This window comes from Oncorhynchus tshawytscha, linkage group LG15, assembly GCF_018296145.1.
Source record: "Oncorhynchus tshawytscha isolate Ot180627B linkage group LG15, Otsh_v2.0, whole genome shotgun sequence".
NCBI classification, from domain to species: domain Eukaryota; kingdom Metazoa; phylum Chordata; class Actinopteri; order Salmoniformes; family Salmonidae; genus Oncorhynchus; species Oncorhynchus tshawytscha.
The window spans coordinates 20,080,241-20,224,419 of record NC_056443.1 but is presented as its reverse complement, the minus strand read 5'-3'; the positions used below and the strand labels follow the sequence as shown (position 1 = coordinate 20,224,419).

Below are 144,179 nucleotides of genomic sequence, written 5' to 3'. Positions count from 1 at the left end.
ATATATAATCGCCAAGCCCATTCAAAATAATTAGGGGACTGACTCCGGAAGAATGATGTAGTAGCGAGTCACTTTCATGGCGTATAGGCATACATATACACACAAACACACACACACTGAACCAACATTGTCCTTCTCACGAGATAAATATAAATGCTAAGGTTTTTCATGCCAGATTGACATCATTTACATTGTCATACTAGCCAGATTAATAAGAATAAATGATATGTTCCTTGGAGAACACAGAATGATCAAGCTATTGAGTAACAGAAGATCAGAGACCATTGACAGCCATTTTACCAGTAGGTATAGTAACTTGTCATCTTTCATGTTCAACAACACACCAATCACATGTGACAACAGGAAACACAGCAGGTCAAAAGCAAGCTTACTGTAAGTCCAGGAAGGTCTTCCATATCGCTAGAAATGGAAAGACAGCATCCCTGGGTGGGCTCAAATCACCCATTTTTAAATTAAGAGTCTAACGCGCCAACAAATTGCACCAAAGAGACTTGTGGTTATACTGACCCTCAGCAGGCCATAGTCTCGTGGAAGCTCACAACAAGTCAGGAAGGGTCAGTTCACATCTCTACAATCTGAAAAATGTCATCCCTGGGTGGTGTCGAAGCTCCAAACTTGAGATTGACAGTCAAACAAGCTAACTGTTTGATTGCACTTGAGAGGCTTGTGTTGGCATTGACCCTCAGCAGGCCAAAAGAACTGGGAATTTCATTAGAGGTCCAGGATGTCACATCCACATCATGGAGCACAACACACTGTCGTCCCTGGGTGGGCTCAAACCACCAACCTTTAGATTAACAGTCTAACGCGCTAACCAATTGCGCCACAGAGACTTGTGGTGTATATGACCCTGACGCTTGATCGCTGGCCGTCCGTGCTCTCTTCCAACTGAACATGGAGTTTACGAAACAACAACACATTGTTCCAATGGTTGTGTTACCTTGCATCGAAAGTGCAGCAACATTTTCAAGGAAGTAGCCCTGTAGTTATCTAATGTTTGTTTGCTTTTTGAATGGCCTTAAAAGGGCAAAAATGTAGCGCAATGTTCGTCAGTGCAACATTATATTAAAAGGCATCTGGCATGATTAAATACAGCCACAATCACAAATATATTCTGATAAATATATATTTTAAACAACTGCATTTTTACAAATGTAATATATAATCGCCAAGCCCATTCAAAATAATTAGGGGACTGACTCCGGAAGAATGATGTAGTAGCGAGTCACTTTCATGGCGTATAGGCATACATATACACACAAACACACACACACTGAACCAACATTGTCCTTCTCGCGAGATAAATATAAATGCTAAGGTTTTTCATGCCAGATTGACATCATTTACATTGTCATACTAGCCAGATTAATAAGAATAAATGATATGTTCCTTGGAGAACACAGAATGATCAAGCTATTGAGTAACAGAAGATCAGAGACCATTGACAGCCATTTTACCAGTAGGTATAGTAACTTGTCATCTTTCATGTTCAACAACACACCAATCACATGTGACAACAGGAAACACAGCAGGTCAAAAGCAAGCTTACTGTAAGTCCAGGAAGGTCTTCCATATCGCTAGAAATGGAAAGACAGCATCCCTGGGTGGGCTCAAATCACCCATTTTTAAATTAAGAGTCTAACGCGCCAACAAATTGCACCAAAGAGACTTGTGGTTATACTGACCCTCAGCAGGCCATAGTCTCGTGGAAGCTCACAACAAGTCAGGAAGGGTCAGTTCACATCTCTACAATCTGAAAAATGTCATCCCTGGGTGGTGTCGAAGCTCCAAACTTGAGATTGACAGTCAAACAAGCTAACTGTTTGATTGCACTTGAGAGGCTTGTGTTGGCATTGACCCTCAGCAGGCCAAAAGAACTGGGAATTTCATTAGAGGTCCAGGATGTCACATCCACATCATGGAGCACAACACACTGTCGTCCCTGGGTGGGCTCAAACCACCAACCTTTAGATTAACAGTCTAACGCGCTAACCAATTGCGCCACAGAGACTTGTGGTGTATATGACCCTGACGCTTGATCGCTGGCCGTCCGTGCTCTCTTCCAACTGAACATGGAGTTTACGAAACAACAACACATTGTTCCAATGGTTGTGTTACCTTGCATCGAAAGTGCAGCAACATTTTCAAGGAAGTAGCCCTGTAGTTATCTAATGTTTGTTTGCTTTTTGAATGGCCTTAAAAGGGCAAAAATGTAGCGCAATGTTCGTCAGTGCAACATTATATTAAAAGGCATCTGGCATGATTAAATACAGCCACAATCACAAATATATTCTGATAAATATATTTTAAACAACTGCATTTTTACAAATGTAATATATAATCGCCAAGCCCATTCAAAATAATTAGGGGACTGACTCCGAAGAATGATGTAGTAGCGAGTCACTTTCATGGCGTATAGGCATACATATACACACAAACACACACACACTGAACCAACATTGTCCTTCTCACGAGATAAATATAAATGCTAAGGTTTTTCATGCCAGATTGACATCATTTACATTGTCATACTAGCCAGATTAATAAGAATAAATGATATGTTCCTTGGAGAACACAGAATGATCAAGCTATTGAGTAACAGAAGATCAGAGACCATTGACAGCCATTTTACCAGTAGGTATAGTAACTTGTCATCTTTCATGTTCAACAACACACCAATCACATGTGACAACAGGAAACACAGCAGGTCAAAAGCAAGCTTACTGTAAGTCCAGGAAGGTCTTCCATATCGCTAGAAATGGAAAGACAGCATCCCTGGGTGGGCTCAAATCACCCATTTTTAAATTAAGAGTCTAACGCGCCAACAAATTGCACCAAAGAGACTTGTGGTTATACTGACCCTCAGCAGGCCATAGTCTCGTGGAAGCTCACAACAAGTCAGGAAGGGTCAGTTCACATCTCTACAATCTGAAAAATGTCATCCCTGGGTGGTGTCGAAGCTCCAAACTTGAGATTGACAGTCAAACAAGCTAACTGTTTGATTGCACTTGAGAGGCTTGTGTTGGCATTGACCCTCAGCAGGCCAAAAGAACTGGGAATTTCATTAGAGGTCCAGGATGTCACATCCACATCATGGAGCACAACACACTGTCGTCCCTGGGTGGGCTCAAACCACCAACCTTTAGATTAACAGTCTAACGCGCTAACCAATTGCGCCACAGAGACTTGTGGTGTATATGACCCTGACGCTTGATCGCTGGCCGTCCGTGCTCTCTTCCAACTGAACATGGAGTTTACGAAACAACAACACATTGTTCCAATGGTTGTGTTACCTTGCATCGAAAGTGCAGCAACATTTTCAAGGAAGTAGCCCTGTAGTTATCTAATGTTTGTTTGCTTTTTGAATGGCCTTAAAAGGGCAAAAATGTAGCGCAATGTTCGTCAGTGCAACATTATATTAAAAGGCATCTGGCATGATTAAATACAGCCACAATCACAAATATATTCTGATAAATATATATTTTAAACAACTGCATTTTTACAAATGTAATATATAATCGCCAAGCCCATTCAAAATAATTAGGGGACTGACTCCAGAAGAATGATGTAGTAGCGAGTCACTTTCATGGCGTATAGGCATACATATACACACAAACACACACACACTGAACCAACATTGTCCTTCTCACGAGATAAATATAAATGCTAAGGTTTTTCATGCCAGATTGACATCATTTACATTGTCATACTAGCCAGATTAATAAGAATAAATGATATGTTCCTTGGAGAACACAGAATGATCAAGCTATTGAGTAACAGAAGATCAGAGACCATTGACAGCCATTTTACCAGTAGGTATAGTAACTTGTCATCTTTCATGTTCAACAACACACCAATCACATGTGACAACAGGAAACACAGCAGGTCAAAAGCAAGCTTACTGTAAGTCCAGGAAGGTCTTCCATATCGCTAGAAATGGAAAGACAGCATCCCTGGGTGGGCTCAAATCACCCATTTTTAAATTAAGAGTCTAACGCGCCAACAAATTGCACCAAAGAGACTTGTGGTTATACTGACCCTCAGCAGGCCATAGTCTCGTGGAAGCTCACAACAAGTCAGGAAGGGTCAGTTCACATCTCTACAATCTGAAAAATGTCATCCCTGGGTGGTGTCGAAGCTCCAAACTTGAGATTGACAGTCAAACAAGCTAACTGTTTGATTGCACTTGAGAGGCTTGTGTTGGCATTGACCCTCAGCAGGCCAAAAGAACTGGGAATTTCATTAGAGGTCCAGGATGTCACATCCACATCATGGAGCACAACACACTGTCGTCCTGGGTGGGCTCAACCACCAACCTTTAGATTAACAGTCTAACGCGCTAACCAATTGCGCCACAGAGACTTGTGGTGTATATGACCCTGACGCTTGATCGCTGGCCGTCCGTGCTCTCTTCCAACTGAACATGGAGTTTACGAAACAACAACACATTGTTCCAATGGTTGTGTTACCTTGCATCGAAAGTGCAGCAACATTTTCAAGGAAGTAGCCCTGTAGTTATCTAATGTTTGTTTGCTTTTTGAATGGCCTTAAAAGGGCAAAAATGTAGCGCAATGTTCGTCAGTGCAACATTATATTAAAAGGCATCTGGCATGATTAAATACAGCCACAATCACAAATATATTCTGATAAATATATATTTTAAACAACTGCATTTTTACAAATGTAATATATAATCGCCAAGCCCATTCAAAATAATTAGGGGACTGACTCCAGAAGAATGATGTAGTAGCGAGTCACTTTCATGGCGTATAGGCATACATATACACATACAACACACACACACTGAACCAACATTGTCCTTCTCACGAGATAAATATAAATGCTAAGGTTTTTCATGCCAGATTGACATCATTTACATTGTCATACTAGCCAGATTAATAAGAATAAATGATATGTTCCTTGGAGAACACAGAATGATCAAGCTATTGAGTAACAGAAGATCAGAGACCATTGACAGCCATTTTACCAGTAGGTATAGTAACTTGTCATCTTTCATGTTCAACAACACACCAATCACATGTGACAACAGGAAACACAGCAGGTCAAAAGCAAGCTTACTGTAAGTCCAGGAAGGTCTTCCATATCGCTAGAAATGGAAAGACAGCATCCCTGGGTGGGCTCAAATCACCCATTTTTAAATTAAGAGTCTAACGCGCCAACAAATTGCACCAAAGAGACTTGTGGTTATACTGACCCTCAGCAGGCCATAGTCTCGTGGAAGCTCACAACAAGTCAGGAAGGGTCAGTTCACATCTCTACAATCTGAAAAATGTCATCCCTGGGTGGTGTCGAAGCTCCAAACTTGAGATTGACAGTCAAACAAGCTAACTGTTTGATTGCACTTGAGAGGCTTGTGTTGGCATTGACCCTCAGCAGGCCAAAAGAACTGGGAATTTCATTAGAGGTCCAGGATGTCACATCCACATCATGGAGCACAACACACTGTCGTCCCTGGGTGGGCTCAACCACCAACCTTTAGATTAACAGTCTAACGCGCTAACCAATTGCGCCACAGAGACTTGTGGTGTATATGACCCTGACGCTTGATCGCTGGCCGTCCGTGCTCTCTTCCAACTGAACATGGAGTTTACGAAACAACAACACATTGTTCCAATGGTTGTGTTACCTTGCATCGAAAGTGCAGCAACATTTTCAAGGAAGTAGCCCTGTAGTTATCTAATGTTTGTTTGCTTTTTGAATGGCCTTAAAAGGGCAAAAATGTAGCGCAATGTTCGTCAGTGCAACATTATATTAAAAGGCATCTGGCATGATTAAATACAGCCACAATCACAAATATATTCTGATAAATATATATTTTAAACAACTGCATTTTTACAAATGTAATATATAATCGCCAAGCCCATTCAAAATAATTAGGGGACTGACTCCGAAGAATGATGTAGTAGCGAGTCACTTTCATGGCGTATAGGCATACATATACACACAAACACACACACACTGAACCAACATTGTCCTTCTCACGAGATAAATATAAATGCTAAGGTTTTTCATGCCAGATTGACATCATTTACATTGTCATACTAGCCAGATTAATAAGAATAAATGATATGTTCCTTGGAGAACACAGAATGATCAAGCTATTGAGTAACAGAAGATCAGAGACCATTGACAGCCATTTTACCAGTAGGTATAGTAACTTGTCATCTTTCATGTTCAACAACACACCAATCACATGTGACAACAGGAAACACAGCAGGTCAAAAGCAAGCTTACTGTAAGTCCAGGAAGGTCTTCCATATCGCTAGAAATGGAAAGACAGCATCCCTGGGTGGGCTCAAATCACCCATTTTTAAATTAAGAGTCTAACGCGCCAACAAATTGCACCAAAGAGACTTGTGGTTATACTGACCCTCAGCAGGCCATAGTCTCGTGGAAGCTCACAACAAGTCAGGAAGGGTCAGTTCACATCTCTACAATCTGAAAAATGTCATCCCTGGGTGGTGTCGAAGCTCCAAACTTGAGATTGACAGTCAAACAAGCTAACTGTTTGATTGCACTTGAGAGGCTTGTGTTGGCATTGACCCTCAGCAGGCCAAAAGAACTGGGAATTTCATTAGAGGTCCAGGATGTCACATCCACATCATGGAGCACAACACACTGTCGTCCCTGGGTGGGCTCAAACCACCAACCTTTAGATTAACAGTCTAACGCGCTAACCAATTGCGCCACAGAGACTTGTGGTGTATATGACCCTGACGCTTGATCGCTGGCCGTCCGTGCTCTCTTCCAACTGAACATGGAGTTTACGAAACAACAACACATTGTTCCAATGGTTGTGTTACCTTGCATCGAAAGTGCAGCAACATTTTCAAGGAAGTAGCCCTGTAGTTATCTAATGTTTGTTTGCTTTTTGAATGGCCTTAAAAGGGCAAAAATGTAGCGCAATGTTCGTCAGTGCAACATTATATTAAAAGGCATCTGGCATGATTAAATACAGCCACAATCACAAATATATTCTGATAAATATATATTTTAAACAACTGCATTTTTACAAATGTAATATATAATCGCCAAGCCCATTCAAAATAATTAGGGGACTGACTCCGAAGAATGATGTAGTAGCGAGTCACTTTCATGGCGTATAGGCATACATATACACACAAACACACACACACTGAACCAACATTGTCCTTCTCACGAGATAAATATAAATGCTAAGGTTTTTCATGCCAGATTGACATCATTTACATTGTCATACTAGCCAGATTAATAAGAATAAATGATATGTTCCTTGGAGAACAGAATGATCAAGCTATTGAGTAACAGAAGATCAGAGACCATTGACAGCCATTTTACCAGTAGGTATAGTAACTTGTCATCTTTCATGTTCAACAACACACCAATCACATGTGACAACAGGAAACACAGCAGGTCAAAAGCAAGCTTACTGTAAGTCCAGGAAGGTCTTCCATATCGCTAGAAATGGAAAGACAGCATCCCTGGGTGGGCTCAAATCACCCATTTTTAAATTAAGAGTCTAACGCGCCAACAAATTGCACCAAAGAGACTTGTGGTTATACTGACCCTCAGCAGGCCATAGTCTCGTGGAAGCTCACAACAAGTCAGGAAGGGTCAGTTCACATCTCTACAATCTGAAAAATGTCATCCCTGGGTGGTGTCGAAGCTCCAAACTTGAGATTGACAGTCAAACAAGCTAACTGTTTGATTGCACTTGAGAGGCTTGTGTTGGCATTGACCCTCAGCAGGCCAAAAGAACTGGGAATTTCATTAGAGGTCCAGGATGTCACATCCACATCATGGAGCACAACACACTGTCGTCCCTGGGTGGGCTCAACCACCAACCTTTAGATTAACAGTCTAACGCGCTAACCAATTGCGCCACAGAGACTTGTGGTGTATATGACCCTGACGCTTGATCGCTGGCCGTCCGTGCTCTCTTCCAACTGAACATGGAGTTTACGAAACAACAACACATTGTTCCAATGGTTGTGTTACCTTGCATCGAAAGTGCAGCAACATTTTCAAGGAAGTAGCCCTGTAGTTATCTAATGTTTGTTTGCTTTTTGAATGGCCTTAAAAGGGCAAAAATGTAGCGCAATGTTCGTCAGTGCAACATTATATTAAAAGGCATCTGGCATGATTAAATACAGCCACAATCACAAATATATTCTGATAAATATATATTTTAAACAACTGCATTTTTACAAATGTAATATATAATCGCCAAGCCCATTCAAAATAATTAGGGGACTGACTCCGAAGAATGATGTAGTAGCGAGTCACTTTCATGGCGTATAGGCATACATATACACACAAACACACACACACTGAACCAACATTGTCCTTCTCGCGAGATAAATATAAATGCTAAGGTTTTTCATGCCAGATTGACATCATTTACATTGTCATACTAGCCAGATTAATAAGAATAAATGATATGTTCCTTGGAGAACACAGAATGATCAAGCTATTGAGTAACAGAAGATCAGAGACCATTGACAGCCATTTTACCAGTAGGTATAGTAACTTGTCATCTTTCATGTTCAACAACACACCAATCACATGTGACAACAGGAAACACAGCAGGTCAAAAGCAAGCTTACTGTAAGTCCAGGAAGGTCTTCCATATCGCTAGAAATGGAAAGACAGCATCCCTGGGTGGGCTCAAATCACCCATTTTTAAATTAAGAGTCTAACGCGCCAACAAATTGCACCAAAGAGACTTGTGGTTATACTGACCCTCAGCAGGCCATAGTCTCGTGGAAGCTCACAACAAGTCAGGAAGGGTCAGTTCACATCTCTACAATCTGAAAAATGTCATCCCTGGGTGGTGTCGAAGCTCCAAACTTGAGATTGACAGTCAAACAAGCTAACTGTTTGATTGCACTTGAGAGGCTTGTGTTGGCATTGACCCTCAGCAGGCCAAAAGAACTGGGAATTTCATTAGAGGTCCAGGATGTCACATCCACATCATGGAGCACAACACACTGTCGTCCCTGGGTGGGCTCAAACCACCAACCTTTAGATTAACAGTCTAACGCGCTAACCAATTGCGCCACAGAGACTTGTGGTGTATATGACCCTGACGCTTGATCGCTGGCCGTCCGTGCTCTCTTCCAACTGAACATGGAGTTTACGAAACAACAACACATTGTTCCAATGGTTGTGTTACCTTGCATCGAAAGTGCAGCAACATTTTCAAGGAAGTAGCCCTGTAGTTATCTAATGTTTGTTTGCTTTTTGAATGGCCTTAAAAGGGCAAAAATGTAGCGCAATGTTCGTCAGTGCAACATTATATTAAAAGGCATCTGGCATGATTAAATACAGCCACAATCACAAATATATTCTGATAAATATATATTTTAAACAACTGCATTTTTACAAATGTAATATATAATCGCCAAGCCCATTCAAAATAATTAGGGGACTGACTCCGAAGAATGATGTAGTAGCGAGTCACTTTCATGGCGTATAGGCATACATATACACACAAACACACACACACTGAACCAACATTGTCCTTCTCACGAGATAAATATAAATGCTAAGGTTTTTCATGCCAGATTGACATCATTTACATTGTCATACTAGCCAGATTAATAAGAATAAATGATATGTTCCTTGGAGAACACAGAATGATCAAGCTATTGAGTAACAGAAGATCAGAGACCATTGACAGCCATTTTACCAGTAGGTATAGTAACTTGTCATCTTTCATGTTCAACAACACACCAATCACTTGTGACAACAGGAAACACAGCAGGTAAGCAAGCTTACTGTAAGTCCAGGAAGGTCTTCCATATCGCTAGAAATGGAAAGACAGCATCCCTGGGTGGGCTCAAATCACCCATTTTTAAATTAAGAGTCTAACGCGCCAACAAATTGCACCAAAGAGACTTGTGGTTATACTGACCCTCAGCAGGCCATAGTCTCGTGGAAGCTCACAACAAGTCAGGAAGGGTCAGTTCACATCTCTACAATCTGAAAAATGTCATCCCTGGGTGGTGTCGAAGCTCCAAACTTGAGATTGACAGTCAAACAAGCTAACTGTTTGATTGCACTTGAGAGGCTTGTGTTGGCATTGACCCTCAGCAGGCCAAAAGAACTGGGAATTTCATTAGAGGTCCAGGATGTCACATCCACATCATGGAGCACAACACACTGTCGTCCCTGGGTGGGCTCAACCACCAACCTTTAGATTAACAGTCTAACGCGCTAACCAATTGCGCCACAGAGACTTGTGGTGTATATGACCCTGACGCTTGATCGCTGGCCGTCCGTGCTCTCTTCCAACTGAACATGGAGTTTACGAAACAACAACACATTGTTCCAATGGTTGTGTTACCTTGCATCGAAAGTGCAGCAACATTTTCAAGGAAGTAGCCCTGTAGTTATCTAATGTTTGTTTGCTTTTTGAATGGCCTTAAAAGGGCAAAAATGTAGCGCAATGTTCGTCAGTGCAACATTATATTAAAAGGCATCTGGCATGATTAAATACAGCCACAATCACAAATATATTCTGATAAATATATATTTTAAACAACTGCATTTTTACAAATGTAATATATAATCGCCAAGCCCATTCAAAATAATTAGGGGACTGACTCCAGAAGAATGATGTAGTAGCGAGTCACTTTCATGGCGTATAGGCATACATATACACACAAACACACACACACTGAACCAACATTGTCCTTCTCACGAGATAAATATAAATGCTAAGGTTTTTCATGCCAGATTGACATCATTTACATTGTCATACTAGCCAGATTAATAAGAATAAATGATATGTTCCTTGGAGAACACAGAATGATCAAGCTATTGAGTAACAGAAGATCAGAGACCATTGACAGCCATTTTACCAGTAGGTATAGTAACTTGTCATCTTTCATGTTCAACAACACACCAATCACATGTGACAACAGGAAACACAGCAGGTCAAAAGCAAGCTTACTGTAAGTCCAGGAAGGTCTTCCATATCGCTAGAAATGGAAAGACAGCATCCCTGGGTGGGCTCAAATCACCCATTTTTAAATTAAGAGTCTAACGCGCCAACAAATTGCACCAAAGAGACTTGTGGTTATACTGACCCTCAGCAGGCCATAGTCTCGTGGAAGCTCACAACAAGTCAGGAAGGGTCAGTTCACATCTCTACAATCTGAAAAATGTCATCCCTGGGTGGTGTCGAAGCTCCAAACTTGAGATTGACAGTCAAACAAGCTAACTGTTTGATTGCACTTGAGAGGCTTGTGTTGGCATTGACCCTCAGCAGGCCAAAAGAACTGGGAATTTCATTAGAGGTCCAGGATGTCACATCCACATCATGGAGCACAACACACTGTCGTCCCTGGGTGGGCTCAAACCACCAACCTTTAGATTAACAGTCTAACGCGCTAACCAATTGCGCCACAGAGACTTGTGGTGTATATGACCCTGACGCTTGATCGCTGGCCGTCCGTGCTCTCTTCCAACTGAACATGGAGTTTACGAAACAACAACACATTGTTCCAATGGTTGTGTTACCTTGCATCGAAAGTGCAGCAACATTTTCAAGGAAGTAGCCCTGTAGTTATCTAATGTTTGTTTGCTTTTTGAATGGCCTTAAAAGGGCAAAAATGTAGCGCAATGTTCGTCAGTGCAACATTATATTAAAAGGCATCTGGCATGATTAAATACAGCCACAATCACAAATATATTCTGATAAATATATATTTTAAACAACTGCATTTTTACAAATGTAATATATAATCGCCAAGCCCATTCAAAATAATTAGGGGACTGACTCCGAAGAATGATGTAGTAGCGAGTCACTTTCATGGCGTATAGGCATACATATACACACAAACACACACACACTGAACCAACATTGTCCTTCTCACGAGATAAATATAAATGCTAAGGTTTTTCATGCCAGATTGACATCATTTACATTGTCATACTAGCCAGATTAATAAGAATAAATGATATGTTCCTTGGAGAACACAGAATGATCAAGCTATTGAGTAACAGAAGATCAGAGACCATTGACAGCCATTTTACCAGTAGGTATAGTAACTTGTCATCTTTCATGTTCAACAACACACCAATCACATGTGACAACAGGAAACACAGCAGGTCAAAAGCAAGCTTACTGTAAGTCCAGGAAGGTCTTCCATATCGCTAGAAATGGAAAGACAGCATCCCTGGGTGGGCTCAAATCACCCATTTTTAAATTAAGAGTCTAACGCGCCAACAAATTGCACCAAAGAGACTTGTGTATACTGACCCTCAGCAGGCCATAGTCTCGTGGAAGCTCACAACAAGTCAGGAAGGGTCAGTTCACATCTCTACAATCTGAAAAATGTCATCCCTGGGTGGTGTCGAAGCTCCAAACTTGAGATTGACAGTCAAACAAGCTAACTGTTTGATTGCACTTGAGAGGCTTGTGTTGGCATTGACCCTCAGCAGGCCAAAAGAACTGGGAATTTCATTAGAGGTCCAGGATGTCACATCCACATCATGGAGCACAACACACTGTCGTCCCTGGGTGGGCTCAAACCACCAACCTTTAGATTAACAGTCTAACGCGCTAACCAATTGCGCCACAGAGACTTGTGGTGTATATGACCCTGACGCTTGATCGCTGGCCGTCCGTGCTCTCTTCCAACTGAACATGGAGTTTACGAAACAACAACACATTGTTCCAATGGTTGTGTTACCTTGCATCGAAAGTGCAGCAACATTTTCAAGGAAGTAGCCCTGTAGTTATCTAATGTTGTTTGCTTTTTGAATGGCCTTAAAAGGGCAAAAATGTAGCGCAATGTTCGTCAGTGCAACATTATATTAAAAGGCATCTGGCATGATTAAATACAGCCACAATCACAAATATATTCTGATAAATATATATTTTAAACAACTGCATTTTTACAAATGTAATATATAATCGCCAAGCCCATTCAAAATAATTAGGGGACTGACTCCGGAAGAATGATGTAGTAGCGAGTCACTTTCATGGCGTATAGGCATACATATACACACAAACACACACACACTGAACCAACATTGTCCTTCTCACGAGATAAATATAAATGCTAAGGTTTTTCATGCCAGATTGACATCATTTACATTGTCATACTAGCCAGATTAATAAGAATAAATGATATGTTCCTTGGAGAACACAGAATGATCAAGCTATTGAGTAACAGAAGATCAGAGACCATTGACAGCCATTTTACCAGTAGGTATAGTAACTTGTCATCTTTCATGTTCAACAACACACCAATCACATGTGACAACAGGAAACACAGCAGGTCAAAAGCAAGCTTACTGTAAGTCCAGGAAGGTCTTCCATATCGCTAGAAATGGAAAGACAGCATCCCTGGGTGGGCTCAAATCACCCATTTTTAAATTAAGAGTCTAACGCGCCAACAAATTGCACCAAAGAGACTTGTGGTTATACTGACCCTCAGCAGGCCATAGTCTCGTGGAAGCTCACAACAAGTCAGGAAGGGTCAGTTCACATCTCTACAATCTGAAAAATGTCATCCCTGGGTGGTGTCGAAGCTCCAAACTTGAGATTGACAGTCAAACAAGCTAACTGTTTGATTGCACTTGAGAGGCTTGTGTTGGCATTGACCCTCAGCAGGCCAAAAGAACTGGGAATTTCATTAGAGGTCCAGGATGTCACATCCACATCATGGAGCACAACACACTGTCGTCCCTGGGTGGGCTCAAACCACCAACCTTTAGATTAACAGTCTAACGCGCTAACCAATGCGCCACAGAGACTTGTGGTGTATATGACCCTGACGCTTGATCGCTGGCCGTCCGTGCTCTCTTCCAACTGAACATGGAGTTTACGAAACAACAACACATTGTTCCAATGGTTGTGTTACCTTGCATCGAAAGTGCAGCAACATTTTCAAGGAAGTAGCCCTGTAGTTATCTAATGTTTGTTTGCTTTTTGAATGGCCTTAAAAGGGCAAAAATGTAGCGCAATGTTCGTCAGTGCAACATTATATTAAAAGGCATCTGGCATGATTAAATACAGCCACAATCACAAATATATTCTGATAAATATATATTTTAAACAACTGCATTTTTACAAATGTAATATATAATCGCCAAGCCCATTCAAAATAATTAGGGGACTGACTCCGGAAGAATGATGTAGTAGCGAGTCACTTTCATGGCGTATAGGCATACATATACACACAAACACACACACACTGAACCAACATTGTCCTTCTCACGAGATAAATAAATAATAAATGCTAAGGTTTTCATGCCAGATTGACATCATTTACATTGTCATACTAGCCAGATTAATAAGAATAAATGATATGTTCCTTGGAGAACACAGAATGATCAAGCTATTGAGTAACAGAAGATCAGAGACCATTGACAGCCATTTTACCAGTAGGTATAGTAACTTGTCATCTTTCATGTTCAACAACACACCAATCACATGTGACAACAGGAAACACAGCAGGTCAAAAGCAAGCTTACTGTAAGTCCAGGAAGGTCTTCCATATCGCTAGAAATGGAAAGACAGCATCCCTGGGTGGGCTCAAATCACCCATTTTTAAATTAAGAGTCTAACGCGCCAACAAATTGCACCAAAGAGACTTGTGGTTATACTGACCCTCAGCAGGCCATAGTCTCGTGGAAGCTCACAACAAGTCAGGAAGGGTCAGTTCACATCTCTACAATCTGAAAAATGTCATCCCTGGGTGGTGTCGAAGCTCCAAACTTGAGATTGACAGTCAAACAAGCTAACTGTTTGATTGCACTTGAGAGGCTTGTGTTGGCATTGACCCTCAGCAGGCCAAAAGAACTGGGAATTTCATTAGAGGTCCAGGATGTCACATCCACATCATGGAGCACAACACACTGTCGTCCCTGGGTGGGCTCAACCACCAACCTTTAGATTAACAGTCTAACGCGCTAACCAATTGCGCCACAGAGACTTGTGGTGTATATGACCCTGACGCTTGATCGCTGGCCGTCCGTGCTCTCTTCCAACTGAACATGGAGTTTACGAAACAACAACACATTGTTCCAATGGTTGTGTTACCTTGCATCGAAAGTGCAGCAACATTTTCAAGGAAGTAGCCCTGTAGTTATCTAATGTTTGTTTGCTTTTTGAATGGCCTTAAAAGGGCAAAAATGTAGCGCAATGTTCGTCAGTGCAACATTATATTAAAAGGCATCTGGCATGATTAAATACAGCCACAATCACAAATATATTCTGATAAATATATATTTTAAACAACTGCATTTTTACAAATGTAATATATAATCGCCAAGCCCATTCAAAATAATTAGGGGACTGACTCCGAAGAATGATGTAGTAGCGAGTCACTTTCATGGCGTATAGGCATACATATACACACAAACACACACACACTGAACCAACATTGTCCTTCTCACGAGATAAATATAAATGCTAAGGTTTTTCATGCCAGATTGACATCATTTACATTGTCATACTAGCCAGATTAATAAGAATAAATGATATGTTCCTTGGAGAACACAGAATGATCAAGCTATTGAGTAACAGAAGATCAGAGACCATTGACAGCCATTTTACCAGTAGGTATAGTAACTTGTCATCTTTCATGTTCAACAACACACCAATCACATGTGACAACAGGAAACACAGCAGGTCAAAAGCAAGCTTACTGTAAGTCCAGGAAGGTCTTCCATATCGCTAGAAATGGAAAGACAGCATCCCTGGGTGGGCTCAAATCACCCATTTTTAAATTAAGAGTCTAACGCGCCAACAAATTGCACCAAAGAGACTTGTGGTTATACTGACCCTCAGCAGGCCATAGTCTCGTGGAAGCTCACAACAAGTCAGGAAGGGTCAGTTCACATCTCTACAATCTGAAAAATGTCATCCCTGGGTGGTGTCGAAGCTCCAAACTTGAGATTGACAGTCAAACAAGCTAACTGTTTGATTGCACTTGAGAGGCTTGTGTTGGCATTGACCCTCAGCAGGCCAAAAGAACTGGGAATTTCATTAGAGGTCCAGGATGTCACATCCACATCATGGAGCACAACACACTGTCGTCCCTGGGTGGGCTCAACCACCAACCTTTAGATTAACAGTCTAACGCGCTAACCAATTGCGCCACAGAGACTTGTGGTGTATATGACCCTGACGCTTGATCGCTGGCCGTCCGTGCTCTCTTCCAACTGAACATGGAGTTTACGAAACAACAACACATTGTTCCAATGGTTGTGTTACCTTGCATCGAAAGTGCAGCAACATTTTCAAGGAAGTAGCCCTGTAGTTATCTAATGTTTGTTTGCTTTTTGAATGGCCTTAAAAGGGCAAAAATGTAGCGCAATGTTCGTCAGTGCAACATTATATTAAAAGGCATCTGGCATGATTAAATACAGCCACAATCACAAATATATTCTGATAAATATATATTTTAAACAACTGCATTTTTACAAATGTAATATATAATCGCCAAGCCCATTCAAAATAATTAGGGGACTGACTCCGAAGAATGATGTAGTAGCGAGTCACTTTCATGGCGTATAGGCATACATATACACACAAACACACACACACTGAACCAACATTGTCCTTCTCGCGAGATAAATATAAATGCTAAGGTTTTTCATGCCAGATTGACATCATTTACATTGTCATACTAGCCAGATTAATAAGAATAAATGATATGTTCCTTGGAGAACACAGAATGATCAAGCTATTGAGTAACAGAAGATCAGAGACCATTGACAGCCATTTTACCAGTAGGTATAGTAACTTGTCATCTTTCATGTTCAACAACACACCAATCACATGTGACAACAGGAAACACAGCAGGTCAAAAGCAAGCTTACTGTAAGTCCAGGAAGGTCTTCCATATCGCTAGAAATGGAAAGACAGCATCCCTGGGTGGGCTCAAATCACCCATTTTTAAATTAAGAGTCTAACGCGCCAACAAATTGCACCAAAGAGACTTGTGGTTATACTGACCCTCAGCAGGCCATAGTCTCGTGGAAGCTCACAACAAGTCAGGAAGGGTCAGTTCACATCTCTACAATCTGAAAAATGTCATCCCTGGGTGGTGTCGAAGCTCCAAACTTGAGATTGACAGTCAAACAAGCTAACTGTTTGATTGCACTTGAGAGGCTTGTGTTGGCATTGACCCTCAGCAGGCCAAAAGAACTGGGAATTTCATTAGAGGTCCAGGATGTCACATCCACATCATGGAGCACAACACACTGTCGTCCCTGGGTGGGCTCTCGAACCACCAACCTTTAGATTAACAGTCTAACGCGCTAACCAATTGCGCCACAGAGACTTGTGGTGTATATGACCCTGACGCTTGATCGCTGGCCGTCCGTGCTCTCTTCCAACTGAACATGGAGTTTACGAAACAACAACACATTGTTCCAATGGTTGTGTTACCTTGCATCGAAAGTGCAGCAACATTTTCAAGGAAGTAGCCCTGTAGTTATCTAATGTTTGTTTGCTTTTTGAATGGCCTTAAAAGGGCAAAAATGTAGCGCAATGTTCGTCAGTGCAACATTATATTAAAAGGCATCTGGCATGATTAAATACAGCCACAATCACAAATATATTCTGATAAATATATATTTTAAACAACTGCATTTTTACAAATGTAATATATAATCGCCAAGCCCATTCAAAATAATTAGGGGACTGACTCCGAAGAATGATGTAGTAGCGAGTCACTTTCATGGCGTATAGGCATACATATACACACAAACAAACACACACACACTGACCAACATTGTCCTTCTCGCGAGATAAATATAAATGCTAAGGTTTTTCATGCCAGATTGACATCATTTACATTGTCATACTAGCCAGATTAATAAGAATAAATGATATGTTCCTTGGAGAACACAGAATGATCAAGCTATTGAGTAACAGAAGATCAGAGACCATTGACAGCCATTTTACCAGTAGGTATAGTAACTTGTCATCTTTCATGTTCAACAACACACCAATCACATGTGACAACAGGAAACACAGCAGGTCAAAAGCAAGCTTACTGTAAGTCCAGGAAGGTCTTCCATATCGCTAGAAATGGAAAGACAGCATCCCTGGGTGGGCTCAAATCACCCATTTTTAAATTAAGAGTCTAACGCGCCAACAAATTGCACCAAAGAGACTTGTGGTTATACTGACCCTCAGCAGGCCATAGTCTCGTGGAAGCTCACAACAAGTCAGGAAGGGTCAGTTCACATCTCTACAATCTGAAAAATGTCATCCCTGGGTGGTGTCGAAGCTCCAAACTTGAGATTGACAGTCAAACAAGCTAACTGTTTGATTGCACTTGAGAGGCTTGTGTTGGCATTGACCCTCAGCAGGCCAAAAGAACTGGGAATTTCATTAGAGGTCCAGGATGTCACATCCACATCATGGAGCACAACACACTGTCGTCCCTGGGTGGGCTCAACCACCAACCTTTAGATTAACAGTCTAACGCGCTAACCAATTGCGCCACAGAGACTTGTGGTGTATATGACCCTGACGCTTGATCGCTGGCCGTCCGTGCTCTCTTCCAACTGAACATGGAGTTTACGAAACAACAACACATTGTTCCAATGGTTGTGTTACCTTGCATCGAAAGTGCAGCAACATTTTCAAGGAAGTAGCCCTGTAGTTATCTAATGTTTGTTTGCTTTTTGAATGGCCTTAAAAGGGCAAAAATGTAGCGCAATGTTCGTCAGTGCAACATTATATTAAAAGGCATCTGGCATGATTAAATACAGCCACAATCACAAATATATTCTGATAAATATATATTTTAAACAACTGCATTTTTACAAATGTAATATATAATCGCCAAGCCCATTCAAAATAATTAGGGGACTGACTCCGGAAGAATGATGTAGTAGCGAGTCACTTTCATGGCGTATAGGCATACATATACACACAAACACACACACACTGAACCAACATTGTCCTTCTCACGAGATAAATATAAATGCTAAGGTTTTTCATGCCAGATTGACATCATTTACATTGTCATACTAGCCAGATTAATAAGAATAAATGATATGTTCCTTGGAGAACACAGAATGATCAAGCTATTGAGTAACAGAAGATCAGAGACCATTGACAGCCATTTTACCAGTAGGTATAGTAACTTGTCATCTTTCATGTTCAACAACACACCAATCACATGTGACAACAGGAAACACAGCAGGTCAAAAGCAAGCTTACTGTAAGTCCAGGAAGGTCTTCCATATCGCTAGAAATGGAAAGACAGCATCCCTGGGTGGGCTCAAATCACCCATTTTTAAATTAAGAGTCTAACGCGCCAACAAATTGCACCAAAGAGACTTGTGGTTATACTGACCCTCAGCAGGCCATAGTCTCGTGGAAGCTCACAACAAGTCAGGAAGGGTCAGTTCACATCTCTACAATCTGAAAAATGTCATCCCTGGGTGGTGTCGAAGCTCCAAACTTGAGATTGACAGTCAAACAAGCTAACTGTTTGATTGCACTTGAGAGGCTTGTGTTGGCATTGACCCTCAGCAGGCCAAAAGAACTGGGAATTTCATTAGAGGTCCAGGATGTCACATCCACATCATGGAGCACAACACACTGTCGTCCCTGGGTGGGCTCAAACCACCAACCTTTAGATTAACAGTCTAACGCGCTAACCAATTGCGCCACAGAGACTTGTGGTGTATATGACCCTGACGCTTGATCGCTGGCCGTCCGTGCTCTCTTCCAACTGAACATGGAGTTTACGAAACAACAACAACACATTGTTCCAATGGTTGTGTTACCTTGCATCGAAAGTGCAGCAACATTTTCAAGGAAGTAGCCCTGTAGTTATCTAATGTTTGTTTGCTTTTTGAATGGCCTTAAAAGGGCAAAAATGTAGCGCAATGTTCGTCAGTGCAACATTATATTAAAAGGCATCTGGCATGATTAAATACAGCCACAATCACAAATATATTCTGATAAATATATATTTTAAACAACTGCATTTTTACAAATGTAATATATAATCGCCAAGCCCATTCAAAATAATTAGGGGACTGACTCCGGAAGAATGATGTAGTAGCGAGTCACTTTCATGGCGTATAGGCATACATATACACACAAACACACACACACTGAACCAACATTGTCCTTCTCACGAGATAAATATAAATGCTAAGGTTTTTCATGCCAGATTGACATCATTTACATTGTCATACTAGCCAGATTAATAAGAATAAATGATATGTTCCTTGGAGAACACAGAATGATCAAGCTATTGAGTAACAGAAGATCAGAGACCATTGACAGCCATTTTACCAGTAGGTATAGTAACTTGTCATCTTTCATGTTCAACAACACACCAATCACATGTGACAACAGGAAACACAGCAGGTCAAAAGCAAGCTTACTGTAAGTCCAGGAAGGTCTTCCATATCGCTAGAAATGGAAAGACAGCATCCCTGGGTGGGCTCAAATCACCCATTTTTAAATTAAGAGTCTAACGCGCCAACAAATTGCACCAAAGAGACTTGTGGTTATACTGACCCTCAGCAGGCCATAGTCTCGTGGAAGCTCACAACAAGTCAGGAAGGGTCAGTTCACATCTCTACAATCTGAAAAATGTCATCCCTGGGTGGTGTCGAAGCTCCAAACTTGAGATTGACAGTCAAACAAGCTAACTGTTTGATTGCACTTGAGAGGCTTGTGTTGGCATTGACCCTCAGCAGGCCAAAAGAACTGGGAATTTCATTAGAGGTCCAGGATGTCACATCCACATCATGGAGCACAACACACTGTCGTCCCTGGGTGGGCTCAACCACCAACCTTTAGATTAACAGTCTAACGCGCTAACCAATTGCGCCACAGAGACTTGTGGTGTATATGACCCTGACGCTTGATCGCTGGCCGTCCGTGCTCTCTTCCAACTGAACATGGAGTTTACGAAACAACAACACATTGTTCCAATGGTTGTGTTACCTTGCATCGAAAGTGCAGCAACATTTTCAAGGAAGTAGCCCTGTAGTTATCTAATGTTTGTTTGCTTTTTGAATGGCCTTAAAAGGGCAAAAATGTAGCGCAATGTTCGTCAGTGCAACATTATATTAAAAGGCATCTGGCATGATTAAATACAGCCACAATCACAAATATATTCTGATAAATATATATTTTAAACAACTGCATTTTTACAAATGTAATATATAATCGCCAAGCCCATTCAAAATAATTAGGGGACTGACTCCAGAAGAATGATGTAGTAGCGAGTCACTTTCATGGCGTATAGGCATACATATACACACAAACACACACACACTGAACCAACATTGTCCTTCTCATGAGATAAATATAAATGCTAAGGTTTTTCATGCCAGATTGACATCATTTAAATTGTCATACTAGCCAGATTAATAAGAATAAATGATATGTTCCTTGGAGAACACAGAATGATCAAGCTATTGAGTAACAGAAGATCAGAGACCATTGACAGCCATTTTACCAGTAGGTATAGTAACTTGTCATCTTTCATGTTCAACAACACACCAATCACATGTGACAACAGGAAACACAGCAGGTCAAAAGCAAGCTTACTGTAAGTCCAGGAAGGTCTTCCATATCGCTAGAAATGGAAAGACAGCATCCCTGGGTGGGCTCAAATCACCCATTTTTAAATTAAGAGTCTAACGCGCCAACAAATTGCACCAAAGAGACTTGTGGTTATACTGACCCTCAGCAGGCCATAGTCTCGTGGAAGCTCACAACAAGTCAGGAAGGGTCAGTTCACATCTCTACAATCTGAAAAATGTCATCCCTGGGTGGTGTCGAAGCTCCAAACTTGAGATTGACAGTCAAACAAGCTAACTGTTTGATTGCACTTGAGAGGCTTGTGTTGGCATTGACCCTCAGCAGGCCAAAAGAACTGGGAATTTCATTAGAGGTCCAGGATGTCACATCCACATCATGGAGCACAACACACTGTCGTCCCTGGGTGGGCTCAAACCACCAACCTTTAGATTAACAGTCTAACGCGCTAACCAATTGCGCCACAGAGACTTGTGGTGTATATGACCCTGACGCTTGATCGCTGGCCGTCCGTGCTCTCTTCCAACTGAACATGGAGTTTACGAAACAACAACACATTGTTCCAATGGTTGTGTTACCTTGCATCGAAAGTGCAGCAACATTTTCAAGGAAGTAGCCCTGTAGTTATCTAATGTTTGTTTGCTTTTTGAATGGCCTTAAAAGGGCAAAAATGTAGCGCAATGTTCGTCAGTGCAACATTATATTAAAAGGCATCTGGCATGATTAAATACAGCCACAATCACAAATATATTCTGATAAATATATATTTTAAACAACTGCATTTTTACAAATGTAATATATAATCGCCAAGCCCATTCAAAATAATTAGGGGACTGACTCCGAAGAATGATGTAGTAGCGAGTCACTTTCATGGCGTATAGGCATACATATACACACAAACACACACACACTGAACCAACATTGTCCTTCTCACGAGATAAATATAAATGCTAAGGTTTTTCATGCCAGATTGACATCATTTACATTGTCATACTAGCCAGATTAATAAGAATAAATGATATGTTCCTTGGAGAACACAGAATGATCAAGCTATTGAGTAACAGAAGATCAGAGACCATTGACAGCCATTTTACCAGTAGGTATAGTAACTTGTCATCTTTCATGTTCAACAACACACCAATCACATGTGACAACAGGAAACACAGCAGGTCAAAAGCAAGCTTACTGTAAGTCCAGGAAGGTCTTCCATATCGCTAGAAATGGAAAGACAGCATCCCTGGGTGGGCTCAAATCACCCATTTTTAAATTAAGAGTCTAACGCGCCAACAAATTGCACCAAAGAGACTTGTGGTTATACTGACCCTCAGCAGGCCATAGTCTCGTGGAAGCTCACAACAAGTCAGGAAGGGTCAGTTCACATCTCTACAATCTGAAAAATGTCATCCCTGGGTGGTGTCGAAGCTCCAAACTTGAGATTGACAGTCAAACAAGCTAACTGTTTGATTGCACTTGAGAGGCTTGTGTTGGCATTGACCCTCAGCAGGCCAAAAGAACTGGGAATTTCATTAGAGGTCCAGGATGTCACATCCACATCATGGAGCACAACACACTGTCGTCCCTGGGTGGGCTCAAACCACCAACCTTTAGATTAACAGTCTAACGCGCTAACCAATTGCGCCACAGAGACTTGTGGTGTATATGACCCTGACGCTTGATCGCTGGCCGTCCGTGCTCTCTTCCAACTGAACATGGAGTTTACGAAACAACAACACATTGTTCCAATGGTTGTGTTACCTTGCATCGAAAGTGCAGCAACATTTTCAAGGAAGTAGCCCTGTAGTTATCTAATGTTTGTTTGCTTTTTGAATGGCCTTAAAAGGGCAAAAATGTAGCGCAATGTTCGTCAGTGCAACATTATATTAAAAGGCATCTGGCATGATTAAATACAGCCACAATCACAAATATATTCTGATAAATATATATTTTAAACAACTGCATTTTTACAAATGTAATATATAATCGCCAAGCCCATTCAAAATAATTAGGGGACTGACTCCGGAAGAATGATGTAGTAGCGAGTCACTTTCATGGCGTATAGGCATACATATACACACAAACACACACACACTGAACCAACATTGTCCTTCTCACGAGATAAATATAAATGCTAAGGTTTTTCATGCCAGATTGACATCATTTACATTGTCATACTAGCCAGATTAATAAGAATAAATGATATGTTCCTTGGAGAACACAGAATGATCAAGCTATTGAGTAACAGAAGATCAGAGACCATTGACAGCCATTTTACCAGTAGGTATAGTAACTTGTCATCTTTCATGTTCAACAACACACCAATCACATGTGACAACAGGAAACACAGCAGGTCAAAAGCAAGCTTACTGTAAGTCCAGGAAGGTCTTCCATATCGCTAGAAACGGAAAGACAGCATCCCTGGGTGGGCTCAAATCACCAATTTTTAAATTAAGAGTCTAACGCGCCAACAAATTGCACCAAAGAGACTTGTGGTTATACTGACCCTCAGCAGGCCATAGTCTCGTGGAAGCTCACAACAAGTCAGGAAGGGTCAGTTCACATCTCTACAATCTGAAAAATGTCATCCCTGGGTGGTGTCGAAGCTCCAAACTTGAGATTGACAGTCAAACAAGCTAACTGTTTGGTTGCACTTGAGAGGCCTGTGTTGGCATTGACCCTCAGCAGGCCAAAAGAACTGAAAATTTCATTAGAGGTCCAGGATGTCACATCCACATCATGGAGCACAACACACTGTCGTCCCTGGGTGGGCTCAAACCACCAACCTTTAGATTAACAGTCTAACGCGCTAACCAATTGCGCCACAGAGACTTGTGGTGTATATGACCCTGACGCTTGATCGCTGGCCGTCCGTGCTCTCTTCCAACTGAACATGGAGTTTACGAAACAACAACACATTGTTCCAATGGTTGTGTTACCTTGCATCGAAAGTGCAGCAACATTTTCAAGGAAGTAGCCCTGTAGTTATCTAATGTTTGTTTGCTTTTTGAATGGCCTTAAAAGGGCAAAAATGTAGCGCAATGTTCGTCAGTGCAACATTATATTAAAAGGCATCTGGCATGATTAAATACAGCCACAATCACAAATATATTCTGATAAATATATATTTTAAACAACTGCATTTTTACAAATGTAATATATAATCGCCAAGCCCATTCAAAATAATTAGGGGACTGACTCCGGAAGAATGATGTAGTAGCGAGTCACTTTCATGGCGTATAGGCATACATATACACACAAACACACACACACTGAACCAACATTGTCCTTCTCACGAGATAAATATAAATGCTAAGGTTTTTCATGCCAGATTGACATCATTTACATTGTCATACTAGCCAGATTAATAAGAATAAATGATATGTTCCTTGGAGAACACAGAATGATCAAGCTATTGAGTAACAGAAGATCAGAGACCATTGACAGCCATTTTACCAGTAGGTATAGTAACTTGTCATCTTTCATGTTCAACAACACACCAATCACATGTGACAACAGGAAACACAGCAGGTCAAAAGCAAGCTTACTGTAAGTCCAGGAAGGTCTTCCATATCGCTAGAAACGGAAAGACAGCATCCCTGGGTGGGCTCAAATCACCAATTTTTAAATTAAGAGTCTAACGCGCCAACAAATTGCACCAAAGAGACTTGTGGTTATACTGACCCTCAGCAGGCCATAGTCTCGTGGAAGCTCACAACAAGTCAGGAAGGGTCAGTTCACATCTCTACAATCTGAAAAATGTCATCCCTGGGTGGTGTCGAAGCTCCAAACTTGAGATTGACAGTCAAACAAGCTAACTGTTTGGTTGCACTTGAGAGGCCTGTGTTGGCATTGACCCTCAGCAGGCCAAAAGAACTGAAAATTTCATTAGAGGTCCAGGATGTCACATCCACATCATGGAGCACAACACACTGTCGTCCCTGGGTGGGCTCAAACCACCAACCTTTAGATTAACAGTCTAACGCGCTAACCAATTGCGCCACAGAGACTTGTGGTGTATATGACCCTGACGCTTGATCGCTGGCCGTCCGTGCTCTCTTCCAACTGAACATGGAGTTTACGAAACAACAACACATTGTTCCAATGGTTGTGTTACCTTGCATCGAAAGTGCAGCAACATTTTCAAGGAAGTAGCCCTGTAGTTATCTAATGTTTGTTTGCTTTTTGAATGGCCTTAAAAGGGCAAAAATGTAGCGCAATGTTCGTCAGTGCAACATTATATTAAAAGGCATCTGGCATGATTAAATACAGCCACAATCACAAATATATTCTGATAAATATATATTTTAAACAACTGCATTTTTACAAATGTAATATATAATCGCCAAGCCCATTCAAAATAATTAGGGGACTGACTCCGGAAGAATGATGTAGTAGCGAGTCACTTTCATGGCGTATAGGCATACATATACACACAAACACACACACACTGAACCAACATTGTCCTTCTCACGAGATAAATATAAATGCTAAGGTTTTTCATGCCAGATTGACATCATTTACATTGTCATACTAGCCAGATTAATAAGAATAAATGATATGTTCCTTGGAGAACACAGAATGATCAAGCTATTGAGTAACAGAAGATCAGAGACCATTGACAGCCATTTTACCAGTAGGTATAGTAACTTGTCATCTTTCATGTTCAACAACACACCAATCACATGTGACAACAGGAAACACAGCAGGTCAAAAGCAAGCTTACTGTAAGTCCAGGAAGGTCTTCCATATCGCTAGAAACGGAAAGACAGCATCCCTGGGTGGGCTCAAATCACCAATTTTAAATTAAGAGTCTAACGCGCCAACAAATTGCACCAAAGAGACTTGTGGTTATACTGACCCTCAGCAGGCCATAGTCTCGTGGAAGCTCACAACAAGTCAGGAAGGGTCAGTTCACATCTCTACAATCTGAAAAATGTCATCCCTGGGTGGTGTCGAAGGTCCAAACTTGAGATTGACAGTCAAACAAGCTAACTGTTTGATTGCACTTGAGAGGCTTGTGTTGGCATTGACCCTCAGCAGGCCAAAAGAACTGGGAATTTCATTAGAGGTCCATGATGTCACATCCACATCATGGAGCACAACACACTGTCGTCTCTGGGTGGGCTCGAACCACCAACCTTTAGATTAACGGTCTAACACGCTAACCAATTGCGCCACAGAGACTTGTGGTGTATATGACCCTGATGCTTGATCGCTGGCCATCCGTGCTCTCTTCCAACTGAACATGGAGTTTACGAAACAACAACACATTGTTCCAATGGTTGTGTTACCTTGCATCGAAAGTGCAGCAACATTTTCAAGGAAGTAGCCCTGTAGTTATCTAATGTTTGTTTGCTTTTTGAATGGCCTTAAAAGGGCAAAAATGTAGCGCAATGTTCGTCAGTGCAACATTATATTAAAAGGCATCTGGCATGATTAAATACAGCCACAATCACAAATATATTCTGATAAATATATATTTTAAACAACTGCATTTTTACAAATGTAATATATAATCGCCAAGCCCATTCAAAATAATTAGGGGACTGACTCCGGAAGAATGATGTAGTAGCGAGTCACTTTCATGGCGTATAGGCATACATATACACACAAACACACACACACTGAACCAACATTGTCCTTCTCACGAGATAAATATAAATGCTAAGGTTTTTCATGCCAGATTGACATAATTTACATTGTCATACTAGCCAGATGAATAAGAATAAATGATATGTTCCTTGGAGAACACAGAATGATCAAGCTATTGAGTAACAGAAGATCAGAGACCATTGACAGCCATTTTACCAGTAGGTATAGTAACTTGTCATCTTTCATGTTCAACAACACACCAATCACATGTGACAACAGGAAACACAGCAGGTCAAAAGCAAGCTTACTGTAAGGCCAGGAAGGTCTTCCATATCACTAGAAACAGAAGGACAGCATGCCTGGGTGGGCTCAAATCACCAACTTTTAAACTAACAGTCTAACGCACCAACCAATTCCACCACAGAGACTTGTGGTTATATTGACCCTCAGCAGGCCAAAGTCTCATGGAAGCTCACGCCAAGTCAGGAAGGGTCAGTTCACATCTCCACAATCTGAAAAATGTCATCCCTGGGTGGTGTCAAAGCACAAAACCTTTAGATTGACAGTCAAACACGCTAACTGATTGCACTAGAGAGGCTTGTGTTGGCAAAATAACAGGAATCTCATATCCACATCATGGAGCACAACAAACTGAGAACTGTCGTCCCTGGGTGGGCTCAAACCACCAACCTTTAGATTAACAGTCTAAAGCACTAACCAATTACGCCACAGATACTTGTGGTGTATTTGATCCTGACGCTTGATCGCTGTCCTTTTGTGCTCTCATCCAACTGAACATGGAGTTTACGAAACAACAACACTTTGTTCCAATGGTTGTGTTAACGTGCATCGAAAGTGCAGCAACATTTTCAAGGAAGTAGACCTGTAGTTTTCTAATGTTTGTTAGCTTTTTGAATGGCCTTAAAAGGGCAAAAATGTAGCACAATGTTCGTCAGCGCAACATTATATTAAAAGGCATCTGGCAGGAGTAAATTCAGCCGCAATCACAAATATATTCTGATAAATATATATTTTAAACAACTGCATTTTCACAAATGTAATATATAATCGCCAAGCCCATTCAAAATAATAAGGGGACTGGCTCTGGAAGAATGATGAAGTGGCTAGTCACTTTCATGGCGTATAGGCGTACATATACACACAAACACACTGGACCAACATTGTCCTAACATTGTCCTTCTCGCGAGATAAATATAAATGCTAAGGTTTTCATGCCAGATTGACATCATTTACATTGTCATACTAGCCAGAGCCATACTAGGCGGTGATGTAATCGGTCAGGATGCTCTCGGTGGTGCAGCTGTAGAACCTTTTGAGGTTCTGGGGACCCATGCCAAATCTTTTCAATCTCCTGAGGAGGAAATGGTTTTGTCGTGCCTTCTTCACAACTGTCTTAGTGTGTTTGGACCATGATAGTTCGTTGGTGATGTGGACACCAAGGAACTTGAAACTCTCAACCCACTCCACTACAGCCCTGTCAATGTGAATGGGGTCCTGTTCAGCCCGCCTTTGTCTGTAGTCCATGATCAGCTCATTTGTCTTGCTCCCATCGAGGGAGAGGTTGTTGTTCTGGCACCACACTGCCAGTTCTCTGATCTCCTCCCTATAGGCTGTCTCATCGTTGTTGGTGATCAGGTCTACCACAGTTGTGTCGTCAGCAAACATAATGATGGTGTGGGAGTCGTGTTTGGGCACGCAGTCGTGGCCAAACAAGAAGTGCTTAAGTTGATTAACAAAAACTACATAAGTGAACTTAACTACATGACCAATTGCTAAAAAAACAGCAAGCAATAAATAATGACAACAGATTTGAAATGATGCAATGCTACCATGATCACGGATAGCCTTGAATGAATCGTGAATAACAATGAATGAGAGTTACAGACGCACTAATACCATTCCCCCAAGACATGCTAACCTTACAATAACAGGGGAGGGTAGCTTTTTTGTGGGGTATGATATTGATGCCTATAACTTTCTCACTCATCATAATTCATTCAGGATGATCCGTAATCATGGTAGCATCCACATTAATGCAGTGTTTAGAAACATATTCTATACTCATTTACAATAAAAGTGACAAATGCATCCAGCAAGTTTGTAGACTCACAAGCTTGATGTAATCATTGCGTGCTAGGACTACGGGAGCAAATACTAAACTTTTGACTACTTTAAATACATAAGTGAATTTGTCCCAGTACATTTGGTCCCCTAAAATGGGGAGACAATGTACAAAAAGTACTGTACTTTCTAAACAGTTCACCCGATATGGATGAAAATACCCTCAAATTAAAGTTAAGTCTGCACGTCAGTCCATTGTATCATTTCAAATCACAAATGCTTGTTCTAGGTCCCAAGAAACAAAGAGATCTTCTGTTGAATCTGACAATTAATCTTAATGGTTGTACAGTCGTCTCAAATAAAACTGTGAAGGACCTCGGCGTTACTCTGGACCCTGATCTCTCTTTTGAAGAACATATCAAGACCATTTCAAGGACATCTTTTTTTCCATCTACGTAACATTGCAAAAATCAGAAACTTTCTGTCCAAAAATGATGCAGAAAAATGTATCCATGCTTTTGTCACTTCTAGGTTAGACTACTGCAATGCTCTATTTTCCGGCTACCCAGATAAAGCACTAAATAAACTTCCGTTAGTGCTAAATACAGCTGCTAGAATCCTGACTAGAACCAAAAAATTTGATCATATTACTCCAGTGCTAGCCTCTCTACACTGGCTTCCTGTCAAAGCAAGGGCTGATTTCAAGGTTTTACTGCTAACCTACAAAGCATTACATGGCCTTGCTCCTACCTATCTCTCTGATTTGGTCCTGCCGTACATACCTACACGTACGCTACGGTCACAAGACGCAGGCCTCCTAATTGTCCCTAGAATTTCTAAGCAAACAGCTGGAGGCAGGGCTTTCTCCTATAGAGCTCCATTTTTATGGAACGGTCTGCCTACCCATGTCAGAGACGCAAACTCGGTCTCAACCTTTAAGTCTTTACTGAAGACTCATCTCTTCAGTGGGTCATATGATTGAGTGTAGTCTGGCCCAGGAGTGGGAAGGTGAACGGAAAGGCTCTGGAGCAACGAACCGCCCTTGCTGTCTCTGCCTGGCCGGTTCCCCTCTTTCCACTGGGATTCTCTGCCTCTAACCCTATTACAGGGGCTGGGTCACTGGCTTACTGGGGCTCTCTCATGCCGTCCCTGGAGGGGGTGCGTCACCTGAGTGGGTTGATTCACTGTTGTGGTCATCCTGTCTGGGGTGGCGCCCCCCCCTGGGTTGTGCCGTGGCGGAGATCTTTGTGGGCTATACTCAGCCTTGTCTCAGGATGGTAAGTTGGTGGTTGAAGATATCCCTCTAGTGGTGTGGGGGCTGTGCTTTGGCAAAGTGGGTGGGGTTATATCCTTCCTGTTTGGCCCTGTCCGGGGTGTCCTCGGATGGGGCCACAGTGTCTCCTGACCCCTCCTGTCTCAGCCTCCAGTATTTATGCTGCAGTAGTTTATGTGTCGGGGGCTGGGGTCAGTTTGTTATATCTGGAGTACTTCTCCTGTCCTATTCGGTGTCCTGTGTGAATCTAAGTGTGCGTTCTCTAATTCTCTCCTTCTCTCTTTCTTTCTCTCTCTCGGAGGACCTGAGCCCTAGGACCATGCCCCAGGACTACCTGACATGATGACTCCTTGCTGTCCCCAGTCCACCAGTCCAGTTTCCTGGCCATGCCCCAGGACTACCTGCTGATGACTCCAGTTTCAGTTTCACTTCCACCTGACTGTGCTGCTGCTCCAGTTTCAACTGTTCTGCCTTGTTATTATTCGACCATGCTGGTCATTTATGAACATTTGAACATCTTGGCCATGTTCTGTTATAATCTCCACCCGGCACAGCCAGAAAAGGACTGGCCACCCCACATAGCCTGGTTCCTCTCTAGGTTTCTTCCTAGGTTTTGGCCTTTCTAGGGAGTTTTTCCTAGCCACCGTGCTTCTACACCTACATTGCTTGCTGTTTGGGGTTTTAGGCTGGGTTTCTGTACAGCACTTTGAGATATCAGCTGATGTACGAAGGGCTATATAAATAAATTTGATTTGATTTGAAATGCTGGAGTAGAGCCAAAGCAACAACACAAATGGTCACTGTCCCAATACTTTTGGAGCTCACTGAAGTTTGTCATTTAGCATAAACACTCAAGGAATAAAATGATATAAAACAGAGTTTATTTATAGATGAAATACAGTTACAGTGCACATTAGCATAGCACTTCAACCAGACACTCTGGCTCTCCGACAGGCGGATCAGGTCACAGATATGTTGGTTCAAACATTTATTTTCAAAATGCCTGTGCTGTTGCAACATTCCATTGCTACTGTGACAAACTCTTCTGCAGGGTGATGCCAAGCATCAAGTTGGTTTGCAATCAATCATCTAACAATAACCCATGTAATGAAATTCATCTGTGACATTTGTGAAATATGCCCCTGGTGGTGCAGTTCTAGCCACATTGTATCATTTTTTTGGTTTGTACCTGTTTTGTATCAGCACAACTGAAGCCCATGTGATACAATAAAGACAAAGAATGGTCTTTTCATTTGCTTTTTTTATTTTATTTCACCTTTATTTAACCAGTAAAGCTAGCTGAGATCAAGTTCTCATTTACAACTGCGACCTGGCCAAGATAAAGCAAAGCGACACAAACACAGAGTTACACATGGGATAAACAAGCGTATAGTCAATAACACAATAGAAAAGAAATAGTCTATATACAGTGTGTGCAAATGGCGTGAGGTGGTAAAAGCAATAAATAGGCCATAGTAGCGTAGTAAATACAATTTAGCAAATAAACACTGGAGTGATAGATGAGCAGATGATGAAGTGCAAGTAGAAATACTGGTGTGAAAATGAGCAGAAAGGTAAATAAAACCAATATGGGGATGAGGTAGGTAGTTGGTTGGGCTGTTTACAGATGGGCTATGTACAGCTGCAGCGATCGGTTAGCTGGTCAGATAGCTGATGTTTAAAGTTAGTGAGGGAAATATAAGTCTCCAGTTTCAGCGATTTTTGCAATTCGTTCCAGTCATTGGCAGCAGAGAACTGGAAGGAAAGGAGGCCAAAGTAGGTGTTGGCTTTGGGGTTGACCAGTGAGATATACCTGCTGGAGCGCGTGCTACGGGTGGGTGTTGTTATCGTGACCAGTGAGCTGAGATAAGCTGGAGCTTTACCTAGCATAGGCGTATAGATGACCTGGAGCCAGTGGGTCTGGCAACAAATATGTAGCGAGGGCCAGCCAACTAGAGCATACAGGTCGCAGTGGTGGGTGGTATAAGGGGCTTTGGTGACAAAACGGATGGCACTATGATAGCAAACTGGATGCAGTCTGAGTAGAGTGTTGGAAGCTATTTTGTAAAGGACATCGCTGAAGTCGAGGCAGCATGAGTGAACGAGGCTTTGTTGCGAATAGGAAGCAGATTCTAAATTCAATATTGGATTGGAGATGTTTAATATGAGTCTGGAAGGAGAGTTTACAGTCTAGCCAGACTGTAGTTTGTAGTTGTCCAAATATTCTAAGTCAGAACCGTCCAGAGTAGTGATGCTAGTCGGGTGGGCGGGTGCGGCAGCGAACGGTTGAAAAGCATGCATTTGGTTTTACTAGCGTTTAAGAGCAGTTGGAGGCTACGGAAGGCGTGTTGTATGGCATTGAAGCTCGTTTGGAGGTTAGTTAACACAGTGTCCAAAGAAGGGGCAGATGTATACAGAATGGTGTTGTCTGCGACATCGTTGATGTATACAGAGAAAAGAGTAGGCCCGAGAATTGAACCCTGTGGTACCCCCATAGAGACTGCCAGAGGTCCGGACAATAGGCTCTCCGATTTGACACACTGTACTTGGTCTGAGAAGTAGTTAGTGAACCAGGCGAGGCAGTCATTTGAGAAACAAAGGATGTTGAGTCTGCCGATAAGAATGTGGTGATTGTGATTGACAGAGTCAAAATCCTTGGCCAGATCGATGAAGACGGCTGCACAGTACTGTCTTTTATCAATGGCGGTTATGATATCGCTTAGTACCTTGAGCGTGGCTGAGATGCACCTGTGACCAGCTCGGAAACCAGATTGCACAGCGGAGAAGGTTTGGTGGGATTCGAAATGGTCAGTGATCTGTTTATTAACTTGGCTTTCGAAGACTTTAGAAAGGCAGGGCAGCATGGATATAGGTCTATAACAGTTTGGGTCTAGAGTGTCACCCCCTTTGAAGAGATGCTTGTTGAAGATAAAGGCAACGCAGAAATACTTTCACAACTGAATTAATTATACACAGTAGTTTTTGTCCCACCTCCCTCTCCTCTCCTTCCCTTCCAATCTCTCCCCCTCCTCCCTCACACACTGACAAAAACCAGGCGTGCAGAGTAAGCCAGATCTGCCAGGTAGAGCAGGAAGTTGAGAGCGGTGAGAACTGCAACCATCAACAGTGTTGGCTGCTGCCGGATTTGGATGTGGCTGTAACTCTTGTCAAACTGGAACACGGGCCAGATGATGGTGGCGGTCAGGTACATGACAACAGCCAGCAGGCCATAGGCTGACAGGAAGCGTGCGAAGGGGAACGGGAGAAAGCCGGTACACTCCCCGACACACAGCACCACCACAGCTGCCGACAGGATGAAACAGACACAGTAGACCGCCATGCACCACTTGAGCGCTGCGTGATGATCGTACGACACCGGGTCGCTGACCAGCATGAAGATGATGCAGGCCACGAAGGTCTGGCACACCTTGAGCAGGCCTGGAGACGTGGCCATGTAGCCCACCACCTCGCCCGGCTGCGCCCGCGTCAGGGTCACCTCCCACAGGTAGGCCACGGTGGCCAGGCAGGAGAAGACGGTGGAGGCGATGCGTCTGTCCCGGGCCTCCCCGTGGTTCTGCTGGCCCTTGAGGAAGTAGACAGGGAAGATGACAGAGGCGGAGAAGCAGAGCAGGGTGGCGTAGCAGGCCATGGTGATGGGAAAGTTTTTCCAGGAGACAGGGGCTCGGGCCTGGAGGCCAAAGTGCTCCACCAGCAGTATCAGCAGGGTCATGGAGAAGCTGAAGGCCCAACAGAACACACACCAGTCTGCTAACCCATGGGAGAGAGAGGCCTCACGGGCCACCACACTGAAGGCCACGCAGGAGAACAACTGTGCAGCCACACGCACCCACAGCAGCTGGGAGGTGGGCAGCACAATCAATGGCATGGTGGGAGGTGTTATACTGTCAAGTTATACAGGGGAGTGGGGAATATGTACTGTAATATAGCTGAACACCGTAATAGTCCTTGTTCTGGCCCTTCCTCAGATACAATTAAAAGACTCTGAACTTGTCCTGTTCTCATCCAGGGTTCTGCAAGGAGATAAAGAAACAAAGCAAGATTTAGGGGCCAGGCAAATCACAGAACATCCCAATTTAGAAATGCAGTATAACACAAAAGTGAGTACACCCTTCACATTTTTGTAAATATTTGAGTATATCTTTTCATGTGACAACACTGACCTTGTAACACTAACGAGTCACATGACCCCGGGGAGGGAAAATGGCTATTTGGGCCCAATTCGGACATTTTCACTTAGGGGTGTACTCACTTTTGTTGCCAGCAGTTTAGACATTAATGGTTGTGTGTTGAGTTATTTTGAGGGGACGGCAAATGTACACTGTTATACAAGCTGTACACTCACTACTTTACATTGTAGCAAAGTGTCATTTCTTCAGTGTTGTCACATGAAAAGACATACTCAAATATTTACAAAAATGTGAAGGGTGCACTCACTTTTGTGATATACTGTAAATAAAAATGAAACCATTGTGAGATTGTGAAACTGAAACCGTCAACATGACTCTCAGTTCTACATACATGAGAGCAGTTCTTGAAAATGGTTCCCAGTCACTTCTTCCCTGCATGTCCCTCCCTCCCCAGAGAGATGCCTGATTACATGCTCTCCTAGTTTAAGTACACACATTACATCAACATGGCTTGACTCGCAGTTCTAAGTTTAAATGCATGAGAGAATTGTATTCACTGTGACAATACGTGCTAACAAATTGAAAGAAATACGTTTTTTTGTACGTATGGGAAATTTCAGGGACTTTTTATTTCATGTCATGAACACTTTACATGTAGTGATTATATTTTTATTCAGTATAATTTAAAGATCCATATTAAGTATTGGATCTTTAAAATACAGCTTTTTCATGACCCTGCAGTTTACCTATACAATGTCTGATGGTGAAGTAAACAAAATACATAAATGAGCTCTCCACAATGAATTTCAATATTAAACTAATAAAAATAGTCAAGCTCCTGCAACCATGGAAAAGTAAATGCCTGTCTATTTACGGTAAAAAATGACACTGATTAACTCCTTAGTCATATCTTAGTTTACTTTACTTACTTATGGCCTTGCCTACCCCAGATGATTTGTATTTCAAATCATATGAACAAAAAATGTTTTGCTTTATCTGGGATGCTAAACCAGACAAGATAAAGCATGCCCATCTATAATGAATATAAACTGGGTGGGCTGAGATTAAATATAAAAGCTCTAAACCTCTAAAAGCTTTACTTATACAAATGTTTTACTTGAACCCAATATGGTTCTCAAGTAGATTACTAAGAAAAACTCATCCCTTGTTTAAAGATTGCCTTTGTGCAGATTGCCACGTCTCATTTTCGATTATTTGAAAATTAAACCTTGTTCAAAGTATCTCTTGTTGAAACAAGCATTGCAGAGCCTGGCATGTTGGGAGCTTGGGCCGATAGGTTGCTGGTTCGGGTTCCCGATTTAACTTGGTGGGAGATTTGTTGACGTGCCCTTTGGCGGGGTGCTTTGACCCTGATTTTTCCTGTGGGTTGCTCTGGATGGGAGTGTCTGCTAGATGACTGAATGTAACGTAAATGTTGAGCGGCTTCACTGCAGGTATATTGTATGTTTTAATATTCAATACATTTTAACAAAAACTAGAGTTTCTATTAGACAAATTCAGGTAAGTCCCTCCCTGTTTAGCTTGCTTCCGTTTAAGAAACATTTCGCATCAGAATCGGCGGAATGAATACACCCCTAACCAGTGCAAAACATTTCGCTATGGTGTAAAATGTTTTCGCTACAGTGTGCACAAATTCATTTTGTTCAACCCAGCTCTTTAGGGTTGTTAGGCCTACTAATTGATTACCAACCCCCCCCCACCCCTCCCTCCTGGTCACATGTTATACTCCTCCAGTAGGTTACACTTATCGGTAACACTTTATTTGGATAGTCCATCTGATCCTCTACAGACTATATATAGTCTATCAGAAAGATTTCAACTAACTATCTACTAACCCTAACCTCAACCCTTATCAACAGATATTGTTGATGGTCATACTGTACTATCTGTAAACCATCTACAGATGGATATCCCGGACTATCCAAATAAAATGTGACCCACTTCTCCTCACACTAAGAAAGATATAGCAGTCAGAGAGAAAAAATATATTCTAGCTGTGACTTGTACTAGGCTAGGGAGTATGCACACAGTAATGAGGAAATAAAAAAACAGTGAATTCAGACTCAGAAGGCATTTCCTCCTTGACGTCGTCGCTCTCTATTGGCATTGGCATCATCCCTTTGCATTGGGCCAAAGCTAAGATCCTAAGACTTCGAGACACGTCTGCATCCCAAATGGTACCCTATTCCCTACACAGTGCACTACTTTTGACCAGAGCCCTATGGACGTGGCCTTTGACTCATATTTAATATACTCATGAACTGAATGCAAGGTACACTGATACTTCAGTCATCCTCATCATATGCTTGTCAGTAACACATTGACTTCCTCTTCAGTGTGTCAAGCTCTAAACCTGGCTTCTTTAAGGCTTTGTTGCTTTAAGTACTTCTTTACTGAGTCTATTAGCCAGAGGAGAGCTTTAAAATAGCCTCCCTTCCTCTCTGGCCGCGGAAGAAAAACAGGAAGCTGAACTAATGTCTCCATCTCACATCTACAGGGGCCCAGATACTACTAGCCTACTGTACCGTAGACCTAGTCCACATGGAAATGACAAGTTTGTGATATAAAACTGGGTTACACAAACCTTGGGCTTGTTTACTGGACCCAGATTAGACCAAGGCTACTCCTAGACGAGTCCAGGACTAGGATGAATCTGTGTCTGGGAAGCTGGCCCACATTGTCAATACCATATTCCATTTCTCTTTTAGATGGGGTCCGAGTTACTCACATCTGGAGGCTGGGGAACAAAACTAAACGGAGGTGAAATGGGGGTTAGGAGGATGTGATGGGTGCAGTTATGGTATGTGCCCAAGTCTCCCTCTCTCTCTCTCTCTCTCTCTTGAAAAGGAAGTATTGCAATATTCTTAGCAGGAGAGTGCTGGTTTTATTGTTTATTTTCATGCCAGTGAGAAATTCCCTATGAATGTTTTATTTAGAATTTAAATGATTCTAATATTGGCAGGATGTTCAAACTGAAACACATGGGGAGAAAAGTTCATCAAAGCATGACCAGACTTGTTGATGGTATTTCCAACACATACGGATCATCAATGATGAGTGAGTGAGTGCACAAGCGTAAGGGCTGTGGCTGACGCGACGCACTGCACCTAAGTAGATTAATGCTATGGTATCTGAGGCATTCTCATTGGACTAAAAATAGAAAGTAACGGTATTTTCTGTACCTTCTTTCTCGTCTAGACTTCACTGGAATAGAAATAGCATTTTAAAGAAGAACGGTTATTCTTACCTCTGATCTCGCATGGTCTTCTTCCTTCCTGTTACCGTTTTGGAGCCGGGGCGGGCACTTTTACGCTCGCGACCACTTCGTCTACAGGTAACTGCCAAAATAATGGAAACACTTGAGTAAATTAGGGATACAACAAGTGGTGGAAAAAGTACCCAATTGTCATACTTGAGTAAAAGTAAAGATACCTTAATAGAAAATGACTCAAGTAAAGTCACCCAGTAAACTCCTAGTGGAGTAAAAGTAAAAAGGCATTTGGTTTTAAATATACTTAAGTACCAAAAGTAAATGTAATTGCTAAAATATACTTAAGTATCAAAAGTAAAAGTATAAATAATTTCTAATTCCTTATATTAAGCAAACCAGACGGCACAATTTTCTTGTTAATTTTTTTTTTACCGGATAGCCAGGGGCATAATTTACAAACAACACATGTGTTTAATGAGTCCGCCAGATCAGATGCAGTAGGGATGACCAGGGACGTGTGAATTATACCATTTTCCTGTCCTGCCAAGCATTCAAAATGTAATGAGTACTTTTGGGTGTCAGGGAAAATGTATGGAGTAAAAAGTACATTCTTTTTTTCAGGAATGTAGTGAGGTAAAAGTAAAAGTCATCAAAAATATAAATAGTAAAGTTGGGTACAGATACCCCAAAAACTGCTTTAAAATATTTTTACTGAAGTACTTTACACCACTGGATACAATGCATATTGAACGCAAGTGCTTCCACACAAGTGTGTGGTTCCTCATTTAAATAAGAATTTTATATCCCATTATGCTTAGGGTCATGTATAGAATGCTGGGCAGGACATTATTTGGACTACCATGGCTATGCCCCCATGGGAAGATAATGCCTCCATCCACAGGACACGAGTTGTCACTGAATGGTTTGATATGCAGGAAAATGATGTAAACCATATGACATGGCTGTGTCCGTCACCAGATCTTAACCCAATTGAACACTTATGGGAGATTCTGGAGTGGTGATTGAGACAGCATTTTCTACCACCATCAACAAAACACCAAATTATAGAATTTCACGTGGAAGAATGGTGTCGCATCCTTGCAATAGAGTTCCAGACACTTGTAGAATATATGCTAAGGTGCATTGAAGCTGTTCTGGCTCGTGGTGGCCCAATGCCTCATTGTGACACTTTTTGTGGATGTTTCCTTTATTTTGGCAGTTACCAGTAGCTCAGAGAAGAACTGGGCAAATTTGATTATGCTGAACCGCAGGACAACGGTCTATGGCTGGCGCCCTTCTCAAATCGAACAGTCAGCATGGTGCATCGTCCACGAAGATACATCTCTTTCCCATAATATATATATATATATATATATATATATATATATATATATATATATATACAGTATATACACATACACGTATATATTTGAATTTTCAAAATAGTTTTTATTGGGAAGGCAAATCATGTGTTTTTATCACACACAATCACTTTTGCATGTGAAAACACAGAAAATCATACTCATTCTCCACGTGCTTAATTATGTCACTTTTGTTTTGAGCTGATTTCATCATGGGCTTTAAACGGGGCACCTGGCTCACGCCCGGGTGGCAGCCCGGTTCCTAAACGAAGGCAATCAACATTCACTGTGTACAAAACACGCCCATCCAGGTGCCCGGGACAGATTAATCGAATCCCCTCACTTTCTCACAAACTCCATGCCAAATTTGGTCATATGTCTCATTTATAGTAGTTCATGCCTGGAACTGGAATTGGGGGCTTAACCAGGGGCACGTTCAGTAGGACAATGTTTTGGAACTGTTCTAAATAATGTTAGGCTATCTATAACAAATGTGCTTCTTGGACATGGAGAACAAGGAATCATGTTGGCTCTACTGATGGCATTTCCTATCTGCAACGTTCGACAACGTTTGGCTAATGATCTTGGCCCAGATGTGTGTGGATAAGTGGTGGAAGCTGTTTGAAGGTATGGGGAGGCATCGTCTGCTGAAACAGTTTCCATCAGGTCCAGAGTTTCAGCAATAGTTGCTAAAATTAGTCTACACTAAAGCCAAAACTATCACCATCTACTGGCAGTGGTTAATCCCTACCACAGACATGTGAACTCCTTTTCTTTCCTAGATTCCTTTTCTCATTTCCTAGCTATAACGGTGACAAGCGGTGCCCACAAACTGTTGGGACAACTTTATGTAGGCCCTAACAGCAGAGCATTCTTTTCAGCACCATGGAGTGAATCCTTACCACCACTACACCTGGCTATCAGCGGAGCCTTGTCTGGCAGCGAAACAGATCATTCAGCCTCATTTCCTGCCTTTTTAAAAAGCATAGCTGAAATGGTTGACTTCCATAAACAAATATGGTTTCTACTGACAATTGAGATGGACAAACTGTGGCAAAAGGGAACGATGAGCGAATAAGAGGCAATCCGTAATTTCGATTAAGACAATGAGCGAGCAAAGACGGACGTAGTCACTATAACTATTTACTCAGCACTTTTGAAATGTACAGTGACAAAATTCAGAACATGGGCTATTCTTACAGTATTCTACCCGTACACCAAGTCAGAACCGTAGGATAAATAAAGGGATCAGATAAGCAGACAATGACATTTTTCTAAAACAGGCTATAGGCTTCATGTACACCACCAAGTCAGAACAATAGGCTAAGTTATGAAGGGGAAAGGGACCAAATTATTAGGGTGAGGCACATGGGCTACGAACAGCTTACTACACAACATACACTTAGTATTACTTTCTTAGCTACAGTATACATATCTCCCTGGTGTATTAAATAATTTATGCAGCAGCATACAATACATTTTTGGACTCACCTTGTTGTGCTGAGCTCACTTGAACAGGAAGGTGGCGCGGTGGTCCTTCTTGTGGGCACATTTTGTCAAACTTTGTCATCTTTTACTGGATTTATGGTGCTGTCAAAACAAGTGGGAACTCTGAAAAAAACAACGTCGAATCATGACGTCAGTGATGTTCAGGTCGGTGCTCTAGAAAGAGGCCCGAGTTCCCAACTTGGAATTCCGAGTTGGGTGACCGTTCAAAACGTATTTTCCCGGTCGGTGCTAATATTTTTCAGTTTCCAGTTGTCTTGAACTCACTGAAGTCTGAGATTTCCCAGTTCTGAGTTTCCAGTTTTGAATGCGGCAGAAGTCATGCTGGATTGACAGCATGGCCAATGTATTCAACCTTTTCTGGCCCTTGGTGTTGCATGTGAATGTTTATCCTTTTAAGCTTGGAAAAGAAACCCTTAAACCCAGACTTAGATCACACACTCTCTCCACTGAATAGCAGGCTAGTGATTGCTTTGCAACGCTTGCAGTTAGCCACTGATTCCTTCCAAATCCTTCATTGTTGAATTGGCATTTTACAATTTGTGGGTCACAGCCTTATTCTAAATAGTTTTTCCCCCCTCATCAATCTACACACAACACCATATAATGACAAAGCAAAAACAGGTTAAGAATTTTTGCTAATTTATATATTTTTAAAAATGGCAATATCACATTTACAAAAGTATTCCGACTCTTTACTCAGTACTTTGTTGAAGCACCTTTGGCAGCGATTACAGACTTGAGTTGTCTTGTGTATGACACAACAAGCTTGGCACACATGTATTTGGGGAGTTCCTCCCATTCTTCTCTGCAGATCCTCTCAAGCTCTGTCAAGTTGGATGGGGAGCGGGCTTGGGAGAGATGAAGGTTGAAAGTCATGTGATACACAACCCAACCAAGCCGCACTGCTTCTTAACACTGCGCGCATCCAACCCAGAAGCCAGCCGCACCAATGTGTCGGAGGAAACACTTTGCACCTGGCGCCCGGCCCGCCACAGGAGTCGCTGGTGCGAGATGAGACAAGGATATCCCTACCGGCCAAACCCTCCCTAACCCAGACGACGCTAGGCCAATTGTGCGTCGCCCCACGGACCTCCCAATCGCGGCTGGTTGCGACAGAGCCTGGGCGCGAACCCAGAGTCTCTGGTGGCACATTAAGATATCTTTACTTTTGCTGAAGTATGAATTGAGTATTGGGTACTTTTTCCACCACAGCCGATAGCAGCACTTGATTTTTTGAGCTCTCCCTGTAAAGTTTGCGGTGATGTATAGTGCCCCAATGACTGACAGAACACTGAGCCAATCACGGTACAACTACATAATATTACCAACCCCTACACTCTGTTTTTCCGCTGGCTGCCCCAGCACCCCAGAAAGCACTGAGCTAGGCTGAAACACCTGCCTTACTCAAGAAAGCAAAAAAGTGACCATATTTGTATCCGGCTTAATTTACTCAACTTATTTTAAAAACTAATATGTGACACGTATTAATGCCAAAGTAATATACACAAAAACATGAAGGTTCGCCACTGAACTAATTATACATATTCTATTCATGCAGATGCTGGAATACCTACATGCAGGAACGCCCCTAATTGCTAGCCACAATCACACACAATTGGTAATTCTGGGGATTTGTGTATGGGCTGCTGCAATACTGGAATCCGACCAGTTGGTGGCGTCTCTTTTGTTTGTCTTACTCTTTGGAAATGGTGTGATTTCCATACACAACCACCACTTTATGGGAGAGGAGGACTTGCTACTGGATTTAGGTGGGTGGGAAACAACATAATATGGATCATCGGCCTGAAGGCTACAGCTAAATACATGAACATATTCATGCAATCAGAAATGTGGATTAATCGAGGAATGCGAGGGAGTATGGGACAATGGAATCTCACCCTATGGAATTCAGCAGTTTGATCACATGAAGCGAGTTGTTTGGGAAGGAGAGACGTCGCCTGCATCTACCTATAAAGCTAAGCCGAATCGAATGGACTGTATTTTGAGAGCAAGACATCCAAGTTGATTATACAAGTAATAGGATACTGGATATATCTTTACATTCCAGAGGGGTAACTGGCCTCTGTCTGCATTTGATGCTAGCTAGCCAATGCATTTGAGTGGCAGACTAGTTTAGCTAGTTCTCCATTGCTGCTCGCCATTGCTCCCTGTCGGCGTCATAGCCGATGAGAACGCTCTTGTGTCCAATCACAGTTTTCACGTGATGTCGCGGATGGCTTTTGGCCTCTATCGGAATTAGCTTGTTAGTAGTCTGCCAGCCATTATTTGCTTATCACAACAAAATATTCTCTACCACAGTGAGTGTTGCAGAAAGAGACTCCATTTGTTGGCAAAAGCAAGTGTTTAATTTGCATCAAAACAATATTTAGTTAGCTATATAGCAATAATAGCCATCGTTATGGCTAACGTTAACTAGTTAGCAAGCTAGCCAACTTGATGTAAAGGGCAAGCTAGCGCGCTGTTAGCTGGGTAGGTTCTTAACGTTATGTAATGCTGGATATCAATAACATCAGCCAACTAGTCGCTTGTGGTGGATATAATTGTTCTTTCAATTTTGGGAAAGTTTATCGGGAACATTTACTTGCAACGTTCACTGACCAGTCAACGTTAGCTAGCTTGTTAGGGAGCTAGCCCTTACATCGTAGTTCGCTTTGCATTACTATATATTGTAGCATTAAACAGGCTCCAGTGTACAGCTACGAGTTAGTGTTGCAGTGGACAGTCCAGTCAGGTCAGAAGGCATCCTGTTTACAGCGGATATCCACCTCTTAGTCAATTTAGGAACACTTAGGTAATCATGCTGCACCAATGCATGCCATTCGAATATACTTTTTTTGCATTTTAAATGTTGCACGAACTCGCATTTTAGAACAGTTCACAGCACCACATCGAACATTGGCCAAGTTTTAACACAAGATAAAGGGACGTCTAGTCGAACATCATCACGTGCACGGAGATCATGTACTGTTCTTCCAAGAGCCACACCAGTAAACTAGCCTCAAGGACTCTGTAACTAAATTTAGCTCTCAAGGGATGGAAACTAATTTACTGAGGATAATGCGAGTACAGTTGTCTAGCTGACTTTACTTGGATTGGAAGTATCAACATAATAAGCTGGAGGGAATCTTTATATATATAAATATTACTTAGATTTGAATGAGTTTAAGCTAATGTTGGGATACTAGTGGAAATGCATATGCGTTGTAATAAATTCGAATGTTTATTAGCTATTATCTCAGAAAACAAATACAATAGGACAGGAGCTGTTGACAAACAGGCATTACTCTGTCACTAAGACATTTGATGACAACGTTATTGTGCAAGCTATCACTTCCTGGTAGGACTGGAAACACAACAAGCCTTTAAAAAAAGATACTCTTTACTTTTGTATTGATTTGCTTGTTGTTGGTATTGCTATGTAGTTACACTTTGTCTTAAGACTAATGAAAATAACACTGTAGATATTGCACAGTCAGTGGTGCCTGAATTTCATGTATTTTGCTTTGAGATAGCACACAATTTAAAGTCCCCCACCAGCTATTTCTTTTTTACTTTTCCTGTCACGCTAGATTGTTCTAACACTGTTTCAATTCGCCGGGAGCGCTGTTTCAACGGTCTACTGTAAGATACTTGAAGATTGCCTATGACAAAATTAGGAATATGCACCGAGTGCTCTCTGAAAGGAATAAGCTCCCCACTAGCTGACGTGAGGAGTTGTAACTTTTGGACATAACTGGCAGACAGCAGCAGCACTGTGGAACTCTGTACAAAGAAACTTGAAGAGAAAAGGAGATGGTCACCCTGCTGTGACATCATTGGACTGGAGGAGAGGACACGGACACACTCGAGCCGTCTGCAGCCATGAGTCTCCGCCCCCCCACCTCAACACTGGACAGGTAGGACTGACTGCTGATGATGGTGCTACTGACAGATGGGTCAATCTGTTTTATTTCCTTGTTTTCTCTGGTCCTCTCTCCTTGTCTCTTTCTCAAAACGCAATTGGATGAGAAGATCAGAGGGGAGGGAGCTCCAATGCGCTTTGAGAAGGAGACGAGTGGGGAGGATGTAAGTAATCAAGGAAGTACAGTGTCAAGAAAAGTATGTGAACCCTTGCATAAATTGGTCAGCAAATTTGATCTGATCTTCATTGAAGTCACAACAATAGTGCTTACAATAATTTGTGTGTTATTAGTTTATTTTTCTTGTCTATATTGAATACATAATTTAAACATTCACAGTGTAGGTTGGAAAAAGTATGTGAACCCTTAGGCTAATGACTTCTCCAAAAGTTCATTGGAGTCAGGAGTCAGCTAACCTGGAGTCCAATCAATGAGACGAGATTGGAGATGTTGGTTAGAGCTGCCTTGCCCTGTAAACACTCACAAAATGAGAGTTGGCTATTCACAAGAAGCATTGCCTGACGTGAACCATGCCTCGAATAAAAGTGATCTCAGTAGACCTAAGATCAAGAATTGTTGACTTGCATGAAGCTGGAAAGGGTTACAAAAGTATCCCTAAAAGCCTTGATGTTCATCAGTCCACAGTAAGACAAATTGCCAACAAATGGAGAAAGTTCAGCAGTGTTGCTACTCTCCCTAGGAGTGGCTGTCCTGCAAAGATGACTGCAAGAGCACAGCGCAGAATGCTCAATGAGGTTAAGAAGAATCCTGGAGTGTCAGCTGACACTAAAGACTTACAGAAATCTCTGGAACATGCTACCATCTCTGACAAGTCTACGATGGGTAAAACACTAAACAACAATGGTGTTCGTGGGAGGACACCACAGTAGAAGTCACTGCTCTCCAGTCACTGCTGCACGTCTGAAGTTTGCAAAAGAGCACCTGGATGTTCCACAGCACTACTGGCAAATTATTCTGTGGACAGATGGAACTACAGATGAGTTGTTTTGGAAGGAACACACAAAACTATGCACAGAGAAAAAAAGGCACAGCACACCAACATCAAAACCTCATCCCAACTGTAAAGTATGGCGTCATGGAGGGCCTGGACAGCCGGCTATCATCGACGGAAAAATTAACTCCGAAGTTTATCAAGACATTTGCAGGAGAATGTTAGCCTATCTGTCTGCCAATTGAAGCTCAACAGAAGCTGGGTGACGCAACAGACAACGACCCAAAACACAGAAGTAAATCAACAACAGAATGGCTTCAACCCGATTTGAGATGCTATGGTATGACCTCAAGACAGCAGTTCACATCAGACTTCTTATATTCTTATATTGCATAACTGAAACAGTTTTGTAAAGAGGAATAGTCCAAAAATCCTCCTGACCGTTGTGCGGGTCTGATCTGCAACTATTGCTGCCAAAGGAGGGTCAACCAGTTTTTAAATCCAAGGGTGCACATACTTTTCCCACCTTCCACTGTGAATGTTTACACGGTGTGTTCAATCAAGACATGAAAATGTATTATTAGTTTAAGCAGACTGTTTGTCTATTGTTGTGACCTAGATGAAGATCAGATCCAATTGTATGACCAATTGGTTCACATACTTATTCTTGCCACTGTACAATTGATTCTCCTGATGTCTTCTTGCTAGACATGCAGTCAGTGACTATTATGTTCAAAGATCTACTAGCTTTAGCCTATTGCTTCTACCAGCCCGCATTACCGCATGTTGGATGTTGTACTAAGTTGTGATCCCCTGAGCGTACCTTTCCGTACAGGGCTATTCTCACCTCTGGAGGAGCTGTATCACATTTGATTCACCGGTTACATTTGATGTGGTATCCTTTATGACTCACTGTCCTATTGTATTTGTATACTGTATGTGTTTGCATGCATGTCTGTCTGTCTGTTCATGTGTACCTCTCTTTTTTCCTCCTTTTACTTTTGCTATCTCTGTGTCCACTTCCTGTGTCATGTGACAGTGGGGCAGCCATTAAGAAACACTCTCATCTGCCCAGGTAGGCTGGCTGTCTAATAAGAGCCCCTGTTGGTGCTTAATGTAGATCTGCAGTTGGAACGCTGCTAATCTCGTCCACCTGCCGGCTCTCTCGCTGTCTAACCGTCTGGTTTCACAGCGCCTCAGAATGGAACTTGAATGAAAGCCTATGGCTGAGCTCTCAGTCCAACATCTAGCATAACCCTTAGATCAGGGTTCCCCCAACAAGCGACCCGTGTGCCGAATTTGGCCCGCGGGTGATTTTTATTTGGCCCATAAGTTTTCTGAGCAAAAAAATAACTATTTTACAATTTTTGGACCTAATAGACTGTTAATAAAAAGAGAAAAAAAACAGCAAATCAGCTCCAAGTGATTTTAATTTTGGAAATCTGTTCCAAAGTATTCCAACGCATAATAGAAATATATGTGATCATATACAAATATAATCAAGGTTTGAAATGATTGTTTTAGTCAAATATTATATCTGTTTTGGCTTCTTGCGGTCAATTTGCAGCCTACAAATTATTTGTCATTATGTTCTGCCCCCCCTGACCACCCACTCAAGTACAAAATTGGCCCTTCGCTGAATCTAGTTGATGATCCCTGCCTTAGATGAACCTTCCCTCTACATTGTGGACAGCAAGAGCACGAGCAGCGCAAGTGATTTAAACAAAGAATTGAGTTCGTAAAAGTCCCGTCTAATACAACTTTAGCAAGCTCGCTTCCGATTTTTCTTTTTTTACCCACACCACTTTCAAGTTCCACTTTGAAGCACAGTTTTACCAGCCTGGGGAGGAGGTTCAGAACGCTGCTACAGCAGGCTTCCTTTCTTGGTGTCATCAAACTTTACGTACTCTTTAACTCTCCTTGTTTTTCTCAGTGCTCGTCTACTTTGTACTCTCCTACTTTTATTCTTAACCACCTTTCCCTTTCTCTCTTGCTCCCTTCTCTGGCTTCTCGCTTTCAGCCCTTTTGCTGCTTGGTGAGTTTTCTGCTCAGTTTATACTTGAGCTGTAAGAAATGCTGAAAGGCAAACTAAGCACAGATTCCATCTCGCCCACGTTCCACAGCCCCCTCCACAGGATCTCTCCTCCTACCTCTGGCACTCTCTCCATCTAACTACCCCTGGTCTCCTCTGCCTGTATCTCTGGCTCTTTTACAGTACATTTTTCCTCAATACCTCACATCCTCTCTCTTCACCTCCTTTTCAAAATGCGTTGGAGAAGAAGGTCTGAGCGACACAGGATTTTGGACCTTCTCCAAAACGCTTGAGAAGGAGTCAAAGAGATGGGATCCAGGGAAAGGCGACTTGAGATGCAGCCGCTGTGTCCCATACACTCCCCTTTACTCTCTCCTCGTTCCTTCTTCACCACCTGCCAGAATTCCTCCCTCCCTCTCCTTCTCCCCAGCCATCCCAGTGTGATCCTGATTGATTAATCCTTCCATCGTGTAGCACCCTATTTGTGTCTCACGTTTCTCTTGTCCTGCCTTTCCCTCCAGGCTCAGCAGCCTGACGATAGGAGACTCGGAGCGCAAGACCTCCAGCGGCCAGCAGAGGGAGCCTCTGGCCGACTTCCCCACTGAGAGCACAGGTACATGGGTTTTATAGCACAGATAGATCTTCCCCTCCCTCCTTCACTCCATCTCACCTCCCCCCTCCCTCCTCTCTCTCCCTCTCTCAGGTCAAGGTCTGGTTCAGAGATGTGTGGTTGTACAGAAGGACCAGCTAGGGTTCGGCTTCACTGTGTGTGGCGAGAGGATCAAGCTGGTGCAGAATGTTCGACCAGGTCAGAACCGTCTAGAACCAACATGTACATTTCTACACGTCTTCTCTAATGCTTCCTGGACAGTCTGTCATATGTCACTCATATCTCTCCATGCAGGTGGCGCAGCGGTCAAGGCAGGGGTCCACGAGGGAGACAGAATCATAAAGGTTACTCCTCGTTTCAAACTTTTACCGCGAACCCAATATCTATGTCTTCGTGATCAGAGACTACCCTCCATCTCTCTCTCTCTCTCTCTCTCTCTCAGGTCAATGGCTCGCTGGTGTCGTCCATGTCTCATCAGGAAGTGGTGAAGCTCATCAAGTGTGAGTGTCACTGGTCACTATAACGTTGGTGGCGACGCCTCTGCTTAGGATGCCTTCATTTGTGAAATGTGTTCAGGAGTAGTCATATGTCTTGTCACTTCCTGTCTTCTCTCTGTTGCGCTTTCACGCTCTATTGCTCTCGTGTACTCTTTCCTTCCAGCTGGGACATATGTTGCTCTGACTCTTCAAGGACCGCCCCCTTCAGCAGCTGCCCTCCACCTACATCCCCTCCCCACTGACCTCTTACCCAATCAGCGGACGTCACTGGGAGGAGAAGCCCCGCCTCCACCACCTCCACCCCTCTCTCCCGGACTGACCAGCAACCCCTCCCAAAGGATCACCAAACCACTGCAGGTGAGTTCCCTCAATCGCTGAGTACCATACCTTAACCGTCACCATAATACTTAGACACTGGCTAGTAGGCTAAACCTGACGATTTCTGTGACCGTATGATCAAGCGATGTTGCGTAACATGGGTCAAACGACAATGAGTTGAATAACACCGCATTTTCTCTCTTCCTCCTCTGTCATTTTGTGTGTGTGTTAGAACCTAGACGTACAGAAACACGCCACTCAGATCCTCAGGAACATGCTGGAACAGGGAGAGGCTGAGCTTCAGGTAACGGCTACGTACAGGGTTGCGAAATTCCGGTAACTTTCCCCAAACTTCCGGGTTTTCCAGAAATCTTGGTTGGAAGATTCCCGGAATCAGTAGGTAATAAGCAGGATCCGGAATCCTTTGGGGAAATGTTGCTACTCCAAACAGTCAAACACACTTAGAATGGATACTTTTCGGTCATCTGGAATATAGACATATCCGTTCTATATATTGCATTTCTATCTCAAAATGTTGTGCCCCACTGAATATGCAATGGAAAGGACACACTGCTTATGAAAGTAGCCCTTTTATTCAGACCAATAATCATTGGGGGGGGGTTCTCATCACTGACCAATCAGTGCCTCTGATAATGTCACTTTGACCAATCCCGCAGGACTTGATGGAGGAACTGTTACTGAACCCCTCCCCATCCCTGGAGGAGCGAATCGAAAGTGCCAAGCGGCGGGCCCAACAAGTCAGGGTTAAAATCCAGCAAGATCTGGTGAGATACCTGTGTGCATGACAACAGACTCTTAACACCAGTCATCTAAACCTGTCAGTACCTAATAGGCACTATCTATTATGTTGTCATTACCGCAGTTTAACATCTTTGTTGTTTCTCTGTCTCTCAAGGATGGAACTCGATTGGAATCTGTGACCAGCTATGTAGTAGCAGGAGAAGGTTTCTATGGGATTTTGTTTGTCCATAATTCTTGTGGGTTTTTTTTGTGTGAGGAAAATTGATGTACTGTCTTGATGTTTCTGCAGGTCGGTTGTCGGGGGATTCAAGTGAAGGAGACTTTGAGGTAAGTAATGTAGGCGCTCATCCTTTTCTTTATGACTGATTAGCGAGAGAGAATCCCAGAGAGAGAGAGAAAGTGAATGAGGAAGAGAGATATGGTCCTTTTCACTCCTCCTCCCTCAGGCCTGTGAGAGCCCCCACTCCTCCCCCTCCACCTCCTCCTTCAGGACCCCCCTCTACCGGAGACAGGGCTCCGACACACATACCTTCTCCGACTCGGTGAGACCAAGCAACACGCGTTGCACGCAACACACCGATTCCGTGAGAACACACACACTTGCAGATACCTGTAGTCTACCCTTTGGTGAGGTGAACAATGTCTCCTACACACAAAAACACATTCTATTTGCCTCGTATCATCATGATGTGTCTCTTGTCAGGCTGGGAAGGCTCAGATCATTGGCCCAGAGGAAGAGGAGGAAGGGGATGACAGCTATCCGCTCAATGAGGTGAGATGGTCCTCATCAGAAAACATCACTCACCTCATCTAACTACCCTGCGTCTCACGTAGCTATGTTTAACTGTGTTAATCTCCCCCCTCCCCCAGATGGACGGCCCATTTCAAGACATAGAACTTCTCAAGTCGCGACCAGCCCACATGACCGTGTTCATGAGATACCTCTTCAGCCAGCTACTGGATCCCAACCCGCTGGTCAGTGCTTTGACCTTGAATACTGTTATTTACTGTAGTTTGATATATTTTACATGGGGATTAATCTAGTGTGTGTGTGTGTCTTTACAACAGCTGTTCTACCTGTCGGTGGAGGTCTACCTGGGCTCCAGCCCTAAAGACGCCCGTGCCCTCGCCCCACAGATCTGCTCCCACTTCCTGGACCCTGATGCTGTATGTCTCTCATTGGTTCAATTAATGAATCTCATTCAGTTAGACCAGGGCCTGTAGGTATCAAGCATCTCAAAGTGGGAGTGCTAATTTAGGATCAGTTTGGACTTTTGGATCATAATGAATTAAATGCCATGGATCCGGGGGGGGCTGATCCTTGTTCCGCCCGGCTACTCACTCAGCCCATCGATTCATCTTGAGAGATTGTAAAGAAAGCTTGAACTCGGTTATGTAATGGCTCCTTAAATGTTTTGTTTTTTTCTTTTGCAGCCGTTGAAAATCAGAGTACGAGAAGAATACCTGTCCGATATAGGTAAGTTACTCTCAACATAGGTCAACAGTTGTTACACTGTTTGGGCAATCTGTGCTATGAATGCACTGTGTTGTGTTATTCGGTTAGTCTTACTGTCTAGTGTTGTTGCCCTGTCCCAGAGAGTCGACTCCATGCCCAGGAGGACATCAGGGGACCTCTTTCTGAGCTCCAACAGCAGGTGCTGCCTGACATTCAGGACCAAATACAGGATTACAGGTACTGCCTAGTTGAGTAGTGTGTGTGTGTGTGTATATGAAACCGTAGGTGTGCCTTGAGGCTTGTGGTAAAATGCAGAAAATGGCTGTGTGTGTTAATTGTGTTTGTATTGCGTGTGTGTTGTGTTTGTGTAACCTATGTTGTGTGTGCAGGAGTAAGCAGATGATGGGTCTGGGTTCTCTGTTTGGAGAGGGAGACCTGCAGCAGCTGGATGGAGACCCAGCCAAGGAGAGGCTAGTGGTGGACAGACAGGTCACTGCTCTCTGGGAAATACTGTGAGTTGGAACGTCTACCGATTTTATATGATACGTAAAGTATATCTTATAAGGGCCAGGTACTGTGAGTTGGAGTTTGAAGTACTGGATATTCAGTATATACATACAGTGTAGTCTGACGTTATTGCCACCCTTGATAAAGATGAGCAAAAATGACTGTGTAAAAGAAGTCGGCTACTATTGTCTGCTCAAAAGGAGGTTATTTTCTGCTTGCGCGTTCTCATTTCGACGCCAGACCCACCGCTGATGTGAGTGGCCAACCAGCTCTATTTTCATGTCATCCGACACTTGTAAGTGGACTTGGATTGGAACAAGTGCTTTGGTCAGATGACATGAAAATGAAGCTCTTTGGCCACGCACACCCAGCAATGGGCTCGGCGTCGAAATGAGAACGCGCGAGCAGAAAATAACCTCACGTCTACTGTAAAAAAAAAAATGGTGGTGGATCTTGGTTTGACCTGTGGTTTGAATTGAAGAGGGCTGTCCATAAGCGCAGATGAAGGATATCAAAGATCTGGAAGGTTTCTCTATGAAGGAATGTGTAAGATCCCTCTCATTGTGTTCTCCAGCTCATAAAACATGTTCTAAAAAGTCTGTCCTTGCACGGGGGGGTATGAAAGGTATTGAAAACAGGGATGTCAATCATTTTAGACCCCACTGTATATTAAGTGTATGTCAGGACCACAAGCTTTTCAGGGCCACAAGCTTTTCAGGGCCACTTTTTAAATAGCAATATGACTACTGTCACGGTAGGGGATTTTGCTATAGGACCGTTAAGGTGAGGTTGAGTGACACAAGTCGTCTCACTCAAGTTCTCATGCCACCCGGCTAACAGGTGACTCACAGGTCCGCCGGACTGACCTGGTTATGTATCCTGCCCTTTTATTCTGAGATTAACCCTGTGTGATGCCGTTAGGCTTGGTTCAGGATCTTAGATAATATCAATCGGACTTAGAGTACCTCTTGTTTTACTTGCACTTTCCTTTTGTATGCTCTTATATCTAGACTCACGCAAGATTTACCTTGGTTACGAATTACAGTCTATGTCCGTCGACTAATACTACTTGAATATTAATATAGAGGATATCTGTTACAATAAAATGATTATTCTGTCCAAGCCGTTATATTGTCTTTAGTGTAGAAACTAGTCTTGTTTCCCTAGATTGGGAGTGTCAGAGGTGTTCTCTCCCCTAGGGTTTTGGGGCTAGTTTATACTTTTTATTCGATGTTTTGCAATTCACACAGTTGTACACGTTATTCCAGTTTCTTTTTGGTCCTTAATCTATAACATGAACAATCATCAAAACACTTGAACTCTTAATGCCTCGTACATGTATTACAACAAGCGGTTAATTACCTTAGCGTAGGCCGACCTGGTTGGTTCCCAAAGAGTATGTTCTTCAACTCACAATATCTCTGTAGGTTTTATCCAATCACTCAGTATCTGTTCCTCCTACTAGAAGTTTGTACTATGATTCGCTGAATCTTGTTAAAAAGCTGTGTCGAGATCAAGACCCTTGGTAACACCACTGATGCTGTGTATCTACTCCAGTTACGGGGTGGATTTATTAAGGAGTGTACGGGGTGGTTGTCTCTGTTCGTCTCTTTACAAAATCCAGGAATCAAAAGTTACAATTGTTCTAGAGTATGAAAGTCTGATATGACCTTTTGGGATGATGATGATGAGGATAGGTTGAACTATCACACGCTGCCTGTCAGTGATAAGTCGAGTAGATCTATCATGCCTTTCCATTGTGAGGTGGCAGTGCTACTAGTTTCAGTGCTTCGGGTGGCTGTGTCGTGAGGTGGCAGTGCTACTAGTTTCAGTGCAGTGCAACTAGTTTCAGTGCTTCGGGTGGCTGTGTCGTGAGGTGGCAGTGCTATTTTTAGTTGTAGTGCTTCTGGTGGCTGTGTCTATGCATAATCTAAACCCAAATCGTCCAAGTTCACCCAGGGTGAGGTGTCCTCAAAGCTCTTTTTTTTGTGCTCTTGCGTCACTACTATGATAACTTCAAACAATACGAAGGATGATACGGTGTTGCGCTTACCTTTTTCTTTTTTTCTTGATTATTCAATGTCAGCAAAGCACAACAGCAACTACAGTGGGACACACTGTTTGTAACCATCAGAGCACTGAACCCGGCGGTTGCCAAGCAACGAGTCGGCAGGTGTAGCCGCCCGGTGGCCAATAAAACGGTATTGGAGCGCATGACCGTGAGTCCGCCAGCTCAACCTCTCACTGCACCGTACCAAAGGGCAGTGTGTGATCACTGGGAGCTTCAGCAGGCTAGCCATGGCCGCCTAGCCACATGATGCTTTAAAACACACCCGCCCACTCCCATCACATGACTCACTGCTAGCAGGTAGACACTCAACGGGACGCCTTGATTTTTCTCAGGGAGGATTTTTTTTGGATCACCTTGTTTTACTGGGCCGAGACTCTTTGGAAATAATCCCCAGATCTAATAAAAATCAATTTTTTGTATTTTTATTTTGTGTGGCAGGCCAAAAGGGCGTGCGATTTAGAATAAGCTAATTGTTGTTTTTCTGTGTGTTGCAGCTCGAAGCACGAAGAGGAGAGCAGGTAATTAAAGCCGGCGCGCGTGTCTTTGCTGGAGCATGACTGACTCTCAATACTACTCTGTTCGGCATGGAGATGCCTCTACTCAATTCTGTCATTCTCGATTTTTCGCTCTCCCTTCTTCTCTTCCCATCTCTCACTCTCTCTTTTACTCTCTCTCTTACTCCCCTCCCCTTTCTTTGTATCTTCTCCTCCTACCTTTTTTCTCTTTCCTTTTCTCTCTACCCCCTTCTACCTTTTTCCCCTCTTTTTCCTTCCCTCTCCCTCCCCCCTTCAGTTCTCGTCTAGCCTCTGCGGTGCTGCTGTACCTCCGTCACTCAGGCATAAAGCTGAGGGACTCCAGGGTGTTCCCAGGCCTCAGCACTGAGAAGGAGAAGTGGCTCTCCTTCTTTCCCAAGACCAAGAAGGTAAGGAGGGGAGGAGGCAGGACTCTTGTCCTACCTCCGACGCATGGATTTGTAATTCTCTTATCAGTCGTATTTATTGAAACATCAAAGCTATTCGGGCTATTTTGAATTGGCAGAGCATGTAGTCCATAAGCTACAAACCTTGAGGTAATGATCAACCGAGAGGTCTAATTCCTCTGTCTTACCGTTCATCGTTATAGGGTATGAAACGTTGTGTTGGAGTTTTGCTTCGACGCCAGTTTATCCAATTTTCCAGTGGTGTTCTTTTGTTTATGTTTACTACAGCTGAGCAGTTCAAAGAAAGAGAAGGATGGAGAGGACAGGAAGAGAAACCCCATCCTGAAGTATATCGGCAAGCCCAGGAGCACCTCTCAGTCCAGTAAATATATATACACACACACACACTTCTTGTTCTCATCTAACAGTATAATTGAATTCCATTGACCTCATCCTTTGTTTTCAGTCTTATTGATTTTGTTGTAGAGGATTTAAAATGATTGTTCTGATTTCATTGTTGTTTTTTTTGGTTTCACTTTGATTTTTCAGCCTTCCATGTCCCCTTGTCTCCCACTGAAGGTATATAATTTATGTATTTTTATTTATAATTTTAGGTCTTTCTTTTTTTATTGTATTTTTTTATTCAGTGTTTTCTAAGCTCATTTTTAAAGCGTTAATATAAAGTGCCTCCAGAAAGTATTCACAAAGTATTCACACTCCTTGACTTTTTCCAAATGTTGTTCTTACAAAATGGGATTCAAATGGTTCAATTGCCATTTTTTTGGGAGGGGGAGGGGGTCAACATTCTACAAAAAATACTCTGTCAAAGTGGAAGAAAAATTCTAGCATTTGTAAACAAAACCAAATAAAAAAAATAGCATTATCTTGATTACATAAGTGTTCAACCCCCCTGAGTCAATACGTGTCAGACTCACCTTTTGGCAGCGATTACAGCTGTGAGTCTTTCTGGGTAAGTCAACATTTGCCCTTTTGTTTTAATTCATTTCAAATTTCTTCAAGTTCTGTCAAATTGCTTGTTGATCATTGCTAGACAACCATTTTCAGGTCTTGACAGATTTTCAAGCAGATTCAATAATATACTTCATATTTTCTGAAGGCACTGCATAATAACAAATGCCATTTAGCAGACGCTTTTATCCAAAGCGACTTAGTCATGCGTTCATACATCATTTGCTGTTATCGCTTGTTCTCTGTAGTCTAAGCTGGGTATCTGTAAAGCACTTTTTGACAACTGCTGAGTTACACCGAGTGTACAAAACATTAACACCTGCTCTTTCCCTAACATAGACCTCCCAGATAAAAGCAATGATCCCTTATTGGTGTCGCTTGTTAAATCCACCTTGATCAGTGTCGATGAAGGAGAGGAGACGGGTTAAAAAAGGATTTTTAAGCCTCGAGACAATTGAGACATGGATTGTGTGTGTGTGTGTCCCATTCGCAGGGTGACTGGGCCAAACAAAATATTGAAGTGCCCCTTTGAACGGGGTATGGTAATAGGTGCACCGGTTTGTGTGAATAACCATATAACATTGCTGGGTTTCCCGTGTGTATCAAGAAAGGTCCACCACCCAAAGGACATCCAGCCAACTTCACACAACTGTAGGAGGCAATGGAGTCACTGTGGGCCAGCATCCCTTTGGAATGCTTTCGACACCTTGTAGAGTCCATGCACTGACCAATTAAGGCTGTTAGGAAGGTGTTCTTAATGTTTTGTACACTCGGTGTATGTCGTTTTTATACATTTACGTTTGATTGATTGATTTCTCTGTGTGTCTCCTGTCTCCTCTCCTCAGTGCGCCCGGGCAGTGTGAGGAACATCATCCAGCAGTTTGAGAACCACACAGAGATCCCCGGGGAAGAGGGGGCCGAGGGAGACGCTCCGAGACTGTCCTCCAGCAGCCTGGGAGAGGACAGCATGGACAGGTAACAGAGGGAGGGAGAGAGAGTGTGTGTGTGTGTGTGTGTGTGTGTGTGTCGACCCTTGTGCAAAATTCTTAGTGTGTTCAAACCCGTGCATGTGTTTGATTCGTGTCTCTCCCTCTCTCAGCCCCACGGTGTCGATGCGTCTGGCTCGTAGTGAGTCTCTGAAGGCGCAGGGAGAGGGGCGTCGGCGGGGCGGGTCCTCGGGGGCGGAGACAGTCCCTCGGTCCCGTAGCGACGTGGACATGGAGGACTGTGGAGAGGAGAGTGAAGGGCCGGGCCTGAGACCCTTACACCACAGCACCTCCTCTGCCTCCAGTAGCTCAGCACGGTGAGATTACAACACACACCCAATCCAAGATCTGGAGCATGCACACTGCTCAAACATACACACCCTTAGAACTATGAATCCCACACTCCTTTGGAACTATGGATCCCATACTCCTTTGGAACTATGAATCCCACACTCCTTTGGAACTATGGATCCCACACTCCTTTGGAACTATGGATCCCACACTCCTTTGGAACTATGAATCCCATACTCCTTTGGAACTATGAATCCCACACTCCTAGAGACTGGTTGAGCAGCAGCATTGAATATATAGCAAATCTGTGTGTTGTTCTCCTCAGATCCTGCGAGAACCCCACCCCTCCGTACACCCCTCGCTCTTCCAGAAGAAAGTAAGTCAACCTTACTACTCTAATGTGTTAAGCTTTGCTGAGGGACTTACAAGTGTATTGAATATCTGTGTGCGCGTGCGTATTTGTGTGTAGGAGTGTGGAGTTCCCGGTGGCCTTGCTCCCTGACGCCCCAGCCCTAGAGGAGGACGTGGTGGACAGTCACAACTGGCAGGAGACGGTGGCCCCGCAGGTCCTGGCTACTCTCTGTCCCCGAGAGGTGGACAGACAGGCTGTCATCTATGGTAAAACATATATATATTTTTTTTAAACACTGATTGACCAGGCTTTGTCTAGAAACAGGAATGTGCAAGGCTGAGAGTAACACGTGACATTGCTATACATCTATAACTGGGCCTGTAACCTCTAAAGACCACTGTCTATCAGATTAGTTAACACATGAAATCACCCCATATATATATATATATATACACAACGCGTAAGCCTTGTCCTCTCTAAAGATGGCTGCGAAAAGCCCAAAGGGATTCTATCAGACATCTGCATCTATGGGACTGTTATTTCAGAAGGAAATTAGAGGAGAGGGTTATATTTACACCCCTTTTTAGTCTTGTCTTTCTACCCCCCCTTCCTTTATCAGAGTTGCTGACGACGGAGGCGTCTCACCTGCGTACACTCAGGGTGTTGGATCAGGTGTTCTTCCAGAAGATGAGGTGTGTTCTGAGCTCTGAAGAGCTGGCCTGCATCTTCCCCAACCTGCCTCAGGTCTACGAGCTCCACGGTCAGTCACTGTGTGTGTCTGTGCGTGTTTCTCAATCCTGCCGATATGTATCCAAGCAATGTGGATTTGAAGTTCTGATAAGGCCACGTCGCATAAAAGGGGTCCTCCCTTTGAGTGGCTTTGCTGTGTAAATGTCATATGTTTAAATGGTTTTAGTTGGTGCGATGTTGCAGCATTGCCTTTGAGTGGCATTCCGTCTCATTGATGCTTATGCTCAATGTTGATTCAATGTAGTTATTGTTTTTGGTCAATGTTGCTCCAATGTTGTGTTTTATCAACCTTGCTCCAATGTTGTTTTTGTTGTGTTACAGCGAGTCTGTGCGAAGCCATGAAGAAGAGACGAGAATCTCCCATCGTTCAGGGCATCGGTGACATCATGCTGGCCAGGGTGAGTTTAACTAACCGTGTCATCCCATCTCGCTCTCGCTCTCTTAAATATATATACATTATCCCCCCCAATCTTCGTCAGTGAGATGGATTGTGTTAATCGGATATCCAGTTCTTACACAAAGTGATTTTCCTCATAGGTTATGGGTAGGATTGCTGGAAACATTCAACTTTTACCAGTCAACTACAACGCATTTTGGTATCTTCGTTTTTTAAAATGTAATTTATCACAAGACCTCTAGTGGCCCTTTTGGGTACCTCATATTATCACCGGTGTCTAACTCTGGCCCTCTGTGTGGTCTTATTACATATCAAATGAATGACAAAGCTGTAGATCATTATCCTAAATATAAACCAACTGAGTGAATACCGTTGGTGTTTAATATGAAATATCCTTTTTTATTTTACTATGTGAATATGTATTTGTTGTCAATGTTTTTTTTGCAACAAACTGGTGGCATTTGTGGAGAAAGTCAGTAGTTGGAGGAGATAATGCCATTGTTGATGAGATGCTTTTTTTCATTAGTCTTTTTTCCCCCTCTTGAACCATTTGGTCCATCTACTAGAAACTCATGGACAATATGGACACAGATATAAGAAATGAATACTATATATGAATGTGTTTTAATTTATTCCATTATAAATGACCATAGATTGACATAACATTTCTATTCGTTAGCAAAATCACAGAAGATGCCGGCAACTTACCGGTAGCTTTGCAACCCTAATTATGGGGTCGGGTTTTAAATGGAAAGGCGTTTTTACTATCATATCGCATTTAGCCCTCCCGTCAGCCCTGACAATGGTATGCTATTTCCCCCCCACTTCAAACAGCGATTAGCCTACAGGTGCGCACCAATGGAGGGTCCACAAAACCTGTCATATATATATATATATATAAATAAATAAATAAATACAATTTCATTGAGGTTTGCATTGATCTATGCCAGGTTTTGTGGACACTCCATTGGTGCGCACCTGCACCTGTATTTTATATATATATATTTTTTACCTAATCAGTTCTATGATGACGAACATCAGACTTCTCTTTCACTGTTGCTTTTAGCCTCGGCTACTGTTAAGCCAAATACTGTCAGAATTAGCACCCTGAAATGGTGCGCTGTCTGCGGTTGTGGCACCTAGCATCATTCTGATTGGTCAATAAAGTAGAGCTTTTTTGTTTTTCCTAAATGTATTTACTGTATGGATATCTGAGGGGGAAAAAATGGCTGATAACTTCAAATGCCCATTCCTAGATTTGAAGACTTTGCTATTGCTAATACCTGCCAAATAGATTTAAATCATAGAAAGAAAAAAACATGTCTAGGGATAATTGTGGTGTATTTTGAATGGGGCGTCGGTGTGTACCTTTCTGGTAGTTTGAGGGCGTGGCGGGGGAGGAGTTTCAGGAGCAGGCGTCCCACCTGTGCAGTCAGCAGTCTCAGGCCCTGGAGCTCATCAAGAACAAACAGCGCAAAGACCCCCGTTTCGCACACATCATCCAGGTAACACACGCACACACAGTTCAAATCAAATCAAATTTTATTTGTCACATACACATGGTTAGCATATGTTAATGCGAGTGTAGCGAAATGCTTGTGCTTCTAGTTCCGACAATGCAGTAATAACCAACAAGTAATCTAACTAACAATTCCAAAACTACTGTCTTACACACAGTGTAAGGGGATAAAGAATATGTACATAAGGATATATGAATGAGTGATGGTACAGAGCAGCATAGGCAAGATACAGTAGATGGTATCGAGTACAGTATATACATATGAGATGAGTATGTAAACAAAGTGGCATAGTTAAAGTGGCTAGTGATACATGTATTACATAAGGATGCAGTCGATGATATAGAGTACAGTATATACATATGCATATGAGATGAATAATGTAGGGTAAGTAACATTATATAAGGTAGCATTGTTTAAAGTGGCTAGTGATATATTTACAATTTCCCATCAGTTCCCATTATTAAATTGGCTGGAGTTGAGTCAGTGTCAGTGTGTTGGCAGCAGCCACTCAATGTTAGTGGTGGCTGTTTAACAGTCTGATGGCCTTGAGATAGAAGGTGTTTTTCAGTCTCTCGGTCCCAGCTTTGATGCACCTGTACTGACCTCGCCTTCTGGATGATAGCGGGGTGAACAGGCAGTGGCTCGGGTGGTTGATGTCCTTGATGATCTTTATGGCCTTCCTGTAACATCGGGTGGTGTAGGTGTCCTGGAGGGCAGGTAGTTTGCCCCCGGTGATGCGTTGTGCAGACCTCACTACCCTCTGGAGAGCCTTACGGTTGTGGGCGGAGCAGTTGCCGTACCAGGCGGTGATACAGCCCGCCAGGATGCTCTCGATTGTGCATCTGTAGAAGTTTGTGAGTGCTTTTGGTGACAAGCCGAATTTCTTCAGCCTCCTGAGGTTGAAGAGGCGCTGCTGCGCCTTCTTCACGATGCTGTCTGTGTGAGTGGACCAATTCAGTTTGTCTGTGATGTGTATGCCGAGGAACTTAAAACTTGCTACCCTCTCCACTACTGTTCCATCGATGTGGATAGGGGGTGTTCCCTCTGCTGTTTCCTGAAGTCCACAATCATCTCCTTAGTTTTGTTGACGTTGAGTGTGAGGTTATTTTCCTGACACCATACTCCGAGGGCCCTCACCTCCTCCCTGTAGGCCGCCTCGTCGTTGTTGGTAATCAAGCCTTCCACTGTTGTGTCGTCCGCAAACTTGATGATTGAGTTGGAGGCGTGCATGGCCACGCAGTCGTGGGTGAACAGGGAGTACAGGAGAGGGCTCAGAACGCACCCTTGTGGGGCCCCAGTGTTGAGGATCAGCGGGGTGGAGATGTTGTTGCCTACCCTCACCACCTGGGGGCGGCCCGTCAGGAAGTCCAGTACCCAGTTGCACAGGGCGGGGTCGAGACCCAGGGTCTCGAGCTTGATGACGAGCTTGGAGGGTACTATGGTGTTGAATGCCGAGCTGTAGTCGATGAACAGCATTCTCACATAGGTATTCCTCTTGTCCAGATGGGTTAGGGCAGTGTGCAGTGTGGTTGAGATTGCATCGTCTGTGGACCTATTTGGGCGGTAAGCAAATTGGAATGGGTCTAGGGTGTCAGGTAGGGTGGAGGTGATATGGTCCTTGACTAGTCTCTCAAAGCACTTCATGATGATGGAAGTGAGTGCTACGGGCGGTAGTCGTTTAGCTCAGTTACCTTCGCTTTCTTGGGAACAGGAACTATGGTGGCCCTCTTGAAGCATGTGGGAACAGCAGACTGGTATAGGGATTGATTGAATATGTCCGTAAACACACCGGCCAGCTGGTCTGCGCATGCTCTGAGGGCGCGGCTGGGGATGCCGTCTGGGCCTGCAGCTTTGCGAGGGTTAACACGTTTAAATGTCTTACTCACCTCGGCTGCAGTGAAGGAGAGTCCGCATGTTTTCGTTGCAGGCCGTGTCAGTGGCACTGTATTGTCCTCAAAGCGGGCAAAAAGTTATTTAGTCTGCCTGGGAGCAAGACATCCTGGTCCGTGACTGGGCTGGATTTCTTCTTGTAGTCCGTGATTAACTGTAGACCCTGCCACATGCCTCTTGTGTCTGAGCCGTTGAATTGAGATTCTACTTTGTCTCTGTACTGACGCTTAGCTTGTTTGATAGCCTTGCGGAGGGAATAGCTGCACTGTTTGTATTCGGTCATGTTACCAGTCACCTTGCCCTGATTAAAAGCAGTGGTTCGCGCTTTCAGTTTCACAAGAATGCTGCCATCAATCCACGGTTTCTGGTTAGGGAATGTTTTAATCGTTGCTATGGGAACGACATCTTCAACGCACGTTCTAATGTACTCGCACACCGAATCAGCGTATTCGTCAATATTGTTACCTGACGCAATACGAAACATATCCCAGTCCACGTGATGGAAGCAGTCTTGGAGTGTGGAGTCAGCTTGGTCGGACCAGCGTTGGACAGACCTCAGCGTGGGAGCCTCTTGTTTTAATTTCTGTCTGTAGGCAGGGATCAACAAAATGGAGTCGTGGTCAGCTTTTCCGAAAGGAGGGCGGGGCAGGGCCTTATATGTGTCGCGGAAGTTAGAGTAACAATGATCCAAGGTTTTTCCACCCCTGGTTGCGCAATCGATATGCTGCTAAAATTTAGGGAGTCTTGTTTTCAGATTAGCCTTGTTAAAATCCCCAGCTACAATGAATGCAGCCTCCGGATAAATGGATTCCAGTTTGCAAAGAGTCAAATAAAGTTCCTTCAGAGCCATCGATGTGTCTGCTTGGGGGATATATACGGCTGTGATTATAATCGAAGAGAATTCTCTTGGTAGATAATGCGGTCTACATTTGATTGTGAGGAATTCTAAATCAGGTGAACAGAAGGATTTGAGTTCCTGTATGTTTCTTTCATCACACCATGTCTCGTTAGCCATAAGGCATACGCCCCGCCCCTCTTCTTACCAGAAAGATGTTTGTTTCTGTCGGCGCGATGCGTGGAGAAACCCGCTGGCTGCACCGCCTCCGATAGCATCTCTCCAGTGAGCCATGTTTCCGTGAAGCAAAGAACGTTACAGTCTCTGATGTCCCTCTGGAATGCTACCCTTGCTCGGATTTCATCAACCTTGTTGTCAAGAGACTGGACATTGGCGAGAAGAATGCTAGGGAGTGGTGCACAATGTGCCCGCCTCCGGAGTCTGACCAGAAGACCGCCTCGTTTCCCTCTTTTTCGGAGTCGTTTTTTTGGGTCGCTGCATGGGAACCATTCCGTTGTCCTGTTTGAAAGGCAGAACACAGGATCCGCGTCGCGAAAAACATATTCTTGGTCGTACTGATGGTGAGTTGACGCTGATCTTATATTCAGTAGTTCTTCTCGACTGTATGTAATGAAACCTAAGATGACCTGGGGTACTAATGTAAGAAATAACACGTTAAAAAACAAAACACTGCATAGTTTCCTAGGAACGCGAAGCGAGGCGGCCATCTCTGTCGGCGCCGGAAGCAATGTCTTCTCTGCTCATGGATTGATTTGATTGATGTATTGGGTGATTGATGTGTTAACAGGAGTGTGAGGCCAGTCCACACTGTAGGAGGCTGCAGCTGAAGGACCTGCTGGTGTCTGAGACTCAGAGACTCACCAAGTACCCTCTGCTACTGGACAACATCCTCAAACACACAGAGGGTAAGTAGGATAGGTTTCTACCACACAGATAGACGTCCCAGTGGAGAATGTATGGTGATTTGGAAACCTTGTTTGTTTTGATGAAAGGCTTTCAGTAACTGCTCACTCACGTAATAGCTAACTAGAAGCAGACAGGTAGCTACTAGCTATTGACTCAAACTTTGGCTATGGTATTTTAGCTTATTTGATGTCACTTGGAATAACGTCCTTCTCTTCCCCTAGCCGGTTCCACAGACCTCCCTCCTCTCCAACAGGCTCAAGCCTGTTGCCGGGGGATATTGCAGGCCGTCAACGAGGTTGTCAGGGAGACTGAACACCGGCAGCGGCTCAACCAATACCAGCGCAGGTTGGACCCCACGCCACAGTTCAAGGTACTGCCCAATTTGATCTTGTTAATGTTTCCTTATCTTACATTCCTCTCAAAGTTTAGATTTTTCCTCCAACACATACCCAATGATAAGGTGTACCCAAACGTGCTTCAGTCCAGCTTAAACAAAAAAGCGAATCAGGTGCTCGACTGAGGGACTTGAAAATCCCAAAAACATCCCTTACCCCAGGACAATTCAACGGGTGACCCTCTAGGAGGATAAAGATAAATAGAATAAACATTTCCGCATAGAGAGAGAATAAAGACTTCCGCGAAGATCTGAAATATTTAGTTGAGTAATTTAACCTGGGTTAAGGAATGTTTTTTTTTTTTTGGACATACCCAACGATATTGTTATGGTGATGCTGATGTCTACCATTTTGTCTTCTGTCTCTCCTCTCAGAGTCTGGACCTGACCAGTAAGAGAATGATCCATGAGGGTCCTCTCACCTGGAAAGTCAGTAAAGACAAAACCTTGGGTAAGAAAAGCCCACCACACCCCACAATGAGTCAAACCTCATACAGTATCTAGTCAAACCCCCTTGTCATTGTAGTCGACACTTTAAAAAATTTTTTTTTTTTAAATCACTCTAATAAGCCCCACTGGTCTCTTTTGGGTTGCAAACGTTCTACAAACCTTGCATCCATTTCCCACCAGGTTTTTGTTAGCATTGTTCCCGGAAGGTTCTAACCACGTGGTTCTGTTTCTCCCTGCCGCTCCCAGAGATCCAGGCGCTGCTGTTGTCAGACCTTCTGGTGTTGCTCCAGAGAGGTCCAGACGACCGGCTGCTGCTGCGCTGCCCGTCCCGCTTTCTGGGGGGGGGAGGTGGGGGTAGCGGGGATACCAAGGCCTCCTTCAGCCCCGTGATCCAGCTAGACTCACTGCTGGTGCGCTCTGTGGCCACAGGTAAGAGGTCAGGGGTTATGGGAGGCCGTGTGGAGTAGTCAGTGGTTGGGCTTAGATGTAACCACCAGTTTTCCGTTAATGGTGTAACAACACTGTAATAGACATCTTTAATATCAGAACGTACGATCTCAATACTTTTGTTTAATGTTGAAATAATGATCATTACATAGTGTTCATGGTTGAGTGATGCAGACCTTAATGAGATACCCCAAAAAACTGTGGTTGCTTTTTGAATGATTGACAGCTGTCACTCATCCTGTGCCATTCCTTCCTCAGATAACAAGGCCCTGTACGTCATTAGCACAACAGAGCAACAGATATACGAGCTGGTAGCAGGGACGTCCTCAGAGAAAAACATGTGAGCACATCTAGACCAGCTATATCTATACTAGGACTATTATAGTCCACCAGTTTTATACACAAGAGTTGTCATCATTAGCATTTTAACTAATGCATTTTGCTTATCACATGGAAAAGCTTTGGTTCTTAAGTCTTATTTATTTATTTTCACAGCTGGAAGGACCAACTTGAAAAGACCATCTCATTGGCTGCTGGCTCCTCACCTTCGACCAATAACAGATCCACACCTATTTTGTGAGTATCCCTAAGCTGATCTGTTTCTATCAATTACCATTGAAAAGATGGCATTGTAGTCTATTCACTATGTTGGTCCTAAACAAAACTGCCCAGACTAAATTCACTCTCTCACTCAGCTCCCCGAGTCTTGGTAATGCTTCCCCTGTCTCAACTGGCAGCCATGTCTACCAATCAGGTAAGAGAGATTGTGTCAGACAGGGACCATACATATGTTTTGGAGTAGATCGTATTTAGATTGAGTACATTTCTATACAGTAAATACTGTATCATTCTCTGTCATTTACCATATTGATGATCTTTTTCTTCTCCCTAGACGACTCGATGACGGGGCAGGCAGTTTCAATGGGGACAAACTCCCCTAACGATGAGGACAATGAGCTCACGCCCACCACACCAACGGCACAATCAGGGGCTTTCCTCCACATTGAGGGACGGGACTACGGCAAGAAGCAGATTGGAGTGGCTGAGGCAGCTCTTGAAGACGGTGAGACTGAAAGAGATACCTTTTGACTTGAACATATACTTTTGCGTCACTAGAATATGTTTGTTTGATAATCAACTGTCGATTTATTAAATTCCTCTTTCTGTCTCAGTGGAGATACTAAAGCGTCTGATTTTCCACAACTTTGAGGAAGTTGGATGGAGTCACGACTCGGACGGAACGCCCACAAACGAGACAGCCAATGAGAGGAGCCCGCTCAATGACAGACAGAGACTGGCGTCCTCTGATACTCTTCTCAATGCCAGTCCCAGCCAATTGGAGGCTGAGCATTCCGAAGCCCCGCCCTCGGAGGTGGGGTCCTCCAGTGTACATGTTGTGAGGAAAGGTAATGGGGACAGAAGGTGTAGACAACAACCTAATAACTTTGGCTGTTTTGGTTAAATGACTGCTTGTTTCTTGGTGCCTACTGTGGTCAAATCAAGTCTGACTCCACTACGGCTGTCCCCGACCCCCAAAAAATCTTGGTCAACCTAGTTGTCTGTTCTTTCGACCAATTAATTGGTTGAAATTTTAAAACGTGTATTTTTACATGTAGACACAACCTGTTTTTTTTAAATCAAATCAACTATATGTACTGAGCTTGTCGGATGCTTTAAGGACACTTTGATTTAAATAATTAAGACACACAAATGACTGGAGGGAGCCAGAGATAAATTTAGCCTAACCAGAAGAAGACAAAAAACAGTCCGACTTTGTTTACTTGCTGTTTTGAGGTAAAGAAAAAAATACTTTGAGAAGTTCTACAGTGGTGGTCAGTTAAGACAATCAGAAATACTATCAGATCCCCAATAGGGCACAATTATAGACCTACATTTGTGCGCAGGCCAGGTAGCCTATGCCTTCTTCTGTGTATAATCAGGTGCATGTCCAAAATGGAACGATATAAACCAAAACTCACAAGTATAGACTAGGTAGTGCGGTCCGCAAACAACGTGCCCAGCAACGTGTCCACTCCGACAATGAAAACGGTAAAAGACTGTAATAATAATGTATTGAATTTATGAACAGAAATTACCATAACCAAACAAACATTGATGGTAATTAACAGTAAATGTACTACTGGTGATACTGGTTCTCTATCTCCGCGGCCTCCAATGGATTAGTCCACTGAGACGGGCGTGAATCAGACGGGTGTCTCATGCCAGAAAACATCAATATTTTAGACTGCTCGACAGAAAAAAATCTGTCGACCAAATAATCGAACTAAATGGGATCAGCCCTAGACTCCACTGAATGACCACTGAGTGCCTCTAATTGTTTGATAATACACACTCCTTTCTCTTGGCATGTTCCCGAAGCTCTGTGATTCAACTGGTCGGGTGCACTTCTGATCTTTCTTTCTGCCTCTTTCCACAACTCTGTTTTGCTTTTCGCCTCCTTCTTCTCACGCCCTCGTACAATATCACATCTCCCTCACTTGCACTCAAACTCTCACCCCCATGACACTACCATGCTCCCCTACACATAAATGTATACTGTCTGACACATGCGCACGCACACACACACACTCTTTCACGCCATCTGTCCTCTTATGCACAGCTGTGGTTGCGGGCTCTCCTTCTATCCCTGATGACATCACTGATGTCAACCTCCACTCTGACCAATCATCCGAGCCGAGAGGCGGGACCAGTGTACGGGGTAATGCTCCAGTAGACAGTCCAGTTGTTCTTTTCAAACCTATCTTCCATTTAGGTCCCTGGCTCTCTGAGAATGTTTGTAATTCCTACACTAGGCTCGTGTCCAGAGAACATTTTAGAAACACAGATTGTTTGGTTCTACCTACATTTATCCACTCGTTTTTAGTTTTTCCATTTTGAAGCGTTTTCCAACTCATACCTACTGACCATGCACACCGGCCACATACTATAAGATTTCACAGCTCTACTGTCAATTCACCATGAAGATTGACGATCGCCTTTAATTCCACTGTGCTGTAGGAAACGTGTTCTACCTGGTGATGCCTACAGAGCAGGGAGACGGACTGCTGGATGAGAGTCACACAGATGAGGTCATTGATCCCCCCACCCTGACCTCCACTGAACTTCCTGATCTGGACCAGGAAGTGATGTCATCAAACATTAAGCATCATGAGGAAGAAGGGCAGGTCTCTTCCACCCTGTCTGCTGGCAAACAATTGGAGCCAGGAAATCTGAGGCGGGAGGGAGGGCTTGGCCAATCACAAAAGGTCCTCCAGAACTATGTGATCAAACACGTGGATGAGATTTTCCACACAATCGAGGAGCTGATGAGCAAGCTGCACCAGCTGAGGGTAAGGCGTTTAAACACACACACACAGATGTGACATGCTATTACATGAGAAACAGGAGAATCCACTCACAATTTAGAACCCAGAGTTGAATATACATTTTGACATTATTTCCATGCTAACTATTACTTATTTTCTACCCCCATAACCCCAACAGCACATCGAGACAGCTCATCACCAGCTGCTGAAAACACTAAGAGAGCCGCCTGTCAATCAGGAGTCAGATGATCTCCCTCGCAACCAGGTAACCGTCGTCAGGACGCCGTCTCTGGACCGGAACCCAGGGGATGGTGAGTTCAGCGGTCAAGGGTCATTCCCACCATGTGTTGAAAGATATGGTCTGGATACAACCTTTTCACAAAGGCATTTCTCAAACCTTGAAATTCAATGGGGGCAGTTCTTGTTGTTTTTGTTTGGGTTTAAATCAATTCTCTGAGTTCTGTTATTGATAAACCTCTCACTCTCTGTTTCTATTTGTCCATCCAGCAGAGCCAGCTAAGCCTGAGATCCTCTCCACTGGATTCTAAAGATGTTATCTCAATGAGGAATTCTTAAGACTCATTCACCCCTGCTCTGCCGTAGACATACGCACATACACACTGATGGACTGGGACCCCAGCCTTTACCCCCTACCCCACGTCTCACACCCCTAACCCTCAGCCCAATCCTAGCATACACTGCTCGTAGGAGCAGGATCCAGGAAGTACTGTGATGTCTTTGGTGTTGCCCTGGGCGACCAGGAAGTGATGCAGGACTGATGGCCCCGGCCCCCTGACATCGAAGGATCTGCCCCCAACATGGGTTCAGGGTGAACTCTGACCTCTGTGGAGCCAGAGGGAGTCCAGGGATGAGAGGATGGACAGATGAAGGACAAAAAAAGGAAGAGACTGAAAAGTAGAGAACAAGTGATGGAAATGTGTGAAGAAGCAAATAGATCATAATGAAAGTGGAGAGTGGGCAGAATCTAAATTGGCAAGGAATAATGCCATGGATGAGATGTTGGATGGAAGTAAGGTTGGTTACATTTGAAGGAGAAGTTAGTATACTTTGAACAAAGTAGTGATGGTTCAAGGGAGAGAGTTGAGAAGTGACAGATGAACAGGACAACGTAAGGACCCTAGCACTTTACCCACAATACATCATCTGTCGCGTATCCATACTTCACAACAGATTGGATTAGTGAGGGACTGGAAACTGGACAGATCACCGGCTCCATTGTGAGTCAAAGCTGCACCTTGTTTGAGCCAAGTTGGTAGTTCATTACTACTGGTTGCTTTACAGTATGCCTGCCATGGAAGCCAATCGAAGAACGGTGTGTGTGTGTGTGTGTATGCGTGCACACACACACTGAACCAAAATATAAACGCAACATGCAACAATTTCAAAGATTTTAGTGAGTTACAGTTAGAATATCAGTCAATTTAAATAAATTCATTAGGCACTAATCTATGGATTTCACATGACTGGGAATAGAGATGTGCATCTGTTGGTCAAAAAAAAACAATCAGTATCTGGTGTGACCACCATTTGCCTCATGCAGCTCAACACATCTACTTTGCATTGAGTTGATCAGGCTGTTGGTTGTGGCCTGTGGAATGTTATCCAACTCCTCTTCATTGGCTGTGCGAAGTTGCTGGGTATTGGCGGGAACTGGAACAAGCTGTCATACACGCTGATCCAGACCATCCAACATGCTCATTGGGTGATATGTCTGGTGAGTATGCAGGCCATGGAAAAACATTTTCAGCTTCCAGGAATTGTATACAGATCCTTGCGTCATGGGGCCATGCATTATTATGCTGAAACATGAGGTGATGGCAGATGATGAATGGCACGACACTGGGCCTCAGGATCTCGTCACGGTATCTCTGTGCATTCAAATTGCCATCGATTAAAATGCAATTGTGTTCGTTGTCCGTAGCATATGCCTGCCCATACCAAAAACCCCACCGCCACCATGGGGCACTCTGTTCACAATGTTGGCATCAGCAAACCGCTCGCCCACATGTCTGCCATCTGCCCGGTACAGTTGAAACTGGGATTCATCCGGGGAGAGCATACTTCTTCAGCTTGCCAGTGGCCATCGAAGGTGAGCATTTGCCCGCTGAAGTCGGTTACGACGCCGAACTGCAGTCAGGTCAAGACCCTGTTGAGGACCACGAGCATGCAGATGAGTTTCCCTGAGACGGTGATTACACATGATGATCTGCGGTTGGATGTACTGCCAAATTCTCTAAAATGCCGTTTGAGGCGGCTTATGGTAGAACAATTAACATTAAATTATCTAGCAGCATTTCTGGCGGACATTCCTACAGTGAGCATGCCAATTGCGCGCTCCTTCAACTTGAGACATTTGTGGCATTGTGTTGTCAAAACTGAACATTTTAGAGTGGCCTTTTATTGTCTCCAGCACAAGGTGCACCTGTGTAATGATCATGCTGTTTAATCAGCTTCTTGATCTGTGACACCTGTCAGGTGAATGGATTATCTTGGCAAAGGAGAAATGCTCACTAACATGGATGTAAACCCATTTTGTGCCCCAAATTTGAGAGAAATAAGCTTTTTGTGCATTTGGAACATTTCTGGGATTTTTTATTTCAGCTCATGAAACATGGGACCAACACTTCACATGTTGCGTTTTATATTTTTGTTTATATATGTTCAGGTTTATTGCCCTGGGCCCAGAGGAAGGAATGGGTCATAAAGAGTAAAGATATCAACATACACAAGCATCATTCATCCATAATATTCTTCATGTTATGAGAAACGTACGTTTCGTAATCATACATGAAGAAAGAGGTGTGTTTTGTTTTGGGAAAACCAAGATGGTGGCCGGTCGGGTCAGTCAGTCCTGTGTCTCTGTACAGCTGCTATGCTACAGGATGGGTTGTCTGTAGCGGCGACATATTAAGGGTTACAACACTAGTACTGCACTGTTCTCTACTGAATGGCTGTCGTCTTCTGCACCACTACTCCTAGACATACAGGGATCACTACTACGAAAAAGGAAACCTGTTCAATGAATACCCAGATGTCTAACATGTCGTCATTTTTTCCCCCTAAAGAATGCTCTACTGTATTGGGTGTGTACAATACTGTGAATTCCCCTCTTCCCTACTATACCGTGAGTAGTATTTACCGTATTGTCACACCAAAACATGAAGGGATGGTTGTTTATACCAAGTAGCATACGTTTGAACTGAGAGACCCTCGGCACAGACATGTATTTATTGGGAGAGGAAGTCTGTTAACCCTATGTAATCCCTTGTTCAAGTGTGTAATCAGCAGCATACAATGTGTGTGTGTGTGTGACACCACAGTGTGTAATGGGATTTCTGAGGGGATGCAGTGTTTTCAGTTTAACTTGGCATGGTGGACAATTCCAGACTATTTTCTCATACATTTTCTTACTTTCTAACTTTTCTATTCGTCCATCTCTCCATTCACTTACCCTCTTGAGAAGCATTTTTTTCAGTCTCCATCTTTGTACTTTCTACCTCTTCTTTTTAGCGTCTTTTAAGGTTTTTCATACTGGGGTTGGTCTGTCAGAAGTCTGAGTTTGTGTACGCACCTCGCTCATACAGAGGTTAGAACTGATGTTTCTTCCCTTTGTCAAACGTTGCACAGCAAACTGCTGCACAGTGCAAACTACTGTATGCATACAGAGGTCTTTAACGATCCTTTCTCTTGTTTAAATCTTGTTCACTCATGTAATATAGAAATCACAACCTTGTTTTATATGTGAATCTTTTTTTTCTTCTGTAAAGCCTTAGTCCTTTCTTTTGATTTGATTTTTGTAGATTCGATCAAAACAAGATGTAAGTTATTTTCTCTCCCCTGTTTTTTAGAAAAAGGGGAGATTGTTAGCTGCACAGAAGGAAAATGAACATGTGTTTTGTGACATTAAAAAGAACTGTTTTGAAAGTCCTGGAGCGGAACTTGAGTCCTAACTCTCCCTGGCTGATGTGAAAAAGAAACTTATTCTGCCTTGAACATATATAGATCTGACCAAATGCAGCTACACCAAAGCATATTTATTCATACATTTTATATCCAATATTGAGTCTACAGAAATATCGGGCCTATTTCGCTCGAGCTCAATGCCCGTATTGAAGTCGACCACTTTGAGGAGAAACGTCCAGGTAGAGATCACAGTGAGCGGCAGCCCTAGTAACTAACCGGTGTGACCTGGAAAAACCTGCCCCCGAACCGAGTGAGGCAGAGGACATTCGTTTAGTGGCCTACACTCCTTTTTATAGGAATCAAAGTAAGCCAAGTATTAAACTTTGGGGCTAGGAAATATTATATTCAATAGGAGAAATCCTAACTGATCTGTCTCCAAGGGCCATGACATGATTGGTGCATCTCAATTGTATTTCCTTGACTCTTGTGTCCTTTCTCCTTGCTTCCTTCTAAAAATGCATTGGAGATGACCCAAGGGAAGGAACCCCTGACTTTGTCCTCCAATGTGCTTTGAGAAGGAGGTGAGAAGAGTACACAAGGAAACAATTGAGATTCACCTGTAAATTGGTATAGGATATATTCGACCCTTTTATGGGGATTTGTGCACAGTTGGTAGGTTTCTGTTAAGCCTCATGCACTTTCCAGTTGAGCAGTCAATGTATATCAGAGTTAAGTGTGTTTTATGTTGTGTTTGGTAATGTGTCAAGTCTTGTGTTTTAACTGAGGTATGAGAAATTGCATTCCACACACTGCTACATGCTCAGGGCCACGTTCACTGGGGCAGTTAACAAGCCCGTCACCGTCTGGCCAAATATCCCAAATCCGTTACATTGAAGAGCCTGGAAGTTGAATTAATTCAGAATTGTAAGCTAGTATTTGGGTCTTATACCTGCTTTTGGGGCACAGCCTACATGAAATAGGCCTGCATCTGTTAGGTTTGTTAAATTCGGGGAGCATCTACGGGTCAGCGTTAGCTTTGTATGAAACAGACGGTTTAGGGAGGATTACGCATTTGTAGTAGATCTGTTCTGGGACAAACTGCTGTTCTGTGATCGTCCTTCGTAAAGACGAGAACAGGGCAGGATTACACCATGGTCCTGCCCTCGTCGACGAGAGAAAGTAGAGGTGAGTGTCGGAACAGAATGAACAGGGGGAGGGGAGCGAGTGGAGGCGGAGCACTGTTGGGGACTTTGGCGAGTGGAGGGAGGCCATTGATTTTTAGGGTTGGAAAGCAAAAGAGTACTTTTGAATGGAGGAAAGACTAATCTGGATCTTAGTTATCTAGAAAGACTGACTGGGTAACCGTTTCCATACGAGGAAACAGAAACCAATCGGGAACCTGGGGCTGAATATTCCAAACCGCGAGGGACCGTGTAACGCAGTTTAGCCCTTTTGGAAAGGGGGCGAGCAATTGTCCCAAACCCGGCGGCGTGTTCTGTCGTTACAAGGGACCACAGAACAAGAGCGCAAGAAATGTGAGCTCCTAAGAACTGAACATTTTGAATTTATATCAGTTGTCCGATAAAGCCTACACTTGGATTATCTTTATGGATTGTATTCTGTAATTTAACGGGATACAAAAGCATTTGCGTCTCTGTGGAGCGTTGCCTCGCGCACCCCTCTCGGTGATGAATGACTGTATTCACACGCGCAGCGGGGCTTCCAGCAAAGAACAGATGCAGAAACCGAGAATGGATGCGGCTCATAGCTTTTGTATAGCCTGGATGATTTTTAGTTGAATAAATTATATTGTATATGAAGAGGAATCAAGTTACAAACCTTTCCTTCCCGAATGATGTATTTGGAAAAGAAACTGAATTAGGATACATCTCCGCCGCCTGATTTGAGTCACTGTTTAGGGTTTTCTTTGTGTCCAGATTTTTAGGCTACGATTCACGTTCACCCATTTGGGTATCACATTTTGAAAAGAAAGGTAAGCTTTCTGAACAGCTTGGAGTCTTTTTAAAAATGTATTCTAAAATAGTTTTCCTTTTTCCGTGGCAGGTTTGTCATTCACAGCCTCTCTATTCAAAGCACTCTGGGACCGTTCATTTCCCCTTCGATTGCTGGCCGATTGTTTATCATTAATGAATAGGTGGCATTGATGGTTAGGATATTTGGTCAATTTATTAGAAAATGTAATTAGAACATTATCCGTTGACATTGGCGCAGTATCTGTAAACCATTATGGCTTGATGATAGCCACTTGCAGTTTAGTCCGATAAATTAAACTCCGATTTGAATCCATTGATGAGTTTGAGTTTGCATGTCTCTAGGCAACAACATGATGAAGTATCTCACTTGTCACCCAAATTGCACTTTTACGCATGTGTGCCAAATATAGCACAGGTATAAAACTGGCTAATAACAGTTTATGTTGATGAATGTGAGCATGCTGACGGTTTTTCGTCCAGACTATAAACAAATCCCCTAAAAATCTGTATTGGCAACCCACATATCCGTGCTGCTGCATGGGCGTGAGACGTTTTACATTGTTTCAAGTCGGCTCGCACAAACACACCTTCACCGACAAACGTAGCTAATATTTTGCGGGAAAAAGGCAATTCTGACCCATTTTTAAACATATCTGCGCGTTTGAGTTGCATGCGTCTCATTGTTGGAATGAGACCGGTTCGTAATGGATAGGCCCCATGAAGCCTGTGGCTCGATTAGTTGAGTTACACTGGGCTGAGGCGCCGCCACGCTCTAGCGCCTTGCTGCGCCTCCGAGGCTTTCATCGAGGCCTGTGGAAGGGAGGAGAGCCCCCGGCATTTCGACAGCAGTGCCACTAGGGGCTATAACTTTTACAGCCTATTATGAAGTCGCAGGTGCCTTTTGAGGTTCCAGATGGAATACCCAGAACATTTGTGTGTTGCCTAAATTGGAGTCCTACAGTTAAATGGTTGCAGTGCACTGCAATGGAATTAAAGGAACACACATTTATTCTACCACACACACTATCCCACAAACTAGGGGTTTACAGTGCCTTCCACAGTATTCACTCCCCTTGACTTACTCTACATTTTGTTGTGATGCAGCCCGAATTCAACAATTGATTACATCTTTTTTTTTTGTCACCCATCTAAACACACTGACTAAGTGAAAACATATTTTTAGATTTTTTTGCAAATTTATTGCAAATTAAATATGTAATTTACATATGCGTTCAAATCCCTGAGTCAATACACGTTAGCATCACATTTGTCAGCATTTACAGTGGTGAGAATTTGTGGGTAAGTCTCCAAGAGCTTTCCACACCTGGATTTTGCAACATTTGTACAGTCGGAAAAAATTATTCAAGCTCTGTCAAATTGGTTGTTGATCATTTGGTTGTTGATCATTGCCAAACAGCCATTTTAAAGTCTTGCCATACATTTTTAAGTCAAAACTATAAACAGGCCACTCGGGAACATTCAATGTTGGCTAGGTAAGCAACTCCAATGGATATTTGGCCATGTGTTTTAGGTTATTGTCCTGCTGAAAGGGGAATTTGTCTCCGAAAGTCTGTTGGAAAGCAGACTGATCCAGGTTTTCCTCTAGGATTTTGCTAAGGTCTATTCTGTTTCTTTTTATCCTGAAAAAACTCCCAGGTTCTTGCAGATGACAAACATACCCATAACATGATGCAGCCATCACCATGCTTGAAAATATGAAGAGTGGTACTCATTGATGTGTTGTGTTGGATTTGCACAAACATAACACTTTGTTGTGAGGACAAAAAAATGTATGGAGTAAAAAGTACATTTTCTTTAGGAATGTAGTAAAGTAAAAGTTGTCAAAAATATAAATGGTAAAGTACAGATATCCCAAAAAACTAAAGGACTACGTAAGTAAAGTATTTTTACTTAAGTACTTTACACCACTGCCTGGTTCAGTTTATCAACCAGCTAATTATTAGAATCAGGTGTGCTAGATTAGGGTTGGAGAGAGAATCTACAGGACTGTTGCTCTCCAGTAACAGGGTTGCAGAGCCCTGCTCTACAGGCTTCCTTCTTTTCACTCTGTAATTTAGGATAGTATTGTGGAGTATCTACAATATTGTTTATCCACCCTCAGTTTTCTCCTATTACGGCCATTAAATTCTGTTTTTAAAGTGATCATTGACCTCATGGTGAAATCCCTGAGCGGTTTCCTTCCTCTGCGACAACTGAGTTAGGAAGGACGCCTGTATTTTTGTACTGACTGGGTGTATTGCTAAATCATCCGATGGGTAATTAATAACTTCACCATGCTTAATGGGATATTCATCTACCAATAGGTGCCCTTTTTTGTGTGGTATTGGAAAACATCCCTGGTCTTTGTGGTTGAATCTGTGTTTGAAATGTACTCCTCGACTCCGGGACCTTACTTGTGAGTGTGGGGTACAAAGATGAGGGAGTCATTTAAAAAGAATGTTAAACACAATTATTACACACAGTGAGTCCATTCAAATTATTGTGTGACTTGTTAAGCAAATGTGTGTGCATTTTCTTAATACTAACAGTGGAATGTAAATATAAATGAAATATATCCGTGTCTGAAACATTTAAGTTCTAAGTGTGTGTGTGGGGGGGTTGTCTCGGGTTAACTGGTAGAGAAGAAATGGAGAATAATAGGTCATGTAATATCCCCACTAAGCTATACAACACACACTCATGACCACACCTCCACACATCAACCACAATAGTGCCCTGCTGCTTGTGAAACAATGCCAGATACTGTAATTACTGTGTGTGTGTGAGAGAGAGGACAGATTTGAAAAAGCTTATTTGCCTTTTGCAAATCTGATTTGGATGAGTCATTGAATAAACCAATCTGAAGGGAGTCAAACTACTTTTAGCAGTGATTCACATTCACAAAATAAAGTCAAGAAAGAAGGCAGTTTGGCTTTTGGGAGAGGATGGTGGGAGAGTGGTGCAGAGGCAAGAGACGATAGTCCGAGCTGACAGTGGACGACATCTTAACATGACTTCTTACCACATCTATGGTCCAGTACAGAGGGTGAACTCCGATTGAACCCACACTGTAAACCCCAATGTGATACCATTACTCACAACTTTTGAGGAAACCCGTTGCACTTCATATATCTGAGTACAGCTACTTATTTTTTTTTTTTTAGTAATCGTTACTCAAACTGATTTGTTAGTAATAGAGACATGGTTGTTGAATGTATTTATTTTCAGTTCTGTGCCCTTCACAAAGTGAGGTCCTAGGGGAATGTTATCTTTATAATTAAACTTTTTATGACAATACATTACATATCTTGTACGGCCTTATTTTGAAGCCTAGCTTTACCCTAATACAGTGGCCTGAAACTCATGGTTTATACAGGCCACATCAGCCCTGCAAGTAGGGTTGCAAAATTCCTGTAATTTAACCAAAATTCCCAGATTTGTGGAAAACCTTTGAAAATGTACCCAAATTTTGCAACCTTATCTGCAAGTTGCATTATGTGGACTTGCCAAGTGATGTGTAATTCCTATTGGAATCCAGCCAGAGTTAAGAACTCCAACAATTTACATTTTTATTCACCCGCAACCTGCATTCATAATGTCTGCCAGCGTTAGGAACAGTGTGAGGAGAATACCTAAGCCATTTTAAACTGGAATGACCATTTCAGTAAGTGGTGCTAAAAATCGAACTAAATGATTGGATTTGTTTATAAACATTTATTTATCTTTGTGTAGCATACAATTAATCAGTTAATCACCCAATGTACATGCAAAAACACGTATTATAAACAGTTCCAAAAAATCTACCTGCAGTAGAGCATCCTGGGGGTAAAAAGTGATTTGTTATTGTAACTTTTAAAAAATAGAGTTGATGTGACTTCTCATTTAGTTTTGAGTCAGTACCACAACCATTTTAAGTAATAATGACTTTTCATTATTAGAAGTATTTGAGTTAAAAATGCCTTAGGTTTTCATCAGCAATGATGATCTTTGCCAATAGTTTTAACTTGGTCAGTGCTATACAGGATACTTGGGACATCCTGAACCCTAACCATAATCCTTACCTTAACCAATTTAAATGGCGTAGGGACGTCCCAAGGATTGCGGCTAGCACAGACTGTTTTAACTTGAGTTTAAAGGAGTATAGCCGACATTGCTATTAGCTTACTCTCTCTAACACAGTTAATAACCAAAAAGTAGTTAACTTCTTGACATCATTACCTCTCCTGTTTTCTATATAGCTGTCCTGATGAATTTGGTGAGACCTTTACTTCCGTGAGCTACTCAGGTTCTCTCAAAAGAGGCCTATTCCCCAGTAAATGTTAAATGGCCATATACAGTGCCTTGTGAAAGTATTCGGCCCCCTTGAACTTTGCGACCTTTTGCCACATTTCAGGCTTCAAACATAAAGATATAAAACTGTATTTTTTGTGAAGAATCAACAACAAGTGGGACACAATCATGAAGTGGAACGACATTTATTGGATATTTCAAACTTTTTTAACAAATCAAAAACTGAAAAATTGGGCGTGCAAAATTATTCAGCCCCTTTACTTTCAGTGCAGCAAACTCTCTCCAGAAGTTCAGTGAGGATCTCTGAATGATCCAATGTTGACCTAAATGACTAATGATGATAAATACAATCCACCTGTGTGTAATCAAGTCTCCGTATAAATGCACCTGCACTGTGATAGTCTCAGAGGTCCGTTAAAAGCGCAGAGAGCATCATGAAGAACAAGGAACACACCAGGCAGGTCCGAGATACTGTTGTGAAGAAGTTTAAAGCCGGATTTGGATACAAAAAGATTTCCCAAGCTTTAAACATCCCAAGGAGCACTGTGCAAGTGATAATATTGAAATGGAAGGAGTATCAGACCACTGCAAATCTACCAAGACCTGGCCGTCCCTCTAAACGTTCAGCTCATACAAGGAGAAGACTGATCAGAGATGCAGCCAAGAGGCCCATGATCACTCTGGATGAACTTCAGAGATCTACAGCTGAGGTGGGAGACTCTGTCCATAGGACAACAATCAGTCGTATATTGCACAAATCTGGCCTTTATGGAAGAGTGGCAAGAAGAAAGCCATTTCTTAAAGATATCCATAAAAAGTGTTGTTTAAAGTTTGCCACAAGCCACCTGGGAGACACACCAAACATGTGGAAGAAGGTGCTCTGGTCAGATGAAACCAAAATTGAACTTTTTGGCAACAATGCAAAACGTTATGTTTGGCGTAAAAGCAACACAGCTCATCACCCTGACCACACCATCCCCACTGTCAAACATGGTGGTGGCAGCATCATGGTTTGGGCCTACTTTTCTTCAGCAGGGACAGGAAGATGGTTAAAATTGATGGGAAGATGGATGGAGCCAAATACAGGACCATTCTGGAAGAATGGAGTCTGCAAAAGACCTGAGACTGGGACGGAGATTTGTCTTCCAACAAGACAATGATCCAAAACATAAAGCCAAATCTACAATGCAATGGTTCAAAAATAAACATATCCAGGTGTTAGAATGGCCAAGTCAAAGTCCAGACCTGAATCCAATCAAGAATCTGTGGAAAGAACTGAAAACTGCTGTTCACAAATGCTCTCCATCCAACCTCACTGAGCTCGAGCTGTTTTGCAAGGAGGAATGGGAAAAAAATTCAGTCTCTCGATGTGCAAAACTGACAGACATACCCCAAGCGACTTACAGCTGTAATCGCAGCAAAAGGTGGCGCTACAAAGTATTAACTTAAGGGGGCTGAATAATTTTGCACGCCCAATTTTTCAGTTTTTGATTTGTTAAAAAAGTTTGAAATATCCAATAAATGGCGACCCACTTCATGATTGTGTCCCACTTGTTGTTGATTCTTCACAAAAAAATACAGTTTTATATCTTTATGTTTGAAGCCTGAAATGTGGCAAAAGGTCGCAAAGTTCAAGGGGGCCGAATACTTTCGCAAGGCACTGTATATTTTTTTCTGTCGGTTTCATTCTTATTCAGCTATTTCATTCATTGTTAAGGCACCTGGGCAAACAGTTGGTGTTTCTGCAAACGTCCTCATTTTGTTGTCATCGTTCTTTAAATGATTTAGACTTCTCGGCCTCTAGAAGCCATGTATAGAATTCTAGCTAATGTCATTGGCATTTGTATGAATAGAGTGTGTGTGTGTGTGTGTGTGTGTGTCTTAACCAAGAAGCTCCTGTCTTATTCGCACATGAAACCTATTGTGAGGGCCCAAAAAGGGTTGAGGAGTGAATTGGAGCGAGAGACGAGGGAGAGCGACAGAAAGTTTTTCATTCACTACACATTATCACATTAAGAATCAATGCCTCTCTCATTGGAGGTAGCAGTGCCAGTCCAGCTGAAATTGCATTGGGTTCTTTGCAACATATTACCTGATGTAAACACATACTGGCAAAATCAGGATGGAGTAGTTCAGAACCCGAGTGTCTTTCTAGACCCAAGTGGGAGAGAAGGTGGGGAGTTGGTCAGGCCACCATGGTAACACCCCCCAATCCCCTCTCGCCCATCGCCTCTTATTCATCCCCATAGTAATAGCCAAGCTCTGTTGCCCTGGAGACCACAGGGGATGGCAGGGAATGCAGTGTGTGTGTGTGTGTGCACAATCGGGAATATGAAAAGGCAGTGGCAAGCTCCTGTCAACTTGGTGAAATGCATTTTGTTGCTGGAAAATACACACCATTTAACATCTGAACTTACGTATGAGGAGTGAAATTGAGCTTCTACCCCAGGAGAGTATAAACGAGGTTAATAACCTCTGAAGTTATACCACAACTTCATTGTGAGGCTTCTTCAGCTGCTATAACCCATCTCCCAAATATGGAAAATCCTTCTGTTTAATGTGTTTGTGTCTTGTGAGAGCAACCTAAAATGGGCTGCGAAATAATCCTAATTTTATCAAATGAAAGCAAACTGCCAACTCACTGAGTTCCTTCATATCCCAGACAGAGTGACGAGGCAATGCAAGCAAATTAAAAGAGTTTTTTTCCCACATTGCTGTTTAGAGTCCTATATAAAAGCTATCCCTTTGAGCTCTTCTTTTCTCCACAACGTGCCCTTTAGTCCTGTTGTGACCTCTTGTCTGTCTGATCGGACTAATTACATGGTAATAGTGTGACGGACATGTTAATAACACATTAATAAACAGTTTTCTATCTCCTCATTCGCCCACCACCCCTCTCCCCCCTCCGTCAGGTCTGTCCCCCCCTCCCCCTCTCCTCCGGCCTTCAAGATAGATTCCTTCAGGAGTAAGGTTGAGCTCCTCCGCCTGCCTCTGGCCCTCTCATCCAAGTCCATCAGCCACCGCAAGAGTCAGCTGGGCGGAGCCGGGCAGCACGGCACGGGGGGAGGAGGTGCCCACAGGGGCAAACCCCGCCCACCGGCCTCTGACATGGACAACGAGTCGCAGTACTCGGGCTACTCCTACAAGTCCTCACACTCCCGCAACTCTAGGAAGCACAGGTGGGTAACACGTGTACGACATAGATACTTATACTGTACATGTACTCACACTCACTCTCTTGTTTCTACACTCTCACTTGCGTGAACATGCAGGTCAGGGAAGCTGTGTATAACTTTGTTGACCCGGTTTGGTTAACCTCCCCCAAAAATAGAAAACCATGACAGTTACGGTTAACCCTTTACGTTTCTGTCTCTGTGTGTGATGTTCAGGGATAGGCGGGACAGGCACCGCTCCAAGAGCAGAGACGGCAGTAGTCGTGGAGACAAGTCGGTCACCATCCATGCCCCTGGAGAGCCTCTACTGGACACCGAGTCCACCCGCGGAGACGATCGGGTCAGAGTTCACTTCTTTCCTACAGTACATCTCCCCTCACTTCCACACCCTGATCTTTGATTGGGGGGTCAATACCTGGCTTTAGTTTCTCTCTGTCTACTCTGTCTCTTATCACTCATCCTCTTGTCTTCTCCCATTTGTTCAGGTAATATTGCCTCTTCCCTATCACACCTCCCAACATATGCTCAAAGAAATCTCCCCCCCCCTCTCCCTACTCCAGGATGATAACTGGGGTGAGACGACCACCGTACAGACTGGCACGTCAGAACACAGCGTCTCTAACGAGGACCTGACGCGCGTCTCCAAGGAGCTCGAGGAGTCCTCCCCGCTGGAATGCCGGCGTTTCTTGGGCCCAGGATTGGGCGCCGTCCTTGGCCTCTTCGCCCTGGTCACCCCCCTGGCTTTCCTGGTTCTGCCGCAGCTGCTGTGGCGCGAGGCCCTGGAGCCCTGCGGCACGCCCTGCGAGGGTCTCTACGTCTCCCTGGCCTTTAAGCTCCTGGTCCTCCTCATCTCCACCTGGGCTCTGTTCCTGCGCCCGCCGCGCGCTACCTTGCCTCGCTTCTACGTTTTCCGCTGCCTGCTGCTGGCGCTCGTCTTCCTGTTCGTGGCTTCCTACTGGCTGTTCTACGGCGTGCGCGTGCTGGAGCCCCGGGAGAGGGACTACAGGGGCATCGTGGGGTACGCGGCGTCGCTGGTGGACGCGCTGCTCTTCATCCAGTACCTGGCCCTGGTGCTGCTGGAGGTCAGACACCTGCAGCCTGCCTTCTGCCTCAAGGTGGTGCGCACAACTGACGGGGAAAGTCGCTTCTACAACGTGGGACATCTCAGGTGAGTCTTGGAGACGTGTGGTTGTGTTTTGAGGTGTTTTGTGTTTGTCGTTTACATGCTGTTTTGTACAGAGATTGGGGAGTGGGTTTCTATTGTGTGGGCTTCTGTGTAAAGGTTGTTTGGTTTGTTTGCATTTTTAGTAACCTAGTACTCTGATTTCAGAGACTTATGATATTGTGGTTGGCCTGCAAATCTGTCAGTCGGAGATTAACCGAAACCCGCATTACCTCATCAGTCAGTTTGTTTGGGCTATTTGCATACAAATCTCTTCATTTCTTTGTTTGAATCCCCATTAGCTTTTGCAGAGGCAGCTGCTACTCTTCCTGGGATCCACACAAGACACAAAACATGACAAGTAACACAACACTGGTACACTGATAGACAAGGACACTCACCCAAATGTAAAATACAAAGATATACAGCAAAACATCATAATAATAATAATAATAATAATAATACAAAGAAAAAAAATAATGTGTGTGTATGTTTATTCCCCCTCAAAATGTTTTGGTTTGCACCAGGCTATTTGGTTAGCAGTCATGCGTATGATCAAATGGGAGCGGTTGTGTCTGCTCCGCTAGTCATCTGGTTCCCACCTTAGTGTGTTTGTAGCAGCAAGGCCTGGGGTGCAACTATACCCCACCCAGCTGATCATCTAAAATAGCTGCAGGACCACCTCGGGTTCAGTGCCTTGCTCAAGGGCACATCGCCAGAGTTAAGATGCTGCCAAAGGGATACTGATGATGCTGCTACTGATGATGATAAGGACATATTCCATAGTAATGACATAGATTAATAAGGGTTCGTACCTTCCTTGTTGTTCTCCAGTATTCAGAGGGCAGCAGTGTGGGTGCTGGACCAGTACTACAGTGATTTCCCAGTCTACAACCCTGCCCTCCTCAACCTGCCCAAGTCCATCCTCTCTAAGAAGAGTTCTGGCTTCAAAGTCTACACTCTGGGTGAAGGTAAGTCTCGAATGCTATCCTTTCCGTCTCTCATCGTCTCGCCCCTCTTTTCCCTCAGTCATTTTCTCACCTCTTCGCCTCTGTCTTCTATGTGTTCTTTTTTTTAGCAAAGAAATTGTAACATTAGATGTTTGTTGATCCTTTTTCTTTATTGTGATTTTTCTTCCAGAGAACAACACTAACAACTCTACGGGTCAGTCCAGAGCGATGATCGCTGCAGCCGCCCGCAGGAGAGACAACTCCCACAACGAGTATTACTACGAGGAGGCAGAGATGGACCGCAGGGTCCGCAAGCGCAAGGCCAGGTGAGGAGGGGAGACACGCTGGGCTGGGTAGATCGTCAAAGAAAGAACATTTCAATCCATTTGTTGTAGAAAAACTGCTTTTGTGAAAAGTGCCATTTTTTTGTGTCATTTGGTGAGTTAAACAGTTCAAGACTAATCAAGGGAACATCACAGATTTTTCAAACCCCAGGTATAGAAAGGCTGCCGTTGTTTAAAAAAATAGTAGATTTAAATATATATATTTTTGAATTTTTCCTATTCTTTCTTTTTTTTTACGTTACAATACAAAAACAAACGTATACATACGAACACCAACTTACAGACGCATCCAAACAATGGCTACATCTCATCCGCCTAGACCTGCCTGCTCATATCCCCATCCCTATTTCCTGCATTATTGTTTGCCACTTGGCCTTAAATGGTACCAATTTGTTTTTCTCCGTCGCCCGTGCTATTTCAATAAGGTGGACGTTATTTTAGCTCCTCTCGGTTTAGCGCTTGCAATACAAATGCTAGCCTGAAACAACATCTGCGTACTCATTACGCGTGCCCTTTTCTCCTCCCAGGCTGGTGGTGGCGGTAGAGGAAGCCTTCACCCACATCAAGCGTCTCCAGGACGACGAGCCAGCCGCGTCGTCCCCTAAACACCCCCGTGAGGTGATGGACCCCCGGGAGGCAGCTCAGGCCATCTTCGCCCCCATGGCCCGGGCCATGCAGAAGTACCTGAGGACCACGCGCCAGCAACCCTATCACAGCATGGAGAGCATTATCAACCACCTGCAGTTCTGTATCACGCACAACATGACCCCCAAGGTGAGCCACCATTCCCTTAACATGATCACTACGCCCTCACAACATGATCACTATGCCCTCACAATGTGACCCCTACACCCTCACAACATGACCCCCACACCCTCACAACATGACACCTATACCCTTTACATATGACCCCTACGCTCTTAAATAGGACCCGTATTATACCCCAAATAACAGCCCATATAAGACACTATTCTTGACCGTAAAGGGATTGATATAAGCATGTTTCCCCTGAGGAATAATATCTAGCCTACTTTACATTCCACGGAGAGAAATTGCACACTACAAACACTTAACTCCTAGCGGTTGCCCCACTATCGATATGACGTCCCACCCTGGCTGGCTGTCTATCTGCTTCTTCTCTGTGTGTTTCTCTCAGGCCTTCCTGGAGCGCTACCTTTCTCCAGGCCCCACGCTGCAGTACCAGCGGGAGAACGGTATGGGTCGCCAGTGGACCCTAGTGAGCGAGGAGCCGGTGACATCAGCCCTGAGTCGGGGTCTCGTCTTCTCCCTGCGACGTCTCGACTTCTCCCTGGTTGTCACGGTGACACCCCTCCCCTTCCTCCACCTGGGGGAGGAGTTTATCGACCCCAAGAGCCACAAGTTTGTCATGAGGCTGCAGTCGGAAACCTCTGTGTAGAGAGGGAGAGGAAGTAGTGGTTAGGGGGGCGAGAGAGGAAGAGGGAACCTATGCTTCAACTTTCCTCAAAGCCCATCTCTCTCAGTATTGACCTCTGTGTGAAAAAGGGAGAGAAGACGGCTATCTGTCTCTTTTTTTGCACAAAGCAGTGGAAATGTGGCGTCTGCTACCAAGGGCTGGAGGAGAGACCTCTGTGGCTATCCCGTTTTATTAACTGTGTGTGAATGTCTTTGTGTGTGTTACTGTGTTAGTCATTGGGACTTGTATGTTTCTCATTCCTTGACAGTAACTGGACCGCATTATTTGAAGTTGACATTACTACATTACTAACCAATGAACTGATAAAATATTAAAGATAAATGTGAATAGGAAGACTTGATTTAAAAAAAAAAAGAACTAGAAAAGTTACGTGCTTGCAAAAGTTGCAAATTAGCTACGACGTCAACCAATCAGGTGATTGGAATCACTGAGTCGACAAATAAACTGACTGCTTCCTGACAGTGGAACCATTTTCATTGGACAAAATCTGACCCTGGTCCAAAGGAAGTGGGTTGTTCTAGGGACAGCTGATGAATGTTTAGTTGAAACACTGACCAGCTGATTTTCATAAGAAATGAAACGTTTTAAGATATTTTTTGTGACGTTAATTAATGGATGTTATGCTGGGGACTTTTGATGTGTATTCCAGTGTTGGTTTTATAATGAAGAAGACGGAACAGATACAAAAAACAGACTGAACCTATTGTCGTCATGATATGAGAGGTTATTTTTGTTTTTCGTGCCAAATAAAAGTCCATATCAGATATAGGGCTGAGTCCCAATAATATCTAATTTCTCCTGAATTGTGGACTCATTTACTACTTCCCATCAAAAGCATTGCCTTGGTGGAGGCCAGGGCTAGTGGGAGTTTCCACCATATTACTTATACCAGTCATCAGTCATTTTTTGGAAGAAAGAGAGACACATCCATAGTCATGTGTACCACATGACCACTGTACTGTTTTGAACATTTGACCATGCCTAAACACACAAACCAACACATTTGTTTTTATTAACCTGTACTTGCGTGCAGTTTAAGATCTGATTTGTTCGATTCAAGGCTCTGAGGTGAACATCAGCAACAGTCCTTATGGGTCCAGTACAAACAACGGTTCTTGGGCTCTGGCAGCTTAGAGCTGCTGTAGTCTGTCTCCTATTGTTGTATATAAATGGTTTTATCTTTTTATATGTGTACCATATGTTCGAGACAATGGTAGCTTTTTTTTCTTTTTTTCTACATAACTGCATTTTATTTGATATTTTTTAGTATCACTTCATGTTGGAAATACATTTGTAGATTGCAGTTATGATGTGAATGTTTTTCATAATTTTAGGACTAAACTGTTACGACCTTTTAAATAAATTATCTCTCGTGATATGATGCTTATGTGCCCCCCCTCCCACCCCTGTCTCTCTGTCTCATATTTAAATTTATAGTAGTATTGGAACGACAATTTATATTAATAGATTTGTCAGAGAATTCATGCTGAATGTACAATTCAAAGGAATAGTGTGGAATAACCTTTTATACTTGTGACTTTTTGACAAACTGTTTTTTGACAAGTATGTTAACGAAGCGGAAGCCTAACCACAAACAAAAGAGGATGTAGCCTCTCTGCATCAAACTTGTCACTAGAAGGCGGAACAGTATCCATTTTGAAGGTCACATTTCAATATGGCATGTGTTGTTCTCGCTCTTCTTACAATCTTACCAGGTAGGCTGCTTACTTTTAAATGTTTCTTGATTTCATTGAGGGTCTCTAAAACTCTGTCATTGTTAATACATTGAAGTAATGAGTGATGAGAGGGGAAGGGTTGAGGTCAATTCTGTTTCAATCAAGTAAGTCAATTGAAATTACATTACAAGACTTTAAAGGAAATCCTCATTGAAAATGCGCAGTTGAAGTCGGAAGTTTAAAAAAAACTTGTTTTTCAACTTCTCCCAAAATGTCTTGTTATCAAACTATAGTGTTGGCAAGTTGGTTAGCACATCTACTTTGTACATGACACAAGTCATTTTTCCAACAATTGTTTACAGACAGATTATTTCACTTATAATTCACTGTATCACAATTTCAGTGGGTCAGAAGTTTACTTACACTAAGTTGATTGTGCCTTTTAAACAGCTTGGAAAATTCCAGAAAATGATGCCATGGCTTTAGAAGCTTCTGATAGGCTAATTGACATCATTTCAGTCAGTGCTTCTTTGCTTGACATCATGGGAAAATCAGAAGAAATCCGCCAAGACCTCAGAAAAGAATTGTAGACCTCCACAAATATGGTTCATCCTTGGGAGCAATTTCCAAACGCCTGATGGTACCACGTTCATCTATACAAACAATAGTACGCAAGTATAAACACCATGTGACCACGCAGCTGTCTTACCGCTCAGGAAAGAGATGCGTTCTCTCTCCTAGAGATGAACGTACTTTGGTGCAAAAAGTGCAAATCAATCCCAGAACAACAGCAAAGGACCTTGTGAAGATGCTGCAGGAAACAGGTACAAAAGTGTCTGTATCCACAGTAAAACGAGTCCTATATCGACATAACCTGAAAGGGCGCTCAGCAAGGAAGAAGCCACTGCTCCAAATCCGCCATAAAAAAGCCAGACGATGGTTTGCAACTGCACATGGGGACAAAGATGATACTTTTTGGAGAAATGTCCTCTGGTCTGATGAAAAAAAAATAGAACTGTTTGGCCATCATGACCATTGTTATGTTTGGAAGAAAAAGGGGGAGGCTTGCAAGCCGAAGAACACCATCCCAACTGAAGCACGGGGGTGGCAGCATCATGTGGTGGGGGTGCTTTGCTGCAGGAGGGACTGGTGCACTTCACAAAATAGATGGCATCATGAGGGAGTAAAATTATGTGGATATATTGAAGCAACATCTCAAGACATCAGTCAGGAAGTTAAAGCTTGGTCGCAAATGGGTCTTCCAAATGGACAATGACCCCAACCATATTTCCAAAGATTTGGCATAATGGCCTAAGGACAACAAAGTCAAGGTATTGGAGTGGCCATCACAAAGCCCTGACCTCAATCCTATTGAACGTTTGTAGGCAGAACTGAAAAAGTGTGTGCGAGGAAAGAGGCCTACAAACCTGACTCAGTTACACCAGCTTTGTCAGGAGGAATGGGCCAAAATTCACCCCACTTATTGTGGGAATCTTGTTGAAGGCTACCTGAAACGTTTGACCCAAGTTAAATAATTTAAAGGCAATGCTACCAAAAACTAATTGAGTGTATGTAAACTTCTGACCCACTGGGAATGTGATGAAAGAAATAAAAGCTGAAATAAATGAGTCTCTCTAATATTATTCTGACATTTCACATTCTTAAAATAAAGTGGTGATCCTAACTGACCTAAGACAGGGAATTTTTACTAGGATTAAATGTCAGAAATTGTGAAAAACTGAGTTTAAATATATTTGGCTAAGGTGTATGTAAACATCTGACTTCAACTGTATGTAAATGGTCCATTCTTGAATTAAATCATCTGAATAAAATGGGACTGACCCCAAACCCTGATAAAGGCACTTGCTATGATGTCACCTTTATCGATTAGCTTTTTGAACTTTAATGGTGTACCGAAGATCAAGGTATATGTAACCTTTCATCAGTCCATATCACATCTCGTATGAAGTAGTTTAGGCTAATTTGACCACTTTTGATACAATTTGTTTAAGGTTAAGATTTCAAACCTCCATTGATACGTATTGCCTACGTCTTGACCCATGACCGAAATAGAAAACAGAAACAGAAAGCAAATTCTAAATTGTCCTAAATGATATACGATCTCATTAAAATTACAGTTATCACAAAACCAGTTATTTATTTAAACAATAATAAATAATTTATGTTTATACTCTCAGAATATTGAAGCAATTGATGATGATAATGATGATGATCTCTGTTATTACCATAAGGATACATATTTGAATTCTGTTCTATCTAATTCTGTGTATATTACTATACATGATACCATCACCATCAGGACAATCATTCCATTCCATTATGTTTCAGTGGTGATGGGAGATACCACTGGTTACCTGGGAGATTCGGTCACCTTGTCTTCTGGAGCCAACTCATCCTGGATCTTGAGCAAGATAGAGTGGTCTATATTCAGCAACAACACCTGGATTGCAACGTACAGGAAAGAATCACACCTTCTCAAAACAGACCGTTTCTGGCAGTTTCAGGGTCGTCTAAGTCTCAACATCTCGTCCGGGGACTTAGAGATAAGAGATGTGAGGATAGGGGATGCCCTGGTTTACTCTGTTCTCCTTAAAGACTATAAGGGAGAGCAGCATAACGTACCTGTCCAGCTCACTGTGACAGGTAAGGCTCTCAATCACAACAATGTACCTGTATTAAAGGTGCACTCTAGGATTTCCATCAGATTTGCCGGCGCAAGTCAGCCCAGAACCCAAGGGTCCCAAAATGGCAATTGAATGCAAGCTTTTCAGCCCCCAAAACATGTATTGTTAAACATTTCTAGTCTGTCTATCTATGGGTAACAGGGTATACGTGTTATGCTCGACTCACTCAGTTTTCCACCACAAAACACCAGAAAAAGGCCAAAAAAGAGTAGAACCAGCTCGCCTGCTTTTACATTATGATTTCAATATTAGATGTTCAATGTTTCTTTTGAAAAAATATGAATAGTTTCACAATATTAAAACAAGAGTCCAGTTCACGTAACAGGGTTGACCTTAACATGAGGGACAGGCGTTTCATGTGATAAGATGAATCACTAATCATATGAAATAAATAATAATCTTCAGAAATTCATTTGTTAAAGCAACAAAATAACTAGGGCTTTACAATGATGGTGAACACTTTTGGGGTTGGGGTTAATTATGTTGAGATCTATCTAGAAATCACAGTAGGTGCGGACAGGAGGGACATGTTAAAATGCAGAATTTTGGCACTTTCTCACAGATTTATTATATTTTCTATGAGGTCTTATTCTTATAACAGTCTTTTAAAACTGAATATTTAAGCACAATTTCTAATTAAAATATCAAAGGGATGCAAAAGGTACTCATTTGGTGGAACAACTCTACTGTATTCATGTTGTATTCCCAGTTTTGTTTCTGGAAAATGTGTTTTCTATTCACGAGAGCTTCCTGTATTTCCGTTCAAATGTCCAGAGCGTCTCAGCAAGCCCAGCGTCCGTAAGGTCTTCAGCATGTTGAAGGACAGCCATTGTGTGATGGCTCTTCAGTGCTCCTCTTCAGTGAAGGACACCCACCTCTCCTGGGAACCAGAGGCTGTGTTTGAGGATGCCTTCTGGAAGGGGAATCCCAACACCAACGTCTCTGTCGTCTGGACGTCTTACAGCCCCAACAGAAATGCCACCTTCACCTGTACTGCCAGCAATGGGCTCTCTAAAGCCTCCAGGGTTGTGACGGAGAGATGCCAAGGTACGGTCACTTCTAGGGCCAGGATTCTTTCCCGGGAACACATGATCTGACCAGAAAAACAGTGGTGATTTCATCATTCTATGGGCAGGGAGTTCTTACGCTGGTCAAGCTTGCTGTTGTGTTGTGCATTTTGGTTGTTTCAGATTATTTTGTGCCCAATAGAAATGAATGGTAAATAATGTATTGTATCATTTTGGAGTCACTTTTATTGTAAAAATGTTTTTAATTTTTTTTAAGTAGTGGGTGTGGTCAATGGCACAGTTTTAGAGACTCTCCTCATGGCCGCATATACAAAAGTTTTCCATTTTATAGCTAATTTCCTGCAATTATACACATTTTGCCATGGCTTACGCCGTGTCCTAATGCTATCTGAGTGACTTAAACATTATAACAAAATCAATGGGTGCCCCATGCCATGACATTTTTGGAATTTCAGATTTTAAGATTTTTTTTATTTTGGTGATAGTTCTCAAAGATGATGTTATTTAAAAACATTTTGCCCCATTATTTTTTCTACAGACTTCATATCCGGTTTGAGTCGTTTAAGTTTACACTGAAAAAGCTTGATGTAGTCATTGCATGCTAGGAATATGGGTCCAAATACTAATCTTTTGACTACTTTACAACAACAAAATTGTCACTTTCCAAATATTTTTGGACCTGACTGTATTTCTATTCTCTCCCTGTCTCCTCAGAGCCCGGCATGGTGGGAGAGACCCGCTTCCCTGGAATAGTTTTTCTAATGTTGCTCTTAGGAATTGTGTTTGGATGTGTTTTAACATATATTTGTTTTAGAGTTGAGCTAAAAATGTTCCCCGTATCAACTTTGTAAACTTTGTTTTCATGTGCATGATGCCTTGCTTAAAATTGATGTAAAAAATCAAATCCGCTGCAGCAGATTTGCTTGGTCCTTTCTTGCTGCAGCTTTCTGCGGAGTAATTAACACAGGTTTTTTAACTGCCAATTCTCTTGGGTGTTATCCCCAGGGTTTGGAAGGCGGCCGTGTTCTCCCTCTCCACAATAGTGGTGAGATACCAAACCCGGTCGCGGGATGGCTTTCCCTTCGATCTCCAATGAGTTAGGTAAATCTGATTTTAGTTATCTTGAACTTTACTTGTGGAAAGATCTCCAAGGCTTTCTAAAGTTGGATGAATTGGGGCCTCTAGGGCAATTCAAAAGGCTAATTGAGGACCTTTATACTGAAGAATGTATTTGTTTTCTATGACTGTGTTTAGCTTTTTGTATATTGATGTGTGCACTATGTATATTGATGTGCTTATGAACTGTATATTGATGTGTATACAGGGTTCATCTTTAAAATGGACCTTGGTCTTAGCATGACTCACTGTTCAAATAAAGCTTAATTATTATTTATATTTTTTGGTAATCAACAATTAAAGGTATTAGGATTGCTGCCATTCCAATACAGTCTTGCTTACACCAGACTCTACTAAATATATTTATAACTAACCCAATATAGTTAATCTGTGTCATTTACAGTGGGAGCAAATTAAGCATAGTGGGCAGAAAAAGCAAGAAGGTGAGTAAAGCACGAGCTAGCGAGATCCTATTGGCTCGTTGTCGCATGTACAGTGCATTCAGGAAGTATTCAGACCCCTTAACTTTTTCCACAGTTTGTTACGTTACAGCCTTATTCTAAAATCCTCATCAATCGAAACACAATACCCCATAATGACAAAGAAAAAACAGATGGAAAAAAAAAGAAAAAAAATTGTATTCAAAACCAAAAACTGAAATATCACATTTGTATAAGTATTCAGACCCTTTACTCAATACTCAACACGATTACAGCCTTGAATCCTCTTGCGTATGACGCTACAAGCTTGGCCCACCTGTATTTGGGGAGTTTGGCACACCTGTAATTGGGGAGTTTCTCCCATTTTTCTCTGTAGATCCTCTCAAGCTCTGTCAGGTTGGATGGGGAGCATCGCTGTACAGCTATTTTCATGTCTCTCCAGAGATGTTTGATCGGGTTCAAGTCCGGGCTCTGGCTGGGCCACTCAAGGACATTCAGAGACTTGTCCCAAAGCCACTCCTGCGTTGTCTGTGTGCTTCGGGTCATTGTCCTGTTGGAAGGTGAACCTTCACCCCAGTCTGAGGTCCTGAGCGCTCTGGGGCAGGTTTTCATAAAGGATCTCTCGGTACTTTGGTCCGTTCATCTTTCCCTTGATCCTGACTAGTCTCCCAGTCCTGCCGCTGAAAAACATCCCCACAGCATGATGCTGCTACCACCATGCTTCACCATAGGGAGGTGTAAGGTTTCCTCCAGATGTGACACTTGGCATTCAGGCCAAAGAGTTCAATCTTGGTTTCATCAGACCAGAGAATATTGCCATAATTGGTAACAATATAAAGATATTGAAGCACATTTGATTACTACGCTAGTTGTTCTTGAATAAGAAAATGTTGTGTAGGGTTCCCATAGTTAATCCAGTAGAAGTACTTTCTGTAGTACCTCTTTCATACCTTATGCTGCCTGTCACCCAGTCATTTGTGATGCAGACTTATCACTTTATCTAAGATATTAAATGTCTTATATGCCTATCATGTACTTCATCAAACAATACAACTTCATCAAACAAGTTATGTAAGCCTAAATCTCTTCAAAATAAAAGGTTATATCTATCTATCTACTCTACGATCAACAAAAGGAAAATATTGAATAATGAAAAAGTAGGCAACAAAAAAATTCTGCAATGTGCAGGTCATGATGAAATTCAACAGTAACATCTTATTAATCATTAGGTGGGTGCTTACATTTGTCCTATTTCAATCATTTAAAAGTGTGTATTATACAAATGTGAAATGTGTTTTTTTTGCATATCCCACTCCCCCTGGCCAAGGATCAGACATTATTGACAGTGACCCTGGAGCAATTAGGGTTAAGTGCCTTGCTGAAGGGCACATCGACAAATCCTTCACTTAGTCATTTGGGGATTCAAACCAACAACCACTAGGTTACTGGCCCAACACTTTTAACCGCTAGACTTCTCTTCTACGCCAATATACCAAATGTACATTAAGGAACTCCCCTCACCTGGTTGTTTAGGTCTTAATTGAAAGGGAAAACCAAAAACCTGCAGACGGTTCTACAGTATATCTATGGAAGCCCAGCCTATGACCACATCCTGTTCAGCCTAGAGAACTTCCTGTTCAACTTACAGTACTTCCTGGTAGGGAGAAGAGGAGTGTCCAAATGTGATCTTATCATACCCAGTCTGCAGCAAAATGTGACAGACAACCAAAAATAAACCATTTCAGCATCATGAAAGGTGGCCCATTTCCAAACTAGACTACAGTAGTGGTATTTTAGAAATGGTATTTTCTAGTTATAGTCTTGCAAAGTCAGTTTCCTCATTTTTAAACTGAAGCATTCATTCGCATTCATCTCTCGTCTCCCCTCAAACTGGGATACAGGTGAATATACAACTTCTGAGTTGAAATATCCTTTCTTCTATACTTTCACTGCTTTATGGTGACATTTTGCCCCTCTAAGCCTGCAGGGATCTCCACGGAGTCCCCTACTGTCTTGTGGAACGACCGGTATGAAGAAACAACCACAACGGAAACATAAAAATGTACATTGGCATTCTGACATCAATCAATGTTGACACTTTATATTACAGTGCACTTACTACTGTGTAATTATTCATGTAAGTACGGTGTAGCAAGTGTTGTAATTACTCATTGTTACACTGTATTACTTGTTACATTGTGCCTACATAAATAATTTCACAATAATACACTGCAATGCAAAGTCCTACATAATCAATAATAGATAATAATTGATTGGATTTATATAGCACATTTCCGGGTTTGATTTATACTGTACGTGGCACTTTACATATTTGCACTTTTTACGTATCTAAGCATGTGGGTCCGATTTTACTTCTTTACATGTCAGTCAGAAGTAATGTATTATAAACCCTTCAACCAAAACAACTGTCATAAATTAAAACAAAATACAGTTACAGTTCAGTGAAGTGTGGTATTTAAAGTGTGGTATTTAAAGGGTGGTATTTAAAGTGTGGTATTTAGGGCTGTCACGCCCTGACCTTAGAGATCCTTTTCATGCCTCTATTTTGGTTTGGTCAGGGCGTGAGTTGTGGGGTGGGCATTCTATGTTTTGTGTTCTATGTTTTCTATTTCTGTGTGGTTCTCAATCAGAGGCAGCTGTCTATCGTTGTCTCTGATTGAGAACCCTACTTAGGTAGCCTTTTCCCACCTGTGTTTTGTGGGTAGTTTTCTGTTTTTGTGTCTGCACCAGACAGAACTGTTTTGTTTGTTTCTGTTTGTTCTCTTTGTTGTTTTTGTTATTCAGTGTTCAGTTCTATTAATAAATCATGAACACTTACCACACTTTGGTCCACATCTTCATGCAACACTGTTTCCCATGCTTGTTCAATAAACAATTAATGAACATGCACCTGTGGAACGGTCGTTAAGACCCTAGCAGCTTACAGACGGTAGGCAATTAAGGTCAGTTTTGAAAACCTAGGCCACTAAAGATGCCTTTCTACTGACTCTGAAAAACACCAAAAGAAAGATGCCCATGGTCCCTGCTCATCTGCGTGAACGTGCCTTAGGCATGCTACAAGGAGGCATGAGGACTGCAGTTGTGGCCAGGGCAATAAATTGCAATGTTCGTACTGTGAGACGCCTAAGACAGCGCTACAGGGAGAGAGGACGGACAGCTGATCGTCCTCGCAGTGGCAGACCATGTGTAACAACACCTGAACAGGATCTGTACATCCGAACATCACACCTCCGGGACAGGTACAGGATGGCAACAACTGCTCGAGTTACACCAGGAACGCACAATCCCAACATCAGTGCTCAGACTGTCCGCAATAGGCTGAGAGAGGCTGGACTGAGGGCTTGTAGGCCTGTTGTAAGGCAGGTCCTCACCAGACATCACTGGCAACAACGTCGCCTATGGGCACAAACACACCGTCGCCGTTTTTCCTAACTTTATCATGCCAGCAAGCATATGCAATAGATACAAAGCATGAACAGGATAAAGTCAAATCTAATTTCAAAACTTACCATAGTGGAGTTTAGAGAGTAGGAGAAGTAGTATTCCCTGTTTGGAGAAACAGGAGAAGGGGACCACCAGACATTTCTTTAAGGCGTTGCATGACTGTTCCCTCTGGCTGTATGTCCTTCTTATCCAGGGGTGTCATGCAACCCAAAAATCTTAGGGGGAACAAAGTACACGAGGACGGCTGGATTGTCCGGAGGGGGGATATGCTCGAAACAACCACCCGAAACAGCTTTTTCCTGTAAATATCATACATTTTTCTCCATATCTAAGCATACTGTTTGATCTGTCTGTATCAACCTCTCTGGTGATGCAAATAAAAACAACTTAATATGCTTCACTGCAGCTCTGATAAAATCTGGGTAAAAGATTGAAAGGAATGTGATGCTTATTCAGTGCATGTAGTTATTGCTTGCTTTTCTAAAGTCTACCAAACTTGCCAGCAGGCATGCCAGCTAAGATAGTTAGACAAGTTAACTTGTGACTGACAGCCTGGAATGGCTTCTTGGTAGCTAGTTATGAGGTTGGAAAATTGGGAACCCATCTGGGCAAGCCAACTTCATAAAATTGCTAGGTGGCTAATAGAAACAACATCACATTTTTTGGTTTTAATTCAAGAAAGTTGTTTTTAATGTATTTTTTACAGGACAAATCTGAGGGGGTACATGCCCCTGTACCCCTATGGGCATGACACCTATGTTCTTATCAATGTCATTGGTATCTAACAGTTGACTAACCAAAACACACCAAGAAGAAAGAGTAGAGAAGAGAAAGAGCAGACTTCCTTTTGATGAGGGCTGCTCTTCTATACAATAATGACTGTATGTTAGTTGAAAAGGAAGTCAAATTTTATAGTTCCTATCTGAATATACCCATTTCGCTTAGCTTGAGAGCTAGACGATGAGGCGTGGCCGTGTTTGGGGTCTATCACTGTGTTGATCAGTCTGATGGTGGTGGTTTTGGAGCCTGTGTTTCCTAGCTGCTGCTGGTTGTGTGGTTAGAAGAAGATGGCGCCGACGGAGATGGAAGCTTCATACAGTATGCCTGCAGAAGGGTTTGCATGACTTCTGGATAATCTCGTAATTCTCAAACTTTATTTTGGATTTATGCCATGTTAATATGATATCTGATTGAGAATGTATTAGAAATACATATTTGAATGACTTCTGAGTATTTTGCATTTAAGTGGGCAGATCTAAACTCAAATGTATTTTGTAACAAGATACAGTCTGTGTGCATTTTCATCTAGGCTTCATATGCCTGCAGAAGGGTTTGCATGACTTCTGGATAATCTTGTAATTCTCAAACTCTGTAATGACTTAGGCGATGTTAATATGATACCTGAATGAGAACGACTAACACAATCAATGAGGGCCCCCTAGAAAAAAAAATATATTCGGGGATCTGAAACAGTCTTTGAATGTTTGTAATTTTTGTTCAAACCCTAACCAGCGCTCAATGGGAATGTTAGCTAATGTTATGGGAATGTTAGCTAATGTTATGGGAATGTTCCCGGTTTACTGGGAATGCTCTCAATCAACAATTTTCTCAGTAACGTCTTACTTGCTATGACAATGAGACTGTATGTTGTTGTTTATCTCCTTTAGTTGAATGCACTGTCACTCTGGATAACCAAACTGTAAATGTGTGTATATGGGAAAATGAAGAACTGCAAAGCAGACTGGGTATTGTTATTGGCCTTGGTTTTTATGGCAGAGCTCATTAGAATAATACTCAGCATGCTTTGCAACTGTTCATTTTTACAAATACATTTATATTTAGTTAATTTAGCAGATGCTTATATCACACAATAGTGCTGTCAGACTTTTGATACATATTTAAGGTGAAAGGGGGCCACAAAATTGTGAACCGCTATGAAGTAATGGAAAAGAAAAATATTTTGAAAATACAAATTACAGCTTCTGAAAGTATCTTGTTACAAAATACAGTTTGGTTCCGCCCACTTCAACACAAAATACTCAGAAGTAATTCAAGTATGTATTTAAAATACAGACATACCACCCATCTGTTCATAGCTCAATAACCCAACTAAATGACCAAAACGATGGGCCAAAAATTACTCGACGTGTGTTCTATCCACTATTTACCCAGGAAAACAGTTGTGAATTCAGGAATCTATCGGCAGGGACTTCTTACACTCGTCCAACTTGCTGTTGGGTTTGTGAGCAGCGTTTATTGTATTTCTGTTCTTACTCTCTTTATGTCTCCCCTTGTGATTAGTGGAACAGCCCAAGCTTGCCGTGGTGGTGAAAGAGAACTGCAATGCTGGAATTGTTTTTGGAATATTCGTTTTGTGTTCTGAGGTTTTTCTACATATGTTCTCAGAAGTTAATTAAAGGGTTTACATTTTTATTTATATCATTTCACAATGTCTCTAGATGTTCCCATGTGTGTTTATAGCTGCTAAATCAAATGGGACTGTTATAGATGTATGTATTATGTCTGTCAGAGTCATTCATAATGTGCTTATCAAGTGCTACTACATTTCTAAGTTAATTCAACACCTTGTCTCTCATTTTTCTCCATATTTATAGACAGAATTATTGTAATATGATATATTTATTGTCTGATTGCAAAGATCCACATTTTGTGAGCAGATAGCATGTTGAATTTATGTGAATGTGACTGAAGATGAGGTATTAAAACAATTGTTATTATAAGGAAATGTACAGCTATTTACTTACTCTACAATACAAACTTAAACTACAATACACAAAAACACAAAGAAATAAATGTCCACTATTGTAGAATCACAGCTTTCAGAATATATATATATATTTTACTGCTATTATTAGTTGTTATTGCACAACTATAAACAGTTAATGCAACAATAGAATACAATAGGCTATAACTTAAAGGCCCAGTGCAGTCAAAAGCGTGATTATCTTCTGTTTTATATATATTTCCACACTAGGAGGTTGGAATAATACTGTGAAATTGTGAACATTATGATAATGCCCTTTTAGTGTAAAAGCTGTTTGAAAACACTGCCTGAAATAACAGCCTCTTTTTGGTGGTGACATCACCATGTGATAAATTAGTTAATAGATCAATAAGAAAAAGAGTTCCAAACCTCTTTGCCAAAACAGCACATTTTCAGTTTTCCAGACCACTACCAGACAGTGCTACCAAAATTCTTGCTTGAGAAAATATTTGCTAAGGTCTTTAGATTCTTTTTGACTATTTGAATTGAAAACAATCACAGTAAGGTACTTAATTGTTACCCAGAAATGATGTTATATTGAGATAAAAATGGATGCACTGAACCTTTAATAAAAAAAGTTATGTTAGCCTGAATCTCTAGAAAATAAAAGGTTCTAATGCATGCACGCATCCGCACACATCCTCACATCCGCACACACACACACACACACACACACACACACACACACACACACACACACACACACACACACACACACACACACACACACACACACACACAGAACTTGAAAAACAAGTTTTAATGACTCCAACATAAGTGTATGTAAACTTCCGACTTCAACTGGATTCAGTACCAGTCAAAAGTTTGGACACACCTACTCATTCAAGGGTTTTTCTTTATTTTTACTATTTTTTACATTGTAGAATACTAGTGAAGTCATCAAAACTATGAAATAACATATATGGAGTCAAGTATTAACCAAAAAGGTGTTATTTTGAGCCAATCAGTTGTGTTGTGACAAGGTAGGGGTGGTATACAGAAGATAGCCCTATTTGTTAAAAGACCAAGTCTATATTATGGCAAGAACAGCTCAAATAAGTAAAGAGAAACGACAGTCCATCATTACTTTAAGACATGAAGGTCAGCCAATCTGGAAAAAGTCAACTACTTTGAAAGTTTCTTCAAGTGCAGTCACAAAAGCGATCAAGCGCTATGATGAAAATGGCTCTCATGGGGACTGCCACAGGAAAGGAAGACCCAGAGTTACCTCTGTAGCAGAGGATAAGTTCATTAGAGGTAACAGCACCTCAGATTGCAGCCCAAATAAATGCTTCACAGAGTTCAAGTAACAGACACATCTCAACATCAACTGTTTAGAGGAGACTACGTGAATCAGGCCTTAATGGTCAAATTGCTGCAAAGAAACCACTACTAAAAGGACACCAATAAGAAGAAGAGACTTGCTTGGGCCAAGAAACATGAGCAATGGACATTAGACCGGTGGAAATCTGTCCTTTGGTCTGATGAGTCCAAATTTGAGATTTTTGGTTCCAAACGCTGTGTCTTTGTGAGACGCAGAATAGATGAACAGATGATCTCTGTATGTGTGGTTCCCACCGTGAAACATGGAGGAGTTGTGGGGGTGTGTTGCTGGTGACACCGTCAGTGATTTATTTAGAATTGAAGGCACACTTAACCAGCATGGCTACCACAGCATTCTGGAGCGATACGGCATCCCATCTGGTTTGCGTTTAGTGGGACTATGATTTGGTTTTCAACAGGACAATTACACATCCAGGCTGAGTACTGGCTATTTGACCAAGAAGGAGAGTGATGGAGTGCTGCATCAGATGACCTGGCCTCCACAATCACCCTACCTCAACCCAATTGAGATGGTTTGGGATGAGTTGGACCACAGAGTGAAGGAAAAGCAGCCAACAAGCGCTTAGCATATGTGGGAACTCCTTCATATGTGGGAACTGTTAGAAAAGCATTCTTCATTAAGCTGATTGAGAGAATGCCAAGAGTGCGCAAACCTGTCATCAAGGCAAAGGGTGGCTACTTTGAACAATCTAAAGTCTAAAATATTTTTTTCATTTGTTTAACACCTTTTTGGTTAATACTTGATTCCATATATGTCATTTCATAGTTTTGATCATCTTCACTAGTATTCTACAATGTAGAAAATAGTAAAAATTGAGAAAAACCCTGGAATGAGTAGATGTGTCCAAACTATGACTGGTACTGTATACATACGACATGGCCAAAGGTATGTGGACACCTGCTGGGGACTTGCTTCCAGTCAGCCACGAGCTTTAATGAGGTTGGGCACTGATGTTGGGCAATTAGGCCTGGCTCGCAGTCAGCGTTCCAATTCATCCCAACGGTGTTCACTGGGGTTGAGGTCAGGGCTCTGTGCAGGCCAGGCAAGTTCTTCCACACCGATCTCAACAAGCCATTTCTGTATGCACCTCCCTTTGTGCACGACGGCATGGTCATGCTGAAACAGAAAAGGGCTTTCCCCAAACTGTTGCCACAAAGTTGGAAGTATAGAATCGTCTAGCATGTCACTGTATTCTGTAGTGTTAAGATTTCCCTTCACTGAAACTTAGGGGCCTAGCGTGAACCATGAAAAACAGCCACAAAACATGACGGTGCCATGATTAAAGTCACTGAGCTCTTCAGTGCTGCCATTCTACTGCCAATGTTTGTCTGTTGAGATTGGATGAAATAGCTGCTGCCATTCTACTGCCAATGTTTGTCTGTTGAGATTGGCTGAAATAGCTGAATCCACAAATTTGAGTAGGGCGAGAAATTAAACAGTAACATCTAGGCCTATATTCAGAATGTACATGTGTAAGATGCAGAGGATGCAGAGGGTTCTATATCTATGGAAGGCGCAGCCTGTGACCACATCCTGTTCAGCTCACAATACTTCCTGGAAAGGAGAAGGGTGGGCTTCCCGGCGTCCAAACGTGATCTTATCATACAGAGTCTGCGGCTACATGTGACAGATAATCAAGAAGAAACTGTTTCAGCATCAAGAAAGGTAGTGACTATTCTCAAAGTAGACTAAATAGTCTTCCATTCAACCACATACATTTTACCATTATGACCATTTATATCTTACCTTGTTCAATCTTGGGATAACCAGATCATTGACAGTTTCATAGATGGATATTGGGTTTACATGACTGTTTGATCTTGTCTGGAATCAAAATACAGCCCATTACAATACAATACATACAGCTTTAACACATTCAGATACATAATACTGGCATTGTATACTTACATCTCTACTTCTTGTGTTGATCATAACATCAGCATATATTGTGTTGTCAGTTAGATCTGCTGTGTTTAATAAGAACAAAATATCAACCAATCAGAAACATTTCAAACAGGATATCAACAAACATATCCAGGAATAAATAAACAACACTCATAACGGGTTTCACTCTTCTACCAATTTTTAGTAAATCCCCAAATTGAAAACAAAATCATATCAGCTGAAGAATTCTTCTAGAACCACCTGAAATGTCACTTTAAGTACAGCTGAGGGCCCTAAGCTGTACATACCTTTGTTACGGTGTTTCCTGCAGTAGCACACTGCCACAGCTACAGTGAGGATCAGCACCACAGCGCCTCCTACTGATACTCCGATGTAGATGGAATACCATGCCTGTCCTGTCACATATTGTACACCACACATGATTAGACTATACAGTATGATAACGACTACAGGGCTCTATGTCTTATACAGGTAACTGCCAAAATAAAGGAAACCCTTGAGTAAATGACAGATACAAAGTAAAATGAAACCAGGTGCTTCCACACAGGTGTGGTTCCTGACTTAATTAAGCAATTAACATCCCGTCATGCTTGGGGTCCTGAATAAAAATGCCCAGTTGCGGTCCTCCCGAGTGGCACAGTGTTCTAAGGCACTGCATTGCAGTGCTAGCTGTGCCACCAGAGATCCTGATTCGGGTCCAGGCTTTGTCGAAGCTGGCCACGACCGGGAGACCCATTGGACGGCGCACAATTGGCCCATCATCGTCCTGGTTAGGGGAGGGTTTGGCCGGCAGGGATGTTCTTGTCCCATTGCACTCTAGCGACTCCTGTGGTGGGCCGGGCGCAATGCACACTGACACCGTCGCCAGTTGTACGGTGTTTCCTCCGACACATTAGTGTGGCTGGCTTCCGTGTTAAGTGTCAAGAAGCAGTGCAGCTTGCCTGGGTTGTGTTTCGGAGGACGCACGGCTCTCAACCTTTGCCTCTCCTGAGTCTGTACGGGAGTTGCAGCGATGGGACCAGACTAAAACTACCAATTGGATACCACGAAATTGGGGAGAAAAAAGGGTTTAAAAAAAATCCCAGTGGTCCATTATTTTGGCTACCATGACTAGAAGAAGAGATGTCAATGACTTTGAAAGAGGGGTCTCAATGGATTATAGGGGGTTTAAAGGGTGTGTGTGTGTCTCAGTCACCAGGTCTCATCCCAATTGAACTCTTATGGGGGATTCTGGAGTGGTGTCTGAGACAGCGTTTTTCACACACCATTTGAACCCCCGAGCCAGATAAAAGTGTCTGCTAAATGATGTAAATGTAATCAAAAGTATTACATATTCTACTTGACAACATAAGCCTATAAGCACACTGAAAAGTGTATAGAAGGGATTATTATGATATCTAGGTACCTGGGGTGGTTGTGTCATTACTACACTTTACTGTCGTAGAGGCAGTTTTCCAACTGACTAGGTTGGAGGCGTTGCACTTTACACTGATGTCTCCCTCTGCTGGTGAGAGAGAGAATTGAATCTGCTGGGCGTCACCGTAGATCTCATTGTCTCTCTCCCACGTGTAGGTAAGGTTGGGGTAGCAGGACACGTTGCACACCAGCCATACCGTACAGGAGTGGTTGGCCAATAGCTTGATGTCTGTCTGGATCACCATCTTCGATATAGGCTCTGAGAGAGAGCCGTCAACGAGATGATACCAGTGTAAGACAATGGATGGAAGATGTCATTAACACTGTAGTCATAGAAAAGGAAACAAACTATGTAAAAAAGCTGACAACTGCCTACCGTGAACCTGCAGAGTGACAGCCTTAGTGGGAATCTGCTTGTCTGTTTCAGCAGTAACAAGAAATTCCCCTGAGTCTTGCAGAGTCAGTTTCCTAATTGTTAAACTGAAGTTAATGACATTCAACTCTAGTCTCCCATCAAACTGGGATCCTCGTGAATACACAACTTCTGAGTTGAATTCTGCAATATCCTTTCCTCTGTACTTCCACTGCATTATGGTGGCATTTTGCCCCTCTAAGCCTGCAGGGATCTCCACGGAGTCCCCTACTGTCTTGTGGAATGACAGGTATGAAGAAACACCCACACCTGAAACACAAACATGTACATTAGCATTCTGACACCAATCAAAGGTTACTCTTTACATTACAGTGTACTTACTACTGTGTAATTATTCATGTACGTACTGTATAGCAAGTGTTGTAATTACTCATTGTTACACTGTAATACTTGTTACAGTGTGTCTTACATGAATAATTACACAATAATACACTGCAGTGCAACGTCCTACCTAATCAATAATATATTATAATGAATTGGATTTATATAGAGCATTTCCAGGTTTCATTTATGCTTTACGTGGCACTTTGCATATTTTCACTTTATATCTTTACGTATCTGAGTGTGTGGGTCCTATTTTACTTCATTAAAGTCCACCCCTCCCCAACATTCAGTAGAACAGGATGAGATGACAGGAAAAGAGAAGTGGTGGTGGATCTGATAACCCCTCCTCAGTTCACAAGTACAAACCACACTGTGTTCAATGTGTAATTATTCACCAGAAATGTGTCATGTACTGCATACTGCATTATAAAGACATGTCAGTCTGAAGTAACAAATTATAAACCCTTACACAAAAAAATCATCTGTCATGAATTAAGACAAAATAAAGTTACAACTCAATGAGGGGGGATATTTAGGGCATAACTGCAGTTATCCTAGTCCTGCAGTGTATCTTATTATGTAATAAAAACAATCATTTGATACAGTCCCGTATTGCCTTACATTTAATGAATGACATGCGTTTCACATCGTAAGATCTGTTGCGTTCTAGAAGCACTGCAACAGCTGCCGACCCAACCACACCATCGGCACTCATTCTAAACTGCTGAATCACTTCATCATGATATGTTGCTAACTATAGGTATTATGTAGGTGTTATCACACAGTAATAAAGCAAAAGATCCTAAATACCCAACCAATCACTGATTACTAGGCATTCTACAGTCAACACACACCGTTGCAAAGACCAACAAGGAAGTTAGAGAAAGCTAACGGTTTTACTAACTTTATAATACAAGCATGAACAGGAGGAAGTCATTTAAACATTTTTTTTTTTTACAAAACTTACCATAGTGGAGGTTAGAGAGTAGGATAAGTAGTATTCCCTGTTTTGAGAAGGAGGAGAAGGGACAACCAAACATCTCTTTAAGGCGTTGTATGACTGCTTCCTCTGGCTGTATGTACTTATCTATCACTGTCACTGGTAGCTAGCAGTTGACTAACCAAAACACACAGAGAAGAAAGAGTAGAGACCTCCTTTTGACGAGGGCTGCTGTTTTAAAAAAAGAATTCCCGTATGAGGCGTGGGCTTTGGCACTATTTGGGGTTTGGCACTGTGTTGATCAGTCTGATGGTGGTGGTTTTGCAGCATGTGTTTCCAAGCTGCTGCTGGTTGTGTGGTTAATGGTCGTGGTATTACTCCGATACATACCGGTAGCTGTGTTATTTTAGGAGCTGACCACTCAAAGTTGCAGAAAGTCAAAAGGAGGGATACAGAAAGAGGACGAGAGGGGGGTTTAGAGAGAGCGAGTGAGAGAGAGCAAAAATATCATAACAGAATGTGTGTGTTTTCATCTTGGCTTCATATGCCTGCAGAAGTGTTTGCATGACTTCTTCTGCATGCTCATAAGTCAGTGTGGCTGAGGGAAATGAAACACCTGCTAACTTTCTCGGAAAGTAGTGGTTCCCTGGTTACTGACAAAGGCCCCTCTTCTACTTGGAATTCAACTCAGTAATGGAAATATTCAATATTGTTTCTGTGTAAATACCACACCTTGGCTCATGACCTTGGCTCTAACCTTTGCTTACTTGGAAGACCGCTTTGCCATCGCAGACGTGCATGTCCACATTTCAATATTAAAAAGGAACTCCTGCAGAGTATATGACATAAAATTGAGAAGAACATTTATTTTCGGCACACCCTTCCCCAAAAAATCATTATGAAAATCGCAATGGGTCTTCAGCTGATGGAGTATGGCATTTTAACTTTGCTAATGGGGCATTTATGTTATATTCTTCAAGATTCAATGGGTAGATATAATTAAGTCCAAAATTTGATGTAGAAATAGCAAATTGCCCCTTTAAATCACACATTGTGGAGCATAAGATCTATACTAGGCTGAAAGGAGGTTTGACCAAATTAGGTTTTCTGGAAAAGTTGACGATGACAATATCCATGTACTGTATGAAAGCACTCATGCCATCAGGTGGATAAAATATAGCTTTTTTTTAAAGCACAATGCAAAGATAATGTAAAAGTATAGGCCATTAGAAGAAAACGTGAATAATACTTGTAATATTTTGGAACTTCATGTACACATATGTAATTCTATCATCTGAATGACAGACATAAAAAAAGATCTGAATGACAGACATCATAAATCCAAGATAATACATTTGAATGAATTTACAACAAAACAATAAAACTCAATACACAATACAAAGCAGATACAATTACTGTAGCTGCAGATAAGATCCATCATCATTACACCTTATAATAAAAAAATCTGTTACAGTGAAACACAATTAAACCATGCTAAAGTATAATATATCTGTTGGTGAATAAAATAAGAAAAAAAGCCTTCATGTACAAGGTGCTATTGTGTGTGTGTGTGTTTGTGCTTGTGTGTGTGTGTTTTTGTGTGTGTGTGTGTGTTTGTCGTTGAGCGTGCATAATCCATGTTCCCGGGTTCCTTCTGCTCTTCCTCTGAAGATGTGTCCCTCCATCCCTCCATTCTTCCATCCCTAAATCCCTCCATTCCTCCATCTCTCCATTCCTCCACCTCTCCATCCCTCCACCCTTCCATCCCTCCACCCTAGTTACAGTTTGGTCCCATCACTCCCGTACGGACTCGGGAGAGGCGAAGGTTGAGAGTCGTGCCTCTGAAACACTGTATGGTATTGTACCTTACCCCAAAATCAAACTATAGTTTTGATTCATCATTGATCTCACTGTCTGCAATTTGGGAGGAGGTGAGGGCACTCGGAGGAGGTGAAGGCACTCGGAGTGTGGTGTCAGGAAAACAACCTCTCAACGTCAACAAAACAAAGGAGATGATCGTGGACTTCAGGAAACAGCAGAGGGAGCACCTCCCTATCCACATTGACGGGACAGCAGTGGAGAAGGTGGAAAGTTTTAAGTTCCTCGGCGTACACATCACTGACAAACTGAAAAGGTCCACCCACACAGACAATGTGGTGAAGAAGGCCCAACAGCGCCTCTTCAACCTCAGGAGGTGGAAGAAATCTCGCTTGTCACCTGAAATCCTAACAAACTTTTACAGATGCACAATTAAGAACATCCTGTCGGGCTGTATCACCGCCTGGTACGGTAACTGCACCGCCCACAACCGCAGGGCTCTCGAGACGGTGGTGCGGTCTGCACAACAGATCACCGGGGGCAAAGTTCCTGCCCTCCAGGACACCTACAGCACCCGATGTCACAGGAAGGCCAAAAAGATTATCAAGGACAACAACTGCCCGAGCCACTGCCTGTTTACCCCGATACCATCCAGATGGCGAGGTCAGTACAGGTGCATCAATGCTGGGACCGAGAGACTGAAAAAAGGCCATCAGACCTCTTGTAACTACCCATCCCGGATCTGGGAGCGTTGTCATCAACTGACACTAATTAGCATAACGCAACGGACAAAAATATAACTAGTAAATATTCATATTCATGAAATCACAAGTGAAATATATTGAAACACAGCTTAGCCTTTTGTTAATCACCCTGTCATGTCAGATTTTGAAAATATGCTTTACAGCCAAAGCAAGGCAAGCATTTGTGTAAGTTTATCGATAGCCTAGCATAGCATTATGCCTAGCTAGCAGCAGGCAACCTGGTCACGAAAATCAGAAAAGCAATCAAATTAAATCGTTTACCTTTGATGAGCTTTGGATGTTTTCACTCACAAGACTCCCAGTTAGATAGCAAATGTTCCTTTTTTCCAAAAATATTATTTTTGTAGCCGAAATAACTCCGTTAGTTCTTCACCTTTGGCTGAGAATTCGACCGGAAATTGCGGTCACGACAACGCCGAAAAATATTCCAAATTAGCTCCATAATATCGACAGAAACATGGCAAACGTTGTTTATAATCAATCCTCAAGGTGTTTTTCAAATATCTATTCGATAATATATCAACCGGGACAGGTGGCTTCTTAGTAGGAAAGAGAGAAACAATGGCCGCATTTGTTTGTTAAGCACAAAACACTCTGAGAGACTCCAGCTGACCACTGACGCAATGTTGACGTTCAGGCAAATTTTTTTGAAATAAAAGCCTGAAACTATGTATTGTGACACTAGACACATTAGGGAAGCCATAGAAAAACGAATCTGGTTGATATCTCATTCACTGCTCAATAGGGACGCATAGGAACGCAGAGTTTTCTAAATAAGAGTCCCTTCCTAATTGGATTTTTCTCAGGCTTTCGCCTGCAATATCAGTTCTGTTATACTCACAGACAATATTTTTACAGTTTTGGAAACTTTAGAGTGTTCTCTATCCTAAGCTGTCAATTATATGCATATTCTAGCATCTTGTCCAGACAAAATGACCTGTTTACTTTGGGAATGTTATTTTTCCAAAAATGAAAATAGTGCCCCCCTAGATTCAACAGGTTAGCCTTCACTAACACAGAGAAGCTGCTGCCTACATATAGACTTGAAATCATTGGCCACTCTAACAAATGGATCACCTGTCAATTTATTAATGGTACTTTAATCAAGGATGCCAATAATTTTGGACCTGTCTGTATATAGTATAAAACGACACTATATAGACTCATGAGTGGTGCAGTGGTATAAGGCACTGCATCTCAGCGTTAGAGGCGTCCCTACAGACCCTGGTTCAATTCCAGGCCGTTGTATACAACAGGCCGTTATTTGGAGTCCCATAGGGCGGCGCACAATTGGCCCAGCGTCGTCTGGGTTATGGTTTGGTCCGGGTAGGCCGTCATTCTAAATGAGAATTTGTTGGCAACTAACTTGCCTAGTCAAATAAAAAATGGATTCCTGTCTCTCAGGCTCATACTATAGAAGAAGTAAAAGCCGCATTGACCAACATCTCCATTCCTCTGTAGTCGGTAAACATAGTGTAACCAAACAACGTTGTCATCTGTTGCCGCATATGTGACATACTTCATATTCTATGGTTGAAACATTTTCTCTTCCAATAAAGGAAATAGTTAGCTAGCAATACAGATAAATACATTAATCATACTCACAGAGTAGCACATAAAGTGAAGTGTGCTCAATTCTGAGCCACTGGTAAGTGACTGTCGACACCAGCATGTCCTCCGGACCCTTACAGTTCCTGCGGTCTGTGACACGAATGGGGCTTTGACAGAATTAGAAAGGTACAGATAATTAAAGAAAAACAAAAAAAATAACATCTATTGTCATGTTAATTTCTAGACAACTTCCTCTTACTGTGAATGGAATGAACACATCAACACTGTGGTCTTTCTATTGGAGGAAGAGAAAACTATAGTATGTGAATAATAACATATTTGTGTAAAAAGTGAAGTCAATATTGCATTTACCATACCTGGTCATGTTTACATTTTCAATACAATCTTTAATGTCACTAAGAGAGGTGTCAAAGGTTTGAGGTCATGGCATGTTTATCATTTGGTTTATGTTGTAGCTATTTGGAGGTCAACTGCATGTAGATGTTCTTGAGTTACAGTCTGTCAACTGTTCAAAGTAATAACCCAGGAAAGTAGTGATCACAGTGATAGATTGAATGTAAAAGATAAATTAATAAGTGAACTACAGATAATGTATGATGCCAGAACATTGTCATTCTTCTCTCTGAAAAGGACATAAGTCCCTGCACAACTTTTCATGTGTACTCATCAGCCCAACAACTAGGTTTTTGCAGGTTTTTGCATATGACTACAACCATTTCTCTATTTGACTCTCTCTGATCAGCATCACACAGTGCCTTCCTTCACAAACCCACACTGCTAAAGAGGAAGAGAGCAAACCATGACCCCTCAACTATGACAAACAGCTGACCAAATGTGAAGTTTCTCAGACTTTTAATTTCATACACAAAAAGTCAAACTTAACCAATTACTTATTTAGTGTTATTATGCAAGTTGAGTGGACTTAAAAAGGACAAGAATTTGAGCCAATGTGTTCGTGTCTTTAGTCAAGAAACTCTGCTTGAAGTCAGTTATATTTGAACAAACTTGTTGAGTAAAATTACAAATTCATGTTTGCTCAAAATAACTAAAAACCACACCAATCATTATCATTATCATTATTTCAGCATGATCTCTTGCAGGTTGATTTTCAGAATGGTTTGTTTCAATACCTGTGTATTTGCATGTACTTTAGAAAAAATGTATGTTATCTATGTTTGTGTAGCATAAGATTAATCAACCAATCAAACTAATCCAATAGTAGTTAGTAGTTTGACTTATTTCACCCTTTACTGTTATGGCTGTTCCAATTTATATGCTTTAGGCAGTCTCAGTAATCAATTTTCCCTACCCCAACAGTCATTCTGAATGCAGGTTGCGTGTGATTAAAAGTTCCAATTGTTGGATATCCTAACTCTGGCTGGATTCCAATAGGAAATAAACATCACAACAAGCCAACATAATGTGACTTGCAGGCTTGATATGGCCGGTAAACCAGGAGTTTCAGACCAGTGTGTTAGGGTGTAACTAGGCCCTCGAAGGCTTTATGATACCTGTATATGTAATGTGTGTCATAATGAGTTTAATTTTAAAGACAACATATTCACTCAGGCACTCACTTGGTGAAGGCTAGAGTACTTAAAACCATTCAATACAACAATCATGTCTCTGTCGCAAACAAATACAGTCATGAGTGTTAATTACAATTCACTCTAAATGCAAGGCACTCAATGTACGCAAAACAATGAGAAACTTGTTTATTCCGTGAACGGCATATTTTTTGGAAGTAATTGAATTCCATCTGGTTATTGGGACAGACATGAATGCCATTTTGGACATGCGGACAAATCAAATAAGAACAACTACAATCCACATGTAACAAAGGCTCTCCATCATATACTCTCTGATTATAACCTCAACAATGCCTAACCAGCACATAATCCTGATGCAAAAGAGTACACTTTCTATTCACAGGCATAAATCAACCTCACTAATCAATGTCACACTATTATCTACAACTCTTTTCTTTAATCAAGAAATATACATATGAGCTTGTCTGATCACCACGCCTACTAAATCAAATCAAATCTAATTTTATTGGTCACATACACATGGTTAGCAGATGTTAATGCGAGTGTAGCGAAATGCTTGTGCTTCTAGTTCCGACAATGCAGTAATAACCAACGAGTAATCTAACCTAACAATTCCAAAACAAGTGTAAAGGGCTAAAGAATATGGACATAAAGGTATATGAATGAGTGATGGTACAGAACGGCATAGGCAAGATGCAGTAGATGGTATTGAGTACAGTATATACATATGAGATGAGTAATGTAGGGTATGTAAACAAAGTGGCATAGTTTAAAGTGGCTAGTGATACATGTATTATTAGTGATACATGCCACTCAATGTTAGTGGTGGCTGTTTAACAATCTGATGGCCTTGAAATAGAAGCAGTTTTTCAGTCTCTCGGTCCCTGCTTTGATGCACCTGTACTGACCTCGCCTTCTGGATGATAGCGGGATGAACAGGCAGTGGCTCGGGTGGTTGTTGTCCTTGATGATCTTTATGGCCTTCCTGTGACATCGGGTGGTGTAGGTGTCCTGGAGGGCAGGTAGTTTGCCCCCGGGGGTGATGCGTTGTGCAGACCTCACTACCCTCTGGAGAGCCTTACGGTTGTGGGCGGAGCAGTTGCCGTACCAGGCAGTCATACAGCCCGACAGGATGCTCTCGATTGTGCATATGTAAAAGTTTGTGAGTGCTTTTGGTGACAAGACAAATTTCTTCAGCCTCCTGAGGTTGAAGACGCGCTGCTGCGCCTTCTTCACGACGCCTTCTGTGTGGGTGGACCAATTCAGTTTGTCCGTGATGTGTACGCCGAGGAACTTAAAACTTACTACCCTCTCTACTACTGTTCCGTCGATGTGGATACGGGGGTGCTCCCTCTGCTGTTTCCTGAAGTCCACAATCATCTCCTTTGTTTTGTTGACGTTGAGTGTGAGGTTATTTTCCTGACACCACACTCCAGGGCCCTCACCTCCTCCCTGTAGTCCGACTCGTCGTTGTTGGTAATCGCGCCTACCACTGTAGTGTCGTCCGCAAACTTGATGATTGAGTTGGAGGCGTGCATGGCCTCACAGTCGTGGGTGAACAGGGAGTACAGGAGAGGGCTCAGAACGCACCCTTGTGGGGCCCCAGTGTTGAGGATCAGCGGGGTGGAGAGGTTGTTACCTACCCTCACCACCTGGGGGCGGCCCGTCAGGAAGTCCAGTACCCTGTTGCACAGGGCGGGGTCGAGACCCAGGGTCTCGAGCTTGATGACGAGTTTGGAGGGTACTATGGTGTTAAATGCTGAGCTGTAGTCGATGAACAGCATTCTCACATAGGTATTCCTCTTGTCCAGATGGGTTAGGGCAGTGTGCAGTGTGGTTGCGATCGCGTCGTCGGTGGATCTATTTGGGCAGTAAGCAAATTGGAGTGGGTCTAGGGTGTCAGGTAGGGTGGAGGTGATATGGTCCTTGACTAGTCTCTCAAAGCACTTCATGATGACGGAAGTGAGTGCTACGGGGCGGTAGTCCTTTAGCTCAGTTACCTTAGCGTTCTTGGGAACAGGGACAATGGTGGCCCTCTTGAAGCATGTGGGAACAACAGACTGGGATAAGGATTGATTGAATATGTCCGTAAACACAGCTGGTCTGTGCATGCTCTGAGGATGCGGCTGGGGATGCCATCTGGGCCTGCAGCCTTGCGAGGGTTAACACGCTTAAATGTTTTACTCACGTCGGCTGCAGTGAAGGAGAGTCCGCAGGTTTTGGTAGCGGGCCATGTCAGTGGCACTGTATTGTCCTCAAAGCGGAAAAGGGGGGCCTTCTGGGCGTCCAAATGTGATCTTGTCATACAGAGTCTGCAGCTACATGTGACAGATAATCTAGAAGAAACTGTTTCAGCATCAAGAAATGTAGTGACTATTCTCAAAGTAGGCTACATAGTCTTCCATTCAATCACAAACATTTTACCATTATGACCATTTATATCTTACCTTGTTCAATCTTGGGATAACCAGATCATTGACAGTTTCGTAGATGGATACTGGGTTTACATGACTGTTTGATCTTGTCTGGAATCAAAATACAGCCCATTACAATACAATACATACAGCTTTAACACATTCAGATACATAATAACGGCATTGTATACTTACATCTCTACTTCTTGTGTTGTCCATAACATCAGCATATATTGTGTTGTCAATTAGATCTTCTGTGTTTTATAAGAACAAAAACAGAACAAAAAAATCAACCAATCAGAAACATTTTATACGGGATATCAACAAACATACCCAGGAATTAATTAGGGTTTTTTCTAATTTCTAGCAAATCCCCCCCCAAAATCAAACCAGCTGAAGAATACTTCTAGAACCACCTGAAATGCCACTTTAAGTACAGTTGAGGCCCCTAAGCTGTACATACCTGTGTTACTTTGGCCCCTGCAGTAGCACACTGCCACAGCTACAGTGAGGATCAGCACCACAGCGCCTCCCACTGATATTCCGATGTAGATGGTATACCACGCCAGTCCTGTCACATATTGTACAAAACACACGATAAGACTATACAATATGATAAAGACTGAATGGCTCTATATCATGTACAGTACATCCAATGTAATCACATTGCGTTCAACATTATCGTATAAGCACACTGAAAAGTGTATGGAAGGGATTATCATGATATCTAGGTACCTGGGGTGGATGTGTCATTACTACACATCATTTGCCATCTCAAAGGCAGTTTTCCAACTGACTAGGTTGGAGGCGTTGCACTTTACACTGATGTTTCTCTCTGCTGGTGAGAGAGAGAAGTAAATCTGCTGGGCATCCCCGTAGATCTCATTGTCTCTCTCCCAGGTGTAGGTAATGTTGGGGTAGCAGGACACGTTGCACACCAGCCATACCGTACAGGAGCAGTTGGCCAATAGCTTGATGTCTGTCTGGATCGCCACCTTGGATATAGGCTCTGACCAACCAGGAGAGAGATAAAGACTCGTAATCAGTCTTCTTAATGAACCCTACCATAGCCATACCACCAGGAGAAAGACGACTTGAAAATGGGATGGATATTTAACAAAGCACGGTGAGTTAGGTCAGTATAAAACCACAAAATCTGTGTTATAGTTTAAAGATCATCAGCCATGTTTATGGATATAAATAAGAATTATATCAAAATAGGATTAAAAAAATGGTGATAACAGCCTACCGTGGACCTTCAGTGTGATGGTCTTACTGTAAGTAGAAAATCCCCTGAGTCTTGCAGTGTCAGTTCTCTGACTGTTAAACTGTAGTTTTTGGCGTTCATCTTTAGTCTCCCCACAAACTGGGATCCAGGTGAATATACAACTTCTGTGTTGAATTCTGCATGATCCTTTCCCATATACTTCCACACCAAGGATTTTATATGTTCTGTCTCTAAGCCTGCCAGCAGCTCCACGGAGTCCCCCACTCTCTTATTGATGATCAGAGGAACACCCACATCTGAAACACACAAATACATACGTTATAAATGTGATTTTTTTTCAGTCAATGGTTGCACACTATATTACAACGATCTTATTACTGTATCATTATTCATGTAAGTACGATGTAGCATGTGATGTAATTACTCATTGTTACACTTGCAATACTTGTTACAGTGTGACTGTAATACTTGTTAAAATGTGCCTACATGAATAATTACGCAATAATATACTACAATGCAACGTCCTACATAATCAACAATAGATTATAATGAATTGGATTTGTATAGAGCATTTCCAGGTTTCATTTATGCTTTACGTGGCACTTTGCATATTTTCACTTTATATCTTTATGTATCTGAGTGTGTGTCCTTTTTTAACTCCATTAAAGTCCACTCCTCCCCCACATTCAGTAGAACAGGATGAGATGACAGGAAAAGAGAAGTGGGGGTGGATCTGATAACCCCTCCTCAGTTCACAAGTACAAATACCTCTGTGTTTACTGTGTAATTATTCACCAGAAATGCATCATATACTGCATGAGCAACGTTATAAATACATATCAGTCTGAAGTAAAGAATTATAAACCCTTACACAAAAAATCCTCTGTCTTGAATTAAGAAAAAAACACAGTTACAGTTCATTTAAGAATTTAAGACATAACTGCAGTTATCCCAGTCGGACAATGTATCATATTTTGTAATAGAAACAATAATTTGATACAGTCCCATATCACCTTAAATGTAGTGAATGACAGCCATTAGGCACAGGGTCGTTTGGTCTGTTGCGTTCTAGAAGCACAGCAACAGCTGCTGACCCAACCACACCATTGGCACTCATTCAAAATTGCAGAATACACACATTATGATATGTTCCTGAATAAAAGGTATTATGTAGGTGTTATCAAACAGTAATAAATCAATTGCTTTGAGTTATCCAACCAATCACTGATGATTAGGCATGCTTACAGGCAACACACACCATGTAAAAACCAACAAGGAAGTTAGAGAAAGCTGACGGTTTTCCTTACTTTATCATGCAAGCAAGCTCATGCAGTAGATCCTGTTTGGGGATGATTCTACCCTCTTGGTTTCACATTAGAATAAGGAGACCGTAGAAAAGACCCTAAGCAGCCAACTGACTAAAGTCAGTAAGTGGTTATCCATTTAGGCAAGACAGAATGTATCCTGTTTGGTTCCAAACACAAAGTGAACAACTCTTCCAACTTCTCGGTCAAGTTTAATGGCGTAGCGGTGAAGGAAAAATGCTCTGTTACATACATTGGATACATTGGATACAGTGCCACAAATGCTTGTATCTCATGGTTCAGTGGCTAACAAAAAAATCTGATGTGAACTGGACCAACACATGACATGCGAACTTGTGGCTCTGAAGAACTTGTGGCTCGGGGGAAAAAGAGAGAGAGAGTCTGATGGTGGTGGTTTTGGAGCATGAGACAGAGAGCGAGACAGAGAAAGAGAAGACAGACAGAGAGAGAGGGGAGAGAGAGCAAAAATGTCAAAACACTGTCTCTGCAGTTTCATATAGGCTTCATATGCCTGCAGAAGTGTTTGCTTGACTTCTTCTGCATGCTCATAGGTCAGTGTGACTGAGGGACATGAAACACCTGTCAACTTTTTCGGAAGGTAGTAGGTCCCATGTTACTGATACAGGCCCCCCTTCTACGTTTCATATAGCATCTTGTCGTGATGCCACTTCTAGTGACAATGACCTGGCTGCCGGCTGTCTGTCTCACCACATAGACAATAACACATAGACACAGAAACCCTCTAACTGGAACAGTGACCTTCCAGACCATGCAGGGACACTGAAAATAGCAGTCAGAGTCACACACCACTAATGTCATTAATCGTCATGACCAGTCTGTAGGATGAAGAGGCAATATGGGAGAACAGGTAGTCATTTATACATAGGTTACTAGATTCTCAGAACTCCTGCAGAGTATATGACATCATAAAACCGAGAAGAACTGTTATTTTCAGGCACACTCTTTCCCAAAAAGTCATTCTGAAAAATCTCAATGTGTCTTCAGTTGATGGGGTGCAGCTTTTGAACTTTGCTCATGGGACATTTATGTTATATTCTTCAAGATTCAATGGGTAGATATAAATAAGTGCAAAAATGGATGCAGAAATAGCTCACACATTGTGGAGCGTAAGATCTATACTAGGCTGAAAGGAGTTTTTACCATATTAGATTTTATGGAAAAGTTGATGATGATGATACAATCAATTTACTGTAAGAAAGCACTCATACCATCTGGTGGATAAAAAATAGTTAATTAAAAAAGCACAACGCAAATATATTGTAAAAGTACAGGCCATTAGAAGAAAACGTGAATAATACTTTTGGAAATTCATATACAAATACGTTATTATATGATCGGAATTACAGATATAACAAATCAAAGATAATATGTTTTAATAAATTTACAACAAAACATTTCAGTACACAATGCAAAGCAGATACAATTGCAGTAGCTGCAGATAAGATGCATCATTTCACCATATAATAAAAAAGCTGTTCCAGTGAAACACAATTAACCCATGCTTAAATACAATATATCTGTTTGTTAATAAAATAAGAAGAAAATCCTTAATGTACAAGATGTTATTGTGTGTGTGTGTGTGTATGTGTGTGTTTGCTTGTGTTCGTTGAATGTGCATAATCCATGTTCCTGTGTTCCTTCTGCTCCGCTTCTGATGGTGTGTCCCTCCATCCCTCCATTGTTCCATCCATTCATCCCTCAATCTTTCCATCAGTCCGCCCATCCCTCCATCTTTCCATCCCTCCATACTTCCATTACTCCATCACTCCACTCCACCCCTCCATATTTCCATCCCTCCATCCCTCCATCCTTTTATCCCTTCATCCCTCCATCATTCCATCCCTCAATCCCTCCATCCCTACCCTCTCAAGGACCTGCAACATATCACCACACAAAGTTGTTTAGGACATGCAGTCAAATAAACTCTTAAGAATCAACCAAAAGACATACTTTAAATAAATAGAGTATACTTTGATATCAGAGCATTAGTTACATATTAGTATCATATTAAGTATCAATAGCATTTGGCTATTAGTCTTACCTGGGATGTGCCTGGCTTCAGACTCAATCTGCCTCAGGTGGGGTTGCTGTTTCTATAAGGGGTGAAGATAAAATATCAGAATAATATTACCAGTTATTTACAGAATTATCACGTTTCAGGTAAGACCCAGATGCAGACAACGTCGAAGTAACAACAGTTTATTAATCCAACAGGGGCAGGCAAATGACAGGTCAAGAGCAGGCAGGGGTCAGTAATCCATATAGGTGTGGAAAAGGTACAGGACGGCAGACAGGCTCAGTGTCAGGGTAGGCAGAGGTCAGTAAACCAGATAGGTGGGGCAAATGTACAGGACGGCATGCAGGCTCAGGGTCAGGGTAGGCAGAGGTCAGTAATCCAGATAGGTGGGGCAAAGGTACAGGACGGCATGCAGGCTCAGGGTCAGGGTAGGCAGAGGTCAGTAAACCAGATAGGTGGGGCAAAGGTACAGGACGGCATGCAGGCTCAGGGTCAGGGTAGGCAGAGGTCAGTAAACCAGATAGGTGGGGCAAAGGTACAGGACGGCATGCAGGCTCAGGGTCAGGGTAGGCAGAGGTCAGTAATCCAGAAAGGTGGGGCAAAGGTACAGGACGGCAGACAGGCTCAGGGTCAGGGTAGGCAGAGGTCAGTAAACCAGATAGGTGGGGCAAAGGTACAGGACGGCAGACAGGCTCAGGGTCAGGGTAGGCAGAGGTCAGTAAACCAGATAGGTGGGGCAAAGGTACAGGACGGCAGGCAGGCTCAGGGTCAGGGTAGGCAGAGGTCAGTAAACCAGATAGGTGGGGCAAAGGTACAGGACGGCAGGCAGGCTCAGGGTCAGGGCAGGCAAAATGGTCAACACTGGGAAAACAAGGAAACAGGAAGAATCGAGAGACAGGAGCAGAGGGAAAACCGCTGGTAGTCTTGTAGAAACAAAACGAACTGGCAACAGACAAACAGAGAACATAGGTATAAATACACAAGTGATAATGGGAAAGATGGGTGACATCTGGAGGGGGGTGGATTCAATCACAAAGACAGGTGAAACAGATCAGGGTGTGTATATTATCAGGGTGAATCAGGGTGAATATTATACAGCTAGTCAATATGATCATTTTAAAAAAATTCCAGATCAAGATTTGGCTTTTTCGAGAGAGGCTTTATCACTGCCACTTTTAGTGAGTTTGGTGCACATCCGATGGATATGGCGCCATTTATTATCGTCAATAATTGGGTTGTGCCGTGGCGGAGATCTTTGTGGGCTATACTCAGCCTTGTCTCATGTTGGTAAGTTGGTGGTTGAAGATATCCCTCTAGTGGTGTGGGGGCTGTGCTTTGGCAAATTGGGTGGGGTTATATCCTTCCTGTTTGGCCCTGTCCGGGGGTGTCCTCGGATGGGGCCACAGTGTCTCCTGACCCCTCCTGTCTCAGCCTCCAGTATTTATGCTGCAGTAGTTTATGTGTCGGGGGGCTAGGGTCAGTTTGTTATATCTGGAGTACTTCTCCTGTCCTATTCGGTGTCCTGTGTGAATTTAAGTGTGCTCTCTCTAATTCTCTCTTTCTTTCTCTCTCTCGGAGGACCTGAGCCCTAGGACCATGCCTCAGGACTACCTGACATGATGACTCCTTGCTGTCCCCAGTCCACCTGGCCGTGCTGCTGCTCCAGTTTCAACTGATCTGCCTTATTATCATTGGACCATGCTGGTCATTTATGAACATTTGAACATCTTGTCCATGTTCTGTTATAATCTACACCCGGCACAGCCAGAAGAGGACTGGCCACCCCACATAGCCTGGTTCCTCTCTAGGTTTCTTCCTAGGTTTTGGCCTTTCTAGGGAGTTTTTCCTAGCCACCGTGCTTCTACACCTGCATTGCTTGCTGTTTGGGGTTTTAGGCTGGGTTTCTGTACAGCACTTTGAGATATCAGGTGATGTACGAAGGGCTATATAAATAAATTTGATTTGATTTGATTTTGAGCGTTGGAGAAATACGCAGATTCAAAGAGTCCATAATTTGCTTTCTAATGACCATTCTCTTTTCTTCTAAGAAGTTCATGAATTCATCACTGCTGAAGTGAAAACCATCCTCTCTTGTTGAATGCTGCTTTTTTGTTAGCTTTGCAACACTATTGAAAACACATTTTGGATTGTTCTTATTCTCCTCAATTAGGTTGGAAAAATAGGATGATCCAGCAGTAGTGAGGGCTCTTCGATATTGCACGGTACTGTCTTTTTATTTAATTTAATTTAACTTATTTAACCTTTATTTAACCAGGTAGGCTAGTTGAGAACAAGTTCTCATTTGCAACTGCGACCTGGCCAAGATAAAGCAAAGCAGTTCGACACATACAACAACACAGAGTTACACATGGAATTAACAAAACACGCAGTCAATAATACAGTAGAAAAAAAAAGAAAAAAAAAATCTATATACAGTGGCTTTCCAAGCTAGTCGGAAGATGTTTTGTGGAGCGCCATTTCCGTTCCAATTTTCTGGAAGCTTGCTTCAGGGCTCAGGTATTTTCTGTATACCAGGGAGCAATTTTTTTGGTTTGTTTTGTTTTTAGCCATGAGACTACATCTAGGTTATTACGCAAGTTTAAATGTAGATCCTCAGTTAGGTGGTTAACTGATATTTGTATTCCGAAGTCCTTGGGTAGGTTGAGGGAGTCTGGAAGGGCATCTAGGAATCTTGTGGTTGTCAGAGAATTTATAGCACAGCTTTTGATGATCCTTGGTTGGGGTCTGAGCAGATTATTTGTTGAGATTGCACATGTAATAAGATGGTGGTCCCATAGGATTATTTAGACCCACAATATTTATTCCACAGGACAAAACTAGATCCAGGGTATGACTGTGGCAATGAGTAGGTCCAGAGACATGTTGGACAATACCCACTGTGTCGATGATGGCTCCGAAAGCCTTTTGGAATGGGTCTGTGGACTTTTCCATGTGAATATTAAAGTCAGCAAAAATGTGAATATTATCTGCCATGATTACAAGGTCCGATAGGAATTCAGGGAACTCAGTGAGGAACGCTGTATACGGCCCAGGAGGCCTGTAAAACAGTAGCTATAAAAAAGGGATTGAGTATTAATGACAGAAGCTCAAAAGACCAAAATGCAGTTATTATTGTCACTTTTTATTGAAATTTGCTGTGGTAAATGTTAGCAACACCTCCGCCTTCACGGGATGCGCGGGGGGTATGGTCACTATTGAATCCAGGAGGAAAGGCCTCATTTAACACAGTGAATTCATCAGGCTTGAGCCATGTTTCAGTCAGGTCAATCACATCAAGATTATGATCAGTGATTAGTTCATTGACCATGATTGCCTTGGAAGTGAGGGATCTAACATTCAGTAGCCCTATTTTGAAATGTGAGATATCACAATCTCTTTCAATAATGACAGGAATGGAGGAGGTCTTTATTCCAGTGAGATTGCTAAGGCGAACACTGCCATGTTTAATTTTGCTCAACCTAGATTGAGGCACAGACACGGACTCAATGGGGATAGCTGAGCTGAATACAATGACTGTGCTAGTGGCAGACTCCACTAAGCTGTCAGGCTGGCTAAGAGCCTGTTGCCTGGCCTGCACCCTATTTCAATGTGAAGCTAGAGGAGTTAGAGCACTGTCGATGTTAATAGATAAGATGAAAGCACCCCTCCAGCTAAAAGGGAATCCGTCAACCCTCAGTAGGCCAAATTCTATCTTTTGGTTTTCAACCAGCGATTGAGTTGTGAGACTCTGCTGTAGAACTCATCACTCTCCCCAACTGGGAGGGGGCCATTGGTCACATAGCAACAACATAACCCCTCAGTCTACTGGGTCTGCCCTCTTATTTCTTCCCGTCTCTATGTCATTATATTTAGCTAACAATATTCAAAATACAGATAAATACATTAATCATGCTCACAGAGTAGCACATAAAGTGAAGTGCGCTCCATTCTGAGCCACTGGTAAGTGACTGTCAACACCAGCATGTCCTCCGGACTCCTTCAATTCCTGCGGCTGTGACACGAATGGGGCTTTGACAGAATTAGAAAGGTACAGACGCTTATTTAGCACCTAGTGGTTAGAGCGTTGGACTAGTAACCGGAAGGTTGCAAATTCAAAACCCCGAGCTGACAAGATGCAAATCTGTTGTTCTGCCCCTGAACAGGCAGTTAACCCACTGTTCCTAGGACATCATTGAAAATAAGAATTTGTTCTTAACTGACTTGCCTAGTTAAAAAAAGGTATAAATAAATAAATAAATAGCCACGGAAACCCCACTCAGACACAGTCCATTGAAAATCCACCTGTAAAACATGAGCTAAATAAAACGAAACCCAAACTCACTGACAGTTCAAACAAAAACAATCCCGCACAAAGCCCCAAAGGAAATGTAGAATTAAATACCCCCCTAATTGATCAAAATGAAACACAAAACAGACATAACCAATAGAAAGGAGAAAGGATCGGTGGCAGCTAGTATGCCGACGACAGCTGAGCGCCACCCGAACAGGGAGAGGAGCCACCTTCGGTGGAAGTCGTGAAACAACCCCTTTCCTACATTTCTATAAAAGCCCCCATGACCTAAAGTCACCTACAGTGGGGCAAAAAAGTATTTAGTCACCCACCAATTGTGCAAGTTCTCCCACTTAAGAAGGCGAGAGAGGCCTGTAATTTTCATCAAAGGTACACTTCAACTATGACAGACAAAATGAGAAAAAAAAATCCAGAAAATCAGCATGACAGCATGACAATGATCCCAAACACACCGCCGGGCAACGAAGGAGTGGCTTCGTCAGAAACATTTCAAGGTCCTGGAGGGGCCTAGCCAGTCTCCAGATCTCAACCCCATAGAAAATCTTTGGAGGGAGTTGAAAGTCTGTGTTGCCCAGCAACAGCTCCAAAACATCACTGCTCTAGAGGAGATCTGCATGGAGGAATGGGCCAAAATACCAGCAACAGTGTGTGAAAACCTTGTGAAGACTTACAGAAAACGTTTGACCTCTGTCATTGCCAACAAAGGGTATATAACAAAGTATTGAGATACATTTTTGTTATTGACCAAATACTTATTTTCCACCATAATTTGCAAATAAATTTATAAAAAATCCTACAATGTGATTTTCTGGATTTTTTTTCTCATTTTGTCTCTTCATAGTTGAAGTGTACATATGATGAAAATTACTGGCCTCTCTCATCTTTTTAAGTGGGGGAACTTGCACAATTGGTGGCTGACTAAATACTTTTTTGCCCCACTGTAAGTTCCAAATAATGGGAGGACTTGTCCTCATGTTTAAAAAGGGCTAATTCTAATTTCAACCCTACAGGCCAAGAAACATGAGAGCTTGCGCCACACGTGAAATGGTATGAACTCATACTAAACTAGCATATATCAGACTGCAGCTGAACATATATGCAAATCTAGTATGAGAACACTGACCGAAGTGGACGACTCTCCAGAGTGAGATGAACCTCTCAGACCACGTGACCACAAGACGACCTGGAAGATACCACAAAGGACAGGGAAAACCAGAGCATCACACCACCAGCTTCAAGTAAATAGAGTGCATTAGTTTTCCGATTGAGCGATTGTTTGTGGCATACAGTATGTATTTATGTGAGAATTAGCTTCCCAGGTCCGTTAAAGACCAACGTTCCTTAGCCTTCCTTCCCAAAAGGAATGATTACTGTAATGACGTAATAATAATTACAGAGAATTTATTTGATAAAATATCAGTCTTCAACTTTGATTATATCAAACACACGACACATGTTATCTTGTGTATGTTTTTGTTTTCTAGAGGACCACAATGGGGATGTATTTAAACTTGTTTGTTTCATCCTCGTTGATGGTTGTATTGTGGTTTTATTGTGTTTAAAATGTTAAATTAAATAAAAAATAGTTACAAAACTTAACATAGTTAGAGGTTATTGAGTAGGAGAAGTAGTATTCCCAGGTTGGAGAAGCAGGAGAAGGGACCACCAGGCATCTCTTTCAGGTGTTGTATGACTGTTTCCTCTGGCTGTATGTCCTTATCTATCACTGTCACTGGTAGCTAGCAGTTGACTATCCAAAACACACAGAGAAGAAAGAGTAGAGAAAGAGCAGAGACTTCATTTTGATGAGGGCTGCTGTTCTATAAAATAATTCCTGTATGTTAGCTGAAAAATAAGTCACATTCTATAGTTGCTCTCTGAAAATAACCCTTCGCTCAGCTTGAGAGTTAGAAGATGAAGCGTGAGAAGATGAGGCGTGGCTGTGTTTGGGGTCTGTCACTGTGTTGATCAGTCTGATGGTGGTGGTTTTGGAGCATGTGTTTCCTACTGCTGCTGGTTGTGTGGTTAACGGTCATGGTGTTTCACAGATACCGGTAGCTTTGTTACTTTATGAGCAGACCACTCAATGTTGCAGAGAAAGAGAAAGTAGGTAGATAGAGGGCTCAGGCGAAGAGAGAGAGCGAGATAGAGAAAGAAAGACTAAGAGTGAGGGGGAGAGAGAGTGTGAGAGGGGGATTAGAGAGAGCGAGAGAGAGTAAAAATGTCATGAGTGTCTGTGCAGTTTCCGCTTGGCCTCATATGCCTGCAGAAGTGTTTGCATGACTTCTTTTGCATGCTCATAGGTCAGTGTGGCTGAGGGACATGAAACACCTACCAACTTTAACGGAAGGCAGTAGGTCTCAGGTTACTGATAGAGGCCCCCCTTCCATGTTTCAGGTAACATCTTGTGGTGATGCCACTTCCTGTGACTGTTTCTCAGGAGCAGTGACAATGACCTGGCTGCCGGCTGTCTGTCTGACCACAAACATAAACACATAGACACAGAAACCCTCTAACTGGAACAGTGATCTTCCAGACCATGCAGGGACACTGAAAATAGCAGTCAGAGTCATACACCACTAATGTCATTAATCATCATGATCTGTCTGTAGGATGAGGAGGCAATATGGGAGAACTGGTAGTCATTCATACGTGGTTACTAGATTCTCAGAACCCCTGCAGAGTATATGACATAATAAAACCGAGAGGAACTATTCTTTTCAGGCACACTCTTCCCCAAAAAGTAATTCTGAAAATCTCAATGGGTCTTCAGCTGATGGGGTGCAGCAATTGACCTTTGCTCATGGGGCATTTATGTTATATTCTTCAAGATTCAATGTAACTAAGTCCAAAAATGGATGCAGAAATAGCAGATTGCCCTTTAACTCACACATTGTGGAGTCTGAGATCTATACTAGGCTGAAAGGAGGTATGATCAAATGAGGTTTTATGGAAAAGTTGATGATGATGACAATATCCATTTACTGTAAGAAAGCACTCATGCCATCTGGTGGAAAAAAAAATGTTTATTAATAAAGCACAACGCAAAGATATTATAAAAGTACAGGCCATTAGAAGAAAACGTGAATAATACTTTTTGGAAATTCATGTATAAATATTTTATTCTATCATCTGAATGACAGATAGAAATCAACATCACAATTCAATACACAACACAAAGCAGATACAATTACTGTAGCTGCAGATACGATCCATCATCATTACACCTTATAATAAAAAAAGCTGTTACAATAAAACACAATTAAACCATGCTTAAATACAATAAAATAAGTAAATAAAATAGGTAAGAACTCCTTAATGTACAAGGTGTTATTGCGTGTGTGTTTGTGTATGTGTGTGTTGAGCGTACAAAAGCCATATTCCAGGTTCCTCCTCTGATGGTGTGTTCTTCCATCCCTCCATCCTTTCATCCCTCCATTACTCAATCCCTCCATCCCTGCCCCCTCAAGTACCTGCAACATTTCACCACACAAAGTTGTTTAGGACATGCAGTCAAACAAAATCTTTAGAATCAAACAAAGAGACATACTTTAAAGAGACACATTATACTTTGATATCAGAGCATTAGTTCCATATTAGTATCATATAAAGTATCAATAGCATATGGCTATTAGTCTTACCTGGGGCTGTACCTGGCTTCAATTGAGAATAGACTGAATCTGCCTCAGGTGGGGTTGCTGTTTCTGTAAGGAGTGAGGATAAAACATCAGAATAATATAACAGTTATATACAGAATATTATGCAGCTAGTCAATATGGGGTCAGAGGTGTGAGGTTATAATAGAGGGAATATGGAAGGAGGGATGTCCAGTCTTACCTTTCTTCTTCTTGGCTTTGGCCTTCTGTTTAAGCTCAACCTCAACATAAGTCACATCAACAGGTCCAGTTGCTGCTGAAAATGGACATTTCCAGTCAACAAATTAAGGAATTAGTTTATTAAATATTCTACATCTTTTTCGAAACTCCAAAATCACACATGTAGATTTCACTGACTGCCAACCTGTAGAATTGGTCTCACCTGTGGTCTTCCCTGTCTTGACCTCAGAATAGACTGGATTTTCTTTTGGATCAGCTGTCCAAAAGAAGGAGGGGGAGAGAATTTGTTTGTTTTTATCACATTTGATGAGTAAAAAACACTGCTACATTTGTATGAATTCGTAACAGTTGAGAGTTACTTTTCTTTTTCTTGTCCAACTTTGTGTTGAATCTGTAAATCACATCACTTGGTCCAGCAGTAGCAGCACCAGCATCTGAAATATACAGGTAATACACTAATATCTCTACTTAGTGTTAGTATGCTAGTCATATTAAACGCATGAAGAAGAGCAACAACAACTCTATACTGTATTCATGCTAAATTTAACATACAGGTAGCCTAGTGGTTAATAACCGAAAGGTTGCTGGATCGAATCCCTGAGTTGACAAGGTAAAAATCTGTCATTCTGCCCCTGAGCAAGGCAGTTAACCCACTGTTCCCCAGGCTCTGAAGACGTGGATGTCGATTAAGGCAGCCAACCGCATCTCTCTGATTCAGAGGGGTTGGGTTAAATGCGGAAGACATATTTCATTTGAAGGCATTCAGTTGTACAACTGACTAGTTATCCCCCTTTCCCAGTACCATTGTCATTACTGTCTGAGGGTGTGATTGTATCATAGATGTTAGTGCCACCTGTTGGTCAAAGAAGAGAGAAAGATTAATAGGTTGGTTTTCCATCAGCTTGCCTAGGGACATAGAGTACGGTAACATGTATATAAAGTGAATGGTGAAAAGTCAGAATGTGAAGTTACAGAGAGGAGAGTGACAGTGGTCTGGGATGAGAGACTGACCATGCTGCAGACGTGTATACCCAGCATCAGGAGCCTGGCCCTGGGTAGATCCTTGGTCCTGTTGGGGGTCCAGGTTGGTCCTCTGGAGCTGGTGGGGCCTACAGGGAGAGAGAGAGTCATGAAACACACAGATTATATTTTACTGTATGAAAAGGAACGTAGTTGAAAGACAGGTGTACTCACGAGAACATTATGTTGCAACATGAATCTGTAATGAGAATAGCATACTATTTAACTGTATCAAGTCGTTACTGTTTTAAACTTTTGTAATTAGACATTTTTATCCTAAACATGAACCAAAAAGTGAAATGAGAATTGATAAAAGTCTCACCTTTGGCATTTTTATATGGACACAGCAGTACCAGGAGAATGGCCAGTAGAACACCAGCAACAACCAGGCCCACAACCACTCCTACTAGGACTGATGTAGAGGGTCCAGGAGTTACGCCTGGAGAGAGAACAACAAATCACCATCAGACTCTGAGGTAGTTGAAAATATGGCTTAGTTTTAGCATAATTCTCATTAGTTTGTTTTGGCCCGTTTGAACCATGAGATACTGAACCATGAGATACAAGCATAGACATAGTGGCACTGTATCAGAGATGTTGCCAGGGTCCTCATAGTCTCTATCCAGGAACTTGGCTACCCTTGTCAGGATCTTTGTCCTGGAGTGAACATTCCCAATGGCCTTGAGAGCCACAAGTTTGCATGTCATGTCTTGGTCCAGTTCACTTCCCAATGAATGTAACAGAGCATTTTAAATTCACCACTACACCATTAAACTTGACCGAGAAGTTGGAAGAGTTTTTCACTTTGTGTTTGGAACCTAAATGGATAACCACTTACTGACTTTAGTCAGTTGGCTGCTTAGGGTGTTTTCAACTGTCTCCTTATTCTAATGTGAAACCAAGAGGGTAGAATCATCCCCAAACAGGATCTACTGCATGAGCTTGCTTGCATGTGAAGTAAGGAAAACCGTCAGCTTTCTCTAACTTCCTTGTTGGTATTTGCATGGTGTGTGTTGAATGTAGAATGCCTAGTCATCAGTGATTGGTTGGATATCTCAAAACATTTGTTTTACTACTGTTTGAACAACTACATAATGCCTATATTCAGGAACATATCTAAATGTATCTAATCTGCAGTTATGAATGAGTGCCAATTGTGTGGTTGTGTCAGCAGCTGTTGTAGTGCTTCTATAACGCAACAGATCTTAAAACCCTGTGCCTAATGGCTGTCATTCATTAAAATGATGAAAAAATGATGATTAAAATGATTAAAATGATGATTTTTGTTGTAAGGGTTTATAACACATTACTTCAGACTGATATGTATTTATAACGTTGCTCATGCAGTATATGATGGATTTCTGGTGAATAATTACACATTAAACACAGTGTGGTTTGTACTTGTGAGCTGAGGAGGGGTTATCAGATCCACCACCACTTCTCTTTTCCTGTCATCTCATCCTGTTCTACTGAATGTGGGGGAGGAGTGGACTTTAATGACGTTAAAAAGGACCCACACACAGATACATAAAGATATAAAGTGAAAATATGCAAAGTGCCACGTAAAGCATAAATGAAACCTGGAAATGCTCTATATAAATCCAATCCATTATAATCTATTATTGAATAGATAGAACTTTGCTTACAGTTTATTATTGTGTAATTTTTCATGTAGGCACACTGTAACAAGTATTACAGTCACACTGTAACAAGTATTAGAGTGTAACAATAAGTAATTACAACACGTACTACATTGTACTACATGAATAATTACACAGTAATAAGATCATTGTAATATAGTGTGCAACCATCGATTGATGTCAGAATTATTTAAAAAAAATATATATATTTACCCTTTATAATGTGTGAAATGATATTGTAGAATTCAACTCAGAAGTTGTATATTCACCTGGATCCCAGTTTGAGGGGAGACTAAAGATGAACACCAAAAACTTCAGTTTAACAGTCAGAGACTGCAAGACTCAGAGGATTTTCTACTTTACAGGTGAAGGGGACAAAGGTCAGATTAGCAGTAAGACCATCACTCTGAAGGTCCATGGTAGGCTGTTAATTTTTTTGCATCCTATTTTCATGTCATTGCTATGTATATCCATAACCATGGCTGATGATCTTTAAACTATAACACAGATTTTGTGGTTTCATACTGACCTTACTCACCAAGCGTTGTTAAATATCCATCCCATTTTCAAGTCGTCTATTTCCTGGTGGTATGGCTATGGTAGCTATGGTAGTTCTTTACTTTTGCTATTTTCTACAATGTAGAATAACAGTTAAGCCTTCAAAACTATGAAAAAACACATATGGAATCATGTAGTAACCCAAAATGTGTTAAACAAATCTAAATATATTTTATATTTGAGATGAAAGCATTGCACACTCTTGGCATTTTCTCAATCAGCTTCATGAAGTAGTCACTTGGAATGCATTTCAAGTAACAGGTGAGCATTGTTAAAAGTTATTCTGTAGAATTACTTTCATTTTTAATGTGTTTGAGCCAATCTGTTGTGTTGTGACAAGGTAGGGGTGGTATACAGAAGATAGCCCTATTTGGTAAAAGACCATATTTTGGTAAAAGTCCATATTATGGGAAGAACAACTCAAATAAGCAAAGAGAAAAGACAGTTCATCAATACTTTAACTTCTTCTGGGCAGGTGGGACGGTAGTGTCCCACCTGGCCAACATCCGGTGAAATTGCAGAGCGTGAAATTCAAACTACAGAATTATAAATGTTTTACTTTCATAAAATCACAAGTGTAATACATCAAATTAAACCTTAACTTCTTGTTAATCCAGCCGCTGTGTCAGATTTTTAAAAGGCTTTACGGCAAAAGCACACCATGCGATTACAGAGTTCAAGTAACAAACACATCTCAACATCAACTGTTCAGAAGAATCAGAGTGAATCAGGCCTTCATGGTCGAATTGCTGCAAAGAAACCTCTACTAAAGAACACCGATACGAAGAAGAGACTTGCTTGGGCCAAGAAACACGAGCAATGGACATTAGACCAGTGGAAATCTGTCCTTTAGTCCGACGAGTCCAAACTTCAGATTTTTGGTCCAACAGCCATGTCTTTTATGAGACACAGTAGGTGAATGGATGATCTCCGCATATGTGGTCCCCACCGTGAAGCATGGAGGAGGAGGTGTGATGGTGTGGGGTTGATTTGCTGGTGACGCTGTCAGTGATTTATTTAGATTTCAAGGCACACTTGACCAGCACGGCTACCACAGCATTCTGCAGTGCTGCTTCAGATGTACTTGCCTCCACAATCATCCAACCTACCCAGTTGAGATGGTTTGGGATGAGTTGAACCGCAGAGTGAAGGAAAAGCTGCCAACAAGTGCTCAGCATGTGTTGGAACTCCTTCAAGACTGTTGAAAAAGCATTCCTTATGAAGCTTGTTGAGAGAATGCCAAGAGTGTGCAAAGCTGTCATCAAGGCAAAGAGTGGCTACTTTGAAGCATCTAAAATATATTTTGATTTATTTAACACTTTTTTGGTTACTACATGATTCCATATGTGTTTTTTTTCATAGTACATATGTCTTCACTATTACACTATGTAAAAAATCGTTTTAAAAAAACAAAAAAACTGGAATGAGTAGATGTGTCCAAACGTTTGACTGGTACTGTATATGGGGTATGTAACGGCTTTCTTCTATCTCCTCCTCGGACGAGGAGGTGTAGCAAGGATCGGACCAAAATGCAGCGTGGCTATTGCAATCCATGTTTATTTAATAATAAACAAACACGAACTTTACAAAAACAATAAACGTAATGTGAAAACCGAAACAGCCTAAACTGGTGCAAACTAACACTAAGGACAATCACCCACGACAAACTCAAAGAATATGGCTGCCTAAATATGGTTCCCAATCAGAGACAACGATAAACACCTGCCTCTGATTGAGAACCACTCCAGACAGCCATAGACTTTGCTAGATACCCCACTAAGCTACAATCCCAATACCAACACCAAAACCCCAAGACAAAACACACCACAATACAAAAAACCCATGCCACACCCTGGCCTGACCCAATACATGAAGATAAACACAAAATACTTCGACCAGGGCGTGACAGAACCCCCCTAAGGTGCGGACTCCCGAACGCACCTCAAAACAATAGGGAGGGTCCGGGTGGGCGTCTGTCCATGGTGGCGGCTCCGGCGCGGGACGTGGACCCCACTCAGTCAATGTCTTAGTCCCCTCTCCTCACGTCCCTGGATAGTCCACCCTCGCCGCCGACCATGGCCTAGTAGTCCTCACCCAGAACCCCACTGGACTGAGGAGCAGATCGGGACTGAAGGACAGCTTGGGACTGAGGCAGCACGGGACTGAGGGAAAGCTTGGGAGTGAGAGGAGGCTCGGGAGTGAGAGGAGGCTCGGGAGTGAGAGGAGGCTCGGGAGTGAGAGGAGGCTCGGGAGTGAGAGGAGGCTCGGGAGTGAGAGGAGGCTCGGGAGTGAGAGGAGGCTCGGGAGTGAGAGGAGGCTCAGGCAAGTAGATAGATCTACCAGGTCCTGGCTGGCTGGTGGTTTCAGCAGATCCTGGCTGACTGGCAGATCCTGGCTGACTGGCGGATCTGGCGGATCCTGGCCGACTGGCGGATCCTGGCCGACTGGCATATCTGGAAGAGTCTGGTTGACTGGCAGATCTGGAAGAGTCTGGGTGACTGGCAGATCTGGAAGAGTCTGGTTGACTGGCAGATCTGGAAGAGTCTGGTTGACTGGCAGATCTGGAAGAGTCTGGTTGACTGGCAGATCTGGAAGAGTCTGGTTGACTGGCAGATCTGGAAGAGTCTGGTTGACTGGCAGATCTGGAAGAGGCAGATCTGGAAGAGTCTGGTTGACTGGCAGATCTGGAAGAGTCTGGCTGACTAGCGGATCTGGAAGAGTCTGGCTGACCTGGAAGAGTCTGGCTGACTGGCGGATCCTGGCAGACTGAAAGATCTGGCTGCTCCATGCTGACTGGCGGCTCCGGCTGCTCCACGCTGACTGGCGGCTCTGGCTGCTCCATGTAGGCTGACAGCTCTGGCGGCTTCTTCACACACTGGCAGCTCTGGCGGCTCTGTGCAGACTGGCAGCTCCTTGCAGACTGGCAGCTCCGTGCAGACTGGCAGCTCCGTGCAGACTGGCAGCTCCGTGCAGACTGACAGCTCCGTGCAGACTGACAGCTCTGGCTGCTTCATGCAGACTGACATATCTGGCTGCTCCATGCAGACTGACAGCTCTGGCTGCTCCATGCAGACTGACAGCTCTGGCTGCTCCATGCAGACTGGCAGCTCTGGCTGCTCCATGCAGACTGACAGCTCTGGCTGCTCCATGCAGACTGGCAGCTCTGGCTGCTCCATGCAGACTGGCAGCTCTGGCTGCTCCATGCAAGCTGGCAGCTCTGGCTGCTTCATGCAGGCTGACAACTCTGGCTGCTCCATGCAGGCTGGCAGCTCTGGCTCCGCTGAACAGGCGGAAGACTCCGGCAGCGCAGGAGAGGAGAAAGGCTCCGGCAGCGCTGGAGAGGCGAGGCGCACTGTAGGCCTGATGCGTGGTGCTGGCACTGGTGGTACTGAACCGAGGACACGCACAGGAAGCCTGGTGCGGGGAGCTACCACCGGAGGGCTGGTGTGTGGAGGTGGTACTGGATAGACCGGACCGTGCAGGCGCACTGGAGCACCGAGCCTGCCCAACCTTACCTGGCTCGATGCCCACTCTAGCCCGGCCGATACGCGGAGCTGGAATATACCGCACCGGGCTATGCACCTGCACTGGGGACACCGTGCGCACCACTGCATAACACGGTGCCTGCCCGGTCTCTCCAGCCCCCGGTAAGCACAGGGAGTTTGCGCAGGTCTCCTACCTGGTGTAGCCATACTCCCTGTGAGCCCCACCCCCAAGAAATATTTGGGGCTGACTCTCGGGCTTCCGTCCGCGCCGCCGTGCTTGCTTGCCAACTCCATTCAGATAACCTTCTGCGCACTGCTCCATCGAATCCCAGGCGGGCACCGGCACTCTCCCTGGGTCGACCGCCCACCTGTCTATTTAAAAAAAAAAAAATTTCCCATAATTTTTTTACAAGGCAAGTCAGTTAAGAACAAATTCTTATTTTCAATGACGGCCTAGGAACAGTGGGTTAACTGCCTATTCAGGGGCAGAACGACAGATTTGTACCTTGTCAGCTCGGGGATTAGAACTTGCAACCTTTCGGTTACTAGTCCAATGCTCTAACCACTAGGCTACGCTGCCGACCCATCTATCTCCTCCCAAGAAGTATAGTCCATACTGTCCTCCTCTTTGGGCTGTTCCTGTTGCCTCTTCTCCTGCTGCACCTTTGGGCGGCTACACTCCCCTGGTTTAGCCCAGGGTCCTCTCCCGTCGAGGATTTCCTCCCATGTCAAGAAATCCTTATTGCGCATCTCCTCTTTGGGCTGCTCCTGCCTGTTGACACGCTGCTTGGTCCGTCTGTGGTGGGTGATTCTGTAACGGCTTTCTTCTATCTCCTCATCGGACGAGGAGGTGTAGCAAGGTACGGACCAAAATGCAGCGTGGCTATTGCAATCCATGTTTATTTAATAATAAACAAACACGAACTTTACAAAAACAATAAACGTAATGTGAAAACCGAAACAGCCTAAACTGGTTCAAACTGACACTAAGGACAATCACCCACGACAAACTCAAAGAATATGGCTGCCTAAATATGGTTCCCAATCAGAGACAACGATAAACACCTGCCTCTGATTGAGAACCACTCCAGACAGCCATAGACTTTGCTAGATACCCCACTAAGCTACAATCCCAATACCAACACCAAAACACCCAGGACAAAACACACCACAATACAAAAACCCCATGCCACACCCTGGCCTGACCCAATACATGAAGATAAACACAAAATACTTCGACCAGGGCGTGACAGGGTGTCTGTTGTATTTTCTATACTGTATTAATTCTCATATGTTAAATAGAAAGTGATGAATCCTCACATCATTGTATTTCTTTAAAATGTAATTTAATTCAAGGACATATTCCTTTTTACGGTCTGTATTGCTGAGTTGAAACAATGCTTTTACATCTTGAACCTTCCTAAACACTTCTTATTGTGTAAAGCAACACTTTCTAACAACATCTCTATGCACCATAGTGCTCTCAGTCTTCTGTAAACCACATTCTAAGTTGACTTATACGTATATGAACCCATCGAGATGTGGTCCATGTCTGTACTAATATGCTAACATTGAGAGAGGAAGGAATAAGAGGGCAGATCCAGTAGACTGAGGGTTTAAGTTGTTGCTATATGACCTATTGCCCCCTCCCAGTTGCGGGAAGTGATGAGCTCTCCAGCGGAGTCTCACAACTCAATCGCTGGTTGAAAACCAAAAGGCCTTTACTTACGAACCCCTAACTGACAGTGGTTGGACCAGAGTGGGAGTAAGAGGTTATGTGATTGACTGCCGGCACGTGCTACTTGTATCAATAAATCACTATCAGGAAATGTTTTGTGTGGTAATTTTTTATATATTTACTATTTTATTAACATGTTTTCAAGTCCCGGGGATAAATCATACATCCCGATTCTTGCATAGATTGTAATGGGCGCATATTGTTACTTTTTTGAAAGTTGTATTGATCATGATGAGCTAAGCTAATTCCAGCTATATGTGGAGTCGTGTTTGTTGACACACAATGCATTCTGGGTTTGATGTAATCGCCTGTCGGACCAAAGATGCAGACCCTGTAGACTGAGGGGTTAGGTTGTTGCTATGTGACCAGTGACCATATTAGTTTCTACTCCACAAGAATGTGGAGTAGATACAGTCCTGAAGCGAGTGATAAGAAACCCCTGATGTTTTCCTTAGTAAACACAATAATAGTTATGTTTTTAGTTGATTTCCCCTGTAACCTGTCTCTCCCCATGTTGGTTTCTTCACACATGTTGTACATGTGTCTCACACTCTACACTCTAGAACAAACCACTTAGTTATTTTTAGAGGTAAATAGTTGATAAAAATGGATTCAAGATTTCAACATGTGTTTGTGTATGAAGACTAATTACCTAATTTAATAAGCCTTTAAGAGAAAAACGAATAAGACATTAATGGAAATGAAGTCAGTTTCATGCTTTAGCTTTGTTTTTGGTGTTTTTGGTGTGCCCTTATTGAGAAAACAGTGCAAAAACTTAGTAAATGGCACTCAAAGGAAATTGCAGCAAATATGGTGGAGATATGAAGTAAGAATGTGAACACTACATTGATGTTGCATCTCTGTGAAAACCTGAGCTTGTATAGTCGATGCCATGCAGACGTAGTTAGTGTGGTGGTGTGCATTTAAAACCAGGTCATCACTCAGGAACTAAAGATTGAGGCTAACTGAGTGGTTGGATGACTCCACCCACCCTAGTCATAGACTGTTCTCTCTGCTACCACATGGCAAGCGGCACCGGAGTGACAAGTCTAGGTCCAAGAGGATTCTAAAGCTTCTACCCCCAAGCCATAAGACTCCTGAACATCTAGGCAAATGGCTACCCAGACTACTCGCACCCCCCTCTCCACACCACTGTCACTCTCTGCTGTCATCTATGCATAGTCACTTTAATTAACTCAACATACATGTACATACTCCTCAACTAACCGGTGCCCCCGCACATTGACTCTGTACAAGCACCCCCCTGTGTAGATTGTTATTTTTTACTGCTGCTCTTTAATTACTTGTTACTTTTATCTCTTATTCTTATCCATGTTTTTTGAAACTGCACTGTCGGTTAGTGGCTCGTAAGTAAGCATGTCACTGTAAGGTCTACACCAATTGTATTTGGCGCATGTGACTAATAACAACAGTAACATGAATTTGGCATGTTGTTATTTATTTCAAGTTTATATTGGTGCAATGTGAATTTCTTTGTTGTAGTGCTGAGTACACACATCTACTCTGGACACTCTGAAGACGATGGTGGTAGATATTTGTACACTTGATCAAGCCTCCATCTCTTAATGCTTCATCAAATGTTTTATTTGTCATTTTTAAAGCTGCTTTTGGATAGACATAATTTGTGTTTTGAGTGACTCAAAAGGATCCGCCCCTTTTTTTCTTAAGGATCCGCCCCTTTCCCCCCAATTTTCACCTAAAATGACATACCCAAATCTAACTGCCTGTAACTCAGGCCCTGAAGCAAGGATATGCATATCCTTGGTACCATTTGAAAGGAAACAATTTGAAGTTTGTGGAAATGTGAAAGGAATGTAGGAGAATATAACACAATAGATCTGGTAAAAGATCATACAAAGAAAAATACAACTGTTACTTTGTATTTTTTTGTACTATCATTATTGAAACACAAGAGAAAGGCCATAATGTATTATTACAGCTCAGGTGCAATTTAGATTGTGGCCACTAGATGGCAGCAGTGTATGTGCAAAGTTTTAGACTGATCCAATTAACCATTGCATTTCTGTTCAAAATGTTGTATCAAGTCTAATTTGCCTAATTTGTTTATTAATAACTTTTCATGTTCAAAATTGTGCACTCTCCTCAAGAAATAGCATGGAATTCTCATGATCATTGATGCCCCACGAGGTGAGATCTTGCATGGAGACCCAGACCGAGGGTGATTGACCGTCATCTTGAACTTCTTCCATTTTCGAATAATTGCGTCAACAGTTGCTGCCTTCTCACCAAGCTGCTTTCCTATTGTCCTGTAGCCCATCCCAGCCTTGTGCAGGTCTACAATTTTATCCCTGATGTTCTTACACAGCTCTCCTGCCTTGGCCATTGCGGAGAGGTTGGAGTCTGTATGATTGAGTGTGTGGACAGGTGTCTTTTATACAGGTAACGAGTTCAAACAGGTGCAGTTAATACAGGTAATGAATGGAGAAGAGGAGGGCTTCTTAAAGAAAAACTAACAGGTCTGTGAGAGACGGAATTCTTACTGGTTGGCAGGTGATCAAATACTTATGTCATGCAATAAAATGCAAATTAATGACTTAAAAATCATACCATGTGATTTTCTGGATTTTGTTTTAGATTCCGTCTCTCACAGTTGAAATGTACCTATGAAAAAAATTACAGAACTCTACATGCTTTGTAAGTAGGAAAACCTGCAAAATCGGCAGTGTATAAAATATTTGTTCTCCCCACTGTATGTCTATGTCCTGGGAAATATTCTTGTTACTTACATCCTCTTGCTAATTGCATTAGCCTACATTAGCTCAACCGTCCCGTGGAAGGGCCACCGATCCCGAATTAAGCAATTGCTGGTTTTATTTTGTGCAGGACAGGCAATGGGTGTTCTGACCATACAACCCAAATCCTCCCAGATATTCAGTGCAGAGATGTAACATACAGAGGGGAGAAGTCACTGACTGGAAATACACATGGAGCAAGGATGGTGTATACTTACCCAGTCGGAAGCATGAATATGAAATCAGTGAGATTAAGATTTCAGACAATGGTGACTACAGTTGTCTGGGTACACATATTGATCAGAAGAAGCATTCTAGTGGAGTGATGCAGTCAGACTGACGGTGGCAGGTATATCATCTTATCTCTCACTCACATCAATATCTCCATGCCCATAATAACTTGACATTGGGCCCCATTTTAAGAAGGCTATTTCAAGGTCTGCCTTCCAATGCTGTTCAGATTCCTCCATTAATTAAATCTCATTTCATGTAATAATTGAAGAAATATGGTGCACGGTACTAAGATCATACTTTTAACTGATTGGTGCACTAACTGCATTTGTCTTCATTGAACTGTTTCCACAGCTCTGCCTACAGCGCCTGTGAAGATAGTCACTACCCAGGAGACACTGTACTTGGGAGACACTGTCAAGCTGCAGTGTGAACTATCAGACTACACAGACTGGATGTACCACTGGTTAATAAATAAAGAACGGCTTTCCAGTCAAACCAGTAAAACCACCACTATCTCTCTCTCTGATCAGGCTGGTCAGTACCAGTGTCAGTTGATAAGGACAAGACGGACCCCAAATTAATTTCTCAGCTTTGGCACAGGGGGAACATTGGGTTAATTGCCTTGCTCAGAATGACATATTTGTACTTTTTCAGCTCAGGGATTCGATCCAGCAACCTCCCGGTTTCTGGCCCAACACTCTGACCACTAGGTTACCTAATGTGATAAAATGTGTTTGTGCAGAGAGACCTGTGGCTGTTCTGACCCTTCTGACCCTTGAGTATTATTTTTTATAAATGTGGGAAGTCAGTCTACTCCAAAACAGAGCCTGAGTACAGAATCAGTCCTGCAATGAATGGTCTATATACCTGTGAAGGTCTTCAGAAAAGAAATGGCTAAAAACCCTCCCAGACAAGTAATGCTATACAATTAACCAAGTTAGGTAAGTCTGTTTTTATGGGATTGCAATAGAAAGAGACAGAATTGTGAGAAAAATACAAAAGGGTTGAGGTCATAGCAGACAGTGAGAACAATGATGGAACAAAACTATAGTTTGATTTTGGGGTAAGTTATAATACCATTATAACAAAATGGGTACAAATGTTAAACTAAAATGACTTAATTAAAGACTGAACATGTTAATAGAGTCATCTCCTTCATAACAGATCATCCCCAAACTGTCCTGAGTGTCTCTCCTCAGTGGCTGAACCCTGGAGACTCAGTTACTCTGACCTGTTGGGTTAAAGAGTCATCTACAAGCTGGAGGTTCTTCTGGTACCAAACTGTTGCCTACACAGCTGGGTTACCCTCCCTGTCAGATATGTCCTACACTGTAGAGCCTCTATCTGGTAATGGGAATACTGAAGACTCCTACACTCTGATCCCTGCTGGTTCTAGTCACACAGGAGGATATGTGTGTAGAGATGGGAAAGGAGACCCAGTCTATGACACCCTCTACAGTGAACCTCAGTTTTTCTGGTCAAGAGGTAACTAACTGCATTGATACTGCATTTAGTCATATTTACAGTTTTTCACAATTGTTTACACACTAAAATTGGAATGCGATCACCAAAACCTGAAACTCATGTTCCAAATCCCTAAACCAAGTTTGCAAAATTGCAAGCACAATTCCTGCTTTACACTCAGTTTTCAATTCTATATCACACTTTTTGCAAAACACTACACACAGTTCTCTACATTAGGCACAATATTCAAAATTAAAATATCTTTAGACCCATTGGAAAGCAACGGCAATCACAATGCCAAGCTCTATACACCAATTGGCAACACCCACTCCTCACAGGTGTAAACACTAGTTGCTGAATTGTTCACTTAGAAATCAGAGCTTTAGCACTATAAAAAGCCACAGATGAGCTCTCCTGTTTTGGAGGGAAATGGAAGTAAATAGTGAAGCAAAAGCTAGAGGTGAAGGAGTGAGAGTAAGAGAAGGAAGAGGAGGACAAGGACGAGGAAGGACAGTTGTCTCAGATGAGATCAGGGCCACATTGGTTGACCATGTGCTCTACCATGGATTGAGTATGAGGGAGGCCTGGTGGAGATTTCAGCCTAATCTGAGCTGCTACATAGTTGCATCTATCATCCCTACATTCATCAATGAGAACCGGTAAGTTACCTACCATCTACACTATGCTCTTTATGTATGTATACTGTAGTATACTGCAGTCTGACATATCAGTTGGCCTATGTTACTCAGTGATTGTTGGCCAATGTTACAGTAATGTCATTTCATATTGAAAGAAAATCGATTCTTTTAGCTTACTGTAACCAATCGTATCATATTTGTGGATGTTCTGCAGAACTGAGCGATGACCAGGCCATGGTGGAAGACACCGGCTGTTCACACCAGAACGTGCGCACGTGCCCCATCGTGCATACATTTATTTTGTCCCCCCACACCAAATGCGATCATGACACGCAGGTTAATATATCAAAACAAACTCTGAACCAATTACATTAATTTTGGGACAGGTTGAAAAGCATTAAACATTTATGGCAATTTAGATATATAGCTTGCACTTGCTAGCTAATTTGTCCTATTTAGCTAGCTTGCTGTTGCTAGATAATTTGTCCTGGGATATAAACATTGCGTTATTATTTGACCTGAAATGCACAAGGTGCTCTACTCCAATAATTAATCCACGCATAAAATGGTCAACCAAATCATTTCTAGTCATCTCTCCTCCTTCCAGGCTTTTTCTTCTTTAAACTTATATGGTGATTGGCATCTACACTTTCATAGTATAACCATGACGACCGACAACACAGTTCATCTTTCAATCACACACGTGGGTATAACCAATGAGGAGATGGCACGTGGGTATCTGCTTCTATAAACCAATGAGGAGATGGGAGAGGCCGGACTTGCAGCGTGATCTGTGTCACACATAAAACGGACTTCTATTTTAGCCCTTGGCAACGCAGATGCTAATTGACGTGTGCGAGCAGTGTGGGTGCAATTAATTGAATAATATAGATTTCTACATTTCTTTTGCAACGCTCGCGCACACGAGCGGTGTAGTCAGGGTATAAGTCATGGCCATGCACGCCTCCAACTCAATCATCAAGTTTGCGGACGACACAACAGTGGTAGGCTTGATTACCAACAACGACGAGACGGCCTACAGGGAGGAGGTGAGGGCCCTCGGAGTGTGGTGTCAGGAAAATAACCTCACACTCAACGTCAACAAAACTAAGGAGATGATTGTGGACTTCAGGAAACAGCAGAGGGAACACCCCCATCCACATCGATGGAACAGTAGTGGAGAGGGTAGCAAGTTTTAAGTTCCTCGGCATACACATCACAGACAAACTGAATTGGTCCACTCACACAGACAGCATCGTGAGGAAGGCGCAGCAGCGCCTCTTCAACCTCAGGAGGCTGAAGAAATTCGGCTTGTCACCAAAAGCACTCACAAACTTCTACAGATGCACAATCGAGAGCATCCTGGCGGGCTGTATCACCGCCTGGTATGGCAACTGCACCGCCCTCAACCGTAAGGCTCTCCAGAGGGTAGTGAGGTCTGCACAACGCATCACCGGGGGCAAACTACCTGCCCTCCAGGACACCTACACCACCCGATGCTACAGGAAGGCCATAAAGATCATCAAGGACATCAACCACCCGAGCCACTGCCTGTTCACCCCGCTGTCATCCAGAAGGCGAGGTCAGTACAGGTGCATCAAAGCTGGGACCGAGAGACTGAAAAACAGCTTCTATCTCAAGGCCATCAGACTGTTAAACAGCCACCACTAACATTGAGTGGCTACTGCCAACACACTGTCAATGACACTGACTCTACTCCAGCCACTTTAATCATGGGAATTGATGGGAAATTATGTAAATATATCACTAGCCACTTTAAACAATGCTACCTTATATAATGTTACTTACCCTACATTGTTCATCTCATATGCATACGTTTATACTGTACTCTATATCATCGACTGCATCCTTATGTAATACATGTATCACTAGCCACTTTAACTATGCCACTTGGTTTACATACTTATCTCATATGTATATACTGTACTCGATATCATCTACTGTATCTTGCCTATGCTGCTCTGTACCATCACTCATTCATATATCCTTATGTACATATTCTTTATCCCCTTACACTGTGTATAAGACAGTAGTTTTTTTTTTTGGAATTGTTAGTTAGATTACTTGCTCGTTATTACTGCATTGTCGGAACTAGAAGCACAAGCATTTCGCTACACTCGCATTAACATCTGCTAACCATGTGTATGTGACAAATAAAATTTGATTTGATTTGATTTGATTTGATTTTAGAACACTCACTAACATTTTTTATATTTCAATGTATGATAATGATGTTTAATTCTGTAACTGAATGTTTGCATCTCAGAAAATACAAGCTAATAAAATGTTCATATATTGTGAAGGATTACTTCAGATTTACAGAATTATGTATTATGTTACACAGCTGGTGTTGTGATCCTGGAGAGCCCTGCCTATCCCATGACTAAGGGAGACTCTGTGACTCTGCGCTGTACAAATAGATATCAGGAAACAAACCCGAACCGCACGGCTGATTTCTACAAAGATGGAGTACTCATCGGGAATGAGACCAATGGAGAGAACCATCCCTGCAGTATCCAAGTCAGATGAAGGCTCCTACAAGTGTAAATATAGTGAAGGAGAATCACCAGAGAGCTGGGTGACAGTGAGAGGTGAGAAGAGCTGTGTGTGTGTGTGTGTGTGTCTTGATGGTAAAACATTTGTTACAATAGTCCCTCCAGGTTCCATTGTCTCCATCTCTGTGCTGCCCAGGCTGCTGTGTGGTTTACTGGGTTTATACTTGGTTGGCCGACCTGCTAATATCACTTTAACAGACCTGCTAATACCACTTTAACAGCTAAATTGGCACATCTATTGTTTGTTTTTAATTCAATTAAGGCTTATTTTTATATACATTTTCCATAATTTTCACTTCTATGTCTCTATGTTTTTTGTAAAATTGTATTTTTACAGTAGTTATAGGAGCCAGATTATTATTCCACTATGGAACTTGAACGAAGAGGGTGTTTATTGTCTTACGTCAGACAGCGCAATGATTTCGCACAGTGATCGCATAGCAGTGACGCCAACTGACGTAAGACAACATAGGGTGTGTTGTATTTTGGATTTTAAATGTTGTATTAAATCTCATACGTCAAACAAAAGTCCTGATTCCCAACATCATTGTATTACTTGGAAAATATTGCTGTCAGTCTTCTGTAAACCACATCCAGATTTGACTTCTATTGATATGAACCCATACAGAAGTGGTCCATGTTTGAACTAATATGATGACATAGAGAGAGGAAGGAATAAGAGGGCAGACCCAGTAGACTGAGGGGTTATGTTGTTGCTATGGACCAATCACCATATTAGTTTCTATATTGTGATCCACAAGAATGTGGTGTAGTTACAGGCCTGAACAGAAGGGGTCGATAACAAACCCCAGATGTTTACCTTGTTTCGCCACACAGTGTCTCAAACTCTACAACAAACCACTTAGATATGTTTAGAGGTAAATCATTTTTTAAAATTGATTAATGTATTCGACATGTAATGATGTGAAGCTAAATGAAACTCTACACTTTAACCTGGAAATCCAGTTCACCAGTTACAGCTTTAAAACTCCTCCCATCTTTTGTAAGTGGTAATAATTTCCACACAGCTCTGCTTCTGACGTACACACACACAAACCACACAACATATATACACACGCACACACGCACGCACGCACGCACGCACGCACGCACGCACACACACACACACACACACACACACACACACACACACACACACACACACACACACACACACACACACACACACACACACACACACACACACACACACACACACACACACACACAAAACAATAGCCCTGATTCACATCAGATAAACAGACAAATGTAAATTCAACCATAACAGCACAATAGCAAACATATCTATGTAGATGTGTGTGTGTGGGGGAGGGGGAGGGGCTGATTGATGGGGCTTTGAGGGCACTATGGTGTTGAACGCTGAGCTGTAGTCAATGAATAACATTCTCACATAGGTGTTCCTTTTGTCCAGGTGGGAAAGGGCAGTGTGGAGTGCAACAGAGATTGCATCATCTGTTGGGGTGGTATGCAAATTGGAATGGGTCTAGGGTTTCTGGGATGATGGTGTTGATGTGAGCCATGACCAGCCTTTCAAAGCACTTCATGGCCGCAGACGTGAGTGCTACGGGTCGGTAGTCATTTAGGCAGGTTACCTTAGTGTTCCACTATATTCCACTATGGTGGTCTGCTTAAAACATATTGGTATTACAGACTCAGACAGGGAGAGGTTGAAAATGTCAGTACACATCCTGATAATCCATCTAGCTCTGCGGCCTTGAGAATGTTGACCTGTCTAAAGGTCTTACTCACATCGGCTGCGGAGAGCGTGATCACAGAGTCTTCCAGCACAACTGGTGCTCTCATGCATGTTTCAGTGTTATTTGCCTCGAAGCGAGCATAGAAGTAGTTTAGCTCATCTGGTAGGCTTGTGTCACTGGGCAGCTCTTTGCTGTTCTTCCCTTTGTAGTCTGTAATGGTTTGCAAGCCCTGCCACATCCGACGAGCATCAGAGTGCAGTACG

At 42.5% G+C, this 144,179-nt stretch overlaps 5 protein-coding genes, 5 non-coding genes and 1 pseudogene across 19 annotated transcripts; 3 read left to right on the top strand and 8 right to left on the bottom strand.

Moving 5' to 3' along the window:
- Window positions 1-780: 780 nt before the first annotated feature.
- trnan-guu lies at window positions 781-854 on the bottom strand. Its single transcript has one exon. It is a non-coding gene; the product is annotated as a tRNA-Asn (tRNA).
- Window positions 855-1,958: 1,104 nt separating this feature from the next.
- trnan-guu lies at window positions 1,959-2,032 on the bottom strand. The gene has a single exon. It is a non-coding gene; the product is annotated as a tRNA-Asn (tRNA).
- A 1,101-nt stretch (window positions 2,033-3,133) lies between these two features.
- trnan-guu lies at window positions 3,134-3,207 on the bottom strand. Its single transcript has one exon. It is a non-coding gene; the product is annotated as a tRNA-Asn (tRNA).
- Window positions 3,208-6,664: 3,457 nt separating this feature from the next.
- Window positions 6,665-6,738, bottom strand: trnan-guu. The gene has a single exon. It is a non-coding gene; the product is annotated as a tRNA-Asn (tRNA).
- Window positions 6,739-9,015: 2,277 nt separating this feature from the next.
- trnan-guu lies at window positions 9,016-9,089 on the bottom strand. The gene has a single exon. It is a non-coding gene; the product is annotated as a tRNA-Asn (tRNA).
- Window positions 9,090-33,314: 24,225 nt separating this feature from the next.
- Window positions 33,315-38,024, bottom strand: LOC112248763 (myeloid-associated differentiation marker homolog). Of its 2 annotated transcripts, none has more exons than XM_024418058.2 (2): window positions 37,932-38,024; window positions 33,315-34,546 (listed from the first exon to the last, which is right to left on the bottom strand). In XM_024418058.2, exon 2 carries the CDS (start codon window positions 34,399-34,401, stop codon window positions 33,550-33,552), a length of 852 nt encoding a protein of 283 aa, XP_024273826.1. In that variant the 5' UTR covers window positions 34,402-34,546; window positions 37,932-38,024; the 3' UTR covers window positions 33,315-33,549. The 2 variants fall into 2 exon arrangements, with proteins under 2 accessions (XP_024273826.1, XP_042154202.1); XM_042298268.1 differs by lacking the exon at window positions 37,932-38,024 and adding an exon at window positions 37,269-37,422.
- Window positions 38,025-42,452: 4,428 nt separating this feature from the next.
- Window positions 42,453-69,051, top strand: LOC112248764 (rho guanine nucleotide exchange factor 11). Of its 5 annotated transcripts, none has more exons than XM_024418060.2 (42): window positions 42,453-44,682; window positions 46,677-46,712; window positions 48,191-48,282; window positions 48,373-48,477; window positions 48,574-48,623; window positions 48,722-48,779; window positions 48,940-49,133; window positions 49,327-49,398; window positions 49,772-49,879; window positions 50,011-50,059; window positions 50,146-50,183; window positions 50,303-50,398; window positions 50,560-50,628; window positions 50,727-50,831; window positions 50,925-51,023; window positions 51,291-51,333; window positions 51,453-51,549; window positions 51,702-51,824; window positions 54,385-54,408; window positions 54,683-54,812; window positions 55,098-55,191; window positions 55,359-55,388; window positions 56,624-56,753; window positions 56,878-57,081; window positions 57,381-57,431; window positions 57,525-57,673; window positions 58,027-58,167; window positions 58,479-58,555; window positions 59,934-60,059; window positions 63,608-63,725; window positions 63,948-64,096; window positions 64,496-64,571; window positions 64,817-64,999; window positions 65,276-65,357; window positions 65,513-65,593; window positions 65,713-65,771; window positions 65,910-66,080; window positions 66,190-66,423; window positions 67,638-67,736; window positions 68,036-68,367; window positions 68,522-68,654; window positions 68,854-69,051. In XM_024418060.2, the coding sequence occupies exons 1-42, from the start codon at window positions 44,648-44,650 to the stop codon at window positions 68,889-68,891; spliced, it is 4,380 nt and encodes a 1,459-aa protein (XP_024273828.1). In that variant the 5' UTR covers window positions 42,453-44,647; the 3' UTR covers window positions 68,892-69,051. The 5 variants fall into 5 exon arrangements, with proteins under 5 accessions (XP_024273828.1, XP_024273827.1, XP_024273829.1 ...); XM_024418059.2 differs by having other exon boundaries at window positions 42,454-44,682; window positions 68,851-69,051; XM_024418061.2 differs by lacking the exon at window positions 55,359-55,388 and having other exon boundaries at window positions 42,454-44,682; window positions 68,851-69,051.
- Window positions 69,052-73,179: 4,128 nt separating this feature from the next.
- On the top strand, window positions 73,180-87,012 carry LOC112248766 (vang-like protein 2). Of its 2 annotated transcripts, none has more exons than XM_042298267.1 (8): window positions 73,180-73,452; window positions 81,464-81,730; window positions 81,941-82,064; window positions 82,285-82,892; window positions 83,721-83,857; window positions 84,027-84,162; window positions 84,708-84,954; window positions 85,337-87,012. In XM_042298267.1, exons 2-8 carry the CDS (start codon window positions 81,660-81,662, stop codon window positions 85,595-85,597), a joined length of 1,584 nt encoding a protein of 527 aa, XP_042154201.1. In that variant the 5' UTR covers window positions 73,180-73,452; window positions 81,464-81,659; the 3' UTR covers window positions 85,598-87,012. The 2 variants fall into 2 exon arrangements, with proteins under 2 accessions (XP_042154201.1, XP_024273832.1); XM_024418064.2 differs by lacking the exon at window positions 73,180-73,452 and adding an exon at window positions 73,496-74,260.
- A 100-nt stretch (window positions 87,013-87,112) lies between these two features.
- On the top strand, window positions 87,113-95,058 carry LOC112214589. Of its 3 annotated transcripts, none has more exons than XR_002948127.2 (6): window positions 87,113-87,351; window positions 89,662-89,976; window positions 90,792-91,064; window positions 91,760-92,146; window positions 92,565-92,604; window positions 94,582-95,058. XR_002948127.2 is itself a non-coding variant. In XM_024373455.2 (4 exons), the coding sequence occupies exons 1-4, from the start codon at window positions 87,312-87,314 to the stop codon at window positions 91,894-91,896; spliced, it is 765 nt and encodes a 254-aa protein (XP_024229223.1). In that variant the 5' UTR covers window positions 87,113-87,311; the 3' UTR covers window positions 91,897-92,440. The 3 variants fall into 3 exon arrangements, 1 of the variants encoding a protein (XP_024229223.1); XR_002948126.2 differs by lacking the exon at window positions 94,582-95,058 and adding an exon at window positions 92,978-92,997; XM_024373455.2 differs by lacking the exons at window positions 92,565-92,604; window positions 94,582-95,058 and having other exon boundaries at window positions 91,760-92,440.
- Window positions 95,059-101,157: 6,099 nt separating this feature from the next.
- Window positions 101,158-105,591, bottom strand: LOC112214588 (natural killer cell receptor 2B4-like). Of its 2 annotated transcripts, none has more exons than XM_024373454.2 (7): window positions 105,242-105,591; window positions 103,894-104,199; window positions 103,507-103,776; window positions 102,389-102,496; window positions 102,105-102,160; window positions 101,943-102,020; window positions 101,158-101,813 (listed from the first exon to the last, which is right to left on the bottom strand). In XM_024373454.2, exons 1-7 carry the CDS (start codon window positions 105,312-105,314, stop codon window positions 101,739-101,741), a joined length of 966 nt encoding a protein of 321 aa, XP_024229222.2. In that variant the 5' UTR covers window positions 105,315-105,591; the 3' UTR covers window positions 101,158-101,738. The 2 variants fall into 2 exon arrangements, with proteins under 2 accessions (XP_024229222.2, XP_024229221.2); XM_024373453.2 differs by having other exon boundaries at window positions 102,105-102,163; window positions 105,242-105,586.
- An 8,097-nt stretch (window positions 105,592-113,688) lies between these two features.
- LOC112214859 lies at window positions 113,689-127,273 on the bottom strand (annotated as a pseudogene).
- Window positions 127,274-144,179: the final 16,906 nt, after the last annotated feature.

Excerpts from the sequence above, each read along its gene's own strand:
- LOC112214588 (XM_024373453.2), bottom strand. The coding sequence starts at position 105,314 with ATGTTTGGTTGTCCCTTCTCCTCCTTCTCAAAACAGGGAATACTACTT. Across the intron at positions 104,200-105,241 it reads ACTCTCTAACCTCCACTATG|GTGTGGGTGTTTCTTCATAC; the intron begins GTAAGTTTTGTA and ends TTTGTGTTTCAG. Across the intron at positions 102,021-102,104 it reads TCAACACAAGAAGTAGAGAT|ACAAGATCAAACAGTCATGT; the intron begins GTAAGTATACAA and ends TTTTGATTCCAG.
- LOC112214589 (XM_024373455.2), top strand. The coding sequence starts at position 87,312 with ATGGCATGTGTTGTTCTCGCTCTTCTTACAATCTTACCAG. Across the intron at positions 89,977-90,791 it reads TGTCCAGCTCACTGTGACAG|AGCGTCTCAGCAAGCCCAGC; the intron begins GTAAGGCTCTCA and ends TCAAATGTCCAG. Across the intron at positions 91,065-91,759 it reads TGTGACGGAGAGATGCCAAG|AGCCCGGCATGGTGGGAGAG; the intron begins GTACGGTCACTT and ends CTGTCTCCTCAG.
- LOC112248766 (XM_042298267.1), top strand. The coding sequence starts at position 81,660 with ATGGACAACGAGTCGCAGTACTCGGGCTACTCCTACAAGTCCTCACAC. Across the intron at positions 81,731-81,940 it reads CGCAACTCTAGGAAGCACAG|GGATAGGCGGGACAGGCACC; the intron begins GTGGGTAACACG and ends TGTGATGTTCAG. Across the intron at positions 82,065-82,284 it reads CCACCCGCGGAGACGATCGG|GATGATAACTGGGGTGAGAC; the intron begins GTCAGAGTTCAC and ends TCCCTACTCCAG.
- LOC112248763 (XM_024418058.2), bottom strand. The coding sequence starts at position 34,401 with ATGCCATTGATTGTGCTGCCCACCTCCCAGCTGCTGTGGGTGCGTGTG.
- LOC112248764 (XM_024418059.2), top strand. The coding sequence starts at position 44,648 with ATGAGTCTCCGCCCCCCCACCTCAACACTGGACAG. Across the intron at positions 50,832-50,924 it reads TACTGGATCCCAACCCGCTG|CTGTTCTACCTGTCGGTGGA; the intron begins GTCAGTGCTTTG and ends TCTTTACAACAG. Across the intron at positions 65,594-65,712 it reads AACAGATCCACACCTATTTT|CTCCCCGAGTCTTGGTAATG; the intron begins GTGAGTATCCCT and ends TCTCTCACTCAG.